Below are 144,179 nucleotides of genomic sequence, written 5' to 3'. Positions count from 1 at the left end.
TGAGGTAGAGGAAGAGGCAACACGAGCTGAAGAGGTGGTAGCTGCCGCTGTTGGTTGGCCTACCTCTTCAGTGTGTTTTTCTAACTCCGCCGGGTGCCTGTTGCGCACATGTTTCCACATGTTGGAGGTATTGAGGTTGCTGACATTTTTCCCTCTTTTGACTTTTTGATGACACACGTTGCATCTGACATAGCAAATGTCATCTGCAACTGTGTCAAAAAAGGACCAGGCACTGCAAGTCTTGGGAGCGCCCTTTTTGGCTTTTGGAAGAGACATGCTCCTAACGGGTGCCAAAGCGGAGGCTGCAGGATCCGCAGTCTTCCCCCTCCCTCTCCCTCTTTGGGCCGTACGGGGAATCTCTTCCTCAGAGCTGCTCCCACCACCTTCCTGTCCCTCACGCCAAGATGGGTCGAGGACCTCATCATCTACACTACCCTCTGCCCCCAACTGCTCCTCCTGGGTAGTCTCAGCAGCAGAGCACGCACCAGTAAGTGGCACCTGAGTGTCATCATCAGCTGATGCGGCCTGCGATGTGGTGACCGGAGCCACTGGCCCACCCGCCTCTTCAGAGGAAGACAGAAAAAGCTGTTGGGCATCACTGCACCCTGCCTCTTCTTCCATTTCTCCAATGCTGCTTGGCTGGCCCCCTGTTTCCAAGCCAAGAGATTCAGAGAACAGAAGTAGAGACGGCTCCTGTCCTGGGCTCTCTGTCTGCCTGGGCAATTTGGCAGGTGGTGAAGAGACAGATGGCTGCTCTCCAGTGCTCTGTGTCTGAGAGGATGTGGCACTAATGGAAGTTGATGCATTAGCTGCCATCCATCCGACAACAGCTTCAATTTGTTCTTCACGCAGCAGCGGTGTACGGCGCTCGGACACAAAGCTTCGCATGAACGACTGTTGCCTGGTGAAAGTGGGTGCTGATGAGTCACCGGTGCCCGCAGCAGGCACAGAATCCCCACGTCCCCTCCCTGCTCCGCGACGGCTCCCACGCCCCCGTGCCTTACTCACTGCCTTCTTCATCTTGGTTGACTGATAAAGATAAGCAGAAAAGTACTAACGGATTTGTGTGCTTATTCCTGAGCAACTCCTCCTAACAGGTATAAGAAGCACTAATTATCTAAAGTGTGGACTAGACTTTAATATGAGCTAATGTGGCCTACAGAAATGTAAAGTGGTGTAACTGGTGTGTTTGGTGAACTTTATTATTTATTTATTTTTTGGGGGCTGAACTGACAACAGATAGAGCTGCAGTCACACGGAGACCGTGCAGACAGACGTAAACGGCGCTACAAGGCCCAAAAACCCTCCTCTACTTTATCCTATGTAGTGTTTTTCCACAAATTAGCTGGAGACGGGTGGAAAGACACTAATAGGATTTTTTTGAATAAATTAGCAGCAGACTACACTATTTGGAAAAAAAAGAAAATTGATTTGGCGGTATGACGCAGTGAAAAACCCTGAGCTGGAGACAACCAGGCTATAGCTGCTCACAGATTACAGGGCGAGCTGCAGTCACACGGAGACCGTGCAGACAGCCGTAAACGGCGCTGCAAGGCCCAAAAACCCTCCTCTACTTTATCCTATGTAGTGTTTTTCCACAAATTAGCTGGAGACGGGTGGAAAGACACTAATAGGATTTTTTTAAATTAATTAGCAGCAGACTACACTACTTTGAAAAAAAAGAAAATTGATTTGGCAGTATGACGCAGTGAAAAACCCTGAGCTGGAGACAACCAGGCTATAGCTGCTCACAGATTACAGGGCGAGCTGCAGTCACACGGAGACCGTGCAGACAGCCGTAAACGGCGCTGCAAGGCCCAAAAACCCTCCTCTACTTTATCCTATGTAGTGTTTTTCCACAAATTAGCTGGAGACGGGTGGAAAGACACTAATAGGATTTTTTTAAATTAATTAGCAGCAGACTACACTACTTTGAAAAAAAAGAAAATTGATTTGGCGGTATGACGCAGTGAAAAACCCTGAGCTGGAGACAACCAGGCTACAGCTGCTCACAGATTACAGGGCGAGCTGCAGTCACACGGAGACCGTGCAGACAGCCGTAAACGGCGCTGCAAGGCCCAAAAACCCTCCTCTACTTTATCCTATGTAGTGTTTTTCCACAAATTAGCTGGAGACGGGTGGAAAGACACTAATAGGATTTTTTTAAATTAATTAGCAGCAGACTACACTACTTTGAAAAAAAAGAAAATTGATTTGGCGGTATGACGCAGTGAAAAACCCTGAGCTGGAAACAACCAGGCTACAGCTGCTCACAGATTACAGGGCGAGCTGCAGTCACACGGAGACCGTGCAGACAGCCGTAAACGGCGCTGCAAGGCCCAAAAACCCTCCTCTACTTTATCCTATGTAGTGTTTTTCCACAAATTAGCTGGAGACGGGTGGAAAGACACTAATAGGATTTTTTAAAATTAATTAGCAGCAGACTACACTACTTTGAAAAAAAAGAAAATTGATTTGGCGGTATGACGCAGTGAAAAACCCTGAGCTGGAGACAACCAGGCTACAGCTGCTCACAGATTACAGGGCGAGCTGCAGTCACACGGAGACCGTGCAGACAGCCGTAAACGGCGCTGCAAGGCCCAAAAACCCTCCTCTACTTTATCCTATGTAGTGTTTTTCCACAAATTAGCTGGAGACGGGTGGAAAGACACTAATAGGATTTTTTTGAATAAATTAGCAGCAGACTACACTACTTGGGAAAAAAAAAAAAAAAAGGAACAGTATGAGGCAATGAACCACCCTCCCTGAACTGAATACAACCAACTATGGATGGCCTATGTGGCTGCACTCAGACTGGAGACTGGGCTGCACTCACACACACACACACACAGACCCTGCAGATCGCTGTGAAAACAGCGCTACAAGGCAAAAGCAAGGTGAATAGTAGGTGAACACAGCGGTTGCTAAATTAGCCTTTGGAAAGCACAAAGAAGCAAATCGCTATCTCTAAACTGTCCCTCAGTCAGCAAACAGCGTCCTGTCACTAACTGAATTCACAGCAGAGTGATCGCAAAATGGCGCCAGCGACTTTTAAACTGCATCATGACATCATTACACCAGCCAATCACAGCCTTGCCAGTAGTTTCATGCCCTCCATGCTAAACAGGATGTGCCCACACTTGGAATCAATCTCATTGGCTGAATTTCTGCTTTTTGAATCTTAGAACTTCCGATTCCGGTATCCGATACGCGGCAAGTATCGGAATCCCGGTATCGGAATTCCGATACCGCAAGTATCGGCCGATACCCGATACTTGCGGTATCGGAATGCTCAACACTAGTCATTAGTGATTTGACTCTGGAGCTTCTGTCTTTTCCTATATCCTCACCTGGGCCGTAAGTTCAGGGGCGTTGCTATTTAAGCTCCCTGGACCTTCAGTTCAATGCCTGGCATCGTTGAAATCAGAGCTAATCTGTTGTGCTCTTGTCCTATGATCCTGGTTCCTTTATTTCAAGCTAAGTCTGCTTCCTTGCTTTTTGCTTTTGTTTTGTTTGGTATTTTTGTCCAGCTTGTTCCAATCTGTATCCTGACCTTTGCTGGAAGCTCTAGGGGGCTGGTGTTCTCCCCTCGGACCGTTAGACGGTTCGGGGGTTCTTGAATCTCCAGCGTGGATTTTTATAGGGTTTTTGTTGACCAGATAAGTTATCTTGCTATATTCTGCTATTAGTAAGCTGGCCTCTCTTTGCTGAACCTGGTTCATTTCTGTGTTTGTCATTTCCTCTTACCTCACCGTTATTATTTGTGGGGGGCTTGTATCTTGCTTTGGGGTCCCTTTCTCTGGAGGCAAGAGAGGTCTTTGTTTTCTTCTCCTAGGGGTAGTTAGATTCTCCGGCTGGCGCGAGTCATCTAGCGATCACCGTAGGCATGATCCCCGGCTACTTCTAGTGTTGGCGTTAGGAGTAGCTATTTGGTCAACCCAGTTACCACAGCCCTATGAGCTGGATTTTTGAATCTCGCAGACTTACACGTTCCTCTGAGACCCTGTCCACTGGGGTCATAACAGTTATCTACTGTATGTAGAGGTGTTATCAGTCATTGTACAGGAGGAGGAGGTGAGCTGTGACATTACCTATTGTGAATGGTGGATCCTGTGTTATCTACTGTATGTAGAGGTGTTATCAGTCATTGTACAGGAGGAGGAGGTGAGCTGTGACATCGCCTATTGTGAATGGTGGATGTTGTGTTATCTACTGTACATAGAGGTGTTACCAGTCATTGTACAGGAGGAGGAGGAGGTGAGCTGTGATATCACCTATTGTGAATGGTGGATCTTGTGTTATCTACTGTACATAGAAGTGTTATCACTCATTGTACAGGAGGAGGAGGAGGTGAGCTGTGTCTTCACCTATTGTGAATGGTGGATCCTGTGTTATCTACTGTATATATAGGTGTTATCAGTCACTGTACAGGAGGAGGAGGTGAGCTGTGTCTTCACCTATTGTGAATGGTGGATCCTGTGTTATCTACTGTATATAGAGGTGTTATCAGTCATTGTACAGGAGGAGCAGGTGAGCTGTGACATCACCTATTGTGAATGGTGGATTGTGTGTTATCTACTGTATATAGAGGTGTTATCAGTCATTGTACAGGAGGAGGAGGTGAGCTGTGATATCACCTATTGTTAATGGTGGATCCTGTGTTATCTACTGTATATAGAGGTGTTATCAGTCATTGTACAGGAGGAGGAGGGGAGCTGTGACATCACCTATTGTGAATGGTGGATCCTGTGTTATCTACTGTATATAGAGGTGTTATCTTATCAGTCATTGTACAGGAGGAGGAGAAGGTGAGCTTTGACATCACCTATTGTGAATGGTGGATCCAGTGTTATCTACTGTATATAGAGGAGTTATCAGTCATTGTACAGGAGGAGGTGAGCTGTGACATCACCTATTGTGAATGGTGGATCCTATGTTATCTACTGTATATAGAGGTGTTACTAGTCATTGTACAGGAGGAGGAAGTGAGCTGTGATATCACCTATTGTGAATGGTGGGTCCTGTGTTATCTACTGTATATAGAGGTGTTACTAGTCATTGTACAGGAGGAGGAAGTGAGCTGTGATACCACCTATTGTGAATGGTGGATCCTGTGTTATTTACTGTATATAGAGGTGTTATCAGTAATTGTACAGGAGGAGGTGAGCTGTGACATCACCTATTGTGAATGGTGGATCCTGTGTTATCTACTGTACTGTATATAAAGGTGTTATCAGTCATTGTACAGGAGGAGGAGGTGAGCTGTGACATTACCTATTGTGAATGGTGGATCCTGTGTTATCTACTGTATGTAGAGGTGTTATCAGTCATTGTACAGGAGGAGGAGGTGAGCTGTGACATCGCCTATTGTGAATGGTGGAAGTTGTGTTATCTACTGTACATAGAGGTGTTACCAGTCATTGTACAGGAGGAGGAGGAGGTGAGCTGTGATATCACCTATTGTGAATGGTGGATCTTGTGTTATCTACTGTACATAGAAGTGTTATCAGTCATTGTACAGGAGGAGGTGAGCTGTGTCTTCACCTATTGTGAATGGTGGATCCTGTGTTATCTACTGTATATAGAGGTGTTATCAGTCACTGTACAGGAGGAGGAGGTGAGCTGTGTCTTCACCTATTGTGAATGGTGGATCCTGTGTTATCTACTGTATATAGAGGTGTTATCAGTCATTGACCAGGAGGAACAGGTGAGCTGTGACATCACCTATTGTGAATGGTGGATCCTGTGTTATCTACTGTATATAGAGGTGTTATCAGTCATTGTACAGGAGGAGGAGGTGAGCTGTGATATCACCTATTGTTAATGGTGGATCCTGTGTTATCTACTGTATATAGAGGTGTTATCAGTCATAGTACAGGAGGAGGAGGTGAGCTGTGACATCACCTATTGTGAATGGTGGATCCTGTGTGTGGTCCTGTATATAGAGGTGTCCCCTTTCATTACAGTCCTGTCTGTGATTATAATGAGTCTGCTGAAAACATATCTTTATATAACAGGAAGTGATAGTCAGGCGCAGGGTCTAGTAGCCAAAAAGAAAATTGTACGATTTTTCTTTTTTTTTCTAAAAGCCATAGGAGGCCTGTCCTGTCCCTGGTAATGGTGGACTGCGTGGAGAGTAGGGGTGGATATGTAATTGCTACAACCTGTGCAGCCGCACAGGGCCCCAAAAGGCAAGTAAGAGGCCATTACCACCTCCAGAGCAGGTAATGTCGGGCATTATGATGAACTATTGCATTAAGGGCCCATATACTGTTCTTACCCGGGACCCTCTTCTGTCTGTGTCCGCTCCTAATGGAAAGTCTGCTTGTTTTGTAATAGACAGCCATTGCGATTACAATTAATAGTTAGCGTCATCAGGACAGGGACTGCCGTCATGTGGAGGAGCGGGCGCCTGATATAATATTTCTACCGCTCAGTAAGGATATAATGTCAGCGCTCAGCAGGACAGAGCTCATTCAGCCTCTGGACGTAATGGTGTGCGTTACATCGCTGCCTCTGGAGATGTCCCGGGTGGGGCGATGTCCACAGGACGCCGAGTCAACCAGCAGCCTGTATACATCAATGCAAACGTGGACATACAGCCCATAATAACGAGCACAGGATGCCCCGTATATAGGAGTGATGTGCCCCGCCACCAAATTATGTCACAAGTGAGGTCTGTAAGAGCATAAAACATCCCAGGCTGAGCCATCTGTGAGTATGAGGTTCTGCAGCAGCTGAGGTGTATTACGAGGTTCTGCAGCAGCTGAGATGTGTATTATGCGGTACGGCATCAGCTGAGGTATGTATGATGAGGTTCTGCTGCAGATGAGGTGTATTATGATGAGGTTCTGCAGCAGCTCAGGTATGGTATGATGAGGTTCTGCAGCATCTGAGGTGTGTATGATGAGGTTCCGCAGCAGCTGAGATCTGTGTGATTGCTGCCTCAGCTTTGCTGAGTGTTCTGAGAGGGAATCCATCAGCAGGGGGTGCCATAACAATTATGTAACTGCAATATAGGATCATTTTTTAATATGACACAAAATGGCAGTCTTGTATGGGGCGGCCCCTGAATCACACCCCACATGGTAAGTAAGAGGTCCTTGTCCATATGGTAGTATATGAACATGTGAAGGATCTGCACCACATTCCCTCCTCCAAACTGAACCTTAATATATTGCAATGGAAATCCCCATCCCAAATAACCCCTGATTATAAAACCCCATAGACGGGAGTGCTAAGATTGTGGCTCCAGCCCCAGGAACACGAGTGATCCGCTCCCCGGCTGCGCTGCCTGCATCCGAATGAATAATGCATTTTCCATTACTGATCTGGGGCCTATAAAATACGCAGATTTATACAACTATAAAATTCGTTTCTCAGAAGCTCAGCTATGTACAATGATTTAAGGGCGATATTCATGGCTTAAGACGACGCTGGTACCTTTGTGAATTAAAACCCTTAAAGGGGTTGTCCACTTTTATAAAATTGGGTCCCAAAATAGTTAACATAACAAACTCAGCAGGTACTCTCACCCTCCACCGGTCCAGGGCTGGTTTCCTGTCTAATTACATAGGTATATAGGGATATTGTTTTTTGCTTGCGATGATTTCAGCAGTATCATTTTGCTTTTTTTAGTTTTTGTTTCATTAAAAACATGTTTGTTAATTTATCTTTTTAAGGGAACAATTTTGTTTTTTTAATCAAATTTTATAGATTTTAGTTTTGCTTTGTTTGGACACTGATCATTGGATCATTAGTAGAATGCTTTGGAATCCTTCGTATCCTAAAACATTACTGAGATGAGGTCCTCATCTTTGATAGATGCTGCTATGGTTATTGACTAAGCTGAGATCAGAGATAACTCAGAGTCTGATTGTTTTGGCAGAATGTTGGCTGTATATTATACACCCGGCACCTGCTGATGGTGCTGACATACAGGTGCTTCTCACAAATTAGAATATCATCAAAAAGTTAATTTATTTCAGTTCTTCAAAACAAAAAGTGAAGCAAAAAGTGAAATGTTTATTTCTGTTAATGTTGATGATTATGGCTTACAGCCAATGAAAACCCAAAAGTTATTATCTCAGTAAATTAGAATAATTACCAAAAAACACCTGCAAAGGCTTCCTAAGTGTTTATAAGTGTCCCTTAGTCTGTTTCAGTAGGCTCCACAATCATGGGGAAGACTGCTGACTTGACAGATATCCAGAAGGCAGTCATTGACACACTCCACAAGGAGGGTAAGCCACAAAACGTCATTGCTAAAGAAGCTGGCTGATCACAGAGTGCTATATCCAAGCATATTAATGGAAAGTTGAGTGGAAGGAAAAAGTGTGGTAGAAAAAGGTGAACAAGCAACCGGGATAACCGCAGCCTTGAAAGGATTGTTAAGAAAAGGCCATTAACCCCTTCCCGACATGTGACGGAATAGTACGTCACATGTCGGGACCCCCGCTTTGATGTGCGCTCCGGCGGTGAGCGCACATCAAAGTCGCGACATGTCAGCTGTTTTTTACAGCTGACATGTGCGCGCAATAGCGGCGGGTGAAATCGCGATCACCCGCCGCTATTAACTAGTTAAATGCCGCTGTCAAACGCAGACAGCGGCATTTAACTACCGCATCCGGCCATGCGGCCGGATATGAGCGCATCGCCGACCCCCGTCACATGATCGGAGGTCGGCGATGCTTGTACATTGTAACCATAGAGGTCCTGGAGACCTCTATGGTTACTGATCGCCGGTGGCTGTGAGCGCCCCCCTGTGGTCGGCGCTCACAGCACACCTGCATTTTAGCTACATAACAGCGATCATCAGATCGCTGTTATGTAGCAGAGCCGATCGGGCTGTGCCTGCTTCTAGCCTCCCATGGAGGCTATAGAAGCATGGTAAAAGTTAAAAAAAAAAGTAAAAAAAAATGTGAAAAAAATAAAAAAAATATAAAAGTTTAAATCACCCCCCTTTCGCCCCAATCAAAATAAATCAATTAAAAAAAACCCCAACCTACACATATTTGGTATCGCCGCGTTCAGAATCGCCCGATCTATCAATAAAAAATAAGCATTAACCTGATCGCTAAACGGCGTAATGAGAAAAAAAATCGAAACGCCAGATTTACGTTTTTTTGGTCGCCACGACATTGCATTAAAATGCAATAACGGGCGATCAAAAGAACGTATCTGCACCAAAATGCTATCATTAAAAATGCCAGCTCGGCACGCAAAAAATAAGCCCTCACCTGACCCCAGATCACGAAAAATGGAGACGCTACGAGTATCGGAAAATGGCGCAATTTTGTTTTGTTTTGTTTTTTGCAAAGTTTGGAATTTTTTTTCACCACTTAGGTGAAAAATAACCTAGTCATGTTAGGTGTCTATGAACTCGTACTTAGTGAACCTAGCAAAATAGGCAAGCAAAAAACAAGTGTGGGATTGCACTTTTTTTGCAATTTCACTGCACTTGGAATTTTTTTCCCGTTTTCTAGTACACGACATGGTAAAACCAATGATGTCGTTCAAAAGTACAACTCATCCCGCAAAAAATAAGCCCTCACATGGCCAAATTGACGGAAAAATAAAAAAGTTATGGCTCTGGGAAGGAGGGGAGCGAAAAACGAAAACGGAAAAACGGAAAAAGCTCCGGGGGTGAAGGGGTTAAAAAATGTGGGGGAGATTCAGAAGGAGTGGACTGCTGCTGGAGTCATTGCTTCAAGAGCCACCACACACAGACGTATCCAGGACATGGGCTACAAGTGTCGCATTCCTTGTGTCATGCCACTCATGACCAATAGACAATGCCAGAAGTATCTTACCTGGGCCAAGGAGAAAAAGAACTGGACTGTTGTCAGTGGTCCAAGGTGTTGTTTTCAGATGAAAGTAAATTTTGAATTTCATTTGGAAATCAGGTCCCAAAGTCTGGAGGAAGAGTGGAGAGGCCACAATCCAAGCTGCTTCAGGTCTAGTGTGAAGTTTCCACAATCAGTGATGGTTTGGGGAGCCATGTCATCTGCTGGTGTAGGTCCACTGTGCTTTATCAAGACCAAAGTCAGCGCAGCCGTCTACCAGGAAATTTTAGAGCACTTCATGCTTCCCTCTGCCAACAAGCTTTTTAGAGTTGGAAATTTCATTCTCCAGCAGGATTGGCACCTGTCCACACTGCCAAAAGTACCAATACGTGGTGTAAAAACAACAGTATCACTGTGCTTGATTGGCAGCAAACTGGCTTGACCTTAACCCCATAGAGAATTTATGCCAAGAGGAAGATGAGAAACACCAGACCTAACAATACAGATGAGCTGTAGGCTGCTATCAAAGCGACCAGTGCCACAGGCTGATAGCCTCCATGCCACACCGCATTGATGCAGCCACTCCTTTGCTATTTTAGCTGTGTGCTTAGGGTCATTGTCTTGTTGGAAGGTGAACCTTCGGCCAAGTCTGAGGTCCAGAGCACTCTGGAAGAAATTTTCATCCAGGATATCTTTGTACTTGGCCGCATTCATGTTTCCTTTAATGGCAACCAGCCTTCCTGTCCCTGGAGCTGAAAAACACCCCATAGCATGATGCTGCCTCCACCATGCTTCCCTGTTGGGATTGTATTGGACAGGTGATGAGCAGTGCCTGTTTTTCTCCACACATACCGCTTAGAACTATCACCAAAAAGGTCTATATTCGTCTCATCAGACCAGAGAATCTTACTTCTCTGTCTGGGAGTTCATCATGTGTGTTTTACCAAACTCTATGCAGGCTTTCATATGTCTTGCACTGAGGAGAGGCTTCTGTCAGGCCACTCTGCCATAAAGGTCCAACAGGTGGAGGGCTGCATTGATAGTTGACTTTGTGAAACTTTCTCGCATCACCCTACTGCATCTGTGGAGCTCAGCCACAATGATCTTGGGGTTCTTCTTTACCTCTCTCACCAAGGCTCTTCTCTCACGATTGCTCAGTTTGGCTGGATGGCAAGGTCTAGGAAGACTTCTGGTGGTCCCAAACTTATTCCATTTAAGGATTATGGAGGCCACTGTGCTCTTAAAAACCATGAGTACTGCAGAAATTCTGTTAACCTTGGCCAGACCTGTGCCTTGCCACAATTAATCAGTTTAATTAAACAAAGCTGGACTCCAATGAAGGAGTAGAACCATCTCAAGGAGGATCACAAGGAAATGGACAGCATGTGACTTAAATATGCATGTCTGAGCAAAGGGTCTGAATACTTATCACCTTGTGACATTTCAGTTTTTATTTTTAATAAATTTGCAAAAATTTCTACATTTCTGTTTTTTTCAGTCAAGATGGGTGGGGTGCAGAGTGTACATTAATGTGAAAAAGAGAACTTTTTTGAATTCACCAAATGGCTACAATGAAACAAAGAGTGAAAAAATTAAAGGGGTCTGAATACTTTCCGTACCCACTGTATATCAGATTTTAACATAATTTTTCAAGCTGGTGTTATAAAGTATTCTAATTTACTGAGATAATGACGTTTGGGTTTTCATTGGCTGTAATCATCAACATTAACAGAAATACAGAAACACTTGAAATAGATCACTCTTTATGTAATGACTCTATTGTGTTTGTCTTGTTGCTTTTAACGTTTTGGCTTTTTCACAGATGAAGGAATATTTTGGATATTTATATATGGATATTTTTTACAACATGATACCATTTTTGGACCACGATTTGTTAACTTTTTGATCACTTTTTATTTTGTTTTTGAAGACGGGAGATAACAAAAAAGTAAACTTTGATCTTTTTTTAGGTAGGTAATTTTGCATACTAGTACAATAATGCACAGGAATGGTATACTTCCTTTGATGTACCATCACAGAGTGGGGTGGAAATGCTGAACCTTAACCCCTTCCCGACATGTGACGGAATAGTACGTCACATGTCGGGACCCCCGCTTTGATGTGCGCTCCGGCGGTGAGCGCACATCAAAGTCGCGACATGTCAGCTGTTTTTTACAGCTGACATGTGCGCGCAATAGCGGCGGGTGAAATCGCGATCACCCGCCGCTATTAACTAGTTAAATGCCGCTGTCAAACGCAGACAGCGGCATTTAACTACCGCATCCGGCCGTGCGGCCGGATATGAGCGCATCGCCGACCCCCGTCACATGATCGGGGGTCGGCGATGAGTCAGGAAGGTAACCATAGAGGTCCTTGAGACCTCTATGGTTACTGATTGCCGGTGGCTGTGAGCGCCCCCCTGTGGTCGGCGCTCACAGCACACCTGCAAATCTGCTGTGTAGCAGCGATCTTATGATCACTGCTGCATAGCAGAGCCGATCAGGCTGTGCCTGCTTCTAGCCTCCCATGGAGGCTATAGAAGCATGGCAAAAGTAAAAAAAAAAAGTTTTTAAAAATGTGAAAAAAATAAAAAAAATATAAAAGTTTAAATCACCCCCCTTTCGCCCCAATCAAAATAAATCAATTAAAAAAACCCCCAACCTACACATATTTGGTATCGCCGCGTTCAGAATCGCCCGATCTATCAATAAAAAAAAAGCATTAACCTGATCGCTAAATGGCGTAATGAGAAAAAAATTCGAAACGCCAGATTTACGTTTTTTTGGTCGCCACGACATTGCATTAAAATGCAATAACGGGCGATCAAAAGAACGTATCTACACCAAAATGCTATCATTAAAAACGCCAGCTCGGCACGCAAAAAATAAGCCCTCACCCGACCCCAGATCACGAAAAATGGAGACGCTACGAGTATCGGAAAATGGCGCAATTTTGTTTTGTTTTGTTTTTTGCAAAGTTTGGAATTTTTTTTCACCACTTAGGTGAAAAATAACCTAGTCATGTTAGGTGTCTATGAACTCGTAGTGACCTGGAGAATCATAATGGCTGGTCAGTTTTAGCATTTAGTGAACCTAGCAAAAAAGCCAAGCAAAAAACAAGTGTGGGATTGCACTTTTTTTGCAATTTCACTGCACTTGGAATTTTTTTCCCGTTTTCTAGTACACAACATGCTAAAACCAATGATGTCGTTCAAAAGTACAACTTGTCCCGCAAAAAATAAGCCCTCACACGGCCAAATTGACGGAAAAATAAAAAAGTTATGGCTCTGGGAAGGAGGGTAGCGAAAAACGAAAACGGAAAAACGGAAAAAGCTCCGGGGGTGAAGGGGTGAAGACAACCCTTTTTGAAAAATGAACCAGGGTGGTCGTTCTTTAGATGAAGTTGGTTTGGGGGAACTATATTTTGCACCGAGCCCAACAATGTGTTAAAAATGACCCTGGTCTGATTTATCCGTCTTATCAATTGGCAGCTCATCTCATTGTTTTACGTCTCCTAGTCTGGGCCGTGAGTTACCTGTGGCTCCATAAGTGCCTGGACGTGAGATAATATCGGCATGATCCTACACAGTGCCATCTGATCATAAAACACCATGGCGTCCGAGGAACATTCATATTACGAGCACGATCATTGTACAATCATCACAACATATCAACGAGACAATTTCTCAAACCAATACACCATTTAACAAACCTGTATTAGATCAGCCTAGCCCCGAGCTACAGATGACTCATGGTCTTCATACAAGTAGTGGTGTGGAGAGAATATTTTTCTTCTTTATGTGATATACCGGGAGAAAGATAAACACATCAGTGTCACATAAAATCCCACTAATACGAAGGAAAAGGAACAACTTGGGCTATCGATTGGAGGAAAATTGGGTTTGGACACCCATGTCTGGTAATTCTGATCCCATGAGATCTGAAGATTGAATGAAGTATTGGACAATTTCCAACAATTGGTTACGCCCAACTTTCCTCTTTATTTAGCTTAGATCATCATGTTTGTTGGTCCCACCATGAATTCTATCCAAACCACGAAAAACCAGACTCTGCATGTGCCTGGATTTTACAACACATTACAAATTATGCAAATTGGATTTAAATGTCGTAAAGATGTAAGTTTTGGTTTCTCAAATAAACTCATGGGTGGTTTTGTGTCCCAGGTTTCTTTGGATCACTCAAATTAGTCTCTAACACCTGTTATAATTTGTTTTCTAGGTGAGGAACAATTAAAGTAAAATTACTAGGAGGGATGTTCCACATTATGAAGCAGCCACAGATTTCAAGCAATAAGGCAAAGAAAAGGGATCTCTCTGCTGCCAAAAAGTGTCAAATATCGCAATGTCTTAAACAAGTTATGAAAACATTAGATATTTCATGAAAACTTAAGCGTGATCATCGTACCGTGAAGAGATTTGTGGCTGATAGAGAGCACAAACAGGTTTGTGCAGATAAAGGCATAATGAGGAACGTTTCTGCCAGAGAAATTAATTGAATTACCTTATATACTCGAGTATAAGCCAAGATTTTCAGCCCTTTTTTAGGCTAAAAGTGCCCCTCTTGGCTTATACTCGAGTCATTGTCCCAGGGGGGCGGCAGGGGAGTGGGAGCGGCAGGAGTGGCAACTGTCACATCATACTCACCTGCTCCCGGTGCTGTCTCTGCACTTCATTGCTTCTCCGATGGTCTCCGGCGCCCTCAGCTCTTCCTGTGTTCAGCGGTCACGTGATACCGCTCATTAAAGTAATGAATATGGACATGACTCCACTCCCATAGGGGTGGAGCGCATTTTCATTACTAATGAGCGGTACCGTGTGACCGCTGAACACAGGAACAAGTTTCCGGCGCCGGAGACCATGGGAGAAGCAGGGACAAACAAAGAGACCGCGCCAGGATGGGGTGAGTATGACGGGGGAGGGGGAGCCATGCAATTTTCACCTATCTCTCTATCGTCTATCAATATATAAAAATAATTAATCCAATCGGTAAACGGCGTAATTAGAAAAAAAATCAGTTTTTTTGGTCGCCAGAACATTGTATTAAAATGAAATACCGGGCAATGAAAAGATCGTAACTACTCCATAATGGTATCAATAAAAACATCAGCTTGGCACGTAAAAAATAAGCCCTCACCCAGTCCCAGATCACGAAAAATGGCGACGCTACGGGCATCGGAAAATGGCGTCTTTCTTTCTGCAAACTTTGGATTTGTTTTTTACCACTGAAATCAAAAAGAACTTAGACATGTTTAGTGTATATGAACTTGTAATGACCTGGAGAATCAAAATGGCAGGTCAGTTTTAGGATTTAGTAAACATGGTAAAAATAAAAATAATTGTGGAATTGCACTTTTTTTATTAATTTCATCACACTTTGATTTTTTTCTCATTTTCCAGTAAAATATGTCGTAAAACCAATAGTGTTGTTCAAAAGTACCACTTACACTGCAAAAAACAAACCCTCACATGGCCATATTGAAGGGAAAAATAAAAAAGTCATGGCTCTGGGAAAAAGGGGAGCGAAATACAGAAAAACTCAAGGTGGTGAAGGGGGTTAAAGCTTGGGTAGCAGGCTTAACGGAAAAGCATTGGCTACATGGAGAAAATTAAGTTTTATTCTCCCTGCCACCACTTGTTTACTTTCATAAGGTCGGTGCAAGAAGGGAGTCATTACAGTCACCGCTAACTATAAAGTGAAAGTGCTGGAATAGCATCCCGTCAGCTTGATTGTGACGTCTTCCAACGAGCCCAACCTCAGGCTGGGCTTCATTGAACAACTAACATGGTAGCAACACATCACAATCCATCAACAACTCACAACTACATCACAGGAGGCTGATGGGTGCAGGTGAGTGCATGCACCGGCCATCTAAAGGTTTCTGTCAGTGATTGACATGGGCATTTAAATGCTTAAAACAGCAGCAATCAAGGCGAGCTCTGATCCTTGCTGTTACAGGCAGATGCCGGATATGTATTTCATACATCTGTCTGGTATGTGGCAGTCTCAGCTCCTGAACCCGCTCCATAAAAGCACATCACTAATGTGACAGTTATGTCAAGATTAGAAAATTTCACTTGTCTGTTCCTAAATGAGGAGGGACAAATGGAATTCCCTAAGATGTAAAAGAACCCTTTATAGATTTAGTAACTGTGCCCCAAGCATATGAATGTTTTTACACACCACAATGAACTATTACATACACGCATCTTACAAAAATACATATAATTACAGATACACAAACATAACTGCAGACACACACAAACACGCAGATATGCACAAACACATGAATACATCACCTGAACCACCATCAGTACATGGTGCTAGTAATGAGCGCAAGTGCACGTTACTTGAGTTTGCCGAGGGTGCTTGGGTGACATGTTCGCGTCCCTGTACCCGATTGTTCTCTTTCATTTAGACTCCATCTTGTACAGGCTCCACAATACCTTTCACATCCATAGCTCTTCTCTGCCGACTCCCATCTTCTCCGATCTTCAGCAGCACATCCTGACACGATGCCCTTAAGAACAGCATAATGATTACCATATAATGCTCCAGATTTAAGTACCTGTCCCACGCTGTGCACATGAATAAACTATTGTCTTTCACGGTGCTCCCTGCACAAAAAAATTACCCACACGCTGCCCGTCATACAGTAGGTGTACTCCACACTCTTTTCTATACTGGGTCCCCTCTTCACACTGTCCTCTCACACTGTGTCCCCCTTATACTGCCCAGTCTCTATACTGTGTCCCCACATTAAACTACCCCACCTCAGCATACTGTATCCTCCTTGCTGTGGTCTCACACTGTACCCCATCCTACCCCCTCTGTATTCCTCTCCCCACAATACCAAGTCTCTAGTCTGTGTCCCCTCACACGTTTCTACCCCCTTGCTGTCTCACGTATTCCCCCCCTCTCTCTCCATATTGTCTCCTCATACATCACCCTTCCCCACTCTATTCCCGCGCCCATTCATCATACTGTTTCTTCACACATTCTCCCCATACTGTCTCCTCAAATTTCATTCCATCTCTCCCCAATTATAATAAACCTTCATAAGAGTATGCAGAAATGTAGAAACACAAACATGCAGACACACACATGTAGACACACAGACATACAGAAGTGCACAGACACACACTCACAGACATTGGCTCTATGGCCACAATTCCATTTAAATCTGTCAGTTTATGCATTGGGTGTGTGAGTGTTGGAGTTTGCAAGCTGCAGAGCAGGAGGCTCTGTGCAACCCAGGTCTGTGTGGAGTTAACACAGAAACAGGGATTCCAGGCGGCCAACGCACCCATAAGACTCAGCGGTGCCAGTGTCCACGGCAATGGGTTTTGAGTTCTGGACTGTGTTTGTGGAAACCCGGCTGCGATCCGGAGGACATCACTCCTATGTTTGAGTTCTGAAAATAAAGCCACCATTTCTGTTGAACTTTCTGTGGTCCCTGCCTATCTGTCGTACTGCACCAACCCTGCTGCACTACAACATGCACACACAGAAATGCAGACATACACACATACACGCAGTCATTCGCAGATAAACACACAGAAATGCACATTCAGACAAACGCAGAAGCGTAACTAGGGTTTTGGTTCGGGGGGCGAAGCTTCTGAGTGGGCCCCTAACCAGGTAACCTTGATTACAACTGGGTGACGCACCCTAATAGTGGAGGAGAACCTCGGCAGATGACCGCTCTGTTACTGAAGATAATCTCTATATAAAGACCAACATAGATATTACCGCCAGATGGTCAGTCCTACAGAACATATAAGAGATCACAGCACAGTTACAGATAATGACTTACCACTGATGTTCTTTCTGATGGAATCGTTCACCTTTCCCGTCTTTTCTATCTGGCCCAGACCGACACGACAACTTCTTCCAGCCATGTCTCGTCTGCAGAGAATACAACAAAGACACATTTCACTTCTCATATTCCAGCCATCACCATCTATTCCCAACCTGCACAAACTCCTCATCCTGCTGATATACCAGTACTGAGCCGCTGCCGAATGTGAATCTATTACTGCACCTGCTGTGTGTTTCTCTGTACCCTCTAAATTCTAAAGCAACCCTCTATAATATAGTAATGCCGGGTGCAAGAGCCCTAGAAAACAGTGCCCATATTTTGCCCCCTAAAAAGTAATATTTCCCTGTGTGCCCCTTTGATTGTCACAGTAACCAGAGTTCCCCTATAACAATAAGTGCCCACTTTACATATAATAATGTCCCGAGTCTCCCCCCTGTACAGCTCCCCTATACACAGTATGATGCTCTCTTATACACAGTATAAAGCATCCTCACTGTATAGTACCACCCACACACAATACTAGCCCCTTAGTAGCTTCCAAACTGTTTGATGGCTCCAACACTGTATGATGGCCCCTTCACTGTAATCCCCACACTGTACGATGCCCCCCTCAATGTAATCTCCACACTGTATGATGGCCCCCTCAATGTAATCTCCACACTGTATGATGCCCCCCTGGATAGCCTTCATATAGTATAATGCACCAGATCATCCTAAATGTAGTATAATGCACTCCCCATAAGCCTCTATATACTATAATGCACTCCCCATAAGCCTCCATATAGTATAATGCACTCCCCATAGGCCTACTCTATATTGTATAATGCACCTTCCCATAGGCAGACTCTATAGCACAAGGCAGCCCCCATAGGCAAACTCTATATTGTATAATGCACCCCCGATAGGCAGACTCTATAGCACAAGTCAGCACCCATAGGCAGACTCTATAGCACAAGGCAGCACCCATAGGCAGACTCTGTAGTATAAGGCAGCACCCCACAGGCAGACCCTGTAGTATAAGGCAGCACCCCACAGGCAGACCCTGTAGTATAAGACAGCACCCCATAGGCACACCCTGTAATATAAGGCAGCACCCTATAGGCAGAACCTGAAGTATAAGGCACCACCCCTATAGGCAGACCCTGTAGTATAAGGCTGCACCACACAGGCACACCCTGTAGTATAAGGCAGCACCCCACAGGCAGACTCTGTACTATAAGATAGCATCCCCATAGGCAGATCCTGTAGTATAAGGCAGCACCCCACAGGCAGACCCTGTAGTATAAGACAGCGCCCCATAGGGAGACCCTGTAGTATAAGGCAGCATGCCCATAGGCAGACCCTGTAGTATAAGGCAGCACCCCCATAGGCAACCCTGTAGTATAAGGCAGCACCCCACAGGCAGACCCTATAGTATAAGATAGCACCCCCATAGGCTGACCCTGTAATATAACGCAGCACCCCATAGGCAGACCCTGTAGTTTAAGACAGCACCCCCACAGCAGACCCTGTAGTATAAGGCAGCACCCCTATAGGCAGACCCTGTAGTATAAGGCAGCACCACACAGGCAGAACCTGTAGTATAAGGCAGCACCCCACAGGCAGACCCTGTAGTATAAGACAGCACCCCATAGGCACACCCTGTAATATAAGGCAGCACCCTATAGGCAGACCCTGTAGTATAAGAAGAGATTATTTGGCGTGCACTCAGCCTGAATTAAGGTGAGGTGCTGGTGTAATGGAACTGTGGTCCAAATAGCAGAATTATCGAAATTCACCGCACTCTCTAGTAGATTGGTTATGCAAAAGATTATATCAGTTTATTGGGAGCGTAACAGAATATTACAGTATATGTGATTAACAACGTTTCGGCTCAACCAAAGCCTTTGTCACATTTTCGCTTTTTTTGATTAGAGATAAGTGCACAGAGAGGGAAGAATCTCAGCAGTGTAATGTATACGTTCTTTAAGCAATGTACTGGATATGCCTATAGAGGCTCCCTTCAGATGGTGTGGACCTGTGTTAATTAGATCAAGAGCGGCGTTCCCGCGCTGTGCTCTGGTGCAGCGTGTACAGGCAGACTCTGTAGTATAAGATAGCACCCCCATAGGCAGACCCTGTAGTATAAGACAGAACCCCTATAGGCAGATCCTGTAATATAAGGCAGCACCCCATAGGCAGACCCTGTAGTATAAGACAGCACCCCCATAGGGAGACCCTGTAGTATTAGGCAGCACACCCATAGGCAGACCCTGTAGTATAAGGCAGCACCCCCATAGGCAGGCCCTGTAGTATAAGGCAGCACCCCACAGGCAGACCCTGTAGTATAAGATAGCACCCTTATAGGCAGACCCTGTAGTATAAGATAGCACCCCTATAGGCAGACCTTATAGTATAAGGCAGCACCCCACAGGCAGACTCTGTACTATAAGACAGCACTCCCATAGGCAGAACCTGTAGTATAAGGCAGCACCCCACAGGCAGACCCTGTAGTATAAGGCCACATCCCACAGGCAGACCCTGTAGTATAAGGCAGCACCCCACAGGCAGACCCTGTAGTTTAAGGCAGCACCCCCATAGGCAGACCCTGTAGTATAAGGCAGCACCCCACAGGCAGACCCTGTAGTATAAGATAGCACCCCCCATAGGCAGACCCTGTAATATAAGGCAGCACCCCATAGGCAGACCCTGTAGTATAAGACAGCACCCCGCAGGCAGACCCTGTAGTATAAGACAGCACCCCCATAGGCAGACCCTGTAGTTTAAGACAGCACCCCCACAGGCAGACCCTGTAGTATAAGGTAGCACCCCACAAGCAGACCCTGTAGTATAACACAGCACCCCCATAGGCAGACCCTGTAGTTTAAGACAGCACCCCCACAGGCAGACCCTGTAGTATAAGGCAGCACCCCACAGGCAGACCCTGTAGTATAAGACAGAACCCCCATAGGCAGACCCTGTAGTATAAGGCAGCACCCCATAGGCAGACCCTGTAATATAAGGCAGCACCCCTATAGGTAGACCCTGTAGTATAAGGCAGCCCCAATAAAAAATAAATAAATACCTCTCTTCTTCCTGGTTCCTTCACAGCTCTGAGCGCCCACTCATGTCCTGACAGCAGGCGCCGGTTAGTGACGTCATTGCGACCGCTGTCAGTGTCGGTGACGCCAGATGCTGACAGGGGGATGATGGGAGAAGGAGCGTAGCACTGCTTCTTCCATCAATGCAATCAGCTGTATCGGCTAAATGCTTGTACAGCTGACCTTGCGATGATGGGCGGGAGGCCCACTGCTGGCACCAGCCCTCCCGCCTGCTCAGGGGCCCTATAGCGGCCGGGCGGCAAAGCAATGAGATCAATTCTCCCTGCTGTGCCGCAGAATGTAACTGTATCGACACACCCATATACACATGCAGGGAAGCATGCACACACTAGCATGCAGACATATATACACAGAAATGCACACATAGACACAAGGGCACACACCCAGGCAGACATGCATGAACACATGGACACACAAAGACATGCACACACATGCACAAGTAAACACATGCAGACGCGCTCGTGTGCACACACACAAATGCATACACAGACAGACACGCTCAACCAGGCAGACAGGTACATGTAGACATGCACACCCAGGGAGACACACTCACGCAGACACACACACACAAATGCACAAACACATATACAGATATATATACATGCAGGCATATACACAAAAATTAATATAAACAGACACAAATATTAGGGTTCTCTGCAGAGGGTGAGAAGGGTTTCCGCCATGTTAATTTCCTAGTAGGTATCCATTTAGGATCCAAAAGAGCCAGCTCCATTTGGTGAATGGAGCCATGAAAGCCGGATCACCAAAAAGAGTCGGACTGTCCGTCATGGCTCCAAATTAAAGTGTCTCCTAGTCATCGTTCAGACCTGCAGAATAAAGCCTGTATACAGTGCCATAAAATATGTGTGCATGGAATAATCAGCATCGCATTAGCCAACCCTCAGTAAGCCAAAGTCCCCGAAAGAATATTCAGCTATAAAAGATGCAAATGACTGCACATACGTAAAACAATGGCCTTTTATAAATGATATAGATTTGGTAAATTGATTGTACATACTTAAATCTGAAAATTGAACCCAAACCCGAGCTGAGGGGCCGCGCTGTACACGACGGTCTCTCCTGGAACATTGCAGATTTGCCGCAGGAGACTTGGAATTTATTGCTCAGTATTAATGTTCGTGACTTTCGTCTGTTGCTAAGAGACAGGGAAGAATAAAACCTTGAAAGTCGGGATAGGTTGGGGCTCTGCATACGCTGACTTTTCAGGAATTCACACTCGCTTCACTGCGCCTGGGAGATATAACAGATTTTTTTCCTGTTCTTCTTACTTGTTATGATACGGAAAATCCATTGACAATTGTATAAAGCCGGGCAACAATCGATATGGCGGTATTATAGGTCTCATGGGTGTTGTTATCTAGCTCTACCAGATTACTGTGTGCAAAATCTACTTAATTATGCATATACAGACGGAGGAGGATAGGAACGCAAAACAAGACAGATTAGCTATTAAGCATGAGAAAGATGGGTGATAAATTCATGTTTAAACTGTGATTCCAATTACTCTTCTTTCACAAAAAATATTATATCTAAGATCTCATGCACTATTAAAGGGTTTTTTTGTTTTCCATACTACTACTACCACCATTATCAGATCTTTTGGGGATCAAACCATATGCCCAGCAACTTGACCAATCGAGAGTTTCGCCCTTACTGCTTCTTCAAGAGGCACCTCAAAGAAGCCCCTCAAAGAAACATATAAGGACAAAACCCTTGGTTGGACAAGATACTGAGCTTATGTTTTAGTTTTTCAAAAGTGGATTATATTGATGTAATGACTATCGTATGCTCTGTCCTAATGGGTGCTGCCTGGCCTGATTAGAACAACTGCCTGGGCAAAGGATTAATACAAAAGCGGGTGGTCTGTGAGTTTTTATTATACCATTCAGACTATGCTAGTACGCACGCCTATAACTTAAAGCGGCCAAGCAGAATTGTACCACTATTTATTCTGACTGCATAACTAGGCTGCCAAATGTAAGGTACTTGGCTGTCTCTATGTACCATTACTCACATGAAGAGATTTCATCATACAGCTTGACTCAACTGCAGAGTCGCGTATGGAGATTCCAGAAGAAGGTTTATTTTCAACTGAATTCTTGTGGTTATGCACAATTACAGTAGGTAAAAAAGACTATACCTGACCATGGATGCAAGACACCAGCTTCATAACATGGGTGACATGCTCAAAATCAGGAAGAAGAAGGTAGAGGTTACTGACATCAGAGCTAGGCAGGAAGACAAGGAAAGAGGGAGGACAAACTTTTAAAAAGCAAACCTTATTACATAGCAACAATGCAATACAATACTGTATGATTCTTAAGTTGTGGGACATGACAGTATTTATCAAGACGAAGCCTTTCTTGTGAAACGTGCGTCGGGTGCGGTGGGACCCCTTGACTACCTTGCAGCAGTCTTGGAGATACAGTATGTGGGTATCTATCATTCCTTGTTAAGTTTGATTTCATTTTTTATACTGATTTCATAGGAGGAGTGTTGTGAATTTGCTTTTTGCTCCCTCTAGTGGTTACTAGTTTTTTGACTCTGGTTTTTCTGTCATTCCTTTTATCCGCACCTGGGTCGTTACTTAGGGGTGTTGCTATATAAGCTCCCTGGACCTTCAGTTCAATGCCTGGCAACGTAGTTATCAGAGCTAGTCTGCTGTGCTCTTGTCTACTGATCCTGGTTCCAGTTATATCAGCTAAGTCTGCCTTTTGCTATTTGTTTTGGTTTTGTATTTTTGTCCAGCTTGTTCCAAATCTATATCCTGACCTTTGCTGGAAGCTCTAGGGGGGCTGGTGTTCTCCCCCCGGACCGTTAGACGGTTCGGGGGTTCTTGAATTTCCAGTGTGGATTTTAATAGGGTTTTTGTTGACCATATAAGTTACCTTTCTTTATTCTGCTATCAGTAAGCGGGCCTCTCTGTGCTAAACCTGGTTCATTTCTGTGTTTGTCATTTCCTCTTACCTCACCGTCATTATTTGTGGGGGGCTTCTATCCAGCTTTGGGGTCCCCTTCTCTGGAGGCAAGAAAGGTCTTTGTTTTCCTCTACTAGGGGTAGCTAGATTCTCCGGCTGGCGCGTGTCATCTAGAATCAACGTAGGAATGATCCCCGGCTACTTCTAGTGTTGGCGTTAGGAGTAGATATATGGTCAACCCAGTTACCACTGCCCTATGAGCTGGATTTTTGTATTCTGCAGATTTCCACGTTCCTCTGAGACCCTCGCCATTGGGGTCATAACAGTTTGCCAGGCCAGTATTAAATGTTTAATGCATTGCAGAAGAGGGATTATAAGAAAGAAGATTCTGAGTTTTTTTTTTTTTTCTTCTTCCCCTTTACCTCAGAGTGGCTATGCTTGCTGCAGACATGAATGTCCAGACCTTGATTACAAGTGTGGACCAGCTGGCTACTCGTGTGCAGGGCATACAAGACTATGTTATCAGAAATCCTAGGTCAGAACCTAAAATACCGATTCCTGAACTGTTTTCCGGAGACAGGTTTAAGTTTAGGAATTTCGTGAATAATTGTAAATTGTTTTTGTCCCTGAGACCCTGTTCATCTGGAGATTCTGCTCAGCAAGTAAAGATTGTTATTTCGTTCTTACGGGGCGACCCTCAGGATTGGGCTTTTTCGCTGGCGCCAGGAGATCCGGCATTGGCTGATCTTGATGCGTTTTTTCTGGCGCTCGGTTTACTTTATGAGGAACCCAATCTTGAGATTCAGGCAGAAAAGGCCTTGCTGGCTATGTCTCAGGGGCAGGACGAGGCTGAAGTGTATTGCCAAAAATTTCGGAAATGGTCCGTGCTGACACATTGGAACGAGTGTGCACTGGCCGCTAATTTTAGAAATGGCCTTTCTGAAGCCATTAAGAATGTTATGGTGGGTTTTCCCATTCCCACAGGTCTGAATGATACTATGGCACTGGCTATTCAAATTGACCGGCGGTTGCGGGAGCGCAAAACCGCAAATTCCCTCATGGTGTTGTCTGAACAGACACCTAATTCGGTGCAATGTGATAGAAAAACCGCAAATTCCCTCATGGTGTTGTCTGAACAGACACCTGATTTAATGCAATGTGATAGAATCCTGACTAGAAATGAGCGGAAAATTCATAGACGCCGGAATGGCTTGTGCTACTACTGTGGTGATTCTACACATGTTATCTCAGCATGCTCTAAACGTATAGCTAAGGTTGTTAGTCCTGTCACCGTTGGTAATTTGCAACCTAAATTTATTCTGTCTGTAACTTTGATTTGCTCACTGTCATCTTATCCTGTCATGGCGTTTGTAGATTCAGGTGCTGCCCTGAGTCTCATGGATCTCTCATTTGCTAAGCGCTGTGGTTTTACTCTTGAACCATTAGAAAATCCTATTCCTCTTAGGGGTATTGATGCTACACCATTGGCAGCAAATAAACCGCAGTATTGGACACAGGTTACCATGTGCATGACTCCTGAACACCGCGAGGTGATACGTTTCCTGGTTTTACATAAAATGCATGATTTGGTTGTTTTAGGGCTGCCATGGTTACAGACCCATAATCCAGTCCTGGACTGGAAGGCTATGTCAGTCTCAAGTTGGGGCTGTCGTGGTATTCATGGGGATTCCCTGCCTGTGTCTATTGCTTCTTCTACGCCTTCGGAAGTTCCGGAGTATTTGTCTGATTATCAGGATGTCTTCAGTGAGTCTGAGTCCAGTGCACTGCCTCCTCATAGGGACTGTGACTGTGCTATAGATTTGATCCCAGGCAGTAAATTTCCTAAGGGAAGACTGTTTAATCTGTCGGTACCTGAACATACCGCTATGCGTTCATATATCAAGGAGTCTCTGGAGAAAGGACATATTCGTCCGTCTTCTTCCCCTCTTGGTGCGGGATTGTTTTTTGTGGCAAAAAAGGACGGATCTTTGAGACCTTGTATTGATTATCGACTTTTAAATAAGATCACTGTCAAATTTCAGTATCCTTTACCGCTGTTGTCTGACTTGTTTGCCCGGATTAAGGGTGCCAAGTGGTTCACCAAGATAGACCTTCGTGGTGCGTACAACCTTGTGCGCATTAAGCAAGGTGATGAATGGAAAACCGCATTCAATACGCCCGAAGGTCATTTTGAGTACTTGGTGATGCCTTTTGGGCTCTCCAATGCGCCTTCAGTTTTTCAGTCCTTTATGCATGACATTTTCCGGAAGTATCTGGATAAATTTTTGATTGTTTATCTGGATGATATTTTGGTTTTTTCTGACAATTGGGATTCGCATGTGGAGCAGGTCAGGTTGGTCTTTAAAATTTTGCGTGAAAATTCTTTGTTTGTCAAGGGCTCAAAGTGTCTCTTTGGTGTGCAGAAGGTTCCCTTTTTGGGGTTCATTTTTTCCCCTTCTGCTGTGGAGATGGACCCAGTCAAGGTCCGAGCTATTCTTGATTGGACTCAGCCCTCGTCAGTTAAGAGTCTTCAGAAGTTCTTGGGCTTCGCTAACTTCTACCGTCGTTTTATCGCTAATTTTTCTAGCATTGTGAAACCTTTGACGGATATGACCAAGAAGGGCTCCGATGTAGCTAACTGGGCTCCTGCTGCCGTGGAGGCTTTCCAGGAGTTGAAACGCCGGTTTACTTCGGCGCCTGTTTTGTGCCAGCCTGACGTCTCACTTCCCTTTCAGGTTGAGGTGGATGCTTCGGAGATTGGGGCAGGGGCCGTTTTGTCGCAGAGAGGCCCTGGTTGCTCTGTTATGAAACCTTGTGCCTTTTTCTCTAGGAAGTTTTCGCCTGCCGAGCGAAATTATGATGTGGGCAATCGGGAGTTGTTGGCCATGAAATGGGCATTTGAGGAGTGGCGTCATTGGCTCGAGGGTGCTAAGCATCGTGTGGTGGTCTTGACTGATCACAAAAATCTGATGTATCTCGAGTCTGCTAAACGCCTTAATCCGAGACAGGCCCGCTGGTCATTGTTTTTCTCCCGCTTTGATTTTGTTGTCTCGTATTTACCAGGTTCAAAGAATGTGAAGGCCGATGCTCTTTCTAGGAGCTTTGTGCCTGATGCTCCTGGAGTCGCTGATCCTGTTGGTATTCTTAAAGATGGAGTTATCTTGTCAGCTATTTCTCCGGATCTGCGACGTGTGTTGCAGAGATTTCAGGCTGATAGGCCTGAGTCTTGTCCACCTGACAGACTGTTTGTCCCGGATAAGTGGACCAGCAGAGTCATTTCCGAGGTTCATTCCTCGGTGTTGGCAGGTCACCCGGGAATTTTTGGCACCAGAGATCTGGTGGCCAGGTCCTTTTGGTGGCCTTCCTTGTCAAGGGATGTGCGGTCATTTGTGCAGTCCTGTGGGACTTGTGCTCGAGCTAAGCCTTGCTGTTCTCGTGCCAGCGGTTTGCTCTTGCCCTTGCCTGTCCCGAAGAGACCTTGGACACATATCTCCATGGATTTCATTTCTGATCTTCCGCTATCTCAGGGCATGTCTGTTATCTGGGTGATATGTGATCGCTTCTCCAAGATGGTCCATTTGGTTCCTTTGCCTAAGCTGCCTTCCTCTTCCGATCTGGTTCCTGTGTTTTTCCAGAACGTGGTTCGTTTGCACGGCATCCCTGAGAATATTGTGTCAGACAGAGGATCCCAGTTCGTTTCCAGGTTCTGGCGATCCTTTTGTAGTAGGATGGGCATTGATTTGTCGTTTTCGTCTGCTTTCCATCCTCAGACTAATGGACAGACGGAGCGAACCAATCAGACTTTGGAGGCTTATTTGAGGTGTTTTGTCTCTGCTGATCAGGACGATTGGGTGACATTCTTGCCGTTGGCTGAGTTTGCCCTTAATAATCGGGCTAGTTCCGCCACCTTGGTTTCGCCTTTTTTCTGCAACTCTGGTTTCCATCCTCGCTTTTCTTCGGGTCATGTGGAGCCTTCTGACTGTCCTGGGGTGGATTCTGTGGTGGATAGGTTGCAGCAGATCTGGAATCATGTGGTGGACAACTTGAAGTTGTCACAGGAGAAGGCTCAGCGCTTTGCCAACCGCCGCCGCGGTGTGGGTCCCCGACTACGCGTTGGGGATTTGGTATGGCTTTCTTCCCGCTTTGTTCCTATGAAGGTCTCCTCTCCCAAATTTAAACCTCGTTTTATTGGGCCTTACAAGATATTGGAAATCCTTAATCCTGTATCTTTTCGTCTGGATCTTCCTGTGTCGTTTGCTATTCACAATGTATTTCATAGGTCCTTGTTGCGGCGGTACATTGTGCCTGTAGTTCCTTCTGCTGAGCCTCCTGCTCCGGTGTTGGTTGAGGGCGAGTTGGAGTACGTGGTGGAGAAGATCTTGGATTCTCGCCTCTCCAGGCGGAGGCTTCAGTACCTGGTCAAGTGGAAGGGCTATGGTCAGGAGGATAATTCCTGGGTGGTCGCCTCTGATGTTCATGCGGCCGATTTAGTTCGTGCCTTTCATGCCGCTCATCCTGATCGCCCTGGTGGTCGTGGTGAGGGTTCGGTGACCCCTCACTAAGGGGGGGGTACTGTTGTGAATTTGCTTTTTGCTCCCTCTAGTGGTTACTAGTTTTTTGACTCTGGTTTTTCTGTCATTCCTTTTATCCGCACCTGGGTCGTTACTTAGGGGTGTTGCTATATAAGCTCCCTGGACCTTCAGTTCAATGCCTGGCAACGTAGTTATCAGAGCTAGTCTGCTGTGCTCTTGTCTACTGATCCTGGTTCCAGTTATATCAGCTAAGTCTGCCTTTTGCTATTTGTTTTGGTTTTGTATTTTTGTCCAGCTTGTTCCAAATCTATATCCTGACCTTTGCTGGAAGCTCTAGGGGGGCTGGTGTTCTCCCCCCGGACCGTTAGACGGTTCGGGGGTTCTTGAATTTCCAGTGTGGATTTTAATAGGGTTTTTGTTGACCATATAAGTTACCTTTCTTTATTCTGCTATCAGTAAGCGGGCCTCTCTGTGCTAAACCTGGTTCATTTCTGTGTTTGTCATTTCCTCTTACCTCACCGTCATTATTTGTGGGGGGCTTCTATCCAGCTTTGGGGTCCCCTTCTCTGGAGGCAAGAAAGGTCTTTGTTTTCCTCTACTAGGGGTAGCTAGATTCTCCGGCTGGCGCGTGTCATCTAGAATCAACGTAGGAATGATCCCCGGCTACTTCTAGTGTTGGCGTTAGGAGTAGATATATGGTCAACCCAGTTACCACTGCCCTATGAGCTGGATTTTTGTATTCTGCAGATTTCCACGTTCCTCTGAGACCCTCGCCATTGGGGTCATAACAGAGGAGGCTTACTTAGAGGCTTACTTAGGAGGCTTACTTAGATATAACACCATCGACTGCCTTACTTCCTATATTTTACTTTATCGTTTTTGTGTTATCCACATCTAGATATGCTCCATTATGACTTATATATATGATAGCAAGATTCCTACAATGGATTAATCTCTGCTTTGCAGGTGAGCCTCGTTTCGACGTTTACCTGTGGTGTCTCATTTTCCTTACATGTTTTTTACTGTTATGAAATAAAAAAAAGTCCAAGTAATGGGGTACCATAAACAACTATCAAAAATCAGAAGTATGACCTCAAATCAATCCACTGAAAGGGAAAGAGGCATACAAAGATAACCACTTGAAAGGAGTTACTTAAAAAAATACCTTTAATAGGTATATGCCACATGGCCATTTAAATATTAGTGTATATGGATGTCTGGAATGACATAATAACAAGAAAACAAAGGAATTTGACCTATTGGTATGGGAAATCTTGAAGATACTCTGTGTTGCTGCGGGGTCTGACAGTGCATCCCTCTACCCCAACGCACGTTTCGTAGTTACTTACTCACCCCGCCCCTCACCTGTCCTGATGCCCCAGCTTTATGTCAGGACTTCTGCTGGTTCTATTCCTTCCTCTGGCTCCAGTCATCTCTTCTCTCTGTAGTCTCCTTCACCCTTTGGCACTTCTGGTGCTCAGTAAGGCTACGTTCACATTTGCGTTGTGCGCCGCAGCGTCGGCGCCGCAGCTCACAACGCAAACAAAAACGCGGCAAAACGCACGCTAAAACGCTGCGTTTTGTGCCGCATGCGTCATTTTTGGCCGAAAGTTGGACGCAAAAAAAATGCAACTTGATGCGTTTCTTGCGTCCAACGCTTGCGGCCATGCGGTGCAAAACGCAGCACAACGCATGTCCATGCGCCCCCATGTTAAATATAGGGGCGCATGACGCATGCGGCGCCGCTGCGGCGCCCGACGCTGCGGCGCTGACCGCAAATGTGAACGTAGCCTAAGGCTCATGCAACATGACATGCGTCATCCTGCAGAGTCATGACAGTAGTCACAGAGGAGAAATAAAAAACGAAAGGAGTCAAAATGACTCCATCAGTAGTTCTAGTTTAAACATCCCAAGGAGCACTGTGCAAGCGATCATATTGAAATGGAAGGAGTCTCATACCACTGCAAATCTACCAAGACCCGGCCGTCCCTCTAAACTTTCATCTCAAACAAGGAGAAGACTGATCAGAGATGCAGCCAAGAGGCCCATAATCACTCTGGATGAACTGCAGAGGTCTACAGCTGAGGTGGGACAGTCTGTCCATAGGACAAGAATCAGTCGTACACTGCACAAATCTGGCCTTTATGGAAGAGTGGCAAGAAGAAAGCCATTTCTCAAAGATATCCATAATAAAAAGTGTTGTTTAAAGTTTGCAACAAGCCACCTGGGAGACACACCAAACATGTGGAAGAAGGTGCTCTGGTCAAATGAAACCAAAATCGAACTTTTTGGCAACAATGCCAAATGATATGTTTGGCGTAAAGGCAACACAGCTCATCACCCTGAACACACCATCCCCACTGTCAAACATGGTGGTGGCAGCATCATGGTTTGGGCCTGCTCTTCAGCAGGGACAGGGAAGATGGTTAAAATTGATGGGAAGATGGATGGAGCCAAATACAGGATCATTCTCCAAGAAAACCTGTTGGAGTCTGTAAAAGACCTGAGACCGGGACGGAGATTTGTCTTCCAACAAGACAATGATCCCAAACATAAAGCTAAATTTACAATGGAATGGTTCACAAATAAACGTATCCAGGTGTTAGAATGGCCAAGTCAATGTCCAGACCTCAATCCAATCGAGAATCTGTGGAAAGAGCTGAAAACTGCTGTTCACAAACGATCTCCATCAAATCTCACTGAGCTCGAGCTGTTTGCCAAGGATGGGCAAGAATTTCAGTCTCTCGATGTACAAAACTGATAGAGACATACCCCAAGCGACTTGCAGCTGTAATCGCAGCAAAAGGTGGCGCAACAAAGTATTACGTTAAAGGGGCCGAATAATATTGCACACCCCACTTTTCAGTTTTTGAATTTCCACAAAAATGTAAAATAACCAATAAATTTTGTCCAACTTCACAATTGCGTTGCACTTGCTGTTGATTCTTCACCAAAACTTTACATTTGGCATCTTTATGTTTGAAGAATGATATGTGGGAAAAGGTTGAAAAGTTCCAGGTTGCCGAATACTTTCACAAGGCACTGTATTTTATATTGATCATTGCTTCCTTAATGGAAAGTTAAGCAACTTTCTATATGGTCTACATTCAATCTATGCTTTCCATCCTGGCCCCAAATGGATTTTCAGTATTTGAGAAAGTCAATTTTGCATCTTCATGTAAATGATACTAGTAGCACACTAAGGGCTCATAGTCACATGCGAGAAACTCGGATGAGTCTCTCACGTCAATACCCAGCACTGCACCCGCCACTCGGATCGGAGCATGCGGCCGTGTAGCAATACTTGCAGCCGCACGCTCCGCTCCTGAGTGCCGGGTGCAGTGCCGGGTATTGACATGCGAGACTGTGAGTATGAGCCCTAAGGGTGTGCCAATTCTCAGCTAATGCATTGATCCTGTGCATGGACTATAAGTCTCCTTACAGTGGCATGTCAGGCATGTCTCTCTACACAAGGAAAAACGTTACTCCTTAGACCACAGCCATAGTTTTGAAAACTAGAGATAGCACCTGCTGTTATAAGAAAAGTCTTAGTCGGATCCTCATAGTGCACAAGTTATACATTGGCTGAGGATAATCATGTTACAATGGTGACACACAATCCTTGTGCTGCAAAATACCCTCATGAGCGCCACCACGCTGTTCTATCATTATGTTTTAGGAATATAAAGTCGGTGCCTAAACCTGCCACACAAAACAAGTTTACTTGTTCTGAAATGAGGATTGTTATGGGGCAGACAGACAAGTTGTACATTTAGACGACACCATTCACTTTAAAACGAGATATCCTGGAAAGCGGGAAAAAGATTCCAAGCATGGTCAAAGGGTGGAAAAAGGATTTGTTTTTACGTAGTTTAATAGGCATTAAAAATAACCTGGATCTATAACTTTTTTATTTTTTTTTCATCTGTGGAGCTAGGTGAGGGCATGTTTTGTTTTGTGTGCAGAGATGTAGTCTTCATTGATACATGTTGGGGTAAATACGAAATCTGGCTTTTTTTTCTTTTCAACATATATGGTAGAGTTTAAATAATCATATATAATTATTATATAATTATTGTGGTTTGTCCTGATGAAGAAGTATGTGCACTTCGAAACGCATTGGCAAATAAAAACTGCATTCAAACCCTTTGTCCTCCTACTACATCCTGAACTATTGGCAGGGCGGATTTATACACACGTTCTTCCAGTTTCATATGGTGGCATCAATAGCAGACACTTTATGGTGGCATCAATAGCAACCTTTTCATGGGATCATAAGTGAAAGCCATTTTATGGAGGAATCATTTGCATGTATTTTATGGGGGGCATCGGTTACTGAAAGCATCTACAGGAGGAATTCTTGGATCATGGCATTTTTTGGGGGATATCTGTAGCAGGAACCTTATGAGGACAACACTGGCAATCTCTTTGTAGGCCATCAGTAGTGGGCATCACTTATAATAAGGACTCTTGGAAGACATCAATGTTAGATATTTTGAAATTCTGAAAATGTTTTAGGCTCCTATGCAAATTACTACAGCGGGGCCCGGAAACAAACCCGGGCCATTGGTCATTCATGGCACAGGGTGCCCTCAGGCCCGAAAACAAACTCGGGCCATTGGTCATACATGGCACAGGGCACCCAAAGGCCTGAAAACAAACTCGGGCCATTGGTCACCCTCGGGCACCAGTTCCTGGGAGCTACAGGTACTTCTGCACACCCCTTCCCCCCACGTATAGCTACATGTCTTGTAAGATCTAAGGTGTAATAAGCTACTGCGAAAGCCTGTGGTCCGGGCATATGTGTCTGTGAGTGTAGTGATGATCCCATGGTGAAATATCTGCCGTCTGTAGGTGATGAATCACATCCTCGGCCTTATCCTCATATAATGATGAAGCAAGATTTATACTGAAATTTACCCTACAAGGGGCCAAGCGTCTTGTGTGTCACGGATGCTGTAGCCAAGAGCTGGGAAGCTGTTCACATGCACTTGGCCTTTGATGTTGTGCTCCTTCGATGTGCTCCTTGGGGAACCGAGTCTTCATCTATTATGGAGGAGCTTCTCAGTCATGCATTATAGAAGAGGTCACGCTCCCCATCCAAGTAGAGATCATTCCGGCTATCAGAATGAAATACCGCACAATTAGATCTTCAGCTAGTATATTTGGAAATATTGGAGATTTCGGTCTTAATGGGCCTGAAGTTCAGGGTTTCTGATGATCTCACTTGTTCCTGGTATAAAGATTTCTCTAAATGTAACAGTCATTACTAAGAAAGAAATTGTTATCCCGCACCCTAAAAAGCATGAAAGTCTCATAATCATCCACTTGGCAATGACGTGGAATTTCACAACCCTAGAAGAGAATACAGTGGCTTATTGTTGGATTCCATACGATGCCATACTCATAGTTTCATAGTTTTAAGGTTGAAGGTAGAAATAAGTCCATCAAGTTCAACCTATAACTTAACATGTTAATCCAGAGGAAGGCGACAACCCCATGAGGTACAGTAGATACTAATAGCTCCATATTAGGGGAAAACTTGTATCTTGAGTACAGTGGGGGGCAATTATTTATTCAGGGGCTCAGCGTAGGGCAGATATTTTATTCAGGAGCATTATAATGACACTGCTATCTTTAAGGGCAATGTGTGGGAATGTGCTGCAGAAGACCAGAGAAGATGGAGGTCTGTAGAAACGAGACATGGATGTGAAAACTCGTCATTGGGTCTGGAAAAGATGAAAGAGAACGATTCCAGATAGAACATCATCTATCAGGTACCTCGATGTAAATAATGTTTGTGATACTGACTAATTCTCTTATTATTATTATTATCTTTTATTTAAGTTAGGAGCAGTAAAGGGGTTATCAAAGTTTGTGGTGAGTCTGCTATCATTCTATGTGACTGCAGACTTTCTGAATTCTCATAGTGTGCACTGCACGCTGTCAGGATTCTCTCGTTCTGGCAATTTGCACACACGTGGTCACGTGCTGACTAGACATGCGTGGCCTCACTCAATGAAAATAAATTGAGCAAGGCCAGACACGTCTATTCGGAATGTGGCCAGAAGTCTACAAAGTATTAAGGAGGTCTTGAGGGTATTAATTCTCTTTGTGGAGACCACCAAAAGCATAGAGAGACATAGAAGCCAGGCAATGCTCCCTGACCAAAGGGTCTGCACATTAGCATACTAGTAGGAAGGAAGATGGTTCTCTAGTGCCACTTATTGGAGTTAGTTGCCCTTTAAGTCCATATTTCACCCTATCTCAAGCCTTGCAGTAGACCAATATTCTTATAAGGGGTGCTCACTGGTTTCTCATGACCCTGATGAATTGACCTTTTTTGGCTTTCTGACCCTTGTTGATTTATTGGTTTTGAAGTGCCTTGTATTTAATACATTACTTAACAAATATATTGTTTTTAGAGGTTTCTGGTTGCTCATTGTCAACCAAACCATCAATGGCCTTGTGTTCATTAGTGATGGGCGAACTTGCTCGGCAGTGTTCGATCATCACTAGTTTTCATCCTTCCAGGATGTGCAAATTGCCTCTTCTGAGAAAAAGAGGACTTAACTCTATAGCGCCACCTGTTGGAAGTAGCGATCCTACAAGTCACAATCAACCCTTTAACGAGTCGTGCAATATGACTTAGGATAAAAGCCAAATCAGTATCTCAATTCGCAGACACGGTGTTTCGGGCTGTTGGCCCTCGTCAGTGCGAAGCATGAGAACTGATTTGGCTAGGTGAGAGGCTCTGGCCTGGGGTCAATGGGGTAACGTTTCTCCTTCCAGGAGTAAGTGTTAATTTTTATCTAATAAATTAATAGTATGCATGAAAATAAGCATCTTTGTAATATTTCTTATCACAGAAATCTGCTTCTTTCTCCTCTTGGATTGATCTTTTCTTCTCAACACAGGAGTAAAATTTGTACTCAGTGAAGACAGATGTCACATTACCGAGATAGGAATAGACAGTTGGTGCTTTTAAAATTCTATGGAAAAGGGAGGAGGAGCTAGAAGCAGATCTCCATAGAACTTATGAGCACCAACTCTCATCTCCATAAGATACATTACAAACGTTCTTATTTTAATTTATGAAAAAATTAGCGCAATCCATCGTTAAATTAGGATTGTTATCTCTTGGCAGGAGTGTGGAGCAGATACAAGGAGCGTCTCTCACTCTGGAGAACCTGTCCTGCAAAATGAACACTGACTGCCACATTTTCCCACAGATCACAGGGGATCCCAACAGGGCACTCTTTGAATTCACCTTATTATCCAGAGATTTTAGCAAAAAGTAGGGATTTTCTGCCACTATTTATTTTGGAACGCTATCTGAGTGACAGTTTTAATAGCCAACGAAAAAAAATATTCCTAGAACTGATTTCCACCAAGGACAACCACTTCTTCTAAGGCAGCTCCACCAGTGGTGAGCTGCTGATCTGTATGTCTGGCCTGCTGAATTCGAGTAACGTTCTTTCTGCCCTTTATTTTGTGAATGTAGTCTACATAGTGACAAGTCCTCTTTTACGTGCTAATTTTATGATGTGCCAGTAACTACTCTCACACATTGGTTTACGCTTAGTTGATCACACATCAATCACACGATGTTACAAGAAAATAATTGCGAATCTGCGGCACACTTAACACATTAACAGATTAAACAAAAAAAAAACTGATTCAGACATGCATAATTCATTTATATAACAAAAAAAAACAGTAGTTTTGCTCTGGAAGGCTTTACCCGCACCAACCAGACATTGAGTATTCAATATGAAGTGACCTTTATGATCAGTGACCGTCTGACCTCCGGGACACCCAACAACTACTATTTCTTTTTCCCCCGGGATAGCAACACTTCATAGCTGTGTATGTAGGGGTCTCCTGAGTCAGCACTGTACCCCCATCATTCTCAGGATTGATGGGGGTCTCGGAAGTTCCACAATCACCAATCTTAAAATGATGGCATATACTAACAATATGAGATGAGAATACCACTTGAATATAAAACGGTTTACCTTGCAAAAGAAATTTATGGCAAATACAGAGAATATTTCATACATGTCTGATAATTCCAGGTTCTACGTTTGCAGAACAGGGGTCGTCTGCCTCCCGATCCTTTTGGTGAGTTAGTCAAGCCTTTTAATCTTGTGCAGAGTTCTCCAGGCGTCTTATGTATTGTGTTGCCTGTCTTTGCTCTTATTTAATAAAAGCATAGTAAACAGTCATGACAAGACATGACGCTCACTGTGGTCTCCTCAGTTCAGGACTGTAATTTGCATGTTAGAATTCTTCCACTGCTTAGCTCAGTTATTTGGGCACTTTATGAGGATATTATTTATTTGAGCACTCTATGGGAATATTAGTTATTTGAGCACTTGTAAAGCGGCAGTCATGACTGAGCTGCTGTCCTGTTAGGTGTCCCAGTCCCAGAGTGCTGTCAGGTATGAGGAGCATCACACTCACTTGTAGGCCACAGGCCTCCGCTGTTTCTAGGCCTTCATCTGCAGGAGCCACCGCACACAACTCAGGGAACACCAAGCTCATTTGAATAACCAGAAGTTTACTGGACAGTTCAAGTTCATGAGATGTATCATGTAGGATAGAGCACTACACATCTTCATCCCTACCATCTGTTCATCTTGAACTATCTCTAAGCCCACTGGCTCTGTCAGCCCCAGGGATTTCCTGTCCAGTCTCACAGTACACTCAGGATCTGCTACCTTCCCTTCACATGGTTCCATCTTCCCCTGTGTGCCAGAGGACATGATGTGCCCTTAAGTTACTATACTGGGCCTTGAGCTCCTGATGTTGACCGAATGTCCACATGGGATTCTAATATGGCTTCCCATTGCCTTGAACGATAGGTACATGCTGGCTTTAGTAGCCCACGGCACTTTAATTTGACATTGTTACTGTACTCGCCTATCTGACACCCATCAGGAAGTGAGTCCCTTGTCTAACCTTACTAACATCCTCCCACTGTGGGCTAGTCCCAAACATTAACTGTGTCTTATACCTGTACAGTGGCTTGTGAAAGTATTTACCAGTTGCCTTTGTCTATTTTATAACATTACAACCTGTGTTTAAATATTTTAGTAATCCAATATGATGATGCATCAGCACTAAATAGTCTTTGGTTAAGTGAAGTGAGCAAAATATAGGCATAAATTACATTTATGGGATCAAATAACTAAAAACTGGAACGTGCATATGTATTCCCCCCTTTTGCTATGAAGTCCCTAAAAATTTCTGATGCAAGCAATTATCTTCATAAGTCAGCTGCTTAATGACAGGACATCCCCTGTGTGCAATCTAAGTGTCACATGGTCTGTCAGTATATACACTTTACCTTTACTAAAAAGGCCACAGAGGCTGCAACATCATTAACAAAAGGTACCACTAACCAAACACCATTAACAAGAGGCGCCACTAACGAAACAACACCATTAACAAGAGGCGCCACTAGCCAAACAACACCATTAACAAAAGGCACCACTAACCAAACACCATTAACAAGAGGCATCACACTAACCAACCACCACAAAGACCAAGAAGATCTCCAAACAACACCATTAACAAGAGGCACCACTAACCAAACACCATTAACAAGAGGCACCACTAACCAAACACCATTAACAAGAGGCGCCACTAACCAAACACCATTAACAAGAGGCTCCACTAACCAAACACCACGAAGACCAAGGAGATCTCCAAACAACACCATTAACAAGAGGCACCACTAACCAAACACCATTAACAAAAGGCACCACTAACCAAACACCATTAACAAGAGGCTCTACTAACCAAACACCACGAAGACCAAGGAGATCTCCAAACAACACCATTAACAAGAGGCACCACTAACCAAACACCATTAACAAGAGGTGCCACTAACCAAACACCATTAACAAGAGGCTCCACTAACCAAACACCACGAAGACCAAGGAGATCTCCAAACAACACCATTAACAAGAGGCATCACACTAACCAACCACCACAAAGACCAAGAAGATCTCCAAACAACACCATTAACAAGAGGCACCACTAACCAAACACCATTAACAAGAGGCACCACTAACCAAACACCATTAACAAGAGGCGCCACTAACCAAACACCATTAACAAGAGGCTCCACTAACCAAACACCACGAAGACCAAGGAGATCTCCAAACAACACCATTAACAAGAGGCACCACTAACCAAACACCATTAACAAAAGGCACCACTAACCAAACACCATTAACAAGAGGTGCCACTAACCAAACACCATTAACAAGAGGCTCCACTAACCAAACACCACGAAGACCAAGGAGATCTCCAAACAACACCATTAACAAGAGGCACCACTAACCAAACACCATTAACAAGAGGCGCCACTAACCAAACACCATTAACAAGAGGCACCACTAACCAAACACCACAAAGACCAAGGAGATCTCCAAACAACACCATTAACAAGAGGCACCACTAACCAAACACCATTCACAAGAGGCTCCAATAACCAAACACCACGAAGACCAAGGAGATCTCCAAACAACACCATTAACAAGAGGCACCACTAGCCAAACACCATTCACAAGAGGCTCCACTAACCAAACACCACAAAGACCAAGGAGATCTCCAAACAACACCATTAACAAGAGACACCACTAACCAAACACCATTAACAAGAGCCACCACTAACCAAACACCATTAACAAGAGGCACCACTAACCAAACACCATTAACAAGAGGCGCCACTAACCAAACACCATTAACAAGAGGCACCACTAACCAAACACCATTAACAAGAGGCGCCACTAACCAAACATCATTAACAAGAGGCACGACTAACCAAACACCACGAAGACCAAGGAGATTTCCAAACAAATCAGGGACAAAGTTGTCAAGAAGTACAAGTCAGGGTTGGGTTTTAAAAAAAATATTCCCATCTCTAATGATTTCTGGAGCACTTTCAAATCTATTAGTAAGTAATAGAAATCTGACTGAACAAAGACCAAGTCTGAACTAGTGCATACCAAAAAAACTCACATAGCAAATAAAGAACAAGGTTGCACTAAATTGCACTAAGGAAAATCAATGTGAAGTACATGAAGTGTGAATAGCATAATGGCTTTTAAAATTTACGAAAAAACACATGAGATGCTTAGCACAAAATTTGGCCAAAAAATGTGAGCCCATCCAGTTTTGCCTTGAAGAATGGGCAAACATCCCAGTGGCAAGATGTGGAAAGCTCTTAGAGACTGATCCAAAGCAACTTGCAGCTGTAATTGCTGCAAAATGAGGCTCATAAATGTACTTACTTAGGGAGTGAATAATTATGCACATTGAAGTTTTCAGTTATTTTGTCCTATTTTTTGTCTGCTTCACAATAAAAAGAAAATCAAATGTTCACAGTTGTAGGCATGTTCTTTACTTGAACTGATGCAAACCCTCATAAAAAAAAGTGAAATTCCAGGTTGTAAGGTAGCAAAACATGAAAAATGCCAAGGTTGGGTTAATACCTTCACAAGCCACTGTTCCTTGAGCTAACTAAGGTTACTATCCTATAACAGTATGTTCTAAGACTATTCTTATCTTATGTCCTATCATTATACTGTGAACTATCAACATGTCCTATACTGCTGCCACGTACTATGCATATTACACTTCACATTACCATATCAACCACATTATTCACATAACGCATTATTGACGCAATTTGTGTTTTCAGGGGTAGGAACCCAGCAGCACAGTCCACCACTCACACCACTCTGTGAGGATGTTAATTATTTGAGCACTATATGAGATCATAGTTATATGGCACTCTATGGTTCCTCATCTGCAGTTCCCTAGTAGCATTATGTATCATAGAGGTCCCATTTGAAAGGTTACCCATGAATCTGGTGGGTCATCTGGTAAATGCCACTAAGTGATTTCAATATATATTGGTCGTTCTTGCTTATATTACACTGTGCCATTAATAAACTCCTTCGCTAAGTGTATCGCTTGAGAACTGAACCAAACTGGCCTGCCGAAACATACACATTTGTGCTCAAAAGTTTACATACCCCGGCAGAATTTTTGATTTCTTGGTCTTTTGTCAGAGAATATGAATGATAACACCAAAACTTTTTCTCCATTCATGGGTAGTGGTTGGGTGAAGCCATTTATTGTAACACTACTGTGTTTTCTCTTTTTAAATCATAATGACAACCCAAAACATCCAAATGACCCTGATCAAAAGTTCACATACCCTGGTGATTTTAGCCTAATAACATGCACAGAAGTTGACACAAATGGGTTTTAATGGCTACTAAAGGTAACATCCTCACCTATGACCTGTTTGCTTGTAATATGTAATCAGTGTGTGTGCATAAAAGCTGAGTGAGTTTCTGGGATCCAGACAGACTCTTGCATCTTTCATCCAGCCGCTGATATTTCTGGATTGTGAGTCATGGGGAAAGCAAAATAATTGTCAATGGATCTATGGGAAAAGGTAGTTGAACTGTATAAAGCAGGAAAGAAATACAAAGAGATATCCAAAGAATTGATAATGCCAGTCAGCAGCGTTCAAACTGTAATTAACAAATGGGAAATCAGGGGCTCTGTAAAAACAAAACCACGGTCAGATAGACCAACAAAAATGTTGTCCGCAACAGCCAGGAAAATTGTTCGGGATGCAAAGAAAAACCCACAAAAGACATTAACTGAAATACAGGACTCTCTGAAAACTAGCATTGTGGCTGTTTCAAGATGCACAATAAAGAAGCACTTGAGGAAAAATGGGCTGCATGGTCGAGTCGCCAGAAGAAAGCCATTACTGCGCAAATGCCACACATTATTTCACCTAACAGCACAGAGACAAGCTTCAAAACTTCTGGAACAAGGTAATTTGGAGTGATGAGACCAAAATTGAACTTTTTGGCCACAAACATAAACATTACATTTGGAGAGAGGTCAACAAGGCCTATGATGAAAGGAACACCATTCCTACTGTAAAGCACGGAGGTGGATCACTGATGTTTTGGGGATGTGTAAGCTAAAAAAACACAGGAAACTTGGTTAAAGTTGAAGGAAAGATGAATGCAGCACGTTATCAGCAAATACTGGAGGCGAATTTGCACTCATCAGCCGGGTAGCTGCGCATGGGACATACTTGGATGTTCCAACATGACAACGATCCAAAACACAATGCCAAGTCAACCTATCATTGGCTACAGCAGAACAAAGTGAAGGTTCTGGAGTGGCCATCTCAGTCTCCTGACCGCAATATCATTGATCCACTCTGGGGAGATCTCAAGCACGCAGTTCATGCTAGACAGCCCAGGAATTTACAGGACCTGGAGGCTTTTTGCCAAGAAGAGTGGGCAGCTTTACCATCTGAGAAAATAAAGAACTACCACAACTACCACAAAAGACTTCAATCTGTCATTGATGTTAGAGGGGGCAATACACGGTATTAAAAAATGGGGTATGTGAACTTTTGATCAAGGTCATTTGGATGTTTTGGGTTGTCATTATGATTTGAAAAGAGAAACATAGTAGTTTGACAATAAATGGCTTCACCCAGCCACTAACCATGAGTGGAGAAAAGTTTTGGTGTTATCATTCATATTCTCTGAAAAAAGGCCAAGAAAGCAAAAATTCTGCCGGGGTATGTAAACTTTTGAGCACAACTGTATTAATGGATCAGGTGACACTTTTTAGGTTGAGAGTCATGAAGGAGTTATGGAAGGCCCTGAAAATTTTGCAGCTCTGGACCTCGGTGTACCACTCGCAAACAGATGGTTTATTGGAAAGATTTAACAAGACTTGATGATAGAAAAGGACTATGACTTGAACTGTCTTCTACCCAATCTGCTGTTCTCCATCAGGGAAGTTCCTCTAGCTTCCACAGGCTTCTCCCCATTTGAACTCCTGAATGTCTGACACTCTCATGAACTCCACCATGTGGCAAAAGAGTCCTGGGAAGCTACAAATGCGTGGCAGAGCATGTAGCCCAGATGCAAGAGAGGATTGCCAATGTGATGTCCATTGTGAAGGAGCATCTTCTCAAAGCAAAAGAGACACAGTCCAGGATATATAATAGGTTGGCTAGAGTGAGATAGTTCAACCCTGGGGATCGGGTACTTATGTTGGTGTCCACAGTGGAGAGAAAATTCCTGGCCAAGTGACAGGGCCCCTTTTGAAGTGGTGGAAAAGGTTGGTGAGGTCAACTACAAAGTTCTCAAATCAGGGAAAAGGAAGCCCAACAGGTTTACTATGTCAACCTGATCAAATCTTGGTAGAACAGGGTACTCATGGAAGCTCTTTGTCTGGTGGCTAAGTCCTAAGCTAATGTGAAAGACATGGTGGCAGAAACTTGTCCTGAACCCAGAAGCAGCAATATTGGGAGTTGTTGCATCGAAACAGAGACCTGTTCTTGGAGTTGCCAGGCCTCACACAGGTGATAGAGCATGAGTTTCTCACAGAGCCTCATTTTTGTGTCAACTTGAAGCCCTTTAAGATTCCAGAAGCCCACCAAAAGGTGAAATCAAAAGAGGTGAAGTGTCACAACCTCGGATACTTACCTGCCTTCTCCCATCCCTCGGCGCACTCCCGACTCTGTCCCTCGCAGCTCCTCCTCTGTCTTCTCCAGGTCTCGACGTGTCATATCCTCGTGAATGCGCAGTCGCGCCTCCTCCGCTGCTGGGTTCCCTGGGAGGTTGCGACCTGATGGCTCCTCCCCAATATGGCGGCGCCCATCGGGTATTTCTTCCCGGTGTCTTCCTTGGTAAGACGCCTGTGCTTCTTAGGGTATTTTGTTGCATTTATTGCCAGCGTCCTCTTTATCCTCAGGCCCCTCTTTGTCTCTTCCGTTCTAGCCCTGTGACCATGCCGTTCCAGTCCTGTGTCTCTCCCATGCCTGCCCAGAGTCTTTGCCGTGCCTGCCTTGTGTCCCTGCCATTCCAGTCCTGTGTCTCTCCCGTGCCTGCCCAGAGTCTCTGCCGTGCCTGCCTTGTGTCTCTGCCGTTCCAGTCCTGTATCTCTGCCCTGCCAGCCCAGAGACTCTGCTGTGCCTGCCTTGTGTCTCTGCCATTCCAGTCCGGTGTCTCTGCCGTGCCAGCCCAGAATCTCTGCCATGCCTGCCTTGTGTCTCTGCCGTTCCTGCCCTGTGTCTCTGCCGTGCCTGCCCAGAGTCTCTGGTGTGCCTGCCTCGTGTCACTACTGTGCCAGCCTTGTGCCACAGCCGCACTCGCCCTGTGTCTCCGCCATATCTGTCCTGTGTCTCTGCTGTGCTGCACCTGTGCCTCAACTGTACCAGTCAGGCATCAAGTCTTGTCTCCCAGTTTTCCCTGCTTCTATCAATTTCCTTTCATTTCCTTTGGTCCTCTGTCTCTTTTCTTCTCCTCCTTTTAGTCGCCCCTTTGGCTCTAGCAGTTGTGTCTCCATCCCCCTTGGGCATGCTCCTAATGCTCCCTGTATAGGGGGTGGTTCCATCTGGTCCGTTCGCCCTCGAGGGCTCTAGAGCAACGACCCAGAGGGTCCACTCTCGAGTGCTTCCTGAATCCTAATATGAAGTGGATATTGAATATGGGAGTTATTGAAATATTCAAGAGTGGATGATCCAGTCCCATAATGTTGATGCCAAAGCCAGATAGGGAATTGCAGTTCTGTAATGACTACCATAAGCTGAATGAGGCAAAACACCAATAAATAGAGTAACGGTCCATTTAAGAAAATTTTTATTCTATAGACACATATAAAGGCAGGTATATGTTCATTCTAAATATGAGGACAAGGTGATATGAAGGGTACAGTTAGAACAGGGAGATTAGCTCATCCATACAACAAGCATGGTGGATATGGGGAGTGAACCATGGAAATAATAACTACTGTATTAGTGCAAAATGCCAATCATAAAGTGCTAGTGCTTTTGCATTTCACATCATCCCAATATAATACATGGTGTTACTGGAAAGAGTAGAATTCAGTCAAAATGTATTCAATTGTCAAGAAAGACAATTGGAGGAAAATAAATGCTGCCTATGACCCAAAGAACACCGTCCCCACTGTCAAGCATGGAGGTGAAAATATTATGTTTTGGGAGTGTTTATCTGCTAAGGGCTCAGGACTACTTCACTGCATCAATGGAAGAATGGATGGAGCCATGCACCGTAAAATCCTGAGTGACAACCTACTTCCCTCCTCCAGGACATTAAAAATAGGTCGTAGCTGGGTCTTCCAGTAAGACAATGACCCAAAACATACAGCCAAGGCAACAAAGGAGTGGCTCAAAAAGAAACACATTAAGGTTATGGAGAGGCCTAGCCAGTCTCCAGACCTTAATCTCATAAAAAAACTTATGGAGGGAGTTGAAGCTCCGAGTTGCCAAGTGACAGCCTCAAAATCTTAATGATTTAGAGATGTGCAGAAAGGAGTGAACCAAAATTCTTCCTGACATGTGCGCAAACCTCATCATCAACTACAAAAAAATCTGACTGCTGTGCTTGCCAACAAGGGTTGTGCCACCAAGTATTAAGTCTTGTTTGTCAGAGGGATCAAATACTTATTTCTCACTGCAAAATGCAAATACATTTATATAATTTATACATTGTGATTTTCTGGATTTTATTTTTGATATTCTATCTCTCAATGTTAAAATTAACCTACCCCTAAACTTATAGACTGTTCATGTCTTTGTCAGTGGGCAAAATTACAAAATCAGCAAGGGATCAAATACTTATTTCCCCCACTGGCCTGTCTTTATATGTGTCTCTTGAATAAAACTTTGTTAAAAAAACTTTCTTAAAAGGACCGTTTCTCCTTTTTGATGTATTGCATAGTATTTATGGAGTGTCCATAATACATTAGGCCTATTAACCTATAGTATAGGGCCTATTCCTCTGGTTGTCTGTATAACTATGATATCTGTTCTAGTATTATTGTTTTCAGAAACTGAATGAGGTCTCTAAATTTGACACCTACCCAATGCCCAAGTGGATGAACTTATTGAAATGCTAGGTCCATCTCCGTACATTACCACCTTTGACCTCACAAAAGGTTATTACCAAATTCCCCTATCAAATGGAGGCCAAGGAGAAGATGCCTTATCGACACCAGACGAATGTTACTAGTACGTCAGGATGCCAATTGGGTTTCAGGGAGCTCCGGACACCTTCCAGATAGCCATAGACCGGATCTTAGCACCCCACAAAAAATGCCTACCTAGATGCCATTGTCAGATTCAGCCAGGATTGGGAAAGTCATCTGAACAAAGTCCAGACAATACGTAATGCCTTAGGGAAGGCGGGCTTTACCATCAACCCTAAGAAATGTAGAGGAAGCCAAGTAGTTGGGTTATGTTGTAGGCAGGGACAAGACCAAACCCCAGATAAATAACGTAGTGGCGATGCAGAGTTGGTCACAACCCCTATGAAAAAATCAGGTCAGAGAGTTCTTCGGCATCATGGGCTACGTGGGTTAGGGTCTAACCATGCCCCGCTGAGGTGGATACGGAAGAAGAAGGGGAACAATGCCCAGGTGGCATGATGGTTTCTAGCCATTCAATATTTCTGGTTTCGGGTGGAGCATAGGAACAACACAGGAATACAAATATATGGAGAGGTGTGATCGGGTGCAGCTGGACAAGTCCTGGATAGGAGGTATGTGGCTAGTCTCCGTGATGTAGGACCCAGAGAGCCAGGATCCAGCATGAATAGTGCTGTGCACGTGTCTTACTGTCCAGAGATCAGGTTTTGCCTGCCGAAAAAAAAAACAAGATTGCAACGTGTGAACATAGCCTTAAAGTGGTTTTCTGGTTTCACAAAACCCTGTTCTCAGGTGCTGTGTTTTTTTTTTAAACTGTGCTTTTCTTTTGTGTGCAACAGATCAGGATTATCACACGGTGATCAGATTGAGCTGGTTTATCCGCCCGCGGTCGCACGTTGTTGGATTACACACTTGTGATTCTGAGCGTTCCCCATAGATTAACAGTAAAGGTGTTGATAGACAATATCACACCGTAGTCTACCACATTCAGAAAGTGAGATGATCGCCACAAAGCCCGCTGCACCTAACTGCTTTCTGTATTGCTTCTCGCTGAGTCTTCGGCTTAGCGTCTTGTGAATCTCGCTGGTGGGCTGCACTTCTGTGCTGAAAACAAAAGACCAGACTATCAGAGTGGAAGCCACATACCAAACACAAATCCAAGACCTCACATCAGACCCCCTAACTAAATATTGACCCCACAACAGACCACTTATTTAATACAGTCCCTCCAGAGTCCCTTATAGAGACCCCAGACCAGATTCCCCCTTAATGTAGATCAGACCCTCTATTTTCATGCACATCACCAAAACCACTCATTCAAGACAATTGCAGACCCTCCTAATAAATACTAACCCCAAAGAGAAATCCACTCGCCTCGATGTATTTTATTAAGCGGGAGTCTGGTGTGGGGTCAATATTTATTTAGATGGTCTGCTCTGGAGTCTATATTAAGGGGGAGTCAAGTTCATGGTTGGTATTACGGGGGAGTCTGATAAGGAATCTGTATTAATTTAGAGAGTTTGTGTTTATTTAAGGGGTCTGGTCTGGAATCAGTGTTTACTTGCGTTTACTTTGCGTCTGGAGGAAAGAAGGTTTTTCCACCAACATAGAAGAGGATTCTTTACTGTTAGGGCAGTGAGAATCTGGAATTACTTGCCTGAGGAGGTGGTGATGGCGAACTCAGTCGAGGGGTTCAAGAGAGGCCTGGATGTCTTCCTGGAGCAGAACAATATTGTATCATACAATTATTAGGTTCTGTAGAAGGACGTAGATCTGGGGATTTATTATGATGGAATATAGGCTGAACTGGATGGACAAATGTCTTTTTTCGGCCTTACTAACTATGTAACTATGTAACTATGTAACTTAAGGCATCTTTGGTCAGTATTTATTAATGGGGTATGGTCTTTGGTCAGTCTTTATTTAGAGGGTCTGGTCTTTGGTATTTATTAATGAGGTATGGTCTTGGGTCAGCCTTTATTTAGGGGGTCTGTTCTTTGGTCTTAATGGGGTATTGTCTTGGGTCAATATTTAGAGGGTCTGGTCTTTGATCAGTATTTATTAATGGGGTATGGTCTTAGATAAGTCTTTATTTAGGGGGCCTGGTCTTTGCTGGGTATTTATTGATGGGGTATGGTGTTCGGTCAGTCTTTATTTAGGGGGGCTGGTCTTTAGCATTTATTAATGAGGTATGGTCTTGGGTCAGTCTTTATGTAGCAGGTCTGGTCTTGGGTCAGCCTTTATTTAGGGGGTCTGTTCTTTGGTATTTATTAATGAGGTATGGTCTTGGGTCAGTCTTTAGTAATGGGGTATTGCCTTGGGTCAATATTTAGGTGGTCTGGTCTTTGATCAGTATTTATTAATGGGGCATTGTCTTTCGTCAGTCTTTATTTAGGAGGTCTAGTCTTGAATCGCCTTTATTTAGGGTGTCTGTTCTTTGGTCAGTATATATTTAGGGGGTTTGGTCTGGGGTCAGTATGTATTTATGGGGTCTAGTCGGGGTCTGTATTTATTTTGTTGTCTGATGAAGGGAGTCATACGTATGTACCACTATATAGATATATATATACTAGCTATTGAACCCGTTCTACGCCCGGGTGGCGAGCATTTATATTGGTATATTGTCTCCATCCTGGTATGTGCTGCTCCCATCTTGCTCTCCCATCCTGTCATGTGGTGCTCCATCCTGCGCCCCCATCCTGTCATGTGCTGCTCCATCCTGCGTCCCCATCCTGTCATGTGCTCCCATCCTGCGCCCCCATCCTGTCATATGCTGCTCCATCCTACACCCCCATCCTGTCATGTGTGTGCCCCCATTCTGTCATGTGCTGCTCCCATCCTGTGCCCCCATTCTGTCATGTGCTGCTCCCATCCTGTCATGTGCTCCCATCCTGCACCCCCATCCTGTCATGTGTGCGCCCCCATTCTGTCATGTGCTGCTCCCATCGTGCGCAATCATTCTGTCATGTGCTGCTCCCATCCTGTGCCCCCATTCTGTTGTAATGTGCTGCACCCATTCTGCCTGTTCCTGTTTCCATTCTGCCATATGTTGCTCCCATCTTTCTCTCTCCGGCTCTACTGCCCGAGTGCGGCTGTGCTGAGTGCGGGCGGCTGTGCTGAGTGCGGGCGGCTGTGTGTGGCTGTGCTGAGTGCGGGTGGCTGTGCGTGGCTGTGCTGAGTGCGGGCGGCTGTGCGTGGCTGTGCTGAGTGCGGGCGGCTGTGCGTGGCGGTGCTGAGTGCGGGCGGCTGTGCGTGGCGGTGCTGAGTGCGGCCGGCTGTGCGTGGCGGTGCTGACTGCGGGCGGCTGTGCGTGGCGGTGCTGACTGCGGGTGGCTGTGCGTGGCGGTGGTGAGTGCGGGCGGCTGTGGTGAGTGCGGGCGGCTGTGGTGAGTGCGGGTGGCTGTGGTGAGTGCAGGCGGCTGTGGTGAGTGCGGGCGGCTTTGCGTGGCGGTGCTGAGTGCGGGCGGCTGTGCGTGGCGGTGCTGAGTGCGGGCGGCTGTTCGTGGCTGTGCTGAGTGCGGGTGGCTGTGGTGAGTGCGGTCGGCTGTGCGTGGCGGTGCTGAATGCGGGCGGCTGTGCGTGGCTGTGCTGAGTGCCGGCGGCTGTGCGTGGCTGTGGTGAGTGCGGGCGGCTGTGCGTGGCTGTGGTGAGTGCGGGCGGCTGTGCGTGGCTGTGCTGAGTGTGGGCGGCTGTGCGTGGCTGTGATGAGTGCGGGCGGCTGTGCGTGGCTGTGCTGAGTGTAGGCGGCTGTGCGTGGCTGTGGTGAGTGCGGGCGGCTGTGCGTGGCTGTGCTGGGCGCCGCATGCTGGGGGCCTGAGCAGGCGGGGACACCGGCGCGCTGTGGGGGTCAGGTGCCGGAGTCGCCGCTAGCTCAGGCCCCCGGCACTTGCTATATTTACCTGTCCTCCATTCCATCGATGCGCGCTGCTCCATCCTCTGGCTGTGACTGTTCAGTCAGAGGGCGGCGCGCATTAAGCGCATCATCGTGCCCTCTGAACTGAACATCACAGGCAGAGGATGTGGAGGACGGAGTAGCGCGCATCGATGGAACGGAGGACAGGTAAATATTGCATACTCACCCTCCTGGCTCGTCCCTGCTTCTCCGTTGGAGATCGCGGTGTGCGTTCAGTGCTTACGCATACCGCGATCTCCTGGGAGCGTCACTCTGTGGGGTCCAGACTGCGTCGGCGCTTGCGCTTGTGCAGTCTATAAAGGCTTCGGACAGAGTGATGCTCCCAGCGTTATATTATAGATATATAGTATATAAAACAAATCTATGAAAGTTTCAACACCTCCTTCCTTTTTCAAATCAAATTATAATTATTGTCTTTTTTTAATGCAATACATATGGATCACAACATTGTATGTACCCCCGTGTTAGTCCTAATAAAAACTGCAGCTCGACGCACAAATAACGAGCTCTCCCCCCTCCATCCGAAAATGGCAACAATTTTTTTGTTTTGTTACAAACATCAGAATTTTTTACTCTATAATTAAAAAAAAAAATGCTATAATTTTGGTGTTGCCGAAATTGTACCGACCTGGAGAATTGTGCTGTAAAATAATTATTACTGCAGTCATAAAGCAAAACCCAAAAGACAATGACGTAATAGTATTTTATTCATCATTTTTTTCCACTTATGCGGTAAAATGATCGCCATCATACAGAATCACAACTCGTCCTGGAAAAAACAAGTCCTCATACATCTATGTTAATGGATAAAAAAGAAAACAAAAAGATGGCGGAAAAAAAACAAAATCGCAAAAAAACGGAAAGAGGGAAAGATAAATGATTGAAAGCACAGAAAGCGGGCTGCATAAAAACTATGTAAAAAAATAGATAATTGATGACGCGAAATGCGTGCAACTCGCATATTTTGACTTTATTCGTGTTTTTCATGAAAAACGTATAGCCGGTCAGCACAGAACATGAAAACGAGCCTGACCAATATGGCTGCATGCACCAGCCTGCAAAGGGTTAGCAGGAGCCCATTCCCCCCATTGAGCATTCCCTGCTGCCTGCAGATCCAGCCCCTGCCAGTCCTTCCTGCACACACAGCTGCACTATTGGCTGCACAGCAGACAGCCCCCAGCACAGAGAGGGGCTAGCCCAGCACACAGGCTGAGAGCCACACACACAGGAAGCCCAGTCCACAGCCACAGCACAGCCATGGGAGTGGAGATAGAGACCATCACTCCAGGAGACGGTATGCCTCATTGTGTGCCCCAGCTAGCCATGCTTTATGCCCCATCGCTTCAGGCTCATTCTTTTCTTTAGACCTTGGGTTATTATTCCTAGCACCGGTGTAGCAGAGCTGAACTTGTCATGGAGCTGATTCTTTTGTGCGGCTGAGCGTCATGTGAACCACAGATAACACATCATGGCCTCTGCTATATCTGTATACCACCTGTACAGATCGGAAAAGGGGGGGAAAGTCAGAGCCCGATAAATAGCGGATAATATTATATTATTAATGCGTAGCACTGAGGACCCCGGAGACATCCTCCGCCACCACATCACTACTCCGCTGTCTGTCTGTCATCTATCTAGCATCTATCTATTTATCTATCATCTATTATCTATTATCTATCTATTATCTGTCTATTTATTTATCTATCTATTATCTATCTATTTATTATCTATCTATTTATCTATCTATTATCTATATATTATCTATCCATCTATCTATCCATTATCTATCTATCTATCTATTATCTATCTATCTGTTATCTATCATATATCTATTATCTATTTATTATCTATATATTATCTTTCTATCTATGATCTATCAATTATCTATTATCCATCTATCTATTATCTATCTATCTATTTATTATCTATCTATCTATATCTATTATCTAATTATCTATCTATTATCTATCTATCTATTATCTATCTGTCATCTATCTATTATCTATTACCTATCTAACTATTATCTATCTATCTATTATCTATCTATCATCTCTCTATTATCTATCTATCTATCTATCTATCTATCTATCTATCTATTATCTATCTATCTATTTATCTATGTATCTATTATCTATGTATCTATCATCTATCTATCTTCTATTTTTCTATCTAACCTTCAATCCATCATCTAATTACTAATATATCTGTTACAGTAAATCAGATGGAAGACACCCATGATATCAAACAGTAACAATGTAACGTATCATAAGCAATAGATAAAAAGATAATAGATAATTCTCTATATTCTATAGCGTTGTACAGAGACGGCATCACTCTCTTTCCCCATTTGGTCTTACAATTTAAATTCCAAATTCATACATTACTGATATTATTAATTATTATTATCACTTCCGGATATTTTCTCCTTTTTGTAAAATACACTTAGATGTAGCAGAGTTGAGTTTATCATATGTCTTATCCCACTAAATTACCATAACTCACGGTTTACAACAATATTTCCCTCCCAAGTACTAAATGACAAACTTAGCTCTGCTACATTTGAGATATAGTGAAGGTCATTTGATATTTGATAGATTTCATTCCTGCAAGATGTCAGTAGGTTTACCTGCAGTCCTATGTAAAAGCACAGGGAATATACTGTGGGACTCACTGAAAGCCTCCCCGCAGCTCTGCTACATCTTGATTCATTCATTGATTAATGTTGTGACATGTTCCCTTCTCCCCAATATCCCCGTTCCCCATTCTGTATCCTGCACATATTACATTCATCCGCTCATGTGTATGCTCGGCGCCATCTCTGCAATTCTTTGTGTTTCCCCCATGTTGCGCCCTCCATGCGAGCATGTGCTCGCTGAATGCTCCTATGGACACATGCGGGTTATTTCCGCTCAGGTATTTCTTAAGAAAACATATTGTCTTATCTCAGGGCACATTGTTTTATGTATGCCTACAGACTGATGGGTAGTGCATGTGGGGAATGAACGTCAGGCGACCAGTGCAAATTCCAGGTGTACACGTGTACGTACGTTGTACATTTTGCATCCGGAATTTTCAGGCGGACAATCCGCTGCGTCCTACATTCCCGGCATTGTGGATGAGATTGACCAAATCTGTTCCGTGCCCAGCGAAAAAAAAATCTGCAGCGTAATTTGATGTTGAGGATGAAAATCTGCAGCAAAATCTGCAGTGCAGAATTATATTCTGCAGATTGTCACTGTGAAACCCCAGGGGCTTGCTGACACATTGCGGATTTGCTGCGGATTTTCTGTCCGGATTCGTGTTTCATAATTCGACAATGGAATATGTAAAGTAAAGTAAATTCGATATAAAAAATTCTGATGATGATTTCCTTGCATGTCGCTTCTTTCTTCAGATTTTCACTTTTGCAATGCATAGGTTGAAATCTTCTAAAAAAACCACAACAAAATCTGCAAAAAAAAAAAACTGCAGGTATCGGGTGAGGATTTTATTGTGAATCAAAAACAAAATCAGCCACAAAATGCACAAAGGAGTTTTGGCTTTAACATAAGGGTTCGTTCACGATGGTCGGATATTCAGTCTGGGATCTCCACCCTTGAAGGGGTTGTCCAGGTTTGGCACAAAAGTCTCCAGTCATTCTCTGTGTCACTCTATGTCACTGCAGACTTGTGAATCCTCACTTTGCATATAACATGCGCTGTCAGGACTCTCCGGTGCCAGCGGCGAAACCGGGTGGACATGTGACCACAAGTATATGATAGGCATACTCCCAGCCACATTCAGACTAGATATGCACAACCTCGCTAATCACAGACCACCCCGTTTCACCGCAGCCTCCGGAGAACCCTGCTATGCACCATGTGAGGATTAACCAGTCTGTAGTCACATAGAGTGACTGCAGACTTTCATGCCAAACCCGGACAACCCCAATAAAATCTGCTGCATCTTACAATTCCAGCTCTGTGGACGAGATTTTGCATCAACACACTGCAAAAATCTGTAGTGAAAACTGAAAAGCACAGAAATCTGCATCCTGTCAATTTATTCTGCCTAATCGGAAATGTCCTGAGTGGACCTACCCTACTAGACCCAGCATGGTCCTACAGCTGGACGTGCTAAACTTGGCTATAGGCCGATGTTAATTGACCTAGAAATGTGTTGCCCAAGGAGTTCTGACACTCATACTGTGCAGCACAGCGTATAATCATAGCCTCGGGAACGTTTTCACATCAGGAGTTACTGGCTTTAGGAACGTGTGTAAACATTTAGATGGCCATTAGCACCAGTGATGCCCACCCTCAGATCATAAAAATGTGTAACGAAATGGTTAATTCCACCTAGATTTATATTCTGACATATCCTAGAACTGTACACTTTGGAGACGTTACTGGTGCTCTCTTGTCAGGACCATGAAGATCACTTGGTATCTCCCAACACCTTTTGGTAGAACCTTGGCATTGAGTTGCCTTCAACTGAAGGAGAGTTCCTCTATTGTTCCTCCATTATATGTCAAAGCATGGTGTATAGTTGTATTAGATTCAGTCACTTTGGAGAGAGGTGAACAAAGAGGCTGTTGGACAACTCGTCATTGCTTATGTCTTGAATCTATCTAAGCCAGAAAAGGGAAATGAGAGTCTGCTGTACAGCATAGACATTACACAGTTCAATGTTAATAATCTAATGTTTAATAGGTCTGCGCTAAACATTTGAAGGTGGCCATAAACATTACAGTTGAGTTGCTTGCATCTTAGACAACCATTGTTAGTTGGTTATTTGCATCTTGGACAACCAGTACTAGCTGATTGCATTTTGGACAACCAGTGGTAGTTGGTTGCATCTTGTGCAACTAGTGGTAGTTGGTAACATCTTTGGCAACCAGTGGTATTTGATTGAGTAGTAGTTGGATGCATCTTAGACAAGCAGTGGTAGTTGGATGCATCTTGGACAACCAGTGGCAGTTCAGTGCATCTTCTACAACTAGTCACAGTTGGTTGGTTGCATCTTGTGCAACCAGTGGTAGTTTGCGGATTCTTGGACAACTAGTGGTGGTTGGTTTCATCATATGCAACCAGTGGTAGTGGCTTGCATCTTAGACAATCAGTGGTAGATGGAGGCATCTTGGACAACCAGTGGTAGTTGGTTGCATCTTGTACAAGCAGTGGCAGTTCAGTGCACCTTCTGCAATTAGTGATAGTTGGTTGGTTGCATCTTGTGCAACCGGCTGCAATTGGCTGCATTTTGGACAACCAGTTGTAGTTAGTTGCATCTTGGGCAAACCAGTAGAAAATCACCAGACTTTGAAGTCTGGTGATGACAGCAAACATAACTTAGTGCCTCTAAAAAATATTTGGTGACATCATCATTCATTGTCCAGGAAGATCAGATACATTCTCGAGGGTCATTCAGAATCTTCTTGCTGCTTTTGGCTTTGCTTCTGTTCTAGATGTGCAATGTAACATGACTGACCTAAAAATTTGGTAATTTGAACTTGGTCCTAAAGATGTCCAAAAATTGTTTTCTCCAGACTAGTGCTGGTATTAACCAATCATTAGAAAAAATGTAATTGTTTTACTGCAACATAGCCTTAAGAGGAATGATCCACCTAAAGTAATCATCTTACCTTCCATAGGGTGAACGCAGAAGATGAGATCTGTGAGCTAGGACCCACTTACTTGAAAATCTTGGAACTCTATCTAGTCCTCACCCATGTAGTATTCCTCAGAAATTTCTATCACATGCATTTTGTTAATTTACTATAATGGCCCCTACATTTTAGAAATTGAGTCCCAGCTCATAGAGCCTCAGTTGTAAGATCTACAGTATATTACATCTCAGAAGTACGGTATATTACATCTCAGAAGAGGCTTTGCTGCGGAATTACCCTTCAAAAATATTTGAGCTGATAGACCTGATTAAGAAGGGTTTGCCAGTTTGAACAATCCCTACTTGTTAGGCTAGCTCCACACGATCAACATTTATGGTCTATGGAGAAACCTCAATATCTGGACTAGCTGTGGATCTCCTGACTCAAAATCAACAGTCACATATGGCATATCTCTATGAGTTTGAGTTAGGAAACTGTTCTCAGACCCTGAATGTCAGATGTGTAAAAATCTACCTTACAAGGATCCCCAAAGACTGTCTTTCTGCTGGGATCAATACATCACCTATCAAAATCTTTTTCGAAACCTGGCAGTAAGGGTTTAAGTTTCCTTTAGCGCCACCTCAGAGGAAAATAAACATTACTCAGTGTTCATTTAAATCAGTGAGTTGTCTATGTGATGCAAGAGACACTCGGGAGCTATTCTTCACTCTTGTGAAGAGGATTCTGGACAGAAGATCACTCCATAAACTAGGAAATTGGTTTTCTAACTGAAGAACCCCTTAAATAACTCATAAACATTTAATTTATAATGGACAATAAACAAAACTGGAAACATTCATTAAAAGAAAAAGTTGCTGAAGATTTTGGATTTTTTTCGGAATTGGGTGATTTTCTCTGGTAGTATTTTCTGCTTGGTGTAGACTAACTGTTTGAGATAATGTGGCTCCTACTGCGAGCCTCCTGTGTATGTATGACATTCACTCTGTACTCCTAGTGTAACTGAGATGGAGGTTCTTCAGAAAAGGTCAGGCGTAGGATGTTTCTATGTTTAAACCTTTCACTTTAGCACCAGATGGGTTAACCTTTTACTCCAAAACCAGATGGCAAATCGACAACTGTATACATGAATGATACTGTACACGATAACCCGGTAGTTATGCCTGAAATTGAATGACACTAAAATAATTATTTCTACATTTATTGCTTCAATTAATTAAGGAAGTGCAAGGTGGTCTATAGTCCTCTCTAGCACTATGCTCACCCAGTGTTTGTGACTACATGCGCTAACTGACGGCAAAATTTGTGTGAGCATCAAAAGGCGGTGAAAATTTGCAAAAGTTGCATCTCGAATTTTACTCCAATTCTGTACCTTGTGCTAATGTCATGAGTACCATCAAGAGCATCAACCAATCACTCTACCTTGAAGAATAACTTGGCTTGATGACATCGGTGCCATTGTGGGTATCAACCAACCACTCTACCTTGGAGAGTATTTTGGTTTGATGACATAAGTGCTATCACGGGCATCACTTTACTTTGGAGAGTAGTTTAGGTTGATGGCATGGGTGTCACAGAGGCCATCAATCAACCACTATACTTAGGAGCTTAACTTGGGTTGATGGCATGAAAGCCATAGACGGCATCATCCAACCATTTTTCTTTCAAGAGTATCTTGAATTGATATTATGGGTACCATCGAGAGCATAATCCAACTACTCTATCTTGGCGAGTAGTTTGGGTTGATGGCAGGGGGGCCATAGAGGCCATCAACCAACCACTCTACTTTGGAGAGTGCGTTGGGTTTAATGGCATGGGTGCCATAAAGGGCATCATCCAGCCACTCTTTCTTTAAGAGTAAATTGGTTTGATAGAATGGGCATCATCACGGGCATCAACCAACACTCTACAGGGGCTAGAGTGCTTTAATACAGTAATTGAATCTTTGGCTCCAGGTGAAGGATGATTTTCATATATGGCAAGTATTTTGGTAGTAATTTGGGTGCACTAAATTGTGCCCTGTTATCAGCTGTGTCACGTTTTGGAGTAACTGAATGTTCTTTTACTGACAAGAAGACAGCAGGTTGTCCCCAGGACCACTGCTTCATGTCATATACACAGTTCGGAGGACCTAGAGATAAATGTTTGGTGTGGGTTGCTGTGATGACCATTTTGGTAATTGGGTATTGAGGTGGCATTAAATTTTGAAGACCGGGTTCGTTCTGATGCATGCCTGTGCAATTTGTGCTGATTGTGCTATCAAGAACATTACTCTTAATGTTCTTTTCTCCCGCTGCTTCATTTCAGAGCAGCAATTAGTACAAAATGTCTCACCCTATGTGTTAATGATGCAGCCTGAGGCTGTAAGGGTCACAGAGTTTGCTCGGGTTGGGGTGGAGGGATCCTCTTTCAGATCCTGATGATCTCGGAGAACTCATTGTTGCCTAGCAACAGTTAACACGTAGGAGCGTTGACTGGAGAATGCATTACCTGAAAGATATATGAAATTGGTATTTGTATCATTAGGATTCTGCAGAAGTCTCTATAAATCCTCATCCTTCCTACTGGAAGTATGAAGGAAACACTAAAGAATGTCAGGGATGTGAAATAATGGGGAAGAAGGGGAAGGAATAATAGGACAACCATAGTTCTGAGCACTATGCGTTGTTCCCTACATGTTCCAATCCCTCTGTACAACACCAACAATAAACATGAGTTTTGGCCTAGGTGGAGGACCAGTACAGGCTAGGAGAAGCTTGATTGTCATGGCAACATATAATAGTTCCTAATTGTGATTTCATGCTAAGACTCAATAATGTACATTGATTTACAGTATATAGAAAGCTCAGAATGAAGTCAGCTGTCCTTGCCCACACCAGCTGGACTGACCTACCATTCAACGGTCCCCTATGATAGATGATGTTGAAGGAAGAAGAAGGATCGGACATGTTAGATTTCCATGTCCAATATTTTTGTTCTCAAGAGAGATAAGCCATTGCTGGAGATGTCTGGCATGGGATAACTACCACATCCCTATTAAAGTTTTTTTGGACCATATGGAAAAACTAGTGACGGAGTGTAACCTTGACTTTGCATCATGGTGATCTCATGACCACTCCTATCCTACATATTGAGAGAAGACAGAGAAATTTTGGATATCATATACGAGCAGTCACTAGGAGCCCAAAGTCCCATAGAATCCTGATGTTCCTTGGGACGTAACAAATTCCCTGGAAGAGCTGTTGCATTAGTGATTGGGTAATTTTAAGGTCTTCCCAGGGCAGATAAACAGGTTTGGAATCCCTGGCCGAGGTCGTAATCATAAGGACACATGCATGGGTGGTTGGGAGGACTAGTTTTCGGCTAACAGCTATGTGAAGTTTGCAAGAAAGGAATCCGTGGAAGTATAATACAAGGTCAGGTGATCCTCCGTGGCCATAATATTGCATGGGCACAGAATGGGCTCCTGAAGTCAAATTGTTTGTGGTAATGGAAGAGATTTCTATGAATACCGTATACAGACTATTAACAGGGGAGAATGGCAACTCTTTGTACATAATAGTGCACTTGCCAGGAATCTGTGGGATCATTCTATTTGCAATGCAATTACTTAAACACATGTAAATGTATTTGTTTTTTTTTGTATTTTTAGGAAGGACTTTCCCCAAGAAGGGTCAGACATGCGTCGTCCACTACACAGGTAAGACGCACTACGCTTTACTGTTAATGTTTGATGTACAAGACATCCTCTGATTTATATTTTTGAGTATGGATTTATGTATGTTGGGTGGGAGAATGTGCATTTATTACTAAGGACGTGCACCTCCTCTTGATGAGCCAACTTCATCAATAAGAAGCACCAAGAAGGCTCAACTGTTGTCATCTCTGTGTCTCCTGCACCCACAAAAAGAAGAACAACTTTTGAAACCAAAGTTCTCTGGGTCCCTGATGTTCCTTGGAACTTAAATAAGAGGGTCCCTGAAAGACAGGAAATGTTTTTGTTAGTTTTGGTGAAATTTTAAGGATTCCTTAGGCGGGTAAAGGCATTTGGAATTAATGGTCATAAGGGCTCAATGGGAGGAGGCACTTATCATGAACACACTGCGTACACAATAGTTTTGCGGGCCATTAGGCAAGATTGATGCAGTTTTGGAATGATTGTGGCAAAAAACTCAATGCAACCGTAATTTAAGAAGGCAGTCTTAAAAAAAAGAGATGTTGCAGTGATTGGGATGTCCATGTGAGGGAAAATCCAAATGTCTAAATATTTTGAAGGGCTTCAGACAGGTTTACAAAAAAAGCAAAACTCACCCCTTAGTCCGTCACTCCACCACTCCCATTCTGTGTCCTCTGGTCCCCACTACTATGTCCTGCGCATCACTCAGTAAATGCCCGCTTAGCCAACCACCGGCCACAACAGTGACTTACCCCTGCCAGTAAGTGGGCATTTACTGCCATTCCCTGTGTGTAGATAAAGGGAACAGAACATTTTGAATCATTAGATGACCCCTTTAGAGGGTTATTCACATTTTCAGAAATGAGTATTGTCGAACAGTGCTTGTAAATGCAAGAAATTTTACAAGTTGACGCTAATTAAAACATCCAACCGTTCTTGAGATATTATCACTTTTCTTTTGTTTACACCTTGTTGCCTTGGAGACCGACCATCGCTGCTAGACAGGAGAACATGCGCAGTGCTTACAACTGTTTTTCACTTAGCTCGTAAGCAGTGTGTTGAAGCTGGCCACGTTCGCTAGAATGTGCTGTTACCTCCTAATCCTGCCAAATGTAAAAAGGCTATTGGACAATGTTTACAAGCTGCTGTGGTCGGTCTCCTAGACAACAAGCTGTAAACAGAAGAAAAGTGTTAATATCGCAAAAATGTTTGCAAATGTTATTAAGCAGTAAATCGCAAAAGTGCTTGCTTTTACATGCACTATCCAGCAATATGAGTTTATGATGTTGGGGGATAACCTTTTAAAGGTCTGCTCCAAAATGCAAATTGATTTTCATTCTAAATGCCTATCTATTTATTGCCATAATCTATTTTCTCCCTCCATGAAATAAAGAGTCATCGGTGACCTTCGTTTTAGGAGCTGGGCTAGTCCCTGCTCTGTCACTGTGCGATCCGTAGAATGACAGTGCGCTCTCTCGCCAGCTGAGTTCAGTAGTAATGAACCGGCAACAAAGTGCACTATCAGTGCACGTTGTAAGATGAATACCCAGGTTGCCGAGACCAACGCCAGCCCTGCAAATAACGTCACTTTTGGGAGCAGCGCTGGTCTCTGCATGCCGGGTATTCTTACAATGCACTCTGTTGCCTGCTCCTTACTACTGATCAGAGCCAGCGATAGAGCGTACTGTCATTGTGCACATCACACAGTGACAGAGCAGGAACTAGCCCAGCCTCTGAAACAAAGGTCACCAATGATGCGTCGTTACAAGGAGGGAGCAGGGGTCACGGCAGGATGACGCTTCGTTTGAGCAACCCAGCATACAATGGATTTCTCAAGTGAGGCATCATCAAAGAGAAAGTAGGAAAAACAGTAAATTCGTAGGATAGTGTAGTTATGGAAGGATAGGGAATTTTTAATTAAAGTATATTAGAAAATATATTAGATTATGGAATTAAATAGATAGGCATTTAGGATGAAAATTAATTTGTATTTCGGGCCATTTCGAAGTTGTTAAAGGATGCAGTTGCACAGAATCAATGTTAGTCATTGGCTGTATGAAATAGTGTAGATGGAACTACCGTAATCTCATGGATTTTCTGGCTGGAGACTGTCATTTTGAGTTGTCTCTTTCCTTCCTTTTTTTCTATGGCCAAGGACCGCAGAATGGTGGGGCAGTTGACCTCTGGGAGGTTGTATAATAAATAGACATATATGAGGGAGCAATATACATACCTCATACATTTGGTTTTTGCGTCTGGGACACTTGAGAGAGGTCACTGTCATGTTACAGTATGTGCAGGACCTGCTCAGCTTACAAGCACCAGATCATATTCATAGGGTGTTCCTGGGCGATACTGTAATTGCTGGCTCAGCATTATGTCCCTGTAATAAAAGCCACCTCCAGCTCTCCAGCCATGTTCTGCTCCCCTGGTCAAGCTCTACTCTTCATTTATGAGAGCACTTGAGTTTTGTAGGCAGCATTGTGAGTTTTGCTAATGTACAGCGTTTCCACCCATCCTGGTGACCCGATGGACATGCATTAATCGTTTTTTACATTGCCTGTGTGGGTGCTGTCTTCTTTTCCCTTTTCTTTTTTTTTTGCTATGCTATGACCATGTTGATAAATGTGATCCTGGATAACCCCTTTAATTCAGCATGATTTACTGTGATAAAAAACCCCATGTCATAAAATATTGATAAATACATTTTATGTGCGCATTGACAATGAGCATAAATTATTCTTAATACAGATGGTGGCGTACACGGGAATTGGCAATTCATTCACAGGATGCGGTGGGGCGTAATGGAGAGGGCGTTAATGGATCTGTTCACTAGAAATCCTGTGTTAATCAATTCTGATGAGGGGGTTCGTTGCCCTCGAAAGGAAAACTCCCTAGCTTGGCGAGACTGGCATCTGGAGGTCTACAATTAGAGATTTTTTCTAAACAGTTATATGGCATATTTTTTCTTTTTTTTATTATTTTCTTAAAAAAGGGGGAATCTGGTTTCAACTTATAACCAATTAGGGAATTCCAGATCTTCATGTCTTCACCAAAGTGGAGAATGGTTACAAAGAGCGTCTCTCTCTCCGGAGGACCTGTCCTGTCCAGCCACCTTCTGATTTGAATGGACACTGTGTAATGCATCATTTCCCCAGTGGGCGCGCTACAGGGAAATCTAACACTTACTGCAATGCTTATTCATAGATTACTGCTGATCTCTGGGCTTCCCAGCAGGGAGACACTTCTGAGATTGGCTTATTGTTAAGGAACTATTCTACCAAGTAAGCACTGTCTGAACCAGAGAACAAAACTTTTTTAAGTACCCTAATTTTGATTGCTTTATGATAAAATACTAGTAGAGAAAAAAAAATACAAAAAGGATTGTATAATGTACAATTAGAGCAGGCGGGCAGGTAGGCAACATCTCAGCAGTAGTCGAACAAAGAATTGTCTGCCACCATCATCCTTAAGCTGGCCACACTCATGGGATATCTCTCCTGAAACCTCCATACACATATGGGGAGAGAGGAGACACCTCTGGTAGCGTCTTTTCTTCCTTGAAAGCAGAAGGATCAGACGCCAAAATTCCCATATTCTGACCTTCTCTGTCCAATGTCATCTGTCAGGGCAGAATTGGGATCAGAAGGTTGTCCGGTCCTGCAAAAATCAGCGTGTCAGAATGCAGCAAACCAAGGCAGATGCAATGGCCCCTCTGGGCTTGAGGGGACCTTTTACAATCTGGGTAAATATCTCAGGACATATAGTCTAATGGAGCCCTTACATGTTTGATAGCAGTGGTAGAAGTAAAAGATTGGGCACTAAAATTAAAAAAACCTTAAACCTTGTTTTCCCTGACAAATGTTGTTGGAGGAAAAATAGGTTGGGTTTGTTGCATCGGAATTTTCGAGAAGCCCTCATGTAGATAAGATGGTCAGCCGGTTCTACTGAAAACTGGGGTTGGGTGTTTTTTTTCTAAAATGTTTTGGAGCCTTAAAAACCCACATAAACCCAGAAGGTGGTCTTTACCTTATCCCTATGTCATCCCACCCCATTCAGCACCTCGTGTGGTCCGTTTCTATAGATGACCATGAGGTTGACCAGAGATTTCAGACTTCTGTTTTCTGTACTTAGTGTTCCTTGTTGGTGTATAAAGGTTGTTGTTTGGATGCCAATCCCATAAAGGGTTATTCCTAGTGATGAGCCAATATACTCGTTACTCGAGATTTCCTCGACGGGTGTCCTCCGAGTATTTTTTAGTGCTCGGAGATTTAGTTTTCATCATCTCAGCTGAATGATTTACAGCTATTAGCCAGGCTGAGTACATGCAGGGGTTGCCTGGTTGCTAGGGAATCCCCACATGTAATCAAGCAGGCTAGTAGCTGTAAATCATCCAGCTGTGGTGAAGAAAACTAAATCTCCGAGCACTAAAAAATACTCGTAGGACACCCGAGCGTGCTCGGGAAATCTCGAGTAACGAGTATATTCTCTCATCACTAGTTATTCCCAACATTATTATTAATCCAATACACATAGGACAGGTAAAAGCTTACAGCTTAATGGGAGTCGTAAATCATGCAGCTGAGTCAACAAAAACTAAATCTCCGAGCAGTCACAAATACTCGGAGACCACCCGAGCGTGCTAGGGAAAACCCGAGCAATGAGTATCCTCACTCATCACTAGATATGAACCCTGGTTGAGGCTTCCCGGGATTATACTCCTTGGACCACAGCCCCTTCACAACGACCGGAAAAAAAAATCACATGGCAGATCAATTTTTTTTTAAAATATTTGCTTTCAGTCTGCATCTTTCACACTGGTTAATTCCAGAAAATGTTATAAATGACCTTTTGTTGGCTTTCCAAAATGTCCGGTTCATGGCCACCTTAAGGGAATATAGTGAAGACTCTTGGAACTTATTATATCAGTCCTAAAACAGCCTGTGCCTATTACTATCGGCAGAACCGGCACATACGGATCCTCCCTATCTGTCAAGACAGAAGAACCCGGTAATATCCGTGCAATCTGGTGACTTCCAGATGGCGCAGATTTCGTTATAGAGGAATAAATCCTATTTGGAAAGTTTTTATAACATTTCGGAGCTACGTGTGATTCTTCTAGGAGGCATCAATCAAGAGGACATCCCTCGTCATTGGTGCTTTGTACCGGGGGCTCCACGCCTATCATCCGCCATCTCTCCATGTGGTAGCTTTGATGTGAGATGTGCGCACTTCTTTGTCAGCATTGACACGCGAGAGATGAATAAATCATGGCTGTGATTCACATGTAAGGACGTGATGCCGGTTCTTTACTAAAGCCTCCGTGTGAGTCTTTTATATTTTTCCTACGAAAGAGAATAGATAAGAGACCTTGTATCTTACTATCTCCCATGTGGGCGTAAATCTGACAGAAACAAGGCAGTAGAACTAGACTACAGTTCCTGTTGCACTTGTTTTAATGGAATTTTTTCTTCTTATATCCTGGCTTAATATATGGGATTGGAAAAACGTGGCCTAATTTTTCTAAAAATCATCAAGGGGGTGGCGCTGTTTTTGTCTAATCCTGGACAACTCCCTTAAAAAAATTTCGCCCACTTAAAATATTATGAAAAACACTCAGAATGCTGTAAAATAAGAATAATAAAAAGTCACGTTCACCTTACCAAGCTCCTTCTGCTCCCGTTCCAATACTTCCTTGGTCCCCTGCCGGTCTCTGTACTTTCTGGTTTGTTTGGTCGAACAGCCAATCCGCTGGTTGTAGCGGTGACCATCACATCATTGCTGTAGCCAGTGATTGACTACAGTGGTCACTTGTTCGTCTAAAAAGAGCAGAGGGTGCGAGAAGATGGGCTCCAGTCATTTGACCACTGCAGTCAATCACTGCCTCCCGTTGTTTTCTGTACTGGTTTGTTTTACGGACAACCAATCACTGATTGTAATGTGTAATGTGTACTATTGATTAATGAAATAATAATTAAACCGAAAAGCTTCCAGAGAACTCTTCATTAATGTTAACTGGATATGAATGGTACAAACTTCTATATCACCATAAAATTGGCCAGGTTTTTTTTTATTCCAATATTTTATCCATTCATGAATAAAATATTGATTATGCTGAGAAGCGTCATCTATCTATAAAAATCCTTACTGTGCAAAGAGGGAATGTTGTGCCACCGCCGCTCATCGAAAGTAATTGGCATCTTCTCGCATCTAAGACTATAGATCTATGTCTTCAAGGAATTTCTTAAGCGTAAATGTACCGGAGGCAAAGTTTTAATGAGTCAACAAGAGGCGCGAATTGAAACGTGTTTATAGCAAGAAATCCACATAGAGTTTAGAATTCTGTAAATTCTGTTTTATTTCTACGCAGTAGAAAGACGTATGAATCCTACTGTTTATAGTGGGATCGATAATGATTCACTGGTTGTAACCATTCCCCTTTGGGTCTTTAACCAGTAACGCCATATTGCCACAGAATATGCAAAAAACAACGCTGTATTAATGATGTTGTTGTTTTTAGATTTTAAGATAATTTTTCTCATTCCATTTTGTCTGTGATGAAAAAAAAAATCTTTAATAAGTGATCACCTGCGGTGATCGGCCGATCGTCACCCGTTTCGCTGATTTTGTCAGGGCTGATTTCCTCTGCAGTGGCCCCCATAGGAAGAATGTAGAATTGCATGCTGCCATTCATGTTGGAGAGACAGCAGAATTCTCGTGTTGCTCTGCTATGGTAGCCGTCGCATACTATCTTAGACATGAAGGGGTATTCCGACTTTTGCAGCGGTGAATAAAGAGGTGGCCAAACATTAATAGATTTCTCCATTCACTTCTAGGGGAGTTTTGCAAATAGACAAACGGTCACAGAGGTACTGTATCTATCAGACATTTATGTCATAATTCATGGATATGCCATAAGCATCTATAAAAGGAATGCTCTTTGTAGAGACACAGGATCAGTAGGTGCTCTCATCCTCTGGCCCGGCTGTTTTTAGAAAGACTGCATGGACCAGGACTCATACCACTGAACGCCCATGGACCAGGGCTCATACCACTGAATGCCCGCGCTCTCTCCCTGTGGGCAGAACACTACTGAGACAACACAGGATGAGGGTAAAACAGTGTGGCAATAATTTATTGAACCACCAACACACAATAGCATAGAGAACAGTCCCAGCAAATACCCAAGATGGTGCAAATTACAGTCTCACCCTTCCGCTGACTCGCTGGGATTAGAGCTTCTTCCAGGGCCAAATACCCCTATCAATGGCTCCCCACTTTTGGTGGGCCCCCACTGAGAGGAGATAACTACAAGCTTAGGAAGCTAACTGAGAGCAGTGAGATATGTGGCCAGGTGACCCGATTGTTCCAACCTGGATTCTTTAAGACGTCTCTGGGGTTTCAGTGATGGTCAATGAAGCAGTCCTATGACCTTCTAGCTGGGGCCGTGGTCACCTAAGCTGACATCCTGTAGAGTCACTTGGACCAGATGAAAAAGTCTCTTTATATAGTTCACAATTTGCCTTCAACCAGCATCCATAGGTCAGAGAGTGATGTGAATGTGAACGCGGCCCACCTGTTTGATTATGTAATCTATTTACATAGTTTTTCCTCTGTTCTGAATGCCAACAAACTGGCTGGCCTGGACAATGTATGTAATCAACATATCAGCAAATATCATTGTTCAGTGGCCATGCCTTACTGTTTTGCAAAGATAGCAGAAAATTAACTGTAGGAACTAATATTACAGGTAAATATTTGTCTTACAAGAAGAGTGAATACTTCAGACAACAGTTTATGATTCTGGGCCTACTGAATTTACTTCTGGCATAATTAAGAAGAAACGCTGTGTTGTCACACCCTTTAATATGAAATGGATTCTTTTAGGACCCTCAGTAAAAAAAAAAGGCAGAATAGGGTGGTTTAGAGAGAGGACTAGATAATGTCTGTATTGATCAATCTCCATGAAATGTTCTTAGCACATTTATTGTATTTCACCTATCAATACCTAATTCACATCCATTTGGATGGCATTATTGGATGACATCCAGCCGCAGCTCACAGCTCTGAAAACACTCATGTTTAATCCTCTTGGGGTCATCCACTTCAACCAAATATTCATTGCAGGCAGCATGTATTACACCACGTCTGCCCAGAGCATTGTTCTTTGTACACAAAAATAAGCTAATCACAAAGATTGTCGCTGTCAGGAACACCAGTGTCGGCTGTAATTTGGCAGCAAGTGTTAAACTCCCCCCACAATGCCTCTTCGGGGCAAATTAAGTATTAAATGGTGCATGTAAGAGGGTAAATGTTGATAGTGATACACCCCTTTAAATATAATATAAGATGTAGTCAGCCTTGTGGACAGATCAGTTCCCTGCTCAGGAATCCCATAAGGATAGAGGCAAAGACAGACGTAATTACAACAGCTTTACTCACAGGGAGACAACAAGCTTGATAGTTACAGTCTCACATGAGACAATCAGCTTTATGATAACACAGCCTCATATACACAATAAGCTGGATGGTTACACAGTCTCACATGGGGCAATGAGCTTGATAGTCACACAGTGTCACATGAAACATTGAGCTTGATGGTAACAGTTTTGCATATATACAATGAGCTTGATAGTTACACATTCTCATATGAGGCAACAAGCATAATGGTTACACAGTCCCATATAAGATAATGAGCTTGATGGTAACAGTCTTACATATACAATGAGCTTGATGGTCACAAAGTATCACATGAGACAATGAGCTTAGTGGTCTCACAGTCTCACATGAGACAATGAGCTTCATCATCACAAAGTCTCACATGGGACAATGAGCTTGATAGTCACACTGTCATATGAGACAATGGCCTTGATAGTCACACAGTCTCACATGGGACAATGAGCTTGATAGTCACACAGTGTCATATGAGACAATGGCCTTGATGGTCACACAGTCTCACATAAGACAATGAGCTTGATGCTAACAGTCTCCCATAAGATAATGAGCTTCATGGTAACACTCTTACATATACAATGAGCTTGATGGTCACAAAGTATCACATGGGACAATGAGCTTGATGGTCACACAGTCTCACATGGGACAATGACCTTGATGGTCACACAGTGTCACATGAGACATTGAGCTTTATGGTAACAGTCTCACATACACAATGAGCTTGATAGTTACACAGTCTCCCATAAGATAATGAGCTTCATGGTAACACTCTTGCATAAACAATGAGCTTGATGGTCACAAAGTATCACATGGGACAATGAGCTTGATGGTCGCAAAGTCTCACATGGGACAATGAGCTTGATGATGGCAAAGTCTCACATGGGACAATGAGCTTGATAGTCACACAGTGTCATATGAGACAATGGCCTTGATGGTCACACAGTCTCACATGGGACAATGAGCTTGATGGTAGCAATCACCCATAAGATAATGAGCTTCATGGTAACACTCTTACATATACAATGAGCTTGATGGTCACAAAGTATCACATGGGACAATGAGCTTGATGGTAACAGTCTCACATACACAATGAGCTTGATAGTTACACAGTCTCCCATAAGATAATGAGCTTCATGGTAACACTCTTGCATAAACAATGAGCTTGATGGTCACAAAGTATCACATGGGACAATGAGCTTGATGGTCACACAGTCGCACATGAGACAATGAGCTTGATGATCGCAAAGTCTCACATGGGACAATGAGCTTGATGATGGCAAAGTCTCACATGGGACAATGAGCTTGATAGTCACACAGTGTCATATGAGACAATGGCCTTGATGGTCACACAGTCTCACATGGGACAATGAGCTTGATGGTAGCAATCACCCATAAGATAATGAGCTTCATGGTAACACTCTTACATATACAATGAGCTTGATGGTCACACAGTGTCATATGAGACAATGGCCTTGATGGTCACACAGTCTCACATGGGACAATGACCTTGATGGTCACACAGTCTTGAATGAGGCAACAAACTTATATAATTGGAAGATATAACAGTATGACCTAATAGGGTATTTAAAAAAAAAAATGGGTTTCTAAACCAGACACCACTTTAAGCAAATGTGACAGAGCACTGCCTCTTGAAAAAAGCCAATGTATAGAGGAAATAAAATAAGTTGCTGCCAAACTCCTGTTCCGGGCTCTTATAGTTCCTGAGAACAAAAGAGTCATGTATTGAAACTGGATCTATTCACATTAAACAGTCATATGGTCTCTCTGAAAACAGCACGGATTTTTGCACATTTTTAAAAATGTGTAATTCTGATTTTTTTTATTATTATTATTTTCGTTATTCCATTAATACTATAAGATATAATGCAGCGGCAATGTTGTAGGCTGTAGAACAGTATGACTGGGATTTGGTCATGGCGATGTGTGGGCAGCAAATGCTACTCTTCATAACAGACACTGGGAGAAGGGAGGCGGCAGAATTGATGCAGAATAGGTGCTAAACAATGGACCATAAGCATAATATCCACCTAATGTGCACCTCATTATGCAGGCCAAAACGGTGCTGTAACAAAACACAAGTTGTAATTACGTAGAACATTCACACTTACAGGTTATTATATACTTAATAATAAGATTTCTTCTCCTGGAGAACAAAATGTTATCTTTAGAGCATTTGCCGAACAGTTGAGGTGGAGGAACAATCTGTCCTTTTTCTCCCAGCCTTGTGATGTGGACGTTTCCAGCGTGGGCTGCAACGTTGGGAAGAGGTTGCCGGTGAATCAACAGTTGGCTCATAGTGCGCCTTCTCTCCAAGCTTCGGTAGTTCCTGCAAGTTGGGACATAATGATTAGCAATTTACAAAACTATTTAGAGGGTACAGTTGAGACTTTAGCGCTGTTACTCTGACTTTTGGTTAAAGACCCTCATAAACATTACATACTGGCCATGAGGAGGAACCTCCAACATCATCTGTTCTGGGAGAGAACAATCGACCAGTGAGAATTTCAATGCCCCATCCTTTTGTTTTCCGGGGTGAAAGTCTTCTGCCAGAGGCGTCTCTCAGTGGTTTTCTACTCCAATGTCGTTGAATACTCATGGACGGCCAAGATCGCTCATGTGTATGGGGAAGTCAGGAAGGATAGCTGTTTGCCGAATGAGATGGCCATGTCATGTGTAAGACTCGCTGAAGATAGTCTCCGGCATGGTTGTCTGCATATCTCCCATAGTCTTTAGTGTGGAGGCCATGCACTTGGACAGTGACCTTTCCTATATACAGCTACAATAGGGAGTCAGTGGGGTTCAGGCCAGGGGCTACCGTAACCATGTGATGGTGCCACTTCCCCCAAAATTGGTACCATCACATGGTTCAGGTAATCACTCAGCAATCTCTTAGTCTGTCATCTGCTCTACTATTTTGGCATACACCGGTGATGTAGCCCCTGGTTCTACCTCAAGCACTAGGCACTTTTGCACAAACTAGGTTATGTTCTGGTTATAATTATTCATGTTTAGTTTACAAGCACTGTGCACTTTATATGTATATATATCTACAGCTCTGGCAAAAATTAAGAGACCACCGCATCAAAATCCTGTCATGGTCATCCCAATCTCCAGACCTGAACCCCATTGAAAACCTCTGGAATGTAATCAAGAGGATGATTGATAGTCACAAGCTATCAGACAAAGAACTGCTTACATTTTTGCACCAGAAGCAGTGTGAAAAACTGGTGGAAAGCATGCCAAGACGCATGAAAGCTGTGATTAAAAATCATGGTTATTCCACAAAATATTGATTTCTGAACTCTTTTCCTGAGGTAAAACATTAGCATTGTTGTTTCTAAAGAGATTATGAACTTGTTTTCTTTGCATAATTTGAGGTCTGAAAGCACTGGGGGTTTTAAAAAAAATTTGACCATTTCTACTTTTCAGAAAAAAAATAAAAAAATTATTGCTTGGAAATTCCGAAGTTTATAGACTAAAAGCATTGTAATTTTAATATATAATAAAGATTGTTTTTAACCAGTTCTTTGATCTCCCGTGTTTCTCTATATGTTTTCTTAGTGGCCCTATGTATATAATTGGAGTGTGAGCGATACCGGTGTTTTCTTTTCACATCGCTGTACCTTACACTTGTGCTATATAAATAACGACATAAATCATAGCAGTATATCCCCCCAAAGACCCCTGCCAGGACATATGTCATCGTCTGACGGAGCGAGGCCTGATGTGCAGACAATTAACAGATGTATTTTTACTTCCAGACAGACACGTGGTCCCAGGAGAGGGGCAGATGGACGGGGGTCTAGTGTTTCTGATGCAGTTGCTTTTTTCCATTGCTATGTATAGCTGGGCAGAGGAATCCCACCACCTCTAGTTACATCGGGCTGGTAATATTGCTTAATGGGCATAATCTGGTGGGATTCGTAGACAGCAGACATATTTTAAATTTGCAATGTCCAGACAGATTACTGCTGTATTATGTTACACGCACAGCTCTGCTGCGCTGCATGGGCCGCAATGTAAATGAAGGATCGTGTCTTATAAGACGTTATGGCAGGTGATGATCTCACATGGGCCCAAATCCCGTGTTTATTTTCCAGAATTAACACCCACCTTGGACCTGGCAGCAGGACCTTTTGCTTTTTAAACCAGGCAGCTGTGCGGTGCCATAAAAATAAAACATCAGTGATGGCTCCAGTATATCAGACTTTACTAAGAAATTGCTTAAAGGGGAACTATGACCGGTTCAAAAGTGTACGGTTTTTGCTCTTATTTCATTCCCCCTACTTCCCTGAGTATTCCCTTTTTTTCTTTTTTAAAATCCGTCATACGGTTCCAGAGATACGGACTGTTTTATTTACTGCTAATTTGTATGGCCTTTAACTGAAGAGGCGTGGCTCACATGGTAATTATGCAGAGCAGCCTAAAGACACTCCCACAAAGAATGCTGTGAGCCACGCCTCCTTAGACCATAAAAATTAGCACTGAATAAAAAGGCCCATATCTCTGGAACCGTATGATGGATTTAAAAAAAGAAAAAAAGGGAATACTCAGGGGAGTAGAGGGAATAAAATAAGAGCAAAAACTAGACACTTCTGACCTGATGACAGATTCTCTTTAAAGGGCAGTTCCTAATATGATATTATCAGAATGGCTTAAAGTAGTAGTAATAATAATAGGTAAGTTTGCCAGGGAAAAAAATAGATAGAATTTTAGTGATTTCCTACAGAAATCACTGGCCGATTTTGCTGGCGATGTTGCTGCCATCTACTTTTTTTTCCCACAGTGACCACTAAAGGTGAAATACAGTATTGCGTGCAGCCAATACTGGAATAATGCAATTTCTTAATAGGGTTGTCACTCCTGTCCCGCATACCCATATCCCCAGCTAATCTACCTCCTGCTCCCTTTCTACAAAGTCACCTGTGCAGCTAATGATTGACTGCAGAGGTCTCATGTTTATATCAACAATCCAAAATTGCAGCAGGAAATTATTTAAAAAAAATCAGCTGTAATCCAAAATCCCCAATCATTTAATGACATTTTAATCAACTATTTCTTCATTATTATCTTCTTTTAAAACTCTGCCTATATTATTACTAATTTTGTTATAACAAAATCATATTGAAGGATAAATCACTGCATAAATTCTGCTTACCAGAAGTCACCACTAGAGGGAGCTCAGGTTACTACTTTTGATTTCAATGTAAAAAATTTAATGTTGTGAGCTCCCTCTAGTGGTAGCTGCTGGCAGCAAGAATTTTATGTTTTAAATTATTTTTTTTTATAAAGAGAATTGGAGCTCTGTATATAAAAAAAAAACAGAGCTGTCACCACTATATTGATTAGAAAAATAATTTGCCTAGATTTTCTTATAAATTATGGTGCAGTGAAGTGAATGAAAGAGGTTTTCAACCTTTGTGGACATTCTTTTTTTTTTACCTAAGTGCATGCAATTGGGGCTAAAAATCATTTTTACAATTGGGTTCCATGCAAAATGTTGCACCATTTACATTCTATAACCTCTGTGTCTAATGCTGGCTGCAAAATGAGTTAACTGAGAATCCATCAGTGAGCCCGCTATGCACAGTAGGTCTGAAGATGAGCTTGTAACTTTTATCTGTCTTTTTCTGACCTCTTTTCTTGTCTATTGCTGGCTGCAGAATGGGTTAACTGAGATTCCATCAGTAAGCTCATTCTGACCGTCCAATGGGAGAGATTCTAACTCTTTCATCTGTCTTTTTCTGAGCTCCTCAGCTGATTTATGACCACAGACCAAAGTTGGATGTGCAGGAAAAGAAAGAGTCTATAAAAAACAAATGGTGCAAAAATAAAAACTAAAAATTGTCCCCAAAGTTGAACAACCCCTTTAAGACTTCCAAATATTAAACAGCCAGCAAGATAAGATATATATTTTCATCCTCATCACCAGTTTAACCCTATGCAGGATGTTTTGGTGGAAGAGTTGAAGTCATGCGAGTAGTAGAAGGGCACGAGATCTTCATGCTCTGTAGCATATCTGAAACTACAAGTCCTCGCATGCTCTGAATTTCCACTTAGAAAAGAAAAAAGTCACGTATGGGTGTAGTGGTCTGGCTGTGTTGGTGCTTGTTCCCCTGTAAATATTACACCATTTTTTGGTAGGGATCCGATGCACCAGTCATGAGAAATCAAGAATAGAAGCCATAAACCAATCAGATCACTGAGGGCGTGTCAATACATTTTCCAAGTGCACTGACACTCCCCCAGTGCACTTCCAGCCTGATTTGCATATGATTTCTACACTACATTTCTCATGACTGGTGTATCGGATCTCTATAAAACACATATCATTTTGATTGGGGGACAAGCACCTATACAGCCTTACCACTACTTCCATATGTAAAAACATGCTGATAGGTTCTCTTTAAATCTACAATATGTCAATTTATTTTGATTTTTTTGCTAATTATCCCAATTCATTTGAATGCATAGTCAATTACGCAATAAAATGCATTTTGGCAGAATTTGTAGTGGTTAACCTATGATTTGTCACACAATATGCAAGGTTTTTTTTTTTACTATGGGCCTAAAAACTAACAGGCTAAGGCCGGGATCACACATACGCGAGATACGGCCGAGTCTCGCAGGTGAAATCCCTCCTCTGGCGCCGGCATTCTGGCCACACAGCAACACATGGAGCTGCACGCTTCGCTCCCAAGTGCCGGCGCCAGAGGAGGGATTTCACCTGCGAGACTCGGCCGTATCACGCGTATGTGTGATCCCGGCCTAACAGAGGCAACTACTAGTGATGAGCGAGCGTGCTCAGATAAGGTGTTAACCGAGCATGCTTGAGTCCTAATCGAGTATTTTCAGCGTGCTTGAAAAAAATTGTTCGAGTCCCTGCAGCAGTTTGACAGCCGCAACACATACAAACAACTCAAGCATTTTTTCAATACTCGTTTAAGATGCGAGCGTTCTCGGATAGCACCTTATCCAAGCAGAATTATCTGCTTCCTTTACCCTGTCACCAACCCCTCCTGCCGGTGATTCAGCTGCTACCCGTCCACAGAGCAGCTCTTCATCTTCCTCTTCTGAGCTGCTCTGTTGACTGCTGACGTCATGCTGATTGACTGCTGTCTTCCCACAGTTAGACAGCAGGGAGCCGGCTGTCAATCAGCATAACATCGGCAGTTACACCCCGTCAACAGAGCAGAGCAGAAGAGAATGAGCTGCTCTGTCGACACTACGTCAGTGTAAAAAAAAAATGATAAGTCCTTTAATACATTATCGTGCTGTGCCGACAAGAGCCTCGACAGGCCGCAGTACTCATCACTACCACAATACAGACACATCTACTATATAATTGTCTGAGGGGTACTTCCGTCTTTCTGTCTGTCTGTCTGTCCTGTCTGTCATGGATATTCATTGGTCGCGGCCTCTGTCTGTCATGGAATCCAAGTCGCTGATTGGTCTCGCCAGCTGCCTGTCATGGCTGCCGCGACCAATCAGCGACGGCCACAATCCGATTAGTCCATCCCTACTCCCCTGCAGTCAGTGCCCGGCACCCGCTCCATACTCCCCGCAGTCAACGCTCACACAGGGTTAATGCCAGCGGTAACAGACCGCGTTATGCCGCGGGTAACTCACTCCGTTACCACAGCTATTAACCCTGTGTGACCAAGTTTTTCCTATTGATGCAGCCTATGCAGCGTCAATAGTAAATACATCTAATGTTAAAAATAATTAAAAAAAATAAAAAATCATTATATACTCACCTTCCGCCGCCTTTCCCGCTCCTCGCGACGCTCCGGTGACTGCTCCATGCAAGCGGCAGGTACCGGTGGCAAGGATGGTATACAAGAAGGACCTGCCATGATGTCACGGTCATGTGACCACGACGTCATCACAGGTCCTGCGCGCCTGGGACCGGAAGCTGCCGCGTGCACCGCACACAGGCGACAGAACTACAAGGGGCCCTCGGAAGGTGAGTATATGTTTATTTTTTATTTTTTAACCTGTGACATACGTGGCTGGGCAATATACTACGTAGCTGGGCAATATACTACGTGGCTCTGTGCTGTACTACGTCACTGGGCAATATACTACGTCACTGGGCAATATACTACGTGGCTCTGTGCTGTATACTACGTCACTGGGCAATATACTACGTAGCTGGGCAATATACTACGTGACTGGCCAATATACTACGTGGCTCTGAGCTGTATACTACGTCACTGGGCAATATACTACGTCACTGGGCAATATACTACGTGACTGGGCAATATACTACGTGACTGGGCAATATACTACGTGACTGGCCAATATACTACGTGGCTCTGAGCTGTATACTACGTCACTGGGCAATATACTACGTGACTGGGCAATATACTACGTGACTGGGCAATATACTACGTGGCTGGGCAATATACTACGTGGCTGGGCAATATACTACGTGGCTGGGCAATATACTACGTGGCTGGGCAATATACTACATGGCTGGGCAATATACTACGTGGGCTGTGCAATATACTACATGGGCTGTGCAATATACTACGTGGACATGCATATTCTAGAATACCCGATGCGTTAGGAAAGTGGGGAAACACAGGTAGGGAAATGTTGCTCGCATCGAGGAGCAGTGAAGGGGGTTTTGCTTGCACAGAAATCTGCGCAGATTAGCGGGTGGCTGTAACATTTGCCGCCATCCTCACGACAGGCCCACATAATTGTTAGTCACTGAACAAGTAGGTGTCTGCGTGACGTCGGAGCGCTGCCGAGTGACAGCCGCGAGCAGCCTGTGCCATTGTTCTATCAGTTTCCCCCCTCGCTCCGAAGCTGTCACCCACACACTGCTCGGCATGTCTTGGCATATGTTATTATATTAACATTAAGCTTTCTAATCCCGCTGGAAGAGAAAACGCATTACTGCTAATTAGCGGCTCTGGGTTTGTGCCTTAGAACCGGGTCCCGAATGATCTTTTAGAAAATTAATAGGCATAATGAGGGCAGATAATTTTACCGCTTGGATGTATAGAGAGAATTTGTTTCTATATACGGCACATATTGTCTTCCTCGGTAGCACAGTGTTCATTATTAACCTCTCCATGATAGGAGAGGGAACTGTTTTCCTTTCTTTGTGAGGCTGATGTTACGGGTAAACCCTGTTGGAAGGAAAATATTGTTATATATAAGAACAAAGAAAAGGCTTTCTGAAAAAAAAAATATATATATATATATTTTTTTAACAGTGCCACTCTTGCCCACAGGCTGTTTCCCATATTACAGCATATAATTGACCGATATAAACTCAGTTGGATCAGTCAATAAATTGTTGCCCTAAATTGAATCCTTTAAATTCGTCATAGGGTAACACTTAGGCTGGGGTCACACTTGCGAGAAACTTGCACGAGTCTCGCGTCTCAATACCCGGCACTGCCACCGGCGGTTTGGACCGGAGCGTTCAGCTGCATAGAAATACATGCAGCTGAACGCTCCGGTCCCGAGTGTCAGTGGAAGTGCCGGGTATTGTTTCGGCCATGTGATAATTCTTAGGACATGCCATTATCTCATCAGGTTCCCGTTATTGCTCCCCAGTGTCCAAAAAGGGTAACAGAAAGCCCGCTACCCTATCTAACCGCTTAGGCTACGTTCACATTTGCGTTGTTGGGCGCAGCATCGGCGACGCGACGCAACCAACAACGCATGTACACAACGCAGCGTTTTGCGACGCATGCGTTGTCATAAGATCCTACAGATCGGGACTTTCGGCGCAGGGAAAACGCTACAAGTAGCGTCCCCTGCGCCCTGTCTTGTGCGTCTGTATGACGCATGCGTCGTAAAACGCAGTACAACGCATACCGGCGCATGTCCCCCATGTTAAAGATAGGGGCGCATGACGCATGAGTCGGTATGCGTCGACGACGCTGCGCCCAACAACGCAAATGTGAACGTAGCCTTAGATGCCACGGTCGCTGTTCACCACTGTATCTAAGCGGTTATACTGTGATAAGGGCTTGCTCCCATAGCAGCAATTACCAGAAGGTGTCCACTCCATGCAAATCCTTCCAACTATTGCCAGATGTCAGGAGGACTGGGCTGGGGTGGGGGCCGTCTAGCAAAGAATCCCCATAATTTATGGGTCTCATAGTAGCTTTCATGTGGATAGGGCATAACTTGAAGCCTAGGTCTTTAATAGACTAGGCACCTCGTGACTTGTGCTGTAAGCCTCCACCATGACTGAGAAATAGCTATAGTACCACTCATGGCCACTAAACTATGTAGAGCGTTCAGCTCTTCAATCAGCTGATTGGTGGATGTGTTGTATATCGGACCCCCACCAATCTGATATTAATGACATTTTTTAAGGGTAGGCAATCAATGCTCTCACTACAGGGGACTTTCTCACACTCACAGCATCGACAAGCCCTAATCTAGGTCAATGGTGGACATCAGATTCATTAGTATGTAGCATACTGATTCTTATCGCTTCAAACCTAAATATGATTATCTCATGTATCGTCACGACATCTATTGACCTCTGTTAGTTTGGCGACCTGTTGACCTCTTGTCTAAAGTGGCTGCCTCAAAGGCAGAGGGATCGCGGAGGAAAGTCTGAACCGCGCCTCCGTGGTCTTTCCATTGGTGTGGGATGGACCGCTCCCAAAGATGACTGCACTGTGTCCATCCCATTGGCAGTAAAAAATGAATGGAAGGGGTGGTCTACACTTCTCAAGACGCGCCAATGCCTCTCCGGTGAAGAATGGGCCGCAAAACTGACAAAGAAGTAGCGGTTGCAGAACCAAGGTCACCCAGGTCCTGACTGTACATGTTTAGGATTGTGGGTGGAGGGTCGCTCTGACCTATATGTGCCGCATTATTCACCAGAATAGCCCCCAGTTTATATGTCAGAGTCAGCCATACGACTGAAGGATCACTGCGCAAAAATGTTGTGATATTTTGAAAAGTCGTAAATGATGATGAATGTGCAATAAATAAGCAAAAAAACAAAGCATCAGGATAATGAAAATTGAAATCATGGCAACAATGTCAAGCAAACCTAATAATGACAACAAAAAAACAACAGCCTGCAAAAAAAAAACCTAACCTAAAAATTATGCAGAATCCATAATAAATTTATCGAAAAGATAAAAACGATCAAAATAAAAAAATGGGAAGGAGATTGTGAAAAATAGGAGAGAAAAAAGAACGAAAGCCTTAGTGTGCCACACCGCAGCGCAGGGCGTGCTGTGATGTACGAATATAACTCCATTACACATTATCTTATGAGGGTGATAAATCTAATAACAGCCTTTTATCTCGGGAAAGCCGCTCCATGGGGCATGAATATGAATCAATGTACATGGAGCAGGCCTGTGCACTGCATGACCTTGGATAATAGATAACAAGTGATGCTTAGCAGCACCATGCCTGGATGTAATCCGTATACGAGGCAAGGCTGGTGACCCGCATTATTCAGTAATTTCTGTTATTTTATTTTTTACATCTATTTTGAACAAAATGTTATTTTTTTCAGTGACATGTTGTGTTGGATTCTCACCGTCCACGTTTCACGCTCTCACTAACAAACGCATCACAGGCCTCTCAGGTGATACAGGACAACAGCCCTTTTCCGAGGTTTATATAGTTTCTCTTTACTTTACATGGCTTCAGGGTCACTTACAGAGGTAACTTCTCCTCTGTAACCAGAGCTGTGGAGTCGGCAAGCCAAACCTCCGACTCCTCAATTTCCATGACACCGACTCCAACTCCACCAAAAATGGGCTCCGACTCCACAGCCCTGACAGGGCTGTGGAGTCAGTAAGGGCTGTGGAGTCGGTAAGCCAAACCTTCAACTCCAACTCTGACTCCTCAATTTCCATGACTCCAAAATGGGGTCAGACTCCACGACTCCAACTTCACAGCCCTGTCTGTCTCACAGCCTGGCATCACCTTACTGTAGCTGTCAACTGTCCCTGTCCCCCACCTACAAGTTGCAGGCTGTTCAGGATGCTGACATTCAACCTGCTGCTCCTTCTCTCTGAAACTGACCCAAAATGGAGGGAAGCTAGCCCATTACTTACCTCTGCCTTTCACTCACATTCTGAGCATAAGTCTTAGTGAAAACTTTCAAATGAAAGTGCCATTCTGACTTTTAAAAAAGTGAGCAAACAGTCCATTTTAAGCCTATAAAAACAGGACTGCAAAATTAAAAATATATATATTTGATTATTTGTATTTAGCACCCTTGCTTTGTAGCAGCGGAGCCGTGGGTCTAAATCCCACCTATGATGAGGTCTACATGGAGTTTGTGTATTTGCCTCTGATGCGTTAAATCCTCAGGGTTCTAAGATTTTATTCCACATTTGAAATAAATCAATAAATAGGCTAATTAGCTTTCTATGAAAATGGTCCTAGTGTATTTATGTGTGAGTCCCCATTGGGACTGGGACTGATGTGACGGGTATGGTCTCTTTTCAGAGCTGTGCATTATGTTGATGCATAATAGCTAATGGAAAATATTGTTAAACATTACCTATGTTGCTCGGAAAGGCATAACTGTTGGACACATTTAGGGGTCATTGTTGGGCCCATGGCTGTCCCTATAAAAAAAGATCACAAAGGGGCCAGTGGTAATTATCTAGAATCGCCCCGACAACTGCACCACCCTATTACCTTGTGATCGAACAGCTGATCCTACATGATCACGGTGCTGTTAATGTTTAGTATAAAGTTCCCAAAAAAATTCCAGTACATTGAGATGCATAGTGAGATCCAACGGGCAGAAGTGCAATTATTCCGAACACTTTGTTAGTTTCCTCCTAATAGAAAACTTTCCAGTAGATGGAAGTCCTTCCTTCATCCTCTTCAAAAAAATTGTTGTCATTTTTCTTTCTGTTGTTTCTTAGTTTTATCTATTTTTTGAAATGATGGGTGTCCTGAGCATCGAAATTTTTCTGTCCTAAAAACGACAAATAAATGTGGCTTTATGAATGTACCCAAGTACCTGAATATTTATTTGTACTTTCTTTTGTAATGACAAATCAATATACATGCGAACCTGCCAACCTTAAATGGGTTGTTTACATTTTGGGTATTTTTTTTCTTACATAAATGCATATAAATATATTTTTTTAAATTATGATCTATGAAATTTTTTGCACTATTTTCCATCTATAGCCTATATAGCACTGATTGCTGGCTGCAGAATAAGTTAACTGAGGATTGGTCAGTGAGCTCGTCCAAAGCGAGAATTTTCTGTGAACTCGATTGTGGACCATAGACTGTATCATAGTTGAATGTGTTAAAAAAAAAGAGAACCTATAAAAGGCAAAATATTGCTGAATTGTTTATGAAAAGTAATCGCAAAACTGATTTTTTTAGCCAAAAGTACACGCATTTAAGTAAAACTAAATAATTGTTATCGGAGGTGGACAACCCCTTTAATTATTGCATTTTGTTCCTTCTATGATTCCTTTTGTATCACAATTAACATAAGAATTTACTGTTCTTGTACCAGAAGACAAAAAAAGAAAAAAAATGAAAGGGAAAAAATAGATTCTGGTGTGAAGTTCCTTACAGTAAGAGAAATGTACAAAAGCCTTTGATTTCACTGTTGGGTCCCGCTGCTCCTGGTCTATGCTGTGTACCTCATTATTCACAAGCCGAGTATTTCAGAGAAGCCTCCCCTGTAGAGAACAAGAGCGCAGAACACCGGCTAATTATACTGAGCTTGATACATGCTTTCCATGCTGAAATTCTCTACTTTTAATGCTCCCCCTCTGCTGCGGCATATTGAATAAGGCAGCATCAGCGTGCTCCCGCCGTGCACAGTCCAATTGCTTTGGGTTAAGACTTTTTTATTCTGAAACTGTATAAAACCTCCATTCAAAGCTATGCCACGTGGGGACGCCCCAAAAATTGCCAGATTTTCTCTCATAGTGCTAAACATTAAACCCATACTGCTGAACAAAAGCTGGGATTAGAAGAATTATGCCTGTGACATTTTTGATTTTCATACCCACTAAAGGTACTATTGTTCTTATCCATGGAGGGCACTATTATAGTAGTTATATTCTTGTGCATAGGGGCAGTATTATAGTAGTTATATTCTTGTACATAGGGGCAGTATTATAGTAGTTATATTCTTGTACATAGGAGCAGTATTATAGTAGTTATATTCTTGCACATAAGGGGCAGTATTATAGTAGTTATATTCCTGTACATAGGAGCAGTATTATAGTAGTTATATTCTTGTATATAGGAGCAGTATTATAGTAGTTATATTCTTGTACATAGGGGCAGTATTATAGTAGTTATATTCTTGCACATAAGGGGCAGTATTATAGTAGTTATATTCTTGTACATAGGAGCAGTATTATAGTAGTTATATTCTTGTACATAGGGACAGTATTATAGTAGTTATATTCTTATACATAGGGGGCAGTATTATAGTAGTTATATTCTTGTACATAGGAGACAGTATTATAGTAGTTATATTCTTGTACATAGGAGCAGTATTATAGTAGTTATATTCTTGCACATAAGGGGCAGTATTATAGTAGTTATATTCTTGTACATAGAAGCAGTATTATAGTAGTTATATTCTTGTACATAGGGACAGTATTATAGTAGTTATATTCTTATACATAGGGGGCAGTATTATAGTAGTTATATTCTTGTACATAGGAGACAGTATTATAGTAGTTATATTCTTGTACATAGGAGCAGTATTATAGTAGTTATATTCTTGCACATAAGGGGCAGTATTATAGTAGTTATATTCCTGTACATAGGAGCAGTATTATAGTAGTTATATTCTTGTATATAGGAGCAGTATTATAGTAGTTATATTCTTGTACATAGGGGCAGTATTATAGTAGTTATATTCTTGCACATAAGGGGCAGTATTATAGTAGTTATATTCTTGTACATAGGAGCAGTATTATAGTAGTTATATTCTTGTACATAGGAGACAGTATTATAGTAGTTATATTCTTGTACATAGGAGCAGTATTATAGTAGTTATATTCTTGCACATAAGGGGCAGTATTATAGTAGTTATATTCTTGTACATAGGAGCAGTATTATAGTAGTTATATTCTTGTACATAGGGACAGTATTATAGTAGTTATATTCTTATACATAGGGGGCAGTATTATAGTAGTTATATTCTTGTACATAGGAGACAGTATTATAGTAGTTATATTCTTGTACATAGGAGCAGTATTATAGTAGTTATATTCTTGCACATAAGGGGCAGTATTATAGTAGTTATATTCTTGTACATAGGAGCAGTATTATAGTAGTTATATTCTTGTACATAGGAGGCAGTATTATAGTAGTTATATTCCTGTACATAGGAGCAGTATTATAGTAGTTATATTCTTGTACATAGGGGCAGTATTATAGTAGTTATATTCTTGTACATAGGGGCATTATTATAGTAGTTATATTCTTGTACATAGGGGCAGTATTATAGTAGTTATATTCTTATACATAGGGGGCAGTATTATAGTAGTTATATTCTTGTACATAGGAGACAGTATTATAGTAGTTATATTCTTGTACATAGGGGCATTATTATAGTAGTTATATTCTTGTACATAGGGGCAGTATTATAGTAGTTATATTCTTGTACATAGGAGCAGTATTATAGTAGTTATATTCTTATACATAGGGGGCAGTATTATAGTAGTTATATTCCTGTACATAGGAGCAGTATTATAGTAGTTATATTCTTGTACATAGGGGCAGTATTATAGTAGTTATATTCTTGTACATAGGGGCATTATTATAGTAGTTATATTCTTGTACATAGGGGCAGTATTATAGTAGTTATATTCTTGTACATAGGAGCAGTATTATAGTAGTTATATTCTTATACATAGGGGGCAGTATTATAGTAGTTATATTCTTGTACATAGGAGACAGTATTATAGTAGTTATATTCTTGTGCATAGGAGCAGTATTATAGTAGTTATATTCTTGCACATAAGGGGCAGTATTATAGTAGTTATATTCTTGTACATAGGAGCAGTATTATAGTAGTTATATTCTTGTACATAGGAGGCAGTATTATAGTAGTTATATTCCTGTACATAGGAGCAGTATTATAGTAGTTATATTCTTGTACATAGGGGCAGTATTATAGTAGTTATATTCTTGTACATAGGGGCATTATTATAGTAGTTATATTCTTGTACATAGGGGCAGTATTATAGTAGTTATATTCTTGTACATGGGGCAGTATTATAATAGTTATATTCTTGTACATAGAAGCAGTATTATAGTAGTTATATTCTTGTACATAAGAGGCAATATTATAGTAGTTATATTCTTGTACATGGGGCAGTATTATAGTAGTTATATTCTTGTACATAGGGGCAGTATTATAGTAGTTATATTCTTGTATATAGGGTCAGTATTATAGTAGCTATATTCTTGTATATAGGAGCAGTATTATAGTAGTTATATTCTTGTACAAAGGGGCAGTATTATAGTAGTTATATTCTTGTACATAGGAGGCAGTATTATAGTAGTTATATTCCTGTACATAGAAGCAGTATTATAGTAGTTATATTCTTGTACATAGTAGCAGTATTATAGTAGTTATATTCTTGTACATAGGGGCATTATTATAGTAGTTATATTCTTGTACATGGGGCAGTATTATAATAGTTATATTCTTGTACATAGAAGCAGTATTATAGTAGTTATATTCTTGTACATAGGAGGCAATATTATAGTAGTTATATTCTTGTACATGGGGCAGTATTATAGTAGTTATATTCTTGTACATAGGAACAGTATTATAGTAGTTATATTCCTGTACATAGGGGCATTATTATAGTAGTTATATTCTTGTAGATAGGGGCAGTATTATAGTAGTTATATTCTTGTACATGGGGCAGTATTATAATAGTTATATTCTTGTACATAGGAGCAGTATTATAGTAGTTATATTCTTGTACATAGGAGGCAATATTATAGTAGTTATATTCTTGTACATGGGGCAGTATTATAGTAGTTATATTCTTGTAAATGGGGTAGTATTATAGTAGTTATATTCTTGCATATAGGAGCAGTATTATAGTAGCTATATTCTTGGACATAGGAGCAGTATTATAGTAGTTATATTCTTGTACATAGGAGCAGTATTATAGTAGTTATATTCTTGTATATAGGTGCAGTGTTATAGTAGCTATATTCTTGTACATAGGAGCAGTATTATAGTAGTTATATTCTTGTTCATAGGAGCAGTATTATATTAATAATATTCTTGTACATAGGGGACAGTATTATAGTAGTTATATTCTTGTACATAGGAGCAGTATTATAGTAGTTATATTTTTGTACATAGGGGCAGTATTATAGTAGTTATATTCTTGTACATAGGAGAAGTATTATAATAATTATATTCTTGTACATAGGGGCAGTATTATAGGAGTTATATTCTTGCATATAGGTGCAGTGTTATAGTAGTTATATTCTTGTGCATAGGAGCAGTATTATCGTAGTTATATTCTTGTATATAGGAGCAGTATTATAGTATTATATTCTTGTACATAAGAGCAGTATTACAGTAGTTATATTCTTGTACATAGGGGCAGTATTATAGTAGTTATATTCTTGCACATAGGAGCAGTATTATAGTAGTTATATTCTTGGACATAGGAGCAGTATTATAGTAGTTATATTCTTGGACATAGGAGCAGTATTATAGTAGTTATATTCTTGTACATAGGAGCAGTATTATAGTAGTTATATTCTTGTACATAGGAGCAGTATTATAGTAGTAATATTCTTGTACATAGGAGCAGTATTATAGTAGTTATATTCTTGTACATAGGGGCAGTACTATAGTAGTTATATTCTTGTACATGGAGGCAGTATTATAGTAGTTATATTCTTGTATATAGGAGCAGTATTATAGTAGTTATATTCTTGTACATAGGAGCAGTATTATAGTAGTTATATTCTTTTACATAGGGGCAGTATTATAGTAGTTATATTCTTGCACATAGGAGCAGTATTATAGTAGTTATGTTCTTGGACATAGGAGCAGTATTATAGTAGTTATATTCTTGTACATAGGAGCAGTATTATAGTAGTTATATTCTTTTACATAGGAGCAGTATTATAGTAGTAATCTTGTACATAGGAGCAGTATTATAGTAGTTATATTCTTGTACATAGGGAGCAGTATTATAGTAGTTATATTCTTGTATATAGGAGCAGTATTATAGTAGTTATATTCTTGTACATAGGAGCAGTATTATACTAGTTATATTCTTGTACATAGGAGCAGTATTATAGTAGTTATATTCTTGTACATAGGAGCAGTATTATAGTAGTTATATTCTTGCACATAAGGGGCAGTATTATAGTAGTTATATTCTTGTACATAGGAGCAGTATTATAGCAGTTATATTCTTGTACATAGGAGGCAGTATTATAGTAGTTATATTCCTGTACATAGGAGCAGTATTATAGTAGTTATATTCTTGTACATAGGGGCAGTATTATAGTAGTTATATTCTTGTACATAGGGGCATTATTATAGTAGTTATATTCTTGTACATAGGGGCAGTATTATAGTAGTTATATTCTTGTACATAGGAGCAGTATTATAGTAGTTATATTCTTATACATAGGGGGCAGTATTATAGTAGTTATATTCTTGTACATAGGAGACAGTATTATAGTAGTTATATTCTTGTACATAGGAGCAGTATTATAGTAGTTATATTCTTGCACATAAGGGGCAGTATTATAGTAGTTATATTCTTGTACATAGGAGCAGTATTATAGTAGTTATATTCTTGTACATAGGAGGCAGTATTATAGTAGTTATATTCCTGTACATAGGAGCAGTATTATAGTAGTTATATTCTTGTACATAGGGGCAGTATTATAGTAGTTATATTCTTGTACATAGGGGCATTATTATAGTAGTTATATTCTTGTACATAGGGGCAGTATTATAGTAGTTATATTCTTGTACATGGGGCAGTATTATAATAGTTATATTCTTGTACATAGAAGCAGTATTATAGTAGTTATATTCTTGTACATAGGAGGCAATATTATAGTAGTTATATTCTTGTACATGGGGCAGTATTATAGTAGTTATATTCTTGTATATAGGAGCAGTATTATAGTAGTTATATTCTTGTACATAGGGGCAGTATTATAGTAGTTATATTCTTGTACATAGGAGGCAGTATTATAGTAGTTATATTCCTGTACATAGGAGCAGTATTATAGTAGTTATATTCTTGTACATAGTAGCAGTATTATAGTAGTTATATTCTTGTACATAGGGGCATTATTATAGTAGTTATATTCTTGTACATGGGGCAGTATTATAATAGTTATATTCTTGTACATAGAAGCAGTATTATAGTAGTTATATTCTTGTACATAGGAGGCAATATTATAGTAGTTATATTCTTGTACATGGGGCAGTATTATAGTAGTTATATTCTTGTACATAGGAGCAGTATTATAGTAGTTATATTCCTGTACATAGGGGCATTATTATAGTAGTTATATTCTTGTAGATAGGGGCAGTATTATAGTAGTTATATTCTTGTACATGGGGCAGTATTATAATAGTTATATTCTTGTACATAGGAGCAGTATTATAGTAGTTATATTCTTGTACATAGGAGGCAATATTATAGTAGTTATATTCTTGTACATGAGGCAGTATTATAGTAGTTATATTCTTGCATATAGGAGCAGTATTATAGTAGCTATATTCTTGGACATAGGAGCAGTATTATAGTAGTTATATTCTTGTACATAGGAGCAGTATTATAGTAGTTATATTCTTGTATATAGGTGCAGTGTTATAGTAGCTATATTCTTGTACATAGGAGCAGTATTATAGTAGTTATATTCTTGTTCATAGGAGCAGTATTATATTAATAATATTCTTGTACATAGGGGACAGTATTACAGTAGTTATATTCTTGTACATAGGGGCAGTATTATAGTAGTTATATTCTTGCACATAGGAGCAGTATTATAGTAGTTATATTCTTGGACATAGGAGCAGTATTATAGTAGTTATATTCTTGGACATAGGAGCAGTATTATAGTAGTTATATTCTTGTACATAGGAGCAGTATTATAGTAGTTATATTCTTGTACATAGGAGCAGTATTATAGTAGTAATATTCTTGTACATAGGAGCAGTATTATAGTAGTTATATTCTTGTACATAGGGGCAGTACTATAGTAGTTATATTCTTGTACATGGAGGCAGTATTATAGTAGTTATATTCTTGTATATAGGAGCAGTATTATAGTAGTTATATTCTTGTACATAGGAGCAGTATTATAGTAGTTATATTCTTTTACATAGGGGCAGTATTATAGTAGTTATATTCTTGCACATAGGAGCAGTATTATAGTAATTATGTTCTTGGACATAGGAGCAGTATTATAGTAGTTATATTCTTGTACATAGGAGCAGTATTATAGTAGTTATATTCTTTTACATAGGAGCAGTATTATAGTAGTAATCTTGTACATAGGAGCAGTATTATAGTAGTTATATTCTTGTACATAGGGAGCAGTATTATAGTAGTTATATTCTTGTATATAGGAGCAGTATTATAGTAGTTATATTCTTGTACATAGGAGCAGTATTATACTAGTTATATTCTTGTACATAGGAGCAGTATTATAGTAGTTATATTCTTGTACATAGGAGCAGTATTATAGTAGTTATATTCTTGTACATAGGAGCAGTATTATAGTAGTTATATTCTTGTACATAGGAGGCAGTATTATAGTAGATATATTCTTGTACATAGGAGCAGTATTATAGTAGTTATATTCTTGTACATAGGGGCAGTATTATAGTAGATATATTCTTGTACATAGGAGCAGTATTATAGTAGTTATATTCTTGTACATAGGGGACAGTATTATAGTAGTAATATTCCTGTACATAGGGGCAGTATTATAAGACGGTGTTTGCTCAACATTGGGCTACGTGCCAGACGTCCAGCTACAGGTGTCCATTGACTTCATGTTGCAGAGCAAGATGGCAACAGAGGCTGGAATTGAGGTCTAGCCTCTTCAGCGATGAGTCCCACTTTTGTCTTTGATGCAATGATAGCTGGAGGTTGTAGAAGCCTTCATGGGGGAACGTCAAAATTTTTCAAGAGCTGGTTGTCAACACAACTCCAGGCTGCATGTTGCTCACACTACTGTGAGCAGCCTGCATGGCCTAAACGTGCTCCCATGGCTGCAGCATCTCAGGAATTATCTCCCATCGAGCACATCTGGGAGTCATTGGTCAGCAATTGCACAGAAGCTGCCAGCGGTGGATTTTGAGGATTTGTCCAAGTGTATTTAGAACCTTTCTCAGACGACCATTAATAACCTCACTGATAGCAGCCGAGGCTGTAAGTGTGGGGATTTCTGCACGTGGCTCATACTCTAGACTGAGTAAATCAAGATGTTTTGAGAATTTGTTCAATTTTTTTCATTATTTGCAGATCATTAGCATGTGTATCCATCCTGTGATTTCCATAATTCCATGACTTTTTCTTCTTCATGTTGCATTTTCAGTGTCGGGTGCGTAATAATTAGAGTTTTATACTTATTATAGGTAGCAGAGTTCTCGACATGTTGGATACTTTACATCTAGGACTTGTCAAGTCATGACCTGTGTAATATATGCAATAAAAAAAGTTTCAAAAACTTTATTCCCCAAAGGAGTCCTACATATAATATAATTATTTCCCTTCACCATTGACTATCCAGTTAATGGTGTATGAATGATGTCATGCTGTTTCCTTGGACTACCCTAAGTGCTGTTCAATTACGTTAGTGTCTATTATACATATTTTCTAGAAACATTAAGAGCAGCGTTATTGAATTCTGGAAAAGGAACTAATCTGATTTGGCTGGATCAGCAGGCTCATGGGCATAGAAGCAGCAAGAGAGGCAAGGAACGTACGTCAGATTGTCTGTAGGTGGGAACACCGTGCCAGCCGGCTTTATGGTAGATCCATATCAAGAGCAACTGACCGGACCATTCACGTTACCCTTATATTTCAGTGGGAAACATTGTCAAACTGGTGGGACCAATCAATTCTATTACAATGAGAAACAGTTTGCCAATAAAGGCCAGTTTTATATTATACACATTTTTACCTTTACGTAAGCATATAAAGCATTTTGGATTCAAAGAAAACAAAAATGTAGTAACTCACTTATGGTCCTTTAATTTTGGTTATTACCTAATTGCATGAAGAATATTATCTATTAGCTCCATGTTATCAGTATTTTCCCACCTCCCTCTCTGCTGGAGCCTTCTCTTGGGATATGAGCACTTGTCTTGGTGGTCTCACTCATCACACTGGCCTGGACAACTGTGGTCCCAGATGAAGACACAGTGCAGTTGCCGCAGTGGTTGTCAGTCATGATGCTCTCCATAAACATTCCCAGACTGTGCATTCCTCGGCTATTTTTACCCCTCCTGTCTTATGCCACTTTTTCATTTCATTCATTCTTATCAGCTTCTTGTAAACCTATTAAGGGATCCAAGAATAACGAAAGACAATAATATTGTCACATTCTCATTAATGCACTCCGACAATGTAGGCTAATGTCCACCAGTCTGGTCTTCCTGGTGGTGTGGGCAAAGCAAAAGGGTGAAAATTCTGGAGCTCTTTATTACTCTGCTAAGCAAAGCGGTGGTGCCAAATCTGACTATGGGAGCTCATTTTGACCTAATGGTAGCCATTAAAGATATACTTTTGAAATGTACTCGCTTCCCGTTCTATTGCGCAATATTATATCATGGAGAAGATTGGGTGTATGGAGCTACTCCGATCGCTACTGCCACATAATTGCTGCCATCGATCCCTGACAGTGACATTAAACTGGCACAATCCCAGTGGGGCAAAGCAATAGCGGGAAGCCAATAGGTTGCTGAAGGCCCCCATCACCAACTTCTTAGTGCTTCAGTGAAGCTCAGCCACAGGTCAGGCTTCATAGGAGACCCAAGTCTTCACTTCATAGAAGACCATGATCTTCACTTCATAGGAGACCATGATCTTCACTTCATATAAGTCCATAACCTTCACTTCATAGGAGACCATAACCTTCATTTCGTAGGAGACCATAACCTTCATTTCATAGGAGATTATAACCTTCATTTCATAGGATATCATAACCTTCACTTCATTGGAGACCATAATCTTCACTTCATAGGAGTCCATAACCTTCACTTTATAGGAGACCATAACCTTCATTTCATAGGAGACCATAATCTTCACTTCATAGGATATCATAACCTTCATTTCATTGAAGACCATAACCTTCATTTCATAGGAGACCATAATCTTCACTTCATAGGAGACCATAACCTTCATTTCATAGGAGACCATAACCTTCACTTCATAGGATATCATAACCTTCATTTCATTGAAGACCATAACCTTCATTTCATAGGAGACCATGATATTCACTTCATAGGAGTCCATAACCTTCACTTCATAGGAAACCATAACCTTCACTTCAAATGAAGACCATAACCTTCACTTCATAAGAGACCTTAACCTTCACTTCATTGGAGACCATAACATTCACTTCATAGGACACCATAACCTTCATTTCATAGGAGACCATAACCTTCATTTCATAGGAGACCATAACCTTCATTTCATAGGAGACCATAACCTTCATTTCATAGGAGACCATGATCTTCTCTTCATAGACCATAATCTTCACTTCATAGGAGACCATAACCTTCATTTCATAGGAGACCATAACCTTCATTTCATAGGAGACCATGACCTTCATTTAATAGGAGACCTGATCTTCACTTTATAGGAGACCATAATCTTCACTTCATAAGAGACCATAACCCTCACTTCATAGAAGACCATAACCTTCACTTCATAGGAGACCATAGCCCTCATTTCATTCGAGACCATGACCTTCATTTCATAGGAGACCTGATCTTCACTTCATAGGAGACCATAACCTTCACTTCACAGAAGACCATAACCTTCACTTCACAGGAGACCATAACCGTCACTTCATAGGAGACCATAACCTTCAATTCACAGGAGACCATAACATTCAATTCATAGGAGACCATAACCTTCACTTCATAGGAGACCATAACCTTCACTTCATAAGAGACCATAACCTTCACTTCATAGGAGACCATAACCTTCACTTCATAGGAGACCATAACCTTCACTTCATAAGAGACCATAACCTTCACTTCATAGGAGACCATAACCTTCACTTCATATGAGACCATAACCTTCATTTCATAGGAGACCATAACCTTCATTTCATAGGAGACCATAACCTTCATTTCATAGGAGACCATAACCTTCATTTCATAGGAGACCATGATCTTCTCTTCATAGACCATAATCTTCACTTCATAGGAGACCATAACCTTCATTTCATAGGAGACCATAACCTTCATTTCATAGGAGACCATGACCTTCATTTAATAGGAGACCTGATCTTCACTTTATAGAAGACCATAACCTTCACTTCATAAGAGACCTTAACCTTCACTTCATTGGAGACCATAACATTCACTTCATAGGACACCATAACCTTCATTTCATAGGAGACCATAACCTTCATTTCATAGGAGACCATAACCTTCATTTCATAGGAGACCATAACCTTCATTTCATAGGAGACCATGATCTTCTCTTCATAGACCATAATCTTCACTTCATAGGAGACCATAACCTTCATTTCATAGGAGACCATAACCTTCATTTCATAGGAGACCATGACCTTCATTTAATAGGAGACCTGATCTTCACTTTATAGGAGACCATAATCTTCACTTCATAAGAGACCATAACCCTCACTTCATAGAAGACCATAACCTTCACTTCATAGGAGACCATAGCCCTCATTTCATTCGAGACCATGACCTTCATTTCATAGGAGACCTGATCTTCACTTCATAGGAGACCATAACCTTCACTTCACAGAAGACCATAACCTTCACTTCACAGGAGACCATAACCGTCACTTCATAGGAGACCATAACCTTCAATTCACAGGAGACCATAACATTCAATTCATAGGAGACCATAACCTTCACTTCATAGGAGACCATAACCTTCACTTCATAAGAGACCATAACCTTCACTTCATAGGAGACCATAACCTTCACTTCATATGAGACCATAACCTTCACTTCATAGGAGACCATGATCTCGTGAAGAACGATCCAAATTCCTCATCCTTCAATACCTGTCTACTGGAAAAAAATACTTCTATGCAAACCTGGACAGAGAAGGGTCACTAAGCTTGGGAGTGGCCATTATAGTCTAGGCAAATATGACAAGTCAAGACACATAGACCCCCAACTGGTAATTTGTATATCAGTCTTGATGAAGAATCCACTGCAGTAAGTTGACCCAAAGAAGACTGCGCCTCTTAATAAAGTTGGGTCATCATTCAGTTCTACCAGCGTAAGGCTATGTTCACACATTGCTTTTTTGCTGATTTCATTTGTGAAGCTTATATGTGCCATTTGTCTACAGTACATGTTTAATAAAGTTAGTTTCATTCACCAAAAAAAGCAGCAAAAATAAAGCTAAGAAATTGCAGAGCAAAAAAAAAACATTGTTGCGGTTTTTGCAGCATTTTTGCACTTTCTCATTGCTCTCTATTGTGAAAAAAATAAGTTTTCCAATTCAGTCAGGGGAAAAAAGCAATCATATACATGAGATTTCTGAAATCTCATAGCTTTTGCTATTGCTGTAAAAAGCAGCTTCTCATTTGCATCAAAAAAGCTGCAAAAACGCAACGTGTGAACATACCGTAAGCAATGTACTCCAGTTGCTAAACTTTTGTGGTGTAACTACAAGTTGTGTAAAAAAATTTGCTCCATTTCAAACTATTTTACACCATAATTCTGGTGTTTAATGAACCAGGACCATGGTCCTAAAGTGCCACTACGCCTAAAACAGTAATTCGGAAGGCACCAATCTCTCCCAAGTCTTCTGTCGGGGTCGTAACGACAATATACCCTCATTCACCAGTCATTCCAAATTAAACTATAAGCATGTGGTACCGGGTAAGAATGAGTCAGACAGGTAGCTGGTTCAATCTCAGTGCATGCTCGTGTGACTATATGTGTCAGCCACGGTCACAGCAACTGAACTTTATTTTCCAAATACACGGTACTAAAAAGGAATGCAATAGGCGGGGTTTAAGCAGTATACGTCTAGTGCTCAGTCCTTCTGATTCGTTCGGACATCTCCCGGTGATTTCTCCTTCCTTCACATTCCTGAGTTTCGATTTCAGAAGAAATGAAACTTAACCCTTCAGACTCTAAACTAAAGTGAAGAATGAACACTGGCAGCCATCTTTAATACAGTTACATTTGCAAGCAGATAGGAAAAACTTATTGTTTTACAGTATAAGATATAAAAGTACAAAAAGTATATAAGAAAGTATATTTTCACCTTGACACTTCCATAGATGAGTTTTAAATGGGGAGAGTGGAGACATTCACTGCCTGTCTAACAGCTTACTCTCAGAGAAACAAAAGGATGGGCCTTTGAAATTCAGTATCCACTATCTTTCTAATGTGAATAGGGGGCTCCTAACTTTCTCCCCAACAGATGAGGAGTTAGCAGGTCTATATTTACATGGTCCGATGGCCCCACCAAAATCAGTGGGTTTGGCCAGTTTTAATCTAAGGTATGTGTAGGGACATTTACAATCTACAGGTATTAGGGTTTAGAGAGCAGATGTCTTGTAATAGTTGTCAGCTGTAGATACCTTACATGGGTGGGAATGCTAGTTAACGGCATGTGCACACTGCATCTGATTAATTTTTTTGAGTGCATACTGAGTAGAAAGGAGATGGATTTGAGGAGGATTTGGAGAGTTTCCTATATGTATAATATTCCACAAAGGAACCAAAGGTAATCTCTAAGCAACTAAAGGATTCTCTCACATTAGCCAATGTTAACCTGTAGGAGTCCTCCATCAGGAAGACACAGAATGGTATGTATGGCAGGATTACAAAGAGAAAGCCACTACTCCCCAGAAAGAACATTGCTGCACATCTACATCTGCTAAAGATCTACGGGATAAAACAGAAAGATATTGGAATAATGTTTAATGGCTGGATAAGACCAAAATAAGAGTAATTTGGTTTAATAGATAAGCATTATGTTTAGAAACAGAAAAACCCTTCATTACAGCATAAAAACCTCAAATCAGGGGTGGACATACCTCCGTTGCAGTCCCTTAGTATATAGCATACTCACTTATTATGTATAGCACAGTCCCTTAGTATAGAGTGTACTCACTTATTATGTATAGCACAGTCCCTTAGTATAGAGTGTACTCATTTATTATGTATAGCACAGTCCCTTAGTATATAGTGTACTCACTTATTATGTATAGCACAGTCCCTTAGTATAGAGTGTACTCATTTATTATGTATAGCACAGTCCCTTAGTACGGTATATAGTGTACTCACTTATTATGTATAGCACAGACCCTTAGTATATAGTGTACTCATTTATTATGTATAGCACAGTCCCCTATTATATAGTGTACTCACTTATTATGTATAGTGCTGTCCTTAGTTACATAGTTTCCTCTACGTAACTAAGGACGAAATGTGATATCGGATAATTTTCCTCAATAAAAAAATGACAAAGTCCGATAATTTGGACTAATTTGTTAGATTTGCTTTTCTTTATTTACTTTTCGGACTTGTGTGAAAATCTGATGTAGTTTTAGGTCAAATTTATGTAGAAATATGGAAAATACGAAAGGGGTCACAAACTTCAAAGTGCCACTGTGCGGTCTAAGTGTTGTCTATGGGCAGTTTTAGCATGCATACCGCTACAATGACTTTTTATGACCTTTTAGGTTCAATAGGAATAATAATGGGATCAGCATTAGTGTGCAAGAAAACGTATTTAACAAGCAGGGCAACGGAGCTGTAGTAGCGGGTCTGCACAGAGACAGCGGAGTTTACTTTCTGTAACTGGGTTGTGTCGGTGAACTTCCCAGATGGAAAGTTCATAGTCTGTTATTCAGGAAGATGTTGTCTGCTTTACCTCTTTGGCCTGACTGCCAGACTTATAAAACTGCAGTAAAAGGAGGAGCGGTGTCCTCCTGATGATAGGAGCCAGAGCGACGGAAAATGTGACACGTACAGTGATATTGTAACCTCTTCCAACGTAAACCTCATAGTGAGCGAAACGTGATTCATCTCTCTCCTCTAAAAACAGTGCAGGGTAATGTGTACTGTGCATCATGACCGCTGACAACCACAAGCTATCAAGTAATGCCCCCTATTGGGGGAAGGTAACATTACAATTTATACAGAGCGTGTTCTGCTGTCATTAACGTATCTCACAATGTATGTCAGTCCTGAGAATTAAGTAATGAAAGACCTGAAGCAGTATTATAGTAGTTATATTCTTGTACATAGGGCAGTATTATAGTAGTTATATTTTTGTACATAGGGAGCAGTATTATAGTAGTTATATTCTTGTACATAGGAGCAGTATTATAGTAGTTATATTCTTGTACATGGGGGCAGTATTATAGTAGTTATATTCTTGTACATAGGAGCAGTATTATAGTAGTTATATTCTTGTACATAGGGGCAGTATTATAGTAGTTATATTCTTGTACATAGGAGCAGTATTATAGTAGTTATATTCTTGTACATAGGGGTAGTATTATAGTAGTTATATTCTTGTACACAGGTGCAGTATTATAGTAGTTATATTCTTGTACATAGGAGCAGTATTATAGTAGTTATATTCTTGTACATAGGAGCAGTATTATAGTAGTTATATTCTTGTACATAGGGGCAGTATTATAGTAGTTATATTCTTGTACATAGGAGCAGTATTACAGTAGTTATATTCTTGTACATAGGAGCAGTATTATAGTAGTTATATTCTTGTACATAGGGGCAGTATTATAGTAGTTATATTCTTGTACATAGGGGCAGTATTATAGTAGTTATATTCTTGTATATAGGAGCAGTATTATAGTAGTTATATTCTTGTACATAGGGGTAGTATTATAGTAGTTATATTCTTGTACATAGGGGCAGTATTATAGTAGTTATATTCTTGTACATAGGGGCAGTATTATAGTAGTTATATTCTTGTACATAGGAGCAGTATTATAGTAGTTATATTCTTGTACATAGGGGCAGTATTATAGTAGTTATATTCTTGTACATAGGGGCAGTATTATAGTAGTTATATTCTTGTACATAGGAGCAGTATTATAGTAGTTATATTCTTGTACATAGGGGCAGTATTATAGTAGTTATATTCTTGTACATAGGGGCAGTATTATAGTAGTTATATTCTTGTATATAGGAGCAGTATTATAGTAGTTATATTCTTGTACATAGGAATAGTATTATAGTAGTTATATTCTTGTACATAGGGGCAGTATTATAGTAGTTATATTCTTGTATATAGGAGCAGTATTATAGTAGTTATATTCTTGTACATAGGAAAGTATTATAATAGTTATAGATTTTTAGATAATTGTAGTTAGTGTCTTCATTGATAACATCTAACAGTGCTATTTTTTTCATTGTGTGATTTTTTTTCTGACCAGTGACACTACTACTCACTGGTTTTATGCCCGGGATTTCTTTGTCGGGTGGTATAATGAACTGTAGATGGATCCCTCTAGTCTTTGTTCAGGGTACACTCAGCCCGGCGTTACATTGATTTGGTGGTGGAACCAGTGGTATGGCTATTTCTCTAAAGTGTCCTAGGAGCCATTTTTCAGTGTGACAACTCCAGGCCACATGTTGCTTGTGATAATATGAGCAGCCTGTGTGGTCTAAATGTGCTACCATGGTCTGCAGCGTCTCCAGACTTGTCTCCCATCGATCACATCTAGGACATCATTCGTTGGCAGTAGCAGAGGGAGCTGTCAGCAGCAGATCTTGATGATTTACCCAAGTACATTTAGCAGCTGAACATTCCTCAGACGGCCATTGGTAACCTCAGTGATAGCGGCCGAGGCTGTAAGTGTGGGGATTTCTGCACTTGGCTAATACTCCATGCTGAATAAAACAAGATGTTTTGAAAAAAATGTTTCCATTATTTCATAATTTGCAAATCGGTAAAATGTCTATCCATCTTGTGATTTCCATTATTCCACGACTTTTTCTTTCTGGCGTCACAATTTCAATGTTTAGGAGGGTATTTTGAAACAAATTTTCTAAAAAAAAAAAATTTTTAATTTATGTTTTCAGGTATGCTGCAAAATGGGAAGAAGTTTGACTCATCCAGAGACCGAAACAAGCCTTTCAAATTTCGGTTAGGACGGCAGGAAGTGATTAAAGGATGGGATGACGGTATTGCGCAGGTACGCTACATCCTGCAAACCCTCAATTCCACCTGTAGCTTGGCAGACAGTGTAAAATCTAGTGAAAAACATGGACAAAAATGGTGCTGTTTTGGGACACTTTTTTTTCTTTTTTTCCAATTTCATACAAAGTCTTTGAAAACAGAAAACAATGATTTTTCCTATGTAAAGCACTTGGTCAGTAACTATACTACTCAAAAAAATAGAGGGAACACTTAAATACCACATCTTAGATATCACTGAGTGAAATATTTTGGTTGCAAATCTTTATCATTCCAAATCTAGACCTCCATGGGATATTAATTTTGATTTACATTGATCATTTTTATGTTTTATTGTTCTCAACGCATTCCACAATGAATAATCAAAATCAGAGTGGAAAAACAAATTACAGGCTGATCTAACTTCAGTAGAAATGTGTCAAGACAAGGAATTGAAGCTCAGTAGTGTGTGTGGCCTCCACATGCCTGTATAACCTCTCTACAATGCCTGGGCATGCTCCTGATGAGGCGGATGTTCTCCTGAGAGATCTCCTCCCAGACCTGGATTAAAGCATCAGTTAACTCCTGGACAGTCTGTGGTGCAACATGGCATTTGTGGATGGAGCGAGCATGATGTCCCAAATGTGCTCGATTGGATTAGATGCCTTCATCATGCAGGAACTGCTGACACACTTCAGCCACATGAGGTCTGGCATTGTCCTGCATCAGAAGGAACCCAGAGCCCACTGCACCTGCATATGGTCTCACAATGGGTCTGAGGATCTCATCCTGGTACCTAATGGCAGTCACGGTACGTCTGGCTAGCACATGGAGGGCCGTGCGGCCCTCCAAAGGAATGCTACCCCACACCATTACTGACCGTCTGCCAAGCCGGTCATGGTGGAGGATGTTGCAGGCAGCAGAACTTTCTCCACTGTCACGTCTGTCACATGTGCTCAGTGTGAATCTGCTCTCATCCGTGAAGAGCACAGGGCCCCAATGTCGAATCTTTCAATCTTGGTGTTCTCTGGCAAATGCCAATCGCCCTGCATGGTGTTGGGCTGTAAGCACAACACGCACTTGTGGATGTCGGGCCCTCATACCACCCTCATGGAGTTTGTTTCTGACAGTTTGAGCAGACACATGGATGTTATTGGCCTGCTGGAAGTCATTTTGCAGGGCTCTGGCACTGTTCCTCCTTGCATAAAGGAGTAGGTAGCGGTCCTGATGCTTGGTTGTTGCCCTCCTATGGCCCCCTCCACGTCTCCTGGTACACTATCCTGTCTCCTAATATCTGCTCCATGCTCTGGACACTGTGCTGACACACACAACTACCCTACTTGCTAGAGCTCGCATTGATGTGCCATACTGGATGAGCTGCATCATCCGATCAACTACTGATCCATTGACAACATGGAAAGGAGTCTTCTGCTCACTGAGCAGATGCTCAATGGGATAGATGAGGGGGGGATGGTAGGATGGAGCTGCAGGACAGTGAAGTAGCAAGCTGGGTGACATTTAGGAAGCGGGGTAAAGGGAAGAGTGCCAAGGAGGCTAGTCATGATCTGGCACACCCTAACAAGTTTGCTAAGTTGGCAGATGAGGGGGATGCCAGTACAGGGGTAGCACTGCTGCAGCCAGGCATGTCCTCTGAAAGCCGGAGGAGGGACTGCTCCAGTAAGGAGGGAAATAGGAGAGCAGGGCAGGCCAGACAGGTGCTGGTAGTGAGGGACTAAATTATTAGGGGAACAGATAGGGCAATCTGTCACAAAGACAGGGATCGAACAGTGTGCTGCCTACCTGGCACTCGAGTCCGACACATCGCTGATCGGGTGGACAGATTACTGGGAGGGGCTGGTGAGAACCCAGCACTCATGGTGCACATTGGCACAAATGACAAAGTTAGAGGTAGGTGGAAGGTCCTTAAAGATGATTTCAGGGAATTAGGCTGCAAGCTGAAAGCAAGGACCTCCAACGTGGTATTTTCTGAAATACTGCCTGTACCACGTGCCACGCCAGAGAGGCAACGGGAGATTAGGGAGGTTAATAAGTGGCTCAAGAATTGGTGTAGGAAGGAGGGGTTTGGGTTCCTGCAGAACTGGGCTGACTTCTCAGTTGGCTACAGGCTCTATGCTAGGGATGGGCTGCACCTCAATGGGGAAGGTGCAGCTGTGCTGGGGGAGAAAATGGCTAGAAGGTTGGAGGAGTGTTTAAACTAGGGATTGGGGGGAGGGTATTCAATTTATAGGAGGGGAAGATAGTGCAGATAGAGACCTGGGCACAAATAAGGAAGTTGGGGGTGGCGGTGGCATGGGAGGTGGGGTTAGAACAGTTAATAATTTAAGAAAGAATAGAGGTACAGAGAGGAACATCAAGTGCATGTATACTAATGCCAGAAGCCTCGCCAACAAAATGGACGAATTAGAACTAATGTTGTTGGAGCATAATTATGACATGGTGGGGATATCTGAAACATAGCTGGATGAGAGCCATGACTGGGCTGTTAACTTGCAGGGCTATAGCCTTTTCAGAAATGACTGTACAGATAAGCGAGGGGGTGGGGTGTGTCTATATGTAAAATCGTCCTTAAAACCCATCCTGCGTGATAATATAGGTGAATTTAATGAAAATGTAGAGTCCCTGTGGGTGGAGATAAGGGGAGGGGGAAAAAATAAATTACTGATAGGGGGTTTGTTATAAATCTCCAAAAATAATGGAAGCAATGGAGAACATCCTCGTAAAGCAAATAGATGAAGCTGCAACTCAAGGAGAAGTCATTATTATGGGGGACTTCAACTACCCTGAAATAGATTGGGGAACAGAAACCTGCAGTTCCAGCAAAGGTAATCGGTTTTTGACAACTATGAGAGACAATTACCTTTCACAACTGGTTCAGGACCCAACAAGAAGGGGGGCACTGCTAGACCTAATATTAACCAACAGGCCAGACCGCATAGCAAATATAAGGGTTGGGGGTCACTTGGGGAATAGTGATCACAAAATAATAAGTTTTCGTGTATCCTTTAATAAGATGTGTAGTAGAGGGGTGACAAGGACACTAAACTTCAGGAGGGCAAATTTCCAACGGATGAGAGAGGATCTTGGTGCAATTAACTGGGACGATATCCTGAGACATGAAAATACACAAAGAAAATGGGAGACGTTTATTACCATCCTGGATAGGACCTGTGCACAGTATATACCGTATGGGAATAAACATACTAGAAATAGGAGGAAACCAATATGGCTAAATAGAGCTGTAAGGGGCGCAATAAGTGACAAAAAGAAAGCATTTAGAGAATTAAAGGAAGTAGGTAGTGAGGAGGCATTAAATAAATACAAAAAATTAAATAAATTCTGTAAAAAGCAAATCAAGGCAGCAAAGATTGAGACAGAGAGACTCATTGCCAGAGAGAGTAAAAATAATCCCAAAATATTCTTTAACTACATAAATAGTAAGAAATTAAAAAATGATAGTGTTGGCCCCCTTAAAAATAGTCTGGGTGAAATGGTGGATGAGGATGAGGAAAAAGCCAATATGATAAATGACTTTTTTTCATCAGTATTTACAAAAGAAAATCCCATGGCAGCCAATATGACTAGTGATAAAAATTCCCAATTAAATGTTACCTGCTTAACCCAGCAGGAAGTACGGCAGCGGCTAAAAATCACTAAAATTGACAAATCTCCGGGCCCGGATGGGATACACCCCCGAGTACTGCAGGAATTAAGTACAGTCATTGATAGACCATTATTTTTAATCTTTAAAGACTCCATAATAACAGGGTCTGTACCACAGGACTGGCGTATAGCAAATGTGGTGCCAATATTCAAAAAGGGGACAAAAACTGAACTCTGTAATTATAGGCCAGTAAGCTTAACCTCTACTGTGGGTAAAATCCTGGAGGGCATTCTAAGGGATGCTATACTGGAGTATCTGAAGAGGAATAACCTCATGACCCAGTATCAGCACAGGTTTACTAGGGACCGTTCCTGTCAGACTAATTTGATCAGCTTCTATGAAGAGGTAAGTTCCGGACTGGACCAAGGGAGCCCAGTGGATGTAGTGTGTATGGACTTTTCAAAAGCTTTTGATACGGTGCCACACAAAAGGTTGTTACATAAAATGAGAATAATGGGGATAGGGGAAAATATGTGCAAGTGGGTTGAGAGCTGGCTCAGGGATAGGAAACAAAGGGTGGTTATTAATGGAGCACACTCGGACTGGGTCGCGGTTAGTAGTGGGGTACCACAGGGGTCAGTATTGGGCCCTCTTTAACATATTTATTAATGACCTTGTAGGGGGCATTCAGAGTAGAATTTCAATATTTGCAGATGACACTAAACTCTGCAGGGTAATCAATACAGGGGAGGACAATTTTATATTACAGGATGATTTATGTAAACTAGAAGCTTGGGCTGATAAATGGCAAATGAGCTTTAATGGGGATAAATGTAAGGTCATGCACTTGGGTAGAAGTAATAAGATGTATAACTATGTGCTTAATTCTAAAACTCTGGGCAAAACCGTCAATGAAAAAGACCTGGGTATATGGGTGGATGACAAACTCATATTCAGTGGCCAGTGTCAGGCATCTGCTTCAAAGGCAAATAAAATAATGGGATGTATTAAAAGAGGCATAGATGCTCATGAGGAGAACATAATTTTACCTCTATACAAGTCACTAGTGCGACCACACTTAGAATACTGTGTACAGTTCTGGTCTCCGGTGTATAAGAAAGACATAGCTGAACTGGAGCAGGTGCAGAGAAGAGCGACCAAGGTTATTAGAGGACTGGGGGGTCTGCAATACCAAGATAGGTTATTACACTTGGGGCTATTTAGTTTGGAAAAACGAAGGCTAAGGGGTGATCTTATGTTAATGTATAAATATATGAGGGGACAGTACAAAGACCTTTCTGATGATCTTTTTAATCATAGACCTGAGACAGGTCTGGAGGAAAGAAGGTTTAAGCATAATAACAGACGCGTAATGAGTGATTCATTACTTAAATTTAAGAGGGGACTGGATGCCTTTCTGGAAAAGTATAATGTTACAGGGTATATACACTAGATTCCTTGATAGGACGTTGATCCAGGGAACTAGTCTGATTGCCGTATGTGGAGTCGGGAAGGAATTTTTTTCCCCATGGTGGAGTTACTCTTTGCCACATGGGTATTTTTTGCCTTCCTCTGGATCAACATGTTAGGGCATGTTAGGTTAGGCTATGGGTTGAACTAGATGGACTTAAAGTCTTCCTTCAACCTTAATAACTATGTAACCATGTAACTGTGGGTTGTAGACACTACCTCATACTACTGTACCTTTAGGGGTGAGAGCAATGACACAATGAAAAAGTGACCAAAACAACAGCCAAAAATGATGAGAACAGAGAAATGGTCAGGTTGATTTCCCAGAAGTGTGATTGACTTGGAGTTACATTGTGTTGTTTAAGTGTTCCCTTTATTTTTTTGAGCAGTGTATATTGGCATGTAGAATAATGCACAAAAAGGAAATAGAATCCCTAATTATTGAGGGAGCAATCCTGCCTCACAGGCGCCCAGACACCGAACATGATCCCTTACATAGGGAATGCTGAACTCCATTCATTGACATCCTGTTATCTAGAGACGGATGTGACTGTGTCGCTCGCCTTGGGCTTTCGTGTGTCAAAATTATTCTCGTAGTTTGCTGAGCTTTGAGAAGACGTTAATTTGTCCTGTATATAGAGCGATGGCTGCGCGCCTCCTGCCCCCAATGTCACACCAATATAAATGATGCTGCTATTTTTACATCATCGCATAAAATACGTTACGTCCTGCCTATGTGTATTTTCATCTCGACCTCATTATAGCCTGGACGTCTCCCGATATTATAAGAAGCCTATGATTCATGAGTGACTGGCGGCTGAGATGCTTTTTATAGAAAGCCAAACGCATTTCTTCAGTCAGAACTACAAGATCAAATATAGCTGGTGGGAAAGAACTGCCTAAATTGGCTAATTGTTCCTATGGTGTAACTAGCGTTCTTTTTATTGTAAGCATATTTTTTCATGTGACTATCTGCATAAAAAATCTTGAAATATTCAGGTTTTTACTAACTGGAGCAGACATGATAGTCTGATGATTCCTGATGTTATTGCTCATTGTTAAGCTTTGCTGTGTAGACAGAGACAGAGTCAGCAGGGTCATCTCATTATTACAGTGCAGGGGATATAAGCTCTTGGTTCACTACAATAGGACTCGGGAACTGTGTGGCTACCATCCATAGCTGTGAAATACAGCTGATACCCTGCTTCATTCGGTGGGATCGGAGTTAACTCTGATCCTGGTTATGTAACCCCCCTAGATGTTGTGGTTAATAGAAGCCTCTGAGAAGTTTAACAGAGGGAGGGTGCTCCCTCTTTCACATCATTGGCACCCCTTGATACAATCGGAGGGGGGGATGAAGTTGGGTTACCACCGCAGGGAAGAAAGCCCCTGTTTCTATAAGCTATATTTGCCTTTTAGGGTTTGCAGTCTCTGGCAGCAAATAGTACACTGTAATACAGCGGTATTGCAGGGTATTACTGAGTCAGTCAAAGGATTGCACTTTCAAGTCGCATAGTGGGACTTGAAACAAAATAATATTAACAGTAATAATAACAATAATGATAATACTATAATTAAGCTGATTAAAAATAGTAAAAATTTAGAAAAAATGCAAAAATCACTATTTCCAATTAAAATTCCACGTGAAGTTCTAAAAAAATGCATGTTTGGTATCACTGCCTTAATAACAAGATGCACACTAAAGATAAAATGTTATTACGATAATATAGTAAAAAGAAGTCCCCAGAAAACAATGGCGGAATTGGTGTGGGTTTTCTTCAACCATTATCCCCTTCCCTTCCATGACATAATAGTATGTCGTGGGAACTATTCAATTCCCGTAAGCCATGTACTATTACATGTTGGCGGTAAGATCTGTGCCAACTTTTATGGGTGCTTGCTGTATTATACGGCCAACACATTGCTCTAGCAGCAAGGATTCGGGAGAACTCATACACCTGCTGTTTAACCCCGTAGATGCTGCTTTCAATGCCGATCGCAGCGTCTAAGCGGTTGGACAAAGGCAGGGTCTAATAGGCAGCCTGTTAGATTTACAGTAACAGACATAATACAGTGCAATAGAGAATTATTGCAGTGCAATATATATGAGTGATCAGATATAATATAATAAATGAGTGATCAGAGGAATCAGTGTTGAAGTCATCTAAAAAAAAATCCAAGATTTAAAAGCAAAAAATGCTTTTTTGGGGGCTTATTCTAAAGAATAAAAGGAAGATTATTTGTGCACAATAAAAACCTACTGTAGAACAATTACACTTTTTTATATTTTTAATGATTTCTGTCAATTAAAAAAAAGAAAAAATTTTACTTTACTCTCATTTACACCAGAGAATGGCGTAAATTAATTCAGTAAAATACTCGCATGGCCGGAATTCATTTTCTGAGCATCTGCCAAAATATTTAAGAGGTGTGCACTTCTTAATCAATTTAGTGCATCTTATTCCAGTCATGGTGAATTTATACCTATAGTGTTTTTATTGTGGAAAAGCGGAAAAATCTTTAAAAAAAAAAGCATAAAGTTCTTATTTTTGTAAGGATACATTCACACAAATGTAATTTCGGTCCGTAAAAAAAAACTTTCAGCACGAGGATCAATTTTATTAAATAGAGCTGTTGAGGTGACCGTTGTTGTTTTTTTACACTGAATGAATATCTGCTCTAAAAAAAATTACATAATGTGCTACTCTCTTCTGTATTTCAGATAATACTTATTCAAATCTATGAGTGCACAAAAAATACTATATCCCATACCCATCATCTGTATGGGTTGCAATGGGAAACAAATACTGTGGTGCTTGAAAGTTTGCAAACTAGTCAGAATTTTCCATATGTTTACATAAATTTGACCTAAAACTACATTTGATTTTCCCACAAGTCCTAAAGGTAGATGAAGAGAACCAAATCAAACAAACGAGTCAAAGCTTTTAAATGAGGAAAATCATCCAATATCCAAGTCTGTGAGTGGAAAAAGTAAGCGAAACGTTAGGATTAGCAAATAATTTGAAGATGAAATTAGAGTTTGGGGTTTTCGATAAATGGGATGACAATCCGGTGAGAGTGGGCAACCTGATCTAGGGTGCATTTAGACGTTGTTACAAGTTGATCTGAGATCATACCACATTGCACAGACAGGCATGGATCTCCCGACCCATGCGTGAGAGCTTCATCTATTTTTATGAAGCTGACGCACTCAGGTCATGAGACCCGTAGCAAGTCTATGTATTGCGGTCTAATCTCGGACTAATATGAATGGACGTCCCTTATTTAATGTACAGGAGTCTTAAAAAGTCTGATCTTTACAACACGTTTGTGAAATTATAACATGAAATAAATTAAGGAGAGATTGCTGAGGAACTCAGAAAAAGAGTTGTTGATGCTCATCAGACTGGAAAAGGTTACAAAACCATGTCTAAAACGGTTTGACTCCACAAATCCACAGAGAGTGTACAAATTAGAGAAATTCAACACCATTATTATCTTTCCCAGGACTGTTCGGCCTATTATTATTATTATTATTTATTTATATAGCACCATTAATTCCATGGTGCTGTACATGAGAAAGGGGTTACATACAGAGTTACAGATATCAATTACAGTAAACACGTTTACAGTGACACACTGGTATAGAGGAGAGAGGACCCTGTCCTTGCGGACTTACATTCTATGGGATAGTGGGGAAGAGACAGAAGGTCAGAGGTGCTGCAGCTCTGGCGGTGGTGAGGCGGCTGCTCTGGCGATGGAGAGGCGGCAGAATGGTTATTGCAGGCTGTAGGCTTTCTTGAAGAGATGGGCTTTCAGGTTCCGTCTGAAGGATCCGAGGGTGGTGGATAGTCGGACGTGTTGAGGCATGGAATTCCAGAGGATGGGGGATATTCGGGAGAAATCTTGGAGGCGGTTGTGTGAGGAACGAATAAGTGTGGAGGAGAGTAGGAGGTCTTGGGAGGATCGGAGATTACGTGAGGGAAGGTATTGGGAGATTAATTCAGAGATATAGGGAGGGGACAGGTTGTGAATGGCTTTGTAGATCAGTGTTAGTAGTTTGAACTGGATTCGTTGGGGAATTGGGAGCCAGTGGAGAAATTTGCAGAGAGGAGAAGCAGGGAAGTAGCGAGGAGAGAGGTGGATTAGCCGGGCAGCAGAGTTGAGGACAGACTGGAGTGGTGCAAGAGAGTTAGCGGGGAGGCCACAGAGGAGGGTGTTGCAGTAGTCGAGGCGGGAGATGATGAGGGCATGCACAAGAGTTTTGGTAGATTGTGGGCTGAGGAAGGGACGTATTCTGGCAATATTTTTGAGTTGGAGGCGACAGGAGGTGGCAAGAGTCTGGACGTGCGGTTTGAAGGACAGGGCAGAGTCGAGAGTTACCCCGAGGCAGCGGATTTCAGGTGGGGGAGAGAGCGTGATGCCGTTTACCATAATAGATAGGTCAGGTAGGGGGGAAAGATGATGAGTTCGGTTTTGTCTACATTGAGTTTTAGGAAGCGAGAGGTGAAGAAGGAGGATATGGCTGACAGACACTTCGGGATTCTGGACAGCAGAGAGGTGACATCTGGGCCAGAGAGGTAGATCTGAGTGTCGTCCGCATACAGGTGGTACTGGAAGCCATGGGACTTTATAAGTTGTCCTAGGCCAAGGGTATAGATGGAAAAAAGTAGGGGCCCTAGGACAGAGCCTTGAGGGACTCCAACAGAGAGAGGGTGGGATGAGGAGGGGGTGTGGGAGTGGAAAACACTAAATGTGCGGTCGGAAAGGTATGAGGCAATCCAGGACAGGGCAAGGTCCTTGATGCCAAGGGAAGAAAGAATCTGTAGCAGTAGGCAGTGATCGACTGTGTCGAAAGCAGAGGACAGGTCAAGAAGGAGGAGGATGGAGAACTGTCTGTTAGCTTTGGCTGTGACTAAGTCATTAGTAATTTTGGTCAGAGCAGTTTCGGTGGAGTGGTGGGGGCGGAAGCCAGATTGGAGGTTGTCAAGGAGAGAGTTAGATGAGAGGTGGGAGGAAATTTGAGCATGGACATGCTGCTCAAGGAGTTTTGAAGCAAATGGGAGCAGTGATATGGGGCGGTAGCTGGGCATAGCAGTTGGGTCAAGGTTAGTTTTTTTGAGGATGTGTGTGATGGTGGCATGTTTGAAGGCAGAGGGGAAGGTACCATAAGATAGCGATAGGTTGAAGAGATGAGTTAGGGCTGGAATGAGCATGTTAGTGAGGTTGGGGAGCAGGTGGGAGGGGATGGGGTCAAGTGCACAGGTGGTGAGGTGCGATTTGGAAAAAAGTAAGCTCTCCTTCAGTGATGTTGGAGAGGGAGGTTATTAAGGAAGGGCAGAGGTCTGGTATATGGAGTGGTTGGGGTGGTGGAACAGTTAGGGTTTGCCTTGTTTGGTCGATCTTGTTTGGCCTAGAAAGATTACTCCAAGAGCGAGGATTAATATAGTCTGCAATGTCCCAAAGGAACCCAAGGTAACCTCTGAGCAACTAAAGGCCAATGTTACTGTTCATGAGTCCACCATCTGGAAGACACTAAACAACAATGGTGTACATAGCATGATTACAAGGAGAAAGCCACTGCTGTCTAAAAAGATCATTGTCGTCTGTCTGCAGTTTGCTAAAAATCACCTGGAGAGGCCAGAAAGATATTGGAACAATGTGTTGTAGACAAATGAGACCAAAATAGAGCGTTTAGTTTAAATGAGAAGAATAATGTTTGGTGGAAGAAAAACCCTGCATGACAGCATAAAAACCTCATAAATCTCTAAAACTCGGTAGTGGTAGTGTCACGAATGGGAAATTGGTCCAAGCCAATGTGAAGGACTAGTGAACAACTATCAGAAATGTTTGGATGCAGTAATTATTGCACAAGTCGGTCACACAAAATACTGAAATCAAAGGTTCTTTTGCCACTCAGACTCATCCTCATTTAAAAAATTAGGATAATCTAAGAATATAAAAAATTGCAAAGTCTAATTATTTTTTTTTTAATTTCTTTGATTTGGTTCTCATTATCTACTTTTAGGACTTGTGTGAAAATATGATGTAGTTTTAAGGCACATTTATGCTGAAATCTGAAAAATTCTGAATGGGTCATAATCTTTCAGGTGCCACTGTAAATCTACTTCAATTATTTCTCTTGTACAGACTGAATTTTTACTTGTCTTTCCCATTTTTCAGATGAGTTTGGGTCAACGAGCAAAATTGACTTGCACACCGGATGTTGCGTATGGAGCCACTGGACACCCCGGAGTCATCCCGCCCAACGCTACCTTGCTTTTTGATGTGGAGCTGTTGAAAATTGAGTGAATGTATTCACAGGCAGGCTGAAAACAAGATCTCCAAAACCATTATCCACCTCTTCCTTTAACTGACCACCTCCACCACCACCATCCACACTGCTGGAGAAGTCAACAAGCTTAAATAGGGCAACTTCAGTAGAAAGGGGCCACACAAGTCTTCACAATAAACCATGGCCAAAGCAGACTGCATTGGCTTTCTTTGCAGTCTTCTCTGGCATTATGACAGGACTACAAAATCTATGGTCTTCTAACCTAGGTCAATCTTAGCAAGCTCTTACCAAGGTCATTGAGATATGAAGGACTCATTGATCTCCCATCACATCTCTTTCATCTAGATCAATGATGCTCAGATAATCGGCTCATACTCGAGATATACAAAGACCTTCCAAATAACATACATTCCTCAAAGTTACGGAACACAACTTTTTACTGTTGATAAAGCGTCCATAGGGTCGTGATCTTTTGGTGGCGACATTCTTTGGCCCTTTATAAGGCTGGAGTGAACTTTCATCCCAAATTGAGTAAAATATGAATGTATCTCGTGTGGCCGGTTTGAAGCCAGAACTGAAAACCATCTGCTGCTGATCCTTAAAGTTGTCCTAGTCTTTGGCAGCTGAAAGAGGCAGTCCCGAAAAAAATTGAAGATCAAACGGCATCGAGAAATGTAGATGAGTAGAGAAAAAGTCTTCAAAAATATATTATTTTGTTTTTATTGAATTTATTGTATTATAATTATGTTACTAAATATTAGAATTGGTAGGGAACCTGTCGCACAAACTGGTCCATCGACCACGACAGTAATCTGACTGCCAAACGGGAGCCGGGAGAACCGCCTCAAACCTGACTGCATTTGTAGCTCTTTTTTTGACTAACCCACCTGGCGTGACGTCATCTTGCCGGAATGGCACACATGTGACATTGCGCCAGACCGTCTAACCAAGAGTAAAGACACAATTGCCGTCCGGTAAGAGTCTCACGGTTCAAGTCCTACGGTCAGAGATTCCTGTCATGGCCAATGGACCTGGTCATGCATAAACTCTGCTAAGTATAGTATTTTTTATTTATATATTTTTTATTTTTTTTACAGTATGGCCAATTTGCTTAAAAATGTCCCTGTCCGGTTAAATTACAATTTTTTTTTTTTTGCATGTAATTTTTTAAACTTTTTATTAAGAAATTTTAGTACTGCATTGAAGACAAAAAATGTACCATACCTCCAACAATTTGCCAAAAGGGACTGCCTCTCTGAAGGGACTTAAGGAAAACTACCTGTTATTATTATTTTTTATATATAGATATATACATTCATCACAGTATCTTCCCAGATCTTGGCCTCAGCCCAGAAGTAAAAAAAAATAAAAATAAAAAAATAAACAAAAATGTGAGGAAATAAAAAAAAAATACACAAAAAAATTATTAATCCGCTCCTCAAGACGAGGAAGGGGCGACCATTGCTGTTATTGTCATTTTATTTTCTTAAGTGGTGTCTGTGTTTTTTGTCTTGAAATTTAAAAACTTTATGGATTTCTAAGAAGACAAGGAAAGAGAGAAAAGAAAAATACTACTAAAACCACAAACAAGTCTGCTGTTTTGGCTATAACACTTTCTAAGTTGTACATTTTGTTAAGCATTTCCTTCCAGTGGGGTAAATGATTTTTTTTTGCAACTAGGTTTTTATTACGAGTTGTCATTATGTATGTTGAGTCAATCATCATGAAAAACACCAAGTTAGCCAAAGCTCCTGTTATTTTGGTACATAAATCAGCGCCTAAAACTCCAAAACGTAAGATCACTCTGTCCTATTACCAAAAATACGCAAAAAGGGTATTTTTTTCCCCCTAAAAAACTGTGCCACTCCTCTTTTGGGGTTGTGTTTGGTATTCCAGCTCAATTACGTTTTTGGGAGAAAATTTTTCTTTTCTCATTGTTTTTTTTTTTTTTTTAAGATCCAAAAATGTTTTTGACTTTTTGTCACAACCGTTCCATCGGTTAGAAACTGTTATTATAGAGACCCCCATTACCGGTATGAGGGCACATTTTTGGCTACGTAAGTGTGTCAGTGGATGAGGTCACATTCTCTCGACTATTTTTGATTAGTCACTTCTGGGTATGATTAAAGGAACGAGTAGGACACAAGGGGACCCCCATCCTTTCCATGTGTAAGAACTACTACAACAACTTCACTTCTCAGGGTTCAGTCATTAAAAACTGCTGCTCAACCATGAACATTGGCTCAACAAACAAAATGACTCCCTAAAAAGTGTGTGGGGACAGGGGGATGGAATTTTTTTTTTCTTTTACTTTAAAGCTCCGACTGGAAGCAAGAACCTTTAATTTGCATGTGGCGTTACTCACACTCCAAAAAAAAGAAATAAAAATAAATAATAGGATAAAGCCCACTGCCTTACAGTACACTTAGGAATAGAGGCCCTCGGGGGACGTTCTCGGCACATTCTGCAAACAAATGGGCATTAGCTAACGGTTATCTGCTGTATCACACCGACTCAGTCCTGTAAGTCTTGCTTGCTGCTGATCTAAAGAGAGCCTCTCCTTTAACTACATATATACAGATCTATATATATATATTACAAAGAAGAATAAATTTTAAGAAAAATCATCTTTGCTTTGTTGGTGTGGTTTGTGGTTTTCTTTAACTTTTGTTGAAACTATTGCAAATTTCTTTTTTTTTTTGTTTGGCCTTTTTTCCATAATTCGCCGGTGTACCTGGATTTTTGGAGCAGACACTATTTGTAGTGGCTCTCCGATCCCTACTTATGGATGGGTGGTCTCTTTCTATAGCTTTTTCCTCTGTTTTCTCAAAATGTCCTACAAGGAGGAGACAAACCCTTTAGGTTGTGGTCAGCCTGGCAAAAGGAACCCCGGTGTGACTTTTACCATGCACCTCCTGCTGGAAGATGTAAGCCCACACTTCAGCTGAAACAGAGAAAATTAGTTAAAATGGTAGAAAGATAATTGGTGGCCTTCAAAATGAGAACATTTAGAGTTTATGAATGTGTCACATGGAGCCATATTTAATATCAGTTTGACATGTTTTAGGGGCACCCTAAAGTGAAGACCCACCATGTCACTAGTAGGACCCAAATGCTGTGCTTATTCACTCCTCTATTTTGAAATTGCAGCACCAAGATGGAAAAGTCGAGAAATTATCTGTAGACTCTTTATGTATGTAAACATTGAATATATAAAATTGGAATTGCATTACTGCTGTAGAAAAGAAGTTAAAAATGAAGACAGCGCATAAATTGGCCAAGCCATGTGTGCCCAACAGCCAGCGACAAGGCGACCTACTCTTTTGGGACCTAACATGATCCCTCTCCCAGGATAAAAGCTGACAATCGTATGGACAGGTAGGATAAACGTCCGCTTAAAACCACCATAGGCTGATGGGTGGAGGGCAGTCATAGTCAATGTTTACATACTATAGAGTCTCGGAGTGCAACTTTAATTTGTTAGTTCCATATAGAGTGGCTCTCTTAGCTTGCACCTATTCACATTTGTCTTTCTGTTTGGAAGTGACGGATAGTCTTTTGATATTTAGGCTCGGTATGTGACATTGTGACATGTAATTTTACTTACAGTACAGAATGGATCACTGTGCACCATTCTTCCAATCTGATGACACCACCTCGTCAATTCCATGATGAAGCCTTCAGGAGGGAACGTCACACCGTCCCTACTCCCAGGCCAGGATTATGGTGTTCGGACACCTCTATTCTTCATTCCAGGTGCACGAACAGCTCGGCATTACATTGATTTGGTCATGGAAAAAGTGGTACGGGCATTTCTCCAAAGATTCCCAGGAGCTGTTTTTCAACATGACAACGCCAGGCTGCATTTTAATCATGGTTCTGTGAGCAGTCTGCATGGCCTAAACGTGCTACCATGACCGCAGCGTTTCCGGACTTGTCTCCCATTGAGGACATCTGGGACGTAATTGGTCATCAAATGCAAAACAAGCAGATGATGATTTTCCCAAGTGCATTCAGCACGACAGAACATTCCTCAAACAACCTCTTTAATAACCTCATTGATAACAGCCAAAGCTGGAAGTGCTGGGATTTCTGCACATGGAACTCATACTCCATACTGAATAAATCGAGATATTTTGTTAATTTAGTTTCCATTTTCTCATCATTTGCAGATCAGTAACATGTCCATAGATCATGTGAAGCATTTCATACTTTGTGCTGCAATGTCAATGTTGAGGAGTACCGTATATACGTACACACATGGAAAAAATTCTTGTTACCCTTCTAAAAAAGCAAGACTGTAGTTTGCCAAAATGCATATTAACAAGCCACAAAGCCTCTGAGAGAACGTCCTTTGAACAGACGAGACAAAATTGGCCTTATTTTGCAAATCACATCAGCTCTATGCTCACAGACACAAAAATGAAGCAAAGAAAAGAACATGGTTAAGGATGAGCGGACCCGTGGATGTTGGTGTTTGTTGGGTTTGGTCAAACTGTAGTTCAAAGTTCGGTTTGGCTTCCAAACTTAACACCAAACCTAATAGAAGGCAATTGGGACCCAAACTTTGGTGCTTTAAAATGGCTGTAAAATGGTAAGGGCTAAGGAAGCTGCAAAGGGAGGCAAAATGGGGGTAAGAGCAGGACAATTGCCCTGCAAACAAATGTGGATAGGAAAATGACTTAATATAGCAGAATAAAAAAATGTAAAATTATGATCTTGAATCAGGAGGCGGAAGTCCAAGTGGAGGAGGAGGTAGTGGAGTAAGTGGAAGTGGACATGACGGTGTAGGTGGAAGAGGCAGGGGAGGAGGTTTCCAACACTGTTTTTGTGGGTTTTTTCTTTAGGGAACTGATCTAAAAGAACATAGAATTTAAAAAAATAAATAAATAACAATCTAGAACCAGGAGATGGTCGTCCAAGAGGAGGCAAAGGTGGATATGGCGGTGTAGGTGGAAGAGACGGGAGGAGTTATCCAACCCCTTTTTTTATGGGGGTGTATGTTTTCTTTTGTTTTTTTCTTACAGTACTGACTTAAGAGCACATAGAATTTAAAAAAATAGCAATATAGAACCAGGAGGTGGAGGTGGACTTGGCAGTGTAAGTGAAAGAAACAGGGAAGGTATCTAGCATTGTTTTGGGGGAATTTTTTGTTTTTTTAGGAAACTGACTTGAAAGAACATAAAATTAAAAAAAATAATCTAGAATCATGAGGAAGCGGAGCTGGATGTGGCAGTTCAGGTGGAAGAGGCAGAAGAGAAGGTGGACAACACTGGTTTTTTTTTTAGTTTTGTTTTTCTTTTGTTTTTTTTTTATTTGGGGACAACCCAATATTAAACAAATGGCAAATAAGGGTATCATAATGAATGGGTGCGGCTGGTATAGTTGTCTAGTAAGCCAAATGTATAGACAAGCCCTGTGGGATCCATGTGGAGCGCCCCCACTGCCGCAGGGCCGAGGGGTACCCGGTACCGGGCCTCTGAGTCCCTGTTCTGGGGTTGTCACGGTGGCTAGACCCGGTCCGAGACCCTGCTGAGGGGCGTCCAGTGAAAGGTGTGGATGGTGATGATGTGGTGGTGCGGTGCAGGTCGCAGTAAATAACGAGGACACCAGGTTGCAGTCTCTTTACCTCTTTACTGAAGGCTTCGAGATAGTCAATCCAGAGCACTGTTAACAGGGCTGTCTGAGACCGGCCGGTCCAAAGGCACATTAGGAGTTCCCTTGACAGGTGAGAATCAGCGTCTACCTGCTAGCACCTATGTGTTGTAGTCCTTCCCTGCTGAGCACCCCGGGATAGTCCTCACAACTGATTCTGTCTGCCTCTGATGTTCGTTCTCTCTCCGTCCCCCAGATGATATGGTTAGGATGCACCCGTATGACGGGGTAGGCCTGGAGTTCTTACAGGACCCTAGAGTCGCCCCTCTCCCACAGCTGCCTCCGTTGTCTGCTTAGGTGTTTAAGTGAGACAGCCAACCTATAATTGGCTGTCCGGCCGTGGTTTGAAGTAATGCTTGTAGTCTCTTAATTGCTCGGCGTTCCGGCCACCGACTGTTTGCGCCTCAGAAGGATGTTGCCTCGCTCTTACAGCACGACTCCTTCTGGTCCTATCGCCTCTCTCTGCTGTATTCCCATTGCTCACTTGTTGCGTTGTTCTCTTAGGAGTCTGCCAGGATCCCATCCCTGACAGGTCCTCTCTCTAGCTCTTCCCAGTTACTTCTCCCTGTCTTGTTGTCCAACCCCCAGTTTTACCAGAGTGTGAGGAGCGGCCTACTAGATAGAACCACCACCCCTGGTGGCCGGAGTGTGAAGTGTAGTGTGTGACTGTGATACCTGGTCAGGTGAACTCCTTTAGTGCCATCAGACGTAACATCACTCCCCTTAGTGGCAGAGCGACAGTACTGCAATGACCAGGACTCTGGGGCGCTGCACATGCCTGGTTCATTTTACTGAATGTTAGCTTCCCCACGTTGGTTGTGGACAGGTGGGTGCGCCTGTCTGTGATCACATTCCCTGCAGTGGTAAAAACACGTTCTGATACAACGCTTGCCACAGGGCAGACCAGCACCTCCAAGGCATAAAGAAAAGCTCAGGCCATATGTTCAATTTGGAGACTCAGAAGGTAAATGGGGAAGACCCATCAGATAGTACATGGACACATGTGGACATGTACTCTTCCACCTTTTTGGTGTAACACTGCCTCCTGCTTATACGGACCATATCAGATAGTGGCGCCGGATGTTTTGGTGTGCTGTGAAAGTTTTACTATATTTCAGCCATGCTAACCCTGCCTTCTGATGTAGTGACAGTGCCCCAGCTGCGTTGGTAACTTCCTCCTCCTCTGGGTTGTTCTTCCTCTGCGCCCCCACTGTCAGGTGGGAACGCTGTCAGTAGTGCATATACCAGTGTGTGCTTGTATCCACGCCTTTTTGCGATCATGCTCCAGCGATGCAAGTAATGATGGTACGTTGTTCTTGAAGCTGGGATCCAGCAGGGTGGCCACTTAGTAATCATTAGTGGTAACAATCCGGGCAACTCGGTGGTCATTGTGTAGGCACAGCAGCATGTACTGGCTCCTGTGTGCCTGGCTGCCCAGAGGCAATGACAAGCTGTCCTCACTGGAAGGTATAATGTCTGGGTCTTCTGTATCCCCCTAGCCATACTCCAGTGATGCCCATGAGCTGATTTGAGTGCCACCCTCCTTGGAACATGGTTCCTCATCCTCCAAAACGGTCCCCTGGCTAGAGAGTTGGGTACCAGGCCATTGTTGGGACAGTAACCCACAATCCAAGTCATGTGTGGATAACAGGCCTGAAAACGGTGTGAACGGTCACTGTTTCTCCTGCTCCTCATCCTGCTGAGCCACCACCTCGTCCATCATTGTGTGAAGTGTTTTTATCAGTAGGCATAGAAGTGTTATACTAAAGCTCATGACGGCGTCATTTTCTGGCCATATTGGTGGAGTATTCGAAGCAGCACAACACAGCACACACGTCCCGCATGGAGGTCCATTCATTGGTGGTGAAGTAATGCTGTTCCACAGAACGACTCACCCGTGCGTGCTTCAGCTGAAACTCCACTATTACCTGTTGCTGCTCGCATAGTCTCTCCAGCAAATGCAAGTTAAAGTTTTACCTTGTTGGCGCATCGCATATGAGGTGGTGAGCGGGAAGGCAGAAGTGATGCGGCAGCACAGACAGGTGAGCAGCAGCAGGGTGAGAATGCTGAAAGTGCGCACACACTGCCCACACTTTCTTCAGCAGCTTTGACATGTGGGTAATTTTTAAGGAAGCTCTGCACCACCAAATTCAGCACATGTGCCAGGCAAGAGATGTGCGTCAAACCGGCTAGGTCCAGAGCTGCTACGAGATTTCACCCATTATTGCACACAACAAGGTCGGGCTTGAGGTTCACGGGCACCAACCACGTATCTGTCTGCTATTTGATCCCCATCCACTGTTCCTGTGTGGTTTGGGATTTATCCCCCAAACAGATACATTTCAGAACAGCCTCAGGTCATTTACCTGTGGCTGTGAAGAAGTTGATGGTTCAGGTCTTAATAGTGCAGCGCCCCAGAGTCCTGGTCGTTGCAGTACTGTGGCTCCGCCGCTAAGGGGGGCTATGGTACGTCTGATGGCACTGAAGGAGTTCATCTGACCAGGTATCACATACACCAATACATTTCACAGTCGGGCCTCCAGGGGGAGCTAAGGGTGCTATTTATTAGGCCACTCCTCACCACTGTGGGTAAACTGGGGGTCAGGCAGGAAGTTAGTTGAGAAAGCTGACTGGGTTGGACCAGACAACACCTGGTGGCAGAGGGTGTTGTGGGGGAAGATTCAGTAGGGTCCCTGTCAGGTTTGGGACCTTGACAGAGGCCTGGCTACAAGAAAGAACGTCACGGGACCGTGCCTGCTCAGCATAGCGGCGGTGCCCTAAGAAAGGAACAGAAGCGAGATATATTGTGCTGAGTGAGAAACGAGATCAAAGCAAGAAGGAGAAATACCAGTAGGAGTCGTGCTGTAAGACCGAGGCAACATCCTACTGAGGCGCACAACCGGCGGCCGGAACGCCGAGGAAGTATTACTATATTCAGCTTCAGGCAATACTTCAAACCAACGGCAGGACAGTCAGTCAAAGGCGGGCTGTCTCACCTAAATCACCTATGCAGTCTTGGGGGGCAACTTGTGGAGAGGGGCGACTCTAGGGTCCCGGAAGAGCTCCGAGCCTACCCGTCAAACGGGTGCCGTTCTAACCGTAACATCAGGGAGGGACGGAGGATTAGCAGAACATCATCTAATCGAGTTGTGAGGGAACTTAAGAAACAGACAACAGTTGTGGGGACTTTCCGTAAGCACAGCAGGGAAGGACCACAACACATAGCGCAATCAGGTAGGCACAGATTTCCACCTGCAAAGAGAACTCTGGAGGTGCCATTGGACCGGCCAGACTTGCGCAGCCTGGTGAACCGTATTCCGGACTGAGGACCCAGTGACCTTCAGTAAAGAGGTAAAGAGACTGCAACCTGGTGTCCTCGTTATTTACTGCACCGCACCACCACCACCATCCACAACCATCATCTACTGTACGCCCCTCAGCAGGGTCACGGACCGGGCCTAGCCACCGTGACAACCCCAGAGCAGAGACTCAGAGGCCCGGTACCGGGTACCCCTCGGCCCTGCGGCAGTGGGGGCGCTACAATAGGACCGGTGAGGAGGCGGTGCAGGAGGAGGAGTAGGAGACAACCTGGACAGAGAAGTCCAGCAATCCTCAGTGGTGGTACGACATGAGCTACAACGCCTTCCGCCTCTGTCCCAGCCACCACTACATTTACCCAGTGGGCAGTTAGGGAGATGTAAAGTCCCTGGCCATGCTTACTTGCAGGGCCGGCATTGGCGGCAGGCCAGGCAGCTGCCTAGGGCCCCCGCTCCCCCAGGGGCCCCCAGCCAGTCGCCTGCCACCAGTGCCAACTCACTCCCCCTGCCAGCGCCGACGCACTCAATTATACCCATAATGCAATGTTTAATGCAGCTGATGCTCCCTCTCCCATCATTCCCTTCTGCCTCTGACACTGCAGGTGTGCGATGACGTTATATCATCGCATACCTGCTGTGTTCCGGGCAGACTGCAGCCGCTGAGAATGGAGCCGAACGGGAGCAGCTTGGGGCACGAGGAGAGGTGAGGATTGTGTGTTTTTTTTTTTTTTTTATATATCAATGAGTGCTGGACTGTGGGGCCATTCTCTGGGGGAGAGGGGTATATTATATTCTATGGGGGGGCTGTATTATATTCTATGGGGGGCTGTATTATATTCTATGGGGGCCTACATTTTATTCTATGGAGTGGCTGTATTATATTCTATGGAGGGGCTGTATTAATTTCTATGGAGGGGCTGTATTATATTCCATGGGGGAGCTGTATTATATTCTATGGGGGCCTACATTATATTCTGTCGGTGCTGTATTATATTCTATGGGGGGCTGTATTATATGCTATGGGGGCCTACATTATATTCTATGGAGGGGCTGTATTATATTCTATGGGGGGCTGTATTATATTCTATGGGGGCCTACATTATATTCTATGGGGGGCTGTATTATATAATTTGGGGGAGGATTGCATCAAACTCTGATGGGGCTACATAATATTCTATGAGGAGGTGGGCTGTATTATATTCTATGGGGGCTACATTATATTCTATGGGGGGCTGTAGTATATTCTATGAGGGGTGATTGCATCATACTCTATGAGGGGGCTATATTGTATTCTATGGGGGTCTGAATTATAGTCTAAGGGTGGCTAGATTATATTGTAGGGGGGGCTTCATTATACTTTATGAGGGGGCTATACTATATTCTGTGGGGTGGCTGCATTATACTCTGGGGTGGCAGCATTATACTATATGCGGCTGCATTAAACTGTATCGAGGACTATGGGGAATACATTATACTATATGAAGAACTATGGGGTGCATTATACTATGGGAAGTGAATTGTACTACATGGATGACTGGTGGTGCATTATACTATATGGAGCATTATGAGGAGTGTATTATACTATATGGAGGACTGAGCAGTGCATTTTAATATATGGAGGACTATGAGGAGTGTATTATACTATATGGAGGACTGAGGAGTGTATTATACTATATGGAGGACTATGAGGAGTGTATTAAACTATATGGAGGACTGAGGAGTGTATTATACTATATGGAGGACTATGGGGAGTGTATAATACTATATGGAGCACTATGAGGTGAGTATTATACTATATGGAGGACTGAGCAGTGTATTTTAATATATGGAGAACTATGAGGAGTGTATTATACTATATGGAGGACTGAGGAGTGCATTTTGTTATATGTAGTAATTTTAAAAAAATTGTTTGTCAATATACGTGTGATTGTATTAATAAAGATTTGTCATAAGTTTTTCTACCATAAAACTCCTATGTTTCTCCTTTGTTAGTATATTGTAATGGAGTGGTATACAGGTAGCTAGGTGATGGCGCTTGGCTTACAGATTAATATGAGTCTGCGCATTTTTGTATTGATATATGTAGGACTATGTGGAGTGCATAACACTATATACCATAACACCAAGCAGTGTATTTTAATATAGGGAGGACTATGAGGAGTGTATTATACTATATGGAGGACTGAGGAGTATATTGTAATATATTACAATACAAATACAGTTTTTTGAAGTTTCTATTCATTAGCCTTCTGACTGAGCACTCCTCCTTTTAGTCACAGGTGTTTTTAATCACGGTAGGTCCACTACCCCTCCACAGAGAGAGAGATTTTTAGTCAAGGAGAGGACTCCCTTTTAGGTTCCCATTCAGGTGAAGACTGTATTCTCAGAGAGGAAAGGCATTGCTAGGACCTTGTATACGAGAAATGCCTTAACGTGGCTACAAGGTACACATAAATTGGCCAATTTATGCGCTAAACTTTCTCAATTTTTCATATTTCTAGTGCAGTAATGCAATTCAATTTTCATGCTTCATGTTTGCAGGTTTTGGCACCACAGTGTGCTGCCTTATTTATTTGACGGTCTTCCACTTCTGGGGCAGGGCCAAGTGGATGGGCCGCAGAACCCCAGCCAGCGGAGTCATCAAAAAGCAGAAGAGACTGCTGGATGATTTGGGTCTCACACTGCTTGGCTGATTTGCAAGAGGGTGAGGTGGAAGCTGGATGACCATGGTCCTCAGATGGCAACACTGCGCTTTCTGCAGGGGAATGGGTGGAAGATTATGAGAAGGAACTGTGGGCACTCTCAGCCTTCCAATCTTATATCGTCTCAACATGTTCTGGCTTCACCATTTATGTAGCGAAACTCGGCCCTACGAAATGACGCAGAACATCCTGTCACTAGTGTGCACCAAAGGAAGGTGTTTAATTTGGGCATGTAACAGACACAGAACGACAACGACCTCAACTTGCAGCAGCTACACGACCAGCACCACTTCCCCTAGTTTTTAAGCACAGTACTACCACAGACATTAATACAAAATAGAAAAATGTTTTTATGCACAGTACTCCCACAGACATATGCGCAGAACAGAAAAATTTATTTTTACACACAGTACTCCCACAGACATGGGTGCAGAGTAGAAAAATGTGCTTTTAAGAACAGTACTCCCACAGAAGCAGGTGCAGATTACAAAAATTTGTTTTCATACACACTGCTCGCATAGTCACAGGGGCAGAATAGAAAAATTTGTTTTTAAACACAGTACTCCCACAGACATGGGTGCAGAGTAGAAAAATTAGTTTTTACCCACAGTATTTCCACAGACACGGGTGCAGAGTAGAAAAATGTGTTTTTACACACAGTACTCCCACAGACATGGGTGCAGATTAGAAAAAATAGTATTCATGCACGGTACTCCCATAAACACAAGTGCAGAGTAGAAAAAAATGTTTTTACACACAGTACTCCCAGAGACAGACACAGGTGCAGAGTAGAAAAATTTGATTTTCCACACAATACTCCACACACGGGTGCAGATAAGAAAAAAATGTTCTTAAGCACAGTACTGCCAGTGGCACATGTGCAGTGTAGAAAAATTAGATTTTACCCACAGTATTCCCACAGACACGGGTGCAGTGTAGAAAAATGTGTTTTTCACACAGTTCTCCCACAGAAGCGGGTGCAGACTAGAAAAATGTGGTTTGCACGCACTGCTCGCAAAGTCATGAGAGCAGAGTGGAAAAAAATTGTTTTTACACACAGTACTACCACAGACACAGGCACAGAGTAAAATAAAAAGGCTTAAAGTCACACTGTACATTTGAGAATTCATCCAGCTGCTTCTGTCTTCAGTCACATTATAAATAAACACTAGTGACCTGGTGCCATAAGAAGCCATGCATGCCCATGCCTTACACTGTCTCCACCATGTTTTACAGAGGATGTGGTATGCTTTGGAACATGATCCATTCCAAGTCTTCTCCATACTTTCTTCTTCCCATCGTTCTGGTACAGGTTGATGTTAGTTTGGCTTTTCCAGAACTGGGTGGCTTCTTTAGACGTTTTTGGCAAAGTCTAATCTGGTCTTTCTATTTTTAAGGCGGATTAATGGTTTTCACCTTGTTGAGATCCCTCTGCATTTGCTCTTATGAAGTCTTCTTTTTATGGTAGACTTGGATCCTGAGACACCTACTTAACTGGAGAGTGTTGTTCACTTGGGTGGATGCTTTGAAGAGGTCTTTCTTCACCATGGAAAGGTTTCTGCAATGATCCACCACTGTTGTCTTTCGTGAATGTCCAGGCCAATGTACCAAACGCTTGATTTGGCCGCTCCAAACATTTCTGCTATCTCTCTGCTGGATTTCTTCCTTTTTGGTATCAGCTCCAAATATTTTACCTGCTTAATTGATGATTAATTAAAGAGGGAATAATCTATTAAAGAGCTTTTGAGATAACCGTCCAACCACTTTTGAATCCTTTAAAAAGCAGCTACTGTACATATTAAAGAGCTGTAATTCCTAAACCCCTCCTCCAATTAGGATGTGAATACCTTCAGCTTTAACCCTTTAATGAGCGCCAGTACGCCTTTTAACGGTGGCAGTAAAGGGTACTTATTCCTCAGCGGCGCTTTTTAACGACACTGAAAAATAAATGTATAGCGCCAACCAGGGTCAGAAAATCTGCGGGGTCTCAGCTACCCCCGGAGAACATGATTCGGGTCGGTTTTTACTGTCCCCAGTCACATGATCACCATTATTCACCGAATAACGGTGATCACAAAAAAAAGTCCGGTTTTCAAATTATTTATCTCTCTTCTGATATGATCTAGCATACCAGAGGAGAGAGAAATGGGGTCCCCCGAGACCCCCCTCGGTACCCCCTGGCTCCATCCTCCGTCCTTCTGCGTCTTCTTCCTGGAAGAAAATGGCAGGCGCATGCGCCGTACCCGCCGAGATCTGCCAGCCGGCTGCTTCATTTTGATCACTGTGATAGACACTATTACAGTGATCAAAATAAAAAAATAGTAAATCTAACCCCTCTATGTCACCCCCTTAGTTAAATAAAAATAATATTTTTTTTTTCATTTTTTGCAGTTAGGGATGGGGCTAGGGTTGTGGTTATGGTTGTGATTAGAGTTGGAATTAAGCTTCGGGGGGGGGGGTTGGGAGTAGGGTTGGGGTTAGAGCTGTGTTAGGTTTGGAGTTAGAATTCACTGTTTAGGCACATCAAGGAATTTCCAAACGCGACTTGGTGCCCACCATAGATTCCAGCCAATTATGCATTAAAAAGTCAAACAGTGCTCCCTACCTCCTGAGCCCTGCTATGTACCCAAACAGTGGCTTTCCCCCACATACGGGGTATTGGTGTACTCAGGAGAAATTGCACAACGAATTATGTGGTCCATTTTCTCCTGATACTCTTGTGAAAATAATAAAGTTTGAGTCTAAAGTAATTTTTTTGTGAAAAAAATTAAATGTTAATTTTTTCCTTCCACATTGCTTTAATACTCGAGAAGCCCCTGAAGGGTTAATAAATTTCTTGAATATGGTTTTAAGCACCTTTAGGGGTGCAATTTTTAGATTGGTTACACTTTTGGGTATTTTCTGTCATACCGACCCCCCAAACTCACTAAAAAAAAAACCTGGTTTTGTTAATTTTGTTGGAAAAATGGGTAATTGCAGGTCAACTTTTAACCCTTATAACGTCCTAACAAAAAAAAATTATGCTTCCAAAATTGTGCTGATGTAAAGTAGACATGTGGGAAATGTTATTTATTAACTATTTTGTGCAATATGACTCTCTGATTTAAGGGCATAAAAACTAAAAGGTTGAAAATTGCAAAATTTTCAAACTTTTTGCTAAATTTCCACTTTCTTCATAAATAAACGCAAGTCATATTGAAGAAATTGTACCACTAACATATGAAGTACAATATGTCACAAAAAAAAACAGTCTCAGAATCAGTGGGATCCGTTGAAGTGTTCCAGAGCTATAACCTCTGACAGTGGTCAGAATTGTAAAAATTGGCGTGGTCATTAAGATAAACATTGGCTCGGTCTCCAATGGAGACTATTGAAGCTTGTAAAAAGTAAAAAAAAAAAAAAAGTTTTAAAAAATATAAAAGTTCAATTCACCCTCCTTTCGCCCCATTCAAAATAAAACAATTTAAAAAAAAAATAAAACATACACATATTTGGTATTGCCACGTTCAGAATCGCCTATCAATATAAAAAAGAATCAACCCGATCGCTAAACGGCATACTGAGAAAAAAAAATGCCAGAATTTTTTTGGTCGCCGCAACATTGCATTAAAATGCAATGACGGGCGATCAAAAGATTGAATTATACAATTTTGGTGCAGATACAAAGTGTCAGCTCGGTGCGCAAAAAATAAGCCCTCACCCAACCCGAGATCACGAAAAATGGAGACGCTACGGGTATCGGAAAATGGCACAATTTTTTTTTTAAACAAATTTTGGAATTTTTTTTCACCACTTAATAAAAAAGAACCTAGACATGTTTGGTGTCTATGAACTCATAATGACCTGGAGAATCATAATCGCAAGTCAGTTTTAGCATTTAATGAACATTTTAAAAAACAAACTATGGGATTGCACTTTTTTTTTTGCAATTTCACCACACTTAGAACTTTTATCCCGTCTTCCAGTACTGGATATGTTAAAACCAATGATGTCGTTCAAAAGTACAACTCGTCCCGCAAAAAAAAACCCCTCACATCGCCGTTTTGACCAAAAAATAAAAAAAGGTCTGGCTCTGGGAAGAAGGAGAGCAAAAAATGAAAATGCAAAACCAAAAATATCTCTGGTCGTTAAGGGGATAAATTTAATCTTCATGTATGTTTGGGCTCACTGCAACCGTTTCCGCTTGTCAGTAGACACTGCACTATTTTGGTAGCAGAGATATCATTTTTCTTTCTCATATTGCTTGAAACCTGTGGCTGCCTAATAATGTGGAATGTTCTTCTTAAGTACCGTATTTTTCGAACTATAAGATGCACTTTTTTCCTCCAAAAATGTGGAGGAAAATGGGAGGTGCATCTTATAGTCTGGATGTTCCGGCTCTGGCTGTGGTGGGGAGGTGGAGGAGTGGCATTGGCGGAGCAGCGGGTCACAAAAGCAGTAGCAGGCTGCTGCGGCTATCTCCTGTGCCCGCTGCTAAAGAGAAATGAATATTCACTGCATTCCACGCCCATGGGCGTGGAGCGAGGTGAATATTCATTTCTCTTTAGTAGCTGGGACATGTGACCGCTGGCAGCTGCAGGAAGGCTCCGGCTGACATTGTGCTCGCTATTGAAGAGCAATGAATACGGTACTTACTGCTTCTCTGTGCACACAGTCCCGGCATGCAGAGCAGTGAGTATTCCAGCAGCTGCCCTTTGGCTTGCAAGCAGCGCAAGACGTCCCTGCCATGCGCTGCTTACAAGCATAAAGCAGCTGCTGGCAACGGAGCAGGACTCTGTGAGGGAGCGCAGGAAAGGTAAGTGTAATTTTTTTTTTTAAAAATGTTTTCTGATGGGGCCATGCATACCAGGACCGGGGTTGGGGCCAATCATGCCAGGATAGGGATTGGGGCCATGTATACCAGGATAGGGATGAGGAGGCATGCATACCAGAATGGGGATGAGAGGGACTATTCCTACCAGGATAGGGATGAGGGGACCTTATATACAAAGGATAGGGGATATTAAGTACAGAATTGACCACATTTCTTGCTTCAATTTTTTTTCCTAATTTCCTCCTCTAAAGGGTAAGTTCACACAGGGCGTTTTTGCTGCGTTTTTTAATGCTAATTTTCAGCTGCTTTTACAGTACCAGCAAAGCCTCTGAGATTTCAGAAATCTCATGCACACACAATAGGTTTTTGTGTGATCAGTATTTTGTGCTTTGCAGCGTTTTTTTTTTTTACATAGGGCATGTCATTTCTTTCAGCGTTTTGTCAGCCTAGATGACAGGCTTTACTTGAATGGAGGGTCCGACATTAGTGTTTGCCACTCTGTCATATGCATGACAGCACCGCAAACACCGGTTCTGATCGGGGGGTAATCATCCCTGCCGGTCAGAAAGCCATGGTTCCCACACTGTCAGAAGACAGCAGGATCAACTGTGATCGGAGGTGTAAACTTCACCTACAATCACTGGTGTCAGCTGATGGCACTACTGCTCCCATCATCTGACACCTACAGCCAGTAACTACAGTGAGAGCAGGAGCGGCGGATGGGAGTTTTTATCCGCCGCTCCTGCGCTATAAATAAATAATTTAAAAAAAACGGTGTGGGGTCCCCCCCATTTTTGACAACCAGCCTTGCTAAAGCTCACAGCTGGGGGCTGATTATTCTCAGACTGGTAATGGGCCATGGATATTGCCCCCCCAGCCTAAAAATAGCAGCCTGCAGCTGCCCAGAAAAGTGGCATCTATTAGATCAATTCTGGCGCTTTGCCCGGCTCTTCCCAATTGCCCTGTATCGGTGGGATATGGGGTAATAAGGGGTTAATGTCACCTTGCTAATGTAAGGTGACATTAAGCCGGCTTAGTAATGGAGAGGAATCAATAAGACACCTACCATTACTAATCCTATAGTAATTAAAGGGTTAAATAAACACACACACAGTAAGAAAAAAGTATTTTAATGAAATAAAACACCACTCAGTTTTGACCATCTTTTTATTATTCTGCCATTCCAAAGCGAAGCCCTCGATCTTCTGTAATAAAAATAAAATAAAAAAGCAAAAGTATACACCCTGATACGTCGTAGTCCAATATAACGAGTGTCCAATGCAGTATCTGTGGGAGATAAACCACCGGGACCACTGCTAATGCGACCACTCCCGGCTGTAAGCGACAGGGGAATGAATGAGACGGAGCGGGCGCAGGCTCAGGAACTAGCGGTGACGTCACCGAGTCTGCGCTCCCCCACAGCCTGACCTGAGGTAACCTCTGCACCGTGGGAAAATGCCAAGAGGATGCTGCAGGTAATGTATCTATTCTATCTATCTATTCCTTCTATCTATCTATCTATCTATCTATCTATCCTATCAATCTATCCTATCTAGTCATTCTATCAACAGGAAGTTGTTTTTTTTTTTCTCTGTGTGCACTCAACTTTATTGGCATGCACAAAGAGAAAAAAAAGTATGAAAAAACACACCAAAAACGCTGCAAAAAAAGCTGCAAAAAACGCACCTAAACCTGATGATCAGGTTTTGCTGCAGAAAAAAATGCAGCAAAAAACGCCCTAGGTATGTCTTATAGTATAAAAAAATATGGTTGTTTTCCTTTAATTGGACTTGCCTGGCAAACTAATTCACAGATGTTTGAGATTGATTTCAATGGTCCAAAGACCCAATAACATCTATGAGTCTATTTTTAAAGCAAAAAATTACATTTTTATGATGCTTAAAATAAATCCAATTTGCATAATAATTTGGAACGCAGTGTACTCTCTGCTTCCCGGAGGTGGTTTCACCTCCCAGCAAACAACCTCAGGAGGTAGAGGCTTGGGAAGTGCTTTGTCACGCCCAGAGCACTTCTTGCTTCATTTGTATATCTTTTTAGGAATGCATCAACAGATAGAAGATATAGAGGAGAGTATAGATTTATATTTCAAAGATTTGTATGCCCATACATGTGGTTTCGTGGGTTGATGTTACTGAAAGATTCCCTTTACAGTTAGCAAGTATCAGCTGGCTAGTCTCTGATCACATCACTGGAAGGTGACATTAATTACCACAATGCAATATTGATTGATTTTACTCACTTATATAGCGCATTAATTCCACAATGCTTTACAGACATTATCATCGCTGTCCCCATTGGGGCTCAATCTAAATTCCCTATCAGTATGTCTTTGGAATGTGGGAGGTAACCGGAGAACTCGGAGGAAACCCACGCAAACACGGGGAGAACATACAAACTCCTTGGTGGGATTTGATCCCATGACACCAGTGCTGCAGGGCTGCAGTGCTAACCACTGAGCCACCGGTGCTTAAAAACTTTCAATGAATATTTGGGAAACACCTGGAAAAAGAAGAGATCTCCCGCAAGTGCAGGATAGTGTCTGCGAGAAGACGCCCAGGAGTGGAGGAATCCACTGTCCTGTTTTGGGGTCGGTCTGGTCTGTGGTCTTTAATTGTTTAGGGGGTCATAATTTGGGACTCAAATGCCACAGGTCTAAGGATATGTGCTGTAAAAATCAGCAGAGTATGAGGCCAAAAATTGTGTGCAGTGCCTTAAATGTTCCATTGGTGTCCCTAAAAAGTTGGCCATTATGTCATAAGTATGATAGCACTGGCTTTTATAGGGTCAATCAATCCATTTTCGGGTGCTTTCCCTTTAAACCTGTATTCGGTTTTCAATACAATATAATAACATGGATAATAACAGGAGGCTGTGAATGTCAGCGGCAGCCCCTCGCGGTAATGATAGTGCCGCCGCTCTTCTGTCACACCTTTATGTCACTCCGTCCTCCCATCAGTGGCAGCAGGGCCGCTTCTGGTATCTCCATTGACATCAGCACCGGGCACGATCCTCCTGACATACCGAAATCCATTCTCTATGCCGAGCTGATAATTATTATGTTGTTTTTTCTATATTTCGCATGACTGAGTGACATTTGCTGGCAAAGAATCGTGCATTTGCTATTTGTGTCTCCAGATAAGAGCCTCCCCTGCAGCCATCATTTCTGGGTATCCTCCAAGTTAACCCTGTAAGGCCTGGAGAAACACAAGAATCACAGAAACACTATATGGACAAATATATTGGGCCCCACGTTTTAATCATTGAACTCAGGTTTCTCATTCAGCCCCTCGCCCCTGTCTATAACGTCCATCACTTTGCCCCAGTTTACTATATCCGCCCCAACTTCCCCGGTGTATAACATCTAGCATCATTGCCCCCGGTGTATAACATCCAGCCCCTTGCCAACGCTGAATAACATCTGCCTTTACTAATGTGACAATGGCCGGTGGTGCAGAGCTCACTGATACCAGCGCCGTCCTGTAATAGGAGCCACCGGGGAAACGACTCAGTCCATGACATTTCTTCCTTCCTAAATCTTCCTCCATCACCTGTGAGTGATATTAATGAGAAGTTTGGAGGAACCGCAACAACTGAGCCACGAAGTGGAGACCCAGTAACATTACAGAGCTGGGGCCAAGTATTGAAGAGCAGAGGGCAAAAAAGTCACCAACGCTCTGCAGAGGCCAGAATTCCCCTGGTCCACAAGGTACATAACTAAGACTGGTTGTCACTTCAAAACCGAAAACTGGTGTATACAGGTGCCCACGAAGAGTAGACATCTCTATAGATAACACATGTTTCACAAGGTCCATAAAGACATTGTTGGGGGAATTTGGTGGAAGAACATGACCGGCCTGCACAGAGCCCGGACATATACATCATCCAACATCTTTGGAATGGACTTGACCAGAGATTGTGAGACCGGCCTCTCCCCAAACATCAGTGTCTGATCCCACAAACGATCTTCTGGATGACAGGGAAAAAATTCTCACAGACCCTTCCAAAATCTTGTAGAACGTCTTCCCTGAAGACGTTCTCCATACAGTGTATAGTGGGATAGTTAAGACTGACGTTTCATACATCAATTCTAAACTGAAGATTGTTACGAGTGAAATGAACCCTCTTGGGATTTGTCCTTAAGCCTGAAAATGACCAGCCTTGGATTTGATCCATTTTCCGATCTCTAAACTTTCTATGCATTTATATAATTTGTCGAATGGCTGGTGACCACGTGCTTGAATTCCAAATTGTGACCCCCCCCAAAAAAAGCATTTCCCGAAACTGGAGGAAATTGAAAAATAAGTTCCTGAAAAATCTATTTCGGTCTATTTGGTTTATAGTTTTACATCGGCTCAAGTTGGACACTGCGGGCAAGGTCAGCAGGGACTTCATCGTCAGACGCAGGATTGCAATGAACGACAACCTTACTACTATAGAGCTGGAGGCAGATAACACCGGGTGCACCATTAATAATGAGGGATGAGCTTTTCTCACCTCTTCTCCCTCTCTCTGCACAGTGATTTCTGCACATGTCACAGAGCATGCTCACTACACTCCTCTGTAATAGAAGACTAAGAGCAATTTTCTGATCAAGTTTTATGACGTCCAGATACCTGCTCTAAAGCAAATCTCTAAAAATGCAGAGAAAAGATAGCCGCCCAGGACGACGCTGGTACCAAACCTGTGTAGATGCCAGAGCTTATTTGGCATTATGGCTGTGGTCTAACAATTGTCCAACTGATCATGGGGTAAATAAGGGGATGTAGCCTAAGACCCATATTGACCTGCAGCGGCCCTGTGGTGTAGATATATACTAGGTAGGAGGCGAGATTACTCTTTATAGGGGTCCTATCGTCTTCTTTCCTCAGGAGCACAATGTTGCCCACTCTCCTAGCTTCCCGATTGCTGGGGGGCAATGCGCTCCTGAATATTGACAGTTCAGACCAGCAGCATTGTAGTACTGAGGGCCCGAACTATGCGCTCTCCAAGCATAGAAAGAGTTGCCTCTGCAGCATTGGGGGAGCACAGAGGCACTGAAGCCGGCCGGCCACTTACAAGCTCTATTGGGAAAAGCTTGTAAGCGCTGTGCTCCTACCCCAGGAAACCGGCCACCACTGCAAGGACCATCAGACATTGAGAAGTGAAGTACACATTATGAAATATCTCTTAGTTCTTGAGAACGTAGATTGCAAAGTTACTTGTTTTTACAAGAACTTTACAACTTTACCCATTAAAGTAATTGAGAATAACTCCCTTTAAGGTTTTTATATGGATATCCTTACCAGGGGCCCAACCATGTCATTTGGGACCACCAGGTACATAAGAGTTATTATAGATCAAGCAGACCCCTAATTGTGTCCATTTGCAATGCAAATGGAAACATCTTGCAAATGTACCCATTATAATCATGAGGTATTTTTTTGATAATGTGACCCCTTCCCCTATAAAACTTGGGGGGATATAATAGATAATCTCTGCGTACCCTAGAAAAAAAATAAAAAATAAAATTACTACTAAATATAGTAGATAAATACACCAAAAGTGACTGTTACCATGATGACCATCCTATTGCATCATCCCGATCCCAAAGTCAGCACGACTCGTACGGAAAGATTCAGCTCATCAACAGCGAAGAATCAGGGGAAGAGAAGGTTCCGATACGACACCTTGGGAACATTACATTAATAATATTGACTTTACCGGTCTACCATTTTTAAACATTCTGCTCTTCCCATACAAACGTTAAATGACATGAGTATTAGAAAATTCCAAAGGGAAGGAAAAAACCATGCTGTCAGGACGGAAACCTGGAAATACAGCTACCGGTAGAACTAATTACCGTTTTCCAGGACATCCCTCCTGACAGCACCATGGAGAATACCAGAGTATGGCATTAGGGCGGGATATCCTGGAGAACCTTCCTACTGAAAGCAGTCTGGTGCCTTGACAACACTTCTAATATATAGTGCTTGCAAAACGTTTTCAAGCTGGACCAAGTTGCAGCCCTGCAAATTTGATCTACCAAAGCCCCCGCTCATTCTGCCCAGCAAGTGGAGTCTGCCCCAGTTGAATGAGCTTTTAAGAGGGTTTTCCTTCTGAGGAATAGGCCAGTCCCATCATGGATCGAATCCATCTTGCTATGGTAGACTTGGACGCTTTCTTTTCTTTTATTTCTACCCCAAAATTGAATAAACAAATTGGTATCTTGTCTCCAATCCTGGCTAGCTTCTAGGTAGCACATGACTGTCTGATGTCTAGACAGTGGAAAAACTGCTCCTTCTGATTTCTGGGATGTTGACAAAATGTGGGCAGGATAACCTCCTGGTTCATATTTGGGGTAGATACCACTTTAGGAAGAAAAGCCGGATCAACCTGAGGACTATTCAGTCATCTAAAACCTACCGGTATGGATCCTTAATGGACAAGGCCTGGAATTTCCTAATTCTTTTAGCGGAGGTGATGGCCACTAAGAAAGCAGTCTGTCTTAAATGAAAGTCTACTGATGCTTATGTCACTTATAGGCTTGTAGGTATGTTTGCATAAGACATTGGTAACTAAGTTCAGATCCCATGGAGGCACTGATTTCCTTACCTAGGGACTCAGTCTCTGTATTACCCTAGAAAATCTAGTTATCCAAGGGTGAGAGACTGAGGTGAAGTCAAACAAGACACTCAAGGCTGAAATTTGAACCCTTAGTGTACTTGGTCTTAAGCCTTTATTAACCCCTTCATGACCCAGCCTATTTTGACCTTAATGACCTGGCCATTTTTTGCAATTCTGACCAGAGTCCCTATTATGAGGTAATAACTCGGGAACGCTTCAATGGATCCTAGCAATTCTGTGACTGTTTTTTAGTGACATATTGGGCTTCATGTTAGTGGTAAATTTAGGTCAATAATTTTTGCGTTTATTTGTGAAAAAAATCAAACATTTGGCAATAATTTATAAAATTTCGCAATTTTCAAATTTGGAATTTTTTTTCTGTTAAACCAGAGAGTTATGTGACAAAAAACAGTTAATAAATAACATTTCCCACATGTCTACTTTACATCAGCACAATTTTTTGGGGAAAAAAACATTTTTGTTAGGAAGTTATAAGGGTTCAAAATTTATCATCAATTTCTCATTTTTCCAGCAAAATTTACAAAACCATTTTTTTTAGTGACCACCTCACATTTGAAGTCCCTTTGAGGGGCCTATATGACAGAAAACATCCAAAAACACCATTCCAAAAACTGCACCCCTCAAGCTACTCAAAACTACAGTCAAGAAGATTATTAACCATTTAGGTGCTTGACAGGAACTAAAGCAACATGGAAGGAAAAAATGGACATTTTAATTTTCCCAACAAAAATGTTCTTTTAGCCTCAATTTTTCATTTTCACATGAGCAACAGGATAAAATGGATCCTAAAATTTGTTGGGCAATTTCTTCTGAGTACACCGATGTCTCATATGTGGTCATAAACCACTGTTTGGGCGCATGGCAGGGCTCGGAAGGGAAGGAGCACCATTTGATTTTATGAATGGAAAATTAGCTCCAATCATTAGCAGACACCATGTTGTGTATGGAGAGCTTCTGTGTGCCTAAACATTGGAGCTCCCCCACAAGTGACTCCATTTTGGAAACTAGACCCCCCAAGGAACTTATGTAGATGCATAGTGAGCACTTGAACCCACAGGTGCTTCACAAATTGATCCGTAAAAATGAAAAAGTACACTTTTTTTTCACAAAAATTTCTTTTAGCCTCAATTTTTTCATTTTCATATGGGCAACAGGATAAAATGGATCCTAAAATTTGTTGGGCAATTTCTCCTGAGTACACTGATACCTCACATGTGGTCATAAACCACTGTTTGGGCACACGGCAAGGCTTGGAAGGGAAGGAGCGCCATTTGACTTTTTGAATGGAAAAGTAGCTCTAATCGTTAGTGGACACCATGTCGCATATGGAGAGCCCCTGTGTGCCTAAACATTGGAGCTCACGCACAAGTGACCCCATTTTGGAAACTAGACCCCCAAAGGAACTTATCTAGATGTGTGGTGAGAACACTTAACCCCCAGGTGTTTTCACTAAACTTTATAGCGCCCGGGCGTGAAAATAATAATAAAAAATCATACTTTTTCCACAAATATGATCTTTTAGTCCCCAATTTTTTTCCCCCAAGGGTAACAGGAGAAATTGGACCCCAAATGTTGTTATCCAATTTGTCCTGAGTACGCCGATACCCCATATGTGGGAGAAAACCACTGTATGGGCACACATCGGAGCTCAGAAGGGAGGTAGTGACGTTTTGGAATGCAGACTTTGATGGAATGGTCCACGGGCGTCATGTCACTTTTGGAGAGCCCCTGATGTACTTAAACAGTGGAAACACCCCACAAGTGACCCCATTTTGGAAACTACACCAACTTATCTAGATGTGTGGTGAGAACTTTGAATCTCCAGGTGTTTCACTAAAGTTTATAGCGCCCAGGCGTGAAAATAAAATAATTAAAAAAATCATATTTTTTTCACAAACATGATCTTTTCACCCCCAATTTTTTCCCCCAAGGGTAACAGGAGAAATTGGACCCCAAATGTTGTTCTCCAATTTGTCCTGAGTACGCTGATACCCCATATGTGGGAGAAAAGTACTGTATGGGCACACGTCAGGGCTTGGAAGGGAAGTAGTGACATTTTGGAATGCAGACTTTGATGGAATGGTCTGCGGGTGTTATGTCGCGTTTGGAAAGTCCCTGATGTGCCTAAACAGTGGAAACCCCCCATTTCTAACTCCAACCCTAACCCCAACACACCCCTAACCCCAACCCTAATACACCCCTAACCCAAATCCCAACCCTAACCTAACACACCCCTAAGCATAATCCGAACCCTACTTTGATGGAATGGTCTGCGGGTGTTATGTCGCGTTTGGAAAGTCCCTGATGTGCCTAAATAGTGGAAACCCCCCATTTCTAACTCCAACCCTAACCCCAACACACCCCTAACCCCAACCCTAATACACCCCTAACCCTAACCACAAATCTAACCCTAACATACCCCTAACCCTAATCCCACCCCTAACCCTAACTTTAGCCCCAACCCTAACCCTAATTTTAGCCCCAACCCTAACTTTAGCCCAACTAACTTTAGCCCAACTCTAACCCTAATAGATAAACTGGGGCGGAGGGGGCGATCACCAGGGCAGGGGGGCCATCAGAGGGGCAGGGGGCGATCGCTGGGGCAGGGGGCCATCAGCGGGGCAGGGGGCCATCAGCGGGGCAGGGGGCGATCGCCGGAGCAGGGGGCCATCAGCGGGGCAGGGGGCAATTGCCAGGGCAGGGGGAGATGGGCGGAGCAGGGGATGATCAGCGGGGCAGGGGGCGATCAGGGGGGCAGGGGATGATCACCAGGGCAGGGGGGACATCAGCGGGGCAGGTGGAGATCAGGGGGCAGGGGGTGATCACCGGGGCAGAAGGGCGCTGTCAGGCATGGGAGGGCAGGAGCGGGCTGAGGAGATGCAGCAGATGGAGATGGAGCAGACAGCAGCAGCAGGGGGGGCAGGGGGTGATCACCGGGGCAGGGGGAGGGAGCAGAGGTCGGGGGGTGGAATAGAACGGCGGGGAGTGGAGGTCAGCAGAGGGGAGTACCTGATGGCGGCGGCAATCGCCATCAGTCGGTGGCAGGGCAGCAGGCAGGCACATCACTTTTCAGCTTCCAGGGACTGGATGAAGCTGGAGAGCGAGGTAGCCATACTTTACTCCGCCCCTCCACATCTGATTGGAGAGATAGTGTCATATGGACGCTAGCTCCAATCAGATCTGGGGGGGGTGACAAATATGTCACCAGAAGCGATCGTAGCCATGGGGGGCAAAGCCCCCCTCCCCACCGGGCTCAAGAAGAAGTCCCCCTGTACCTGAAGGTCGGGTGACATTTCAGTTAACCCGTTCACCCGACCTGCAGGAATGCGATACCGCCATGATAGGCGTCACAGGTCGGATTTGCGCCGACTTTCATGACGCCTACGTGGTGTCACAGGTCGGGAAGGGGTTAAATTAAACCTGTAGAAAATCTAGAATTTTAGGAAGATCCGAGAGGTATCCACTGAAGAACTATCACATTCTGAGCAGATTAATTTCTAATTCTTATTATATATAACCAAGGTGAACAGCTTCCTGCTTGCCTGAATGGTAGATATCACTTGGTTAGAAAGACCACAAGATCATAAGACCTGCCTTTCAGGATCCACGCCGAAAAGTGAAGTCTGTCCAAGTTCTGATGAAGAACCCTGGAGAAGCAGATCCTCCCTTAGGGGGAGCAGGATATGGTACCCCAAGACTAGCTTGTCCAATAGAGGAAACCAGCTCCTCTTTGGCCCAAAGGGGACCACCAAAATTACTTTTGCTTGGTCTTCCTGAACCTTCCTCAGAACACTTGAAATCAAGGACAGTGGTGGAAAGGTATAAGATAGATCTTCGCACCCAATCCTGGGATAGAGAATCAATCCCTCCAGAATGGTCTAAAGGGTTTAAGAAATAGAACCCTCTGACCTTCGAATTCTTCCTGGTCACAAATAATTCTATTTGAGGAAGCCCCCCAACTCTGACACAGCATCTGGAACACTTCCCCATTCAGTTCTCACTCTGTCGGCTAAATCTTTCACCTGCTTAGGTAATACCAATAGCTGATTCTGAGGCCCCTCTAGGTGGACTACTGAAATGGACAGAACCATCCCCTCTGCCCAAAGGGCGATTTTTGAGGCAAGATACTGTAGTGAATTATGTCTTGGCCCCCCTTGGTGGCATAGAAATGATACACTGGATTACGTACCGGTAATGCTCTTTTATAGAGCCACGACAGCACCCACTGAGAGAGGGGATCCGCCCCTAGGAACAGGAAACCCTACGGAGAGATAAAAGGGGCGGTCCCCCTCGCTCCCACAGTTTGGGTTACAGAGATTGCGAGGAACCACCCACCAGTTTTAGTAGACAATTCTATATCATTTATCTTAACTTAATTACATATATCTACAAGAACCAATCACCCTTAACAGTGCTTATATGCAAACTAATATATATGGGAGGGAAGTGAAGGGGTGCTGTCGTGGCTCTATAAAAGAGCATTACCGGTACGTAATCCGGTGTTTTCTCTTCGCCACGACAGCACCCACTGAGAGACTTTCAGAGATAGTTATTTGGGGGGGATTATTGTGTTAAGAACTGATCTACCGAAACACAAATCAGTGGAAGCAGATAGATCTAATCTATAGTGATTATAGAAGGTAACAGGAGAAGACCAGGTTGCGGCCTTACATATGAGTTCTATTGGAACTTCTGCTCGTTCCGCCCAGGATGAAGCTATCGCCCGGGTGGAATGTGCCTTCACAGCCTCTGGTGGATTCTCCCCTTTAGACGAATAGGCAAGGTATATCGCCTCCCGAATCCATAGAGATAATGTGCCTTTTGTGACACCAGCTCCTTTTCTTTGACCCTGGAAGGAAACAAAGAGAGCCCTGCTCTTCCTCCAGGCGATAGTCCTGTCTAAGTAAGTCATTACAGCCCTTTTTACATCTAAAGTATGGTACTTCTCCTCTTCCTGATTTGTAGGGTTATTATAGAAAGTAGGAAGAAGAATTTCTTGAGATCTATGAAATTTAGTGCACATCTTAGGTAGGTAGGAAGGGTCTGTTTTCAGGACAATTCTATCTGGAAATATCGACAGAAAAGGAGGATCTACTGATAATGCCTGTATGTCACTTACCCTTCTTGCCGACACTAAGGCAACAAGAAGAGCAGTCTTGAGTGTAAGTGTTTAATGTGAGCTGAGTATAGTGGCTCAAATGGGTGACCTGTCAAGGCTTCAAGGACTAAATTAACGTCCCAAGGAGGTATGCGGGGAGTCTGAACTGGTTCTGACCTCTGGCAGGCTGAAATAAATCTGGCTATCCACCTATCACCCGCTACATTGTGACTATACAATGCCCCTAGAGCAGAGACTTGTACTTTTAAGGTATTAACTGAAAGACCTAAGTCACGTCCTTTCTGGAGAAATTCTAAAATGGAAAAAATAGGAATTTCTTTTGACAAGGTCAATGGATAAAGACTTAGAAACTTTCTCCATATTCTCACATATATGGAAGTAGTGGATCTTTTCCTACTTAATAATAAAGTATTAATCACTTGATCAGAGAAACCCCTTAGTTTTAACAATTGCCTCTCAAATTCCAGGCTGTCAACCGTAGACCCTTCACATGAGGGTGGTTGAAGGGTCCCTGGAAGAGAAGATCCTGATCCTCTGGGAGAATCCATGGATCTGAGATCGACATGGCCCTGAGCAGGGAAAACCATGGTCTCTTTGGCCAAAATGGGGCAATCAGGATTATATTGGCTTCGTCCTCCCTTATCTTCCTGATCACTGTTGGTAGAAGTATCAGAGGAGGAAAGGCATACGCTTTTTGAAATGTCCATGGCACCTGGAGGGCGTCGAGAAAATCGGGTTTGTCGGATTGGAACATTGAAGCGAACTTTTTAAATTGCCTGTTGTTTCTTGTAGCGAAGAGATCTATCTCGGGTATACCCCATTTCATGGTTATCATTTTGAAGATTTGACGATTTAGAACCCACTCCCCTTGGTGGAGGGTATGACGACTGAGGAAGTCCGCTTTTGAATTGTCCACTCCTCTGACATGTAGTGCTGACAGAGACAGTAGATGTTCTTCGGCTATAGCTAGGATGCTTTCGGTTATAGACATGAGTGTTCCTGATCTTGTTCCTCCTTGATGATTGATATAAGCTACTGATGTCATGTCTGACAGAATCCTTGTATGTGTTCCGTGTAGCTGCGGAAGGAATTCACATAGAGCGTGATAGATAGCTTTCAGCTCTCTCATATTAGATGAGTCGTCTGACTCCGTAACCGACCATAGACCTTGGACTACCTGATCTCTCAAATGTGCTCCCCAACCACTAGGACTGGCATCCGTGAATATTGTGTTTGAGGGTTTAACTACCCAAGGGACCCCACTAACCAAGTGATCTGGTTCTAGCCACCAGGATAGAGATTTAATTACGTCTTCAGAAAGGGAAATTTTACCGTCTAAACGACCTTGTAATTTTATTTCCTCATGTAAAATCGCATATTGTAAACGCCTTGAATGAAATTGAGCCCATGGTACTGCTGGGATACACGACGTGAAGGAGCCAAGGAGGGACATGCCTTCTCTTAAAGATATTAGAGGTTTATCTATCACCGACTGTACCTTATTTCCTATTGTCAATTGCTTGGATTCTGGTAGGAAACATCTTTGGCTTATAGAGTCTATTATAATCCCCAAGAATGTTTGTCGAGTAGTTGGAAAAAGTCTAGACTTTTCCCAATTTATCAACCATCCTAACCTTTGCAGGGACGAAACCATATCACATAATCGTTGGTGACATTGTGAAGGGGAACTCCCTACTACTAAAAGATCATCAAGGTACGGAATTATGAGGGTATCTCTGACCCTTAGGAATGACATTACTTCCGACATTAATTTAGTGAATACCCTTGGAGCTATTGATAGCCCAAAGGGCATCGCTGTATACTGAAAATGTCGTATACATCCATTCAACACAATCGCCACGCGGAGATATTGTTGATGATCTATAAAAATTGGTAGATGGTAATACGCATCTTTCAGGTCAAGTACCGTCATAAAGCAATGGGGAGATAACAGTTTTATGGTGGACCGGATAGATTCCATCTTAAAGGTTTGATTGTCTAAGAAGGTGTTCAATTTTTTAAGGTTCAAAATGGTTCTGAATGATCCATCTGGCTTTGGGATTAAAAATAGAGGGGAATAGAATCCCTTTTTTTGCTGAAGAAATGGAACTTCCACCAAAACTCTTTTGGCTAGAAGATTCATTACCTCCTGCTCCAAAGCCTCCTGTTGTAACTGGGTTTTTAAAGAAGTCAATAGAAATTAGTCCGGAGGGACTCGGGAAAATTTTAGTTTTAGGCCAAAGGTGATGAGACTATTTGCCCAAACGCTTGATGTTATTTTCTGCCATTGATCTGAGAAGGAAGACAATCTACCTCCCACAGGTAGATCTGTTCTAGCGGGGTTTTTCTCCAGTTTTGAAAGGGCGCTTCCCAAAGAATGCTCCTCTCTGTCTGGTGTCTCTAGTGGCCCAGCGGTCTTGGTTCTTGAAATCCTTCCTTTTGTTAAACACGGGCTTCCGGAACGCTCTTCTATAGGATGGAAGGTAATTATTATTAGGGAAGCCCTTTTTCCTCTCACCTGCTTTAGTTAGGATCTCGTCCAGTTTAGTACCAAATAGGTACTCACCCTGACGTGGGAGGCCACACAATTTGGATTTTGTTTGGGGATCACCTTTCCAACCCTTAAGCCACAGGGCCCTACGTGCTGCATTAGTCAGCCCTGCCGACTTGGCTTGCCAAACGTATTGAGTCAGCAGATGAGTCTGCCAGGAAGGCTGTAGCACCCCTAATCAAAGGTATAGAGGCTCTCAACTTGTCCCGAGAGAGACCGTTTTTAAGTCCTTCTTCCAGGTCACTTAGCCAGACTAACATGGACCTAGCGGTGCATGTAGCCGACACAGCCGGTCTTAGGGCTCCCGCACAAGATTCCCACGCTCTTTTAAGGAGAGAGTCGGCTTTGCGGTCCAGAGGATCTTGTAGTGAACCTGAATCCTCCACAGGTAGCAAGGATCTTTTGGATGTGGATGCCACTGCTGCGTCTACTTTTGGGGCTTTTGACCAAGCTGAGAATTCCTCATCATTAAAAGGATAACGTCTCTTTGAAGATGGTGGTAATCCCCTTTGCCCCTGGCTTTCCCACTCTTTTTTAATTAAATTTTTAACTGCTGCTATCACCGGAAAGGAGGATCTTTTCCTTTCAGACAGCCCAGCGAACAATAATGTCCTGCTGTGTTTTAGGGGTCTTAGAATCCTTGATGCCCATGGTGTTACAGACGGATTTCACCAGGTTATCAATACTATCGGTGGGAAAACACGTATCCTGATCCTCATCCGAGGAAACATTCTCGGGAAATATCCGAATTTGCATTCTCTAATTCGGAAGACTGGTCAGATATGGGTGAAACATATTCTCTTATCCCCTTAGTACGCGTCTCTTTCTCCGAACTATGCAGGGCTTGTAATTCTTCCCTAATCATGACTCTAATGTCTTCTGATTTAATCGAGGCCTCCTCCCGTAAGGTAGAATCAATGCATGGTTTACAAAGCCTCTTTTTGTAACTATCCGGAAGGGGCTGAAGACATAACGCACACTGTTTGTGTTTCATTTTTTCAGTACATTTTGCCTAGAGTGTATAGAAGGAGAGGGAACAGTAATCAGCTTAATAGGGTAGATGTACACTCACCCCAGTGAAGCTGTCTGTGAAGGTACCGGCTGATGAGGAGGAGACTGCTGAGGCTTGTTGTTCTTAGAAGATCCGCTCCGCTTGAAGCGGCTGCTGCTGCTGACATGGCTGCGAGTAGTTGCGGTGGCTTCAATGGAAGACATCGCAGGGTCCTGTGCCGAATCCATATTGGACGCCGGAGCGTTACTGCCGGCGTCCTTTTCACATGGGGGCCGCCATCTTCTTCCTGTTGAACCCGGTAGTGCTAATCACCTCCGGGTCGTGGCCATATCCTATGCGCCCGCGCTGTCACCGGCACCAGCGCAGGCGCCGTCTCCTCCATCACCACGGAAGTTTTCAGCTGTACTTCCGGGGAAACATACTGGGGCTCCACACCGCATGAGCGCTCGCCGAGGACGGCGCAGCGCTCACCAGACCTCAGCGCTAGCTCCCCGCAGACGTCCCGGATGAGTTCCTGTGAGCCAGCCATCTTTCAGTCCTGGCCTCACGGCGTCTGCCAGCAGAGGGGGGAAGCTGACACCAGGACCCCCGACGCTGCATCCAGCTCTGGAGCCCTTGCCGTCCTCACAGGTAAACTGCGCAAGCGGCATCCAGGCTAGGCATCCTCTTCTCCGTGGATTCCCATAGGAACAGGAAACCAAACTGTGGGAGCGAGGGGGACCGCCCCTTTTATCTCTCCGTAGGGTTTCCTGTTCCTAGGGGCGGATCCCCTCTCTCAGTGGGTGCTGTCGTGGCGAAGAGAAAATCATCGTTACATTGTCCGACAGAACTTTTACATAACTGTCCTTGACTAGAGGTCGGCTTCTCTGCTGGACTTCCCATACAGCACAACGATCCTCATAGTTTGAACTACTGGACTGAATTTATGGTGGCTAGCCTCTTTGTTGAAACTTCCCTTCCAGGTGGGAAGACCATCCTGACTGACATGAGTCAGTGGTAATTATCACACACGGAGAGGAAATACATGGGATACCTACTTGAAGGTTTTGGGGAATGGTCCACCAAACCAAAGATCTCCTCACCGCCAGAGAACGATACATTTCCTTGTCTAAGGTTACCTGCCGTCTGTCCCATGTGGATAGAACGGCCTTTTGAATTTCCCTTGAATGGAATTGACTATCGAACACAGGGGATACAGGCTGTCAGTATTCCAAGAAATCTCATCGCCCCCCATGATTGAACAGATTCATTGAGAATAGAGGAACTTTGTCTTTTACTGATCTCTGCATCCCTGCGGTAAGAATGAGGCTCTTAGGATTCTTAGAGAACCCCCAGTAACAGAGGTGTCAAACTGCATTCCTCGAGGGCCACCAACAGGTCATGTTTTCAGGATTTCCTTGTATTGCACAGGTGATAATTTAATCACCTGCACAGAATGATTCCAGCACCTTGTGGAATGCTAAGGAAATCCTGAAAACATGACCTGTTGGCGGCCCTCGAGGAATGCAGTTTGACACCTCTGCCAAGTAATTTCTTCCTGATCCCTGGTACTAGGTCTGATTTTTTTCAATTTATAATCCAGTCCAGTGTTTTTTAGTATAGAGATCGAGAGTTGACATCCAGGTCTAGAAGCTCTCCTCTTGAATTGACTATTAATAGGAAGTTGTCTAAGTAGGGGACTATTATACTTTCCTACCTTAGGAAAGCTGCAATTTCTGCTACCAGCTTCGCGAATACCCAAGGGGCTGAGGCTAGGCCGATGGGGAGACATTGAAACTGAAAAGTGGTGAATCCGACCCTGGGACATTACCACAAATCTTAGGAACTTCTGACGGCAACGATGAATCGGGATGTGGTAGTATGCAATTTTTAAATCTAATGTACACATCACTATGTTTTTGTTTATCAGGGAAATGGTTGACTTTATCCACTCCATTCTGAACTTTTCGTTTCTCATCTATCAATTCAGAGGTTTCAAATTTATTATCGTGTGGGGCTCACGTGAGGGATTTTTGATCGAGAAGAGGCTTGAATAGTGACCCTGGAATCTTTCTACATGAGAAACTGGGGTTATTACTCTGGTTTTTAATAGATCCTGTATGTCTGACTACGTAGGAGAGAAAACGGCTGGGGACTGGGAATCTATTAGAACGAATCTTTTGGGTAGAAACTGGACAGACTACCATATACCCGGATTAAATGGTTTTTAGAACCTACTGATCTCCGAGCTATTTCCTGCAGTGGACCCGCCCCCCTACACGTGTGGTGTCATTGTCTTCCCATACCTGGTCCCGAGCCAAAAAGGGAACCTCTACCCCTACCTCCTCTGAGGTAGGCCCATCTGCCTGACTTTAATCTTATAATCTTGCCTCTGGGCGGGGCTGGACCTATGAAATCTCCTAGCCCTATCTTCTAGGAACCCTCTCTTGCTATCTGACTAGAATCTAATCTAGTACAGGCCCGAATACTCTTAATCTTGTGAAGGGGATAGAACAGAGCTTGTTCGTAGACTGATTATCCCCTGGCCAGGTTTCTAACCAAAAAGCCTGAAAGGCTGCATTTGAGAGGGCATTATTTCTAGAGGCAAATCTGATTCTCCAGACACATCAGCCATGGATGCTGTGGCCAACTTGACTAAGGCTATGTGTCCACATTGCGTATTCATGTGTGGATTTTTCCGCACCGTCTTTGAAAAATCCGCAGGTAAAATGCACTGCGTTTTACCTGTGGATTTACCGCTGATTTCCTGCAGTTTTACACCTGCGGATTCCTATTGAGGAGCAGGTGTAAAATGCTGCTGAATCCGCACAAAGAATTGGCATGCTGCGGAAAATACAACGCAGCATTTCCACGCTGTATTTTCCGCACCATGGGCACAGCGGATTTGGTTTTCCATAGGTTTACATGGTACTGTACACCTGATGGAAAACTGCTGCGAATCCACAACGGCCAATCCGACATCTATTTTCGGGATCTCCTCTGAGGGTTTTATGTCCTCTGGATCAAGGGGCAGATGGATCCTAAAGTCTCGGGGTATAATCAGTCTCCTTTCCGCATCCTACCATTCTTCCATAATCACGGCATGCATGTGATTATTCACTGCAAAAACTATTTCTCTGAGATCTTATACCCCCCAAACATCTCATCTTGAATAGACTGAGATTTTTGAGAATCTTCCACCTGCATGGTATTCCTGACAGTAGTATTTGTTCCACTCCTCCAGGGACCTAAGGTTATCTCCTCCTCTTCATCCTGATCAGACCCAAGAGACTGTATTCTTCTGAATTCCATCTCCCATCTTGATGTTTTTGCACGAGGACCAGGTTGAGAGGTTTGTGGAGCAACGAGATTGGAGATAGAAGCCTGTACCTCCTCTCTAATCATGGATCTCATGTGTGTTAGAAAAGGGGACTGCTCCTCCCCAACGATCTTGGAAGTGCAGCCTACACACAACTGTTTCCCACGTACTTCAAGTAATTTAACACTGCGGATGGCTTCCTCAAAGCTTTCCTGGCTTCCCTCTTAGGCCAGGTTCATATTGCGTTAATGGAAATGCGCTGACGGTATCCGGTACACAGCGGCACTAACGCTATGTAACGGATGCTTCAGCGCACCCATTGACTGCCATAATGTAGCGCATCGCTAACGCATGTCATAATCGGCATGCGTTAGCAATGTGCCGTCATTCTGTGACGGACCTTCGGACGCGGTCTGCAGTTTCCGGGTCCGTCACCGATA

At 42.7% G+C, this 144,179-nt stretch overlaps 1 protein-coding gene across 1 annotated transcript; it reads left to right on the top strand.

The window, feature by feature from the left end:
- Positions 1-50,303: 50,303 nt before the first annotated feature.
- FKBP1B (FKBP prolyl isomerase 1B) lies at positions 50,304-111,254 on the top strand. The gene is made up of 4 exons (XM_077291527.1): positions 50,304-50,419; positions 58,380-58,427; positions 97,147-97,259; positions 108,516-111,254. The coding sequence occupies exons 1-4, from the start codon at positions 50,383-50,385 to the stop codon at positions 108,642-108,644; spliced, it is 327 nt and encodes a 108-aa protein (XP_077147642.1). The 5' UTR covers positions 50,304-50,382; the 3' UTR covers positions 108,645-111,254.
- The last annotated feature ends 32,925 nt before the right edge of the window (positions 111,255-144,179 follow it).

This window comes from Ranitomeya variabilis, chromosome 2 (genome assembly GCF_051348905.1).
Source record: "Ranitomeya variabilis isolate aRanVar5 chromosome 2, aRanVar5.hap1, whole genome shotgun sequence".
Lineage (NCBI taxonomy): Eukaryota > Metazoa > Chordata > Amphibia > Anura > Dendrobatidae > Ranitomeya > Ranitomeya variabilis.
The sequence above is the reverse complement of the archived record's forward strand: the minus strand, read 5'-3'. Positions and strand labels throughout refer to the sequence as shown.

Excerpts from the sequence above, each read along its gene's own strand:
- FKBP1B (XM_077291527.1), top strand. The coding sequence starts at position 50,383 with ATGGGAGTGGAGATAGAGACCATCACTCCAGGAGACG. Across the intron at positions 50,420-58,379 it reads GACCATCACTCCAGGAGACG|GAAGGACTTTCCCCAAGAAG; the intron begins GTATGCCTCATT and ends TTGTATTTTTAG. Across the intron at positions 58,428-97,146 it reads ATGCGTCGTCCACTACACAG|GTATGCTGCAAAATGGGAAG; the intron begins GTAAGACGCACT and ends TTATGTTTTCAG.